This window comes from Podarcis vaucheri (genome assembly GCF_965113315.1).
Source record: "Podarcis vaucheri genome assembly, chromosome: W".
In the NCBI taxonomy this organism is placed as follows: domain Eukaryota; kingdom Metazoa; phylum Chordata; class Lepidosauria; order Squamata; family Lacertidae; genus Podarcis; species Podarcis vaucheri.
Window position 1 is genome coordinate 36,855,573 of NC_138757.1, and position 144,179 is coordinate 36,999,751.

Here is a 144,179-nt window from a genome sequence, read left to right on the forward strand (position 1 = left end):
CAATGCTGCATCCGCGCCGGAGGGGACGCATCAGACCGCGGGGAGACCCCTTGGCGGGCGTGCAAGGCAATGCATGCATGCAGGCGTTGCATGGAGTGCAGTGCAATGCAATGGCAACACGGCGCCCTGCATGCATGCATGCAACTTCCACCGGCGCTCCGGACTTGGCAGGTGAGGGGGGTCCCCAGTGGGCGGCAGAGAGAGCCGGGAGGGCGAAGGGGAGCCGGGGGGGAGCAGCGCTGCTCCCCAAGCCGAGCCCGGGGGGAAACTTCGGCGTCGTTGCGCCGGGTGTTGGAAGCGGAGGCTGGCGGGGGGCCCTCACCTGCAAAACCTGGTCGCCTCTCATATATTTCGTGCATTGCATTCATCGCCCACTTTCTCCTCCAAGGAGCTCCCGGGGGCGCGCGTGGTTCTCCCCGTGTTATCCTCGCAACAACAGCCCTGCGAGGTGGGTCAGGCGAGTGGCCCAAGGGAGCACCCAGGGATTGTCCTGGCCAGGTGGGGTGATTTGAACCCTGCTCTCTGCCCGGTCTTCGTCCTCATTTAGCCCCCACATGTGCATGACTGTGCATGACTGAGGTTTCCCCCCCTCGTCTTGGCTATGGTGTGAGTCTGTGCTGTTAATTAATGGGGTTCTGCCTTCCGAGAAGATGAGCCAGCCCTCAAGGAGGTGATTATGTAATTTGCTAGCAATTCATGTCCCTCCCGGCGTGACGCTGCGCGCTGACGTCACGGGGCTGTAATGGTGGTGTGCCTCGAGATTTTTTTCATGAAACAAGTGTGCCTTTGCCCAAAAGAGGTTGGGAAACACTGTACTAGAGTTCATATGGATTTCAAAGCATGCTTTGAGAACTTGTATGCTTAGCTTTAAACTCCACAAAATTAGCCTATGGCTAGGATGCTATTTATCAAAGTCTGTGCCCATTAAAATATGGTCAGATACAAGTATGCTTTCCCCCTTGTTATACAATTATTATTTTTAAAATTGCATTCAACCATTTACTATTTAAGCAGCTTATACACCACTTGACTATAATCATCTCTGAAGTGACACACGAGAAATACATTGCAGAAAAAGTTAACATGGATGACATCAGACTTCCGTTAAAAAGACCTGCTGGAATAAAAAAAGGATTCGGTAGGTGCTGGGTGCTCTGCCTGATGCTCTCAACTGACAAGATGTAGGTGTGGTTGAATCAAATGGGAACAGTGACCACAGTGCTATCAGACTCAACATACACAGTATGGAAGTGGACAATTGCTAAGGAAATCCAGAACAGTCACATTTGACTTCAAAAGAGGAGACTTCCTCAAAATGAGGGATTGGGTAAAAAGGCAGTTGAAGGGGGAAAGTCAAGGATGGTGAGCCCTTCTGTGCTCCAGAGGGCCTGGGTGGCCTCATTCCCCTCTTGTTCTGAGCACTGCAGAGGGAGGCAAACATGTCCTTCCTGGGGGCTGGTCCCTCCCCGCCCTGTTCCTGGAGGGCAGCAGGAGGAGGGGGCTGCTGCAGCTGCCTCCTTTGGGGGCATGGCTCACCTTGCCTGCTCCTGCCCTCCTCCAACACACACAACCTTACCTGCCTCAGCCATCCATGGGGGCTTGAGAGTGCCTGAGCAGACTTTGTCATGGGAGGAGGCAGGCCTTGCAGAGGAGGAATGCTGGGGGCAGGCATTCAAACTCAGCCCTGAAGCTCACTGGGTGACCCTGGGCCAGGCACTCACGCTCAGCCTAACCTACCTCAAAGGGCTGTTGTGAGGATAAAATGGGGGGGGGGAGAGAGAACTCTGCACACCAACTGGACCTCCTTGCAGGAAATGGGGGCTATAAATGTAATCGTGTTATTTGTACCCCACCCACCTCACTGGGTTTCCCCAGCCTCTCTGGGCGGCTTCCAACACATATTAAAACAACAAACATTCAAAGCTGCCTTCCAGAGGTTTGATAGTTGCTCATCTCCTTGTCACCTGTAGGGAGGGCGTTCCACAGAGAGGCTGCCACCACCGAGAAGGCCCTCCCTCTGCCTGCTTCCCTGCAACCTCGCTTCTCACGGGGAGGGAACCACCAGAAGACCCTCGGAGGAGGACCTCCGGGCTGAAGGATGGGGGTGGAGATGCTCCTTCAGGTATACTGCGCTGAGCTTCATGACCTAACATTTGCCTCGCTTAACATAATTAATTAGTAAGTGACGTTTCCCTCTTCCATTCAAGCAGTACAGGAAGTAAGAACGTGGAAAAAGGAGTACTACTTCTAGTATTCCCAACTCCTGACATAAAACAGCATAAAGGTTGCCTTTTCTTGACCATCAATCACCTGCGCAAAGTCCCTACGCCACCCCCTATTGTGCTTCAATACAGCCCCATCGGTCAGCCTGGACGCTGAGGTCCAGCACTGAGTGCCTTCTGGTGGTTCCCTCATTGCGAGAAGCGAAGTTACAGGGAACCAGGCAGAGGGCTTCTCGGTAGTGGCGCCCGCCCTGTGGAACGCCCTCCCACCAGATGCCAAAGAAATAAACAAGTATATGACATTTAGAAGACATCTGAAGGCAGCCCTGTTTAGGGAAGCTTTTAATGACTGATGTTTTAATGTATTTTTAATCTTTTGCTGGAAGCCGCCCAGAGTGGCTAGGGAAACCCAGCCAGATGGGCCAGGTAGAAATAATTTAAAAATATAATTATTAAATTATTATACGCGTTAGAAACAGAATTTGAAGGGGCCGTCTTTTCTGGCAGTGCCAAATGAAGCTGCTGACCCATTTCTAAGTCCTAAAATCCACAATGTCTCTGAATACCTGAAAAACCCAGTGGTGCAGGACCCCCCCCCCCCGGAAAAAGAACCCATAAACAACACCCCAACCCTCTTTTATTGAGTGTAAAAGAGAAACCCCTTGTTTAAATTTTACAATCTCCCTGTTTCCGCTTTAAGAACTCTCAATAGATTAACCATTTCTCTTTATCCGTCACCCTTTTGTCTATAAAAAGTGTCTTCTGGTGAAACCCAAAATAGAGTCTTTGTGTATAAACCAACTTTATATCTATTTTCAGATTCTTAATGCGCCACGCACGTCTAATACAGTGGTTCTCAAGGTGCGCATTTACTCTGACTTGATCTACCACAAATATCCAAGCCACCTAACCCTGAAATCCTAACCTTCTAATTCCAAGTCTCTTCTTTCTCAATATCCCCATTCCGTTAACCACACCAAGCAACAAGCTGTAAAATGCAAGTTTAAAACGCAAGCTTTCCTTTGCATCTCGCAGAACTTTATATGTAATTCGTGGTTTTTTTTCACCTGTCCTCCAAACTTAGGTCTTTTTGCCATCCTTTAAATGGGAAATCCGTAGTTGAGCCATACTTTTTGGTAAAACGTTCGTCTGGATCCCGGAAGTCCTACCTGAGAAGAACAATGGGAGTGTCCGCTAGCGCCAGCCACTTCTCCTTCTGCAAGCAGCGCCACCCGAATTCCCACCTGGGATGAGCCGCTAAACTGAGCCGCCGGAGAAAGACTGGGGCGGGCGGCAAGTGGGAGGGGGAAGTCGTGCGCTTCTGTCCCGTCAGAAAAGTGCTGCTCCTCCTCGGAGGCAGCCTGCTTGCAGACAAGGGGGCTGGGCTGCCTCAAAGCCCATCAAGGCCACGGGCTGCTAGCATGACTCATCCTGGCTTTATCATCTGAGGGGAAAGGATGCACGGTCTTAAATGCTGGCCTTGGCAACGTGGCTTAGCAACCCTGGGTCAGCTTAGCCTCCCTCGCAGAGGGTTGTTTTGAAGATACACTCAGGAAAACACCCGAGGCACGAAGAAGAAGAACGAGGAGAGTGGGGTCTGGAAAGGGGGGTGGGGAGTGCTCCCACCCCAGCCGCTCCAGGATGGGAAGTGCGTTCCAGGGGAAGCAGGATTCAGGTGGAGGAGGACGTCGGGTTGGGTGGGGGTTGCCAGGAGCAGCACGATGTCCCTCCAACCCCCGGCTTCCACTCTCTCTTTAATGATATTTATTAAGGTTTCAAAGAAAAGAATTACATGAATTAAAAAAAGAAGAAGAAGAAAGACAAAAGAAAAAATAAAAGAAAAAATACAAAATACAAAAAAAGATAAAAAAACACTTTAAAAAATACATCAGTCTTTCCATACCTTACATTCATTTCCTTGTTTCCCTGACCTCCTCGCACCTCCCTTTTTCGTATTCCAATTCAGTTAGTTAATTCAGCAATTTCTTTCCCTCTTTGCTTTTATCTTAGTCCTTTAACATAATATATTATAACTTTGGATTCTCACCTGTTAACAATCCATTTTTACATACACCTTTATAACATTGCTGCTTAAACCACTTAACTTCATTCTGACATCATTCTAACATTCATGAATTTTGCAATATTTCTGTAAATAGTCTTTAAATTTCTTCCAATCTTCTTCCACCGACTCTTCTCCCTGGTCTCGGATTCTGCCAGTCATTTCCGCCAATTCCATGTAGTCCATCACCTTCATCTGCCATTCTTCCAGAGTGGGTAGATCTTGTGTCTTCCAATACTTTGCAATAAGTATTCTTGCTGCTGTTGTGGCATACATAAAAAAAGTTCTGTCCTTCTTTGGCACCATTTGGCCGACCATGCCCAGGAGAAAGGCCTCTGGTTTCTTCAGAAAGGTATATTTAAATACCCTTTTCATTTCATTATAAATCATCTCCCAGAAAGCCTTAATCCTTGGGCACGTCCACCAAAGGTGAAAGAATGTACCTTCAATTTCTTTACATTTCCAACATTTATTATCTGGCAAATGATAGATTTTTGCAAGCTTGACTGGTGTCATGTACCACCTGTATATCATTTTCATAATATTCTCTCTTAAGGCATTACATGCTGTGAATTTCATACCTGTGGTCCATAACTGTTCCCAGTCAGCCATCATTATGTTATGTCCAACATCTTGTGCCCATTTAATCATAGCAGATTTCACCGTTTCATCCTGTGTATTCCATTTCAACAGCAAGTTATACATCTTTGACAAAATCTTAGTTTTGGGTTCTAGCAGTTCTGTTTCTAATTTTGATTTTTCCACCTGGAAGCCAATTTTCTTGTCCAAATTATATGCCTCCGTTATCTGATAATAATGAAGCCAGTCTCACACTTTGTTTTTTAATTTCTCAAAACTCTGCAATTTCAGTCTATCTCCCTCTTGTTCCAAAATTTCCCAATATTTCGGCCATTTGACCTCCATATTGAGCTTTTTCTGAGATTTCGCTTCCATCGGTGACAGCCACCTTGGGGTTTTGTTTTCCAGTAGGTCCTTATATCTTATCCAAACATTAAACAATGCTTTCCTGACAATATGGTTTTTAAATGCTTTATGTGCTTTGACCTTATCATACCACAAGTATGCATGCCATCCAAATACATTATTAAAACCCTCTAAATCCAAAATGTCTGTGTTTTCAAGAAGCAGCCATTCTTTCAACCAGCAAAAAGCTGCTGATTCATAATAAAGTTTAAGGTCTGGCAGGGCAAATCCACCTCTTTCCTTTGCATCTGTTCCCCGGCTTCCACTCTCCAGGCAGGCGCCCAACGTGGCCAGCTGGCAAGGGCTCTTTCTTACTCCAGCCTTGGCGTGCAGATCCTGTGTTCAGCCCCAGATCTCTGAAATGAAAGGCAGCATCTGTCAGAATAGGTCATACTGAGCCAGTACAGATGAAAGTGACTATTGGTTCGCTTCCTCTGCTATCTGCCTTTTCGGGCACCTCAGAGGTGGCAGAGAGAGGCAGGAGAGAGACCCCTTTCCTCCATGTCCCCACCCCAACTCTTAGGACCAGAAGCAAGAGACAGCTTTGCTGAGCACGTGCCCCTTCCCAGGGAGATGAAACTCTGCACTACTGTTCCCTGAATTGCTCACGAAGCAGCCATACTCCAGGCTCTTATTGTCACAGCCCTGCAGGATCAGACCAAGGCCCATCTAGTCCAGCTCTCAGCAGCCCAGCAGATGTCCAAGGGAAGCCCCAAGCAGACTCCAAATGCAGCCCCACTCTCCCCACTGGGGACACCCGCAACGGGTAGGCAGAGGTAGACTGCCTCTGCGGCTGGAGGTGCAACATGGTCTAATTTGACGAATGAATTTGACGAATCCTTTCTTAAAGCCATCCCCCTCAGTGCCTCTGGAAGGAGGAAATTTCAGTGTCACTAGGCACTCTGTGTCTGGCCTGAATCTGCCATCATTCCGCTTTCTTAAAGAGATCCAGGTTCTGATATTATGAGGAGGAAACATGGCTCTGCCCCTTTCCCACATCATGCATACTTCTATGATGTCCCCACTTTCCCCCCTCTCGCAGAGCCCCAAAGCCTCCTACATTGTAAGCCTTCCTTGAATCCCTCCCACAAAATACTGACAGTCTGGAAACACCCTGGGTGCAAACATGTTTTACTGGGGAAAGGATCTTTGCCTCTTCCTCCTTCCTAACCTGCAGTAGTGCCCTGGCAAATCACAAAGTGCAGGCTCCCTTCATGGTACTCACAGCCACACCGCTTCTAAGGTTATACAAATTTAAAATATCAACAACAAATCAACACAATGAGGCTATAATGACACAATCTGAATCATTAGGGGTGCATTGCAGCAGTCATTGCAAATCTCCATGACTCGCCTTTCAGCCAGAAGCTCTGCAGCACAGGTGGTTCTGATGATTCCCCTGACGACTTCCCCCTCCCACTTGCCGCCTGCCCCAGTCTTTCTCCAGCGGCTCAGTTTAGTGCGCCAAGCGGCTCATCCCTGGTGGGAATTCGGGTGGTGCTGCTTGCAGAAGATGTGGCTGGTGCTAGCGGACACTCCCACTGTTCTTCTCAGGTAGGACTTCCGGGATCCAGACGAACGTTTTACCAAAAAGTATGGCTCGACTACTGATTTCCCATTTAAAGGATGGCAAAAAGACCTAAGTTTGGAGGACAGGTGAAAAAAACCACGAATTACATATAAAGTTCTGCGAGATGCAAAGGAAAGCTTCCTTTTTAAACTTGCATTTTACAGCTTGTTGCTTGGTGCGGTTAACGGAATGGGGGATATTGAGAAAGAAGAGACTTGGAATTAGAAGGTTAGGATTTAAGGTAAGGTTACCAGATTTTTTTTCAAAGAATCCGGGGACACTTTTTCAAAACAGAAACAAATGTTATTTTTTAAAATCATTTTTTAAAAAAATAAAAAGTAATACCTTCTCTTCTGGGTCTCCTCTGTCGCGTGGCCTTCCTCTGGGCCCCAGCCTGATCTCTTGGAGTGCTATCTGCCGTGAAGTAGGGTCGGGTCGGGCCTGGGCTCGGCCCCGTGTCCTTGCCCTCCTGGTGCTCTCCTACCTCTCTTCCTCAGCGGCCGCAAGGTCGGGGCTCCCCTCTTTTTTCTCCTTCCTCTTTCTCTCTCTTCCTTCTCCTTCTCCCTGTGTTGGCTCCGGGGGTTTTACTGGCCCTGCAGAGCCACTGGGCAGTCGGCCACGTGGCCGGACGCTCTCGCTCCCGCCTCGATTTGGGTCCTGGGTGTGTGTGTCAGCGGTTCCCCCAGTTGACGCGCCGGGCATCCCTGGTTCCCCCTCGGCAGTGGCAGCGGTAGCGGCAGTCTCAGTAGCCCGGAGCCAGCCTGGTAGTGCACTTGGCTCTGGCTGGCTTCAGGAGCTGCTCATTGCCCTGGCACCCGCCATTTTGCCTCGCCGGAAGTCCCCATATGATGTGTCTTGTGCCGTTGAACCAATCACGCAACATTCCTTCCCTACTAATAAATCTACAACACTTAAAATATAAATCTGGGGGCCTTATATGAAATCCGGGGACATTCCGGGGACGGATTTTGTTGGGGACAGATTTGTAAATCCGGGGACTGTCCCCGGGAGACGGGGACATCTGGTAATCATTCCGTAATAGGGCTTCTTCTGCCTTTGCCAGTATGTCATCCTTCTTAGCCTCCTTAAAGAGGGCGTTCAGAAGCACTTGTACGTCTGGCCATATGGGATTGTGAGTGGAGAAGGTGGCGCAGTCTGGATGAGTCCCTCTGTCTTGCTCTTTGGTCACTGTGACCGAGCACCATTTTGGGTCGATCAGGATCCATGGGGAAGGGGATCCACCCAGAAGTTGTGGAGGGAATGGGAAGAGAAGCCTGGTCAAGAGACTGGCTCATGTCAGAAGGAGGCCTGACTGCATCCTTGGCGAAGCCCAGGGCAGGGCAGGAAGGCAGCATTGCCCAGCGGGAAGGCATTCGGAGGCAAATCATCAGCAAGGAGCAGAAAATCCCCTCCCCTTCCCTCAAGAAGACTGAAGAATCTCTAGTCGGCCTTCAGGTGAGTTCAGCATCCCAGGTCTCTGGGGTGTTCCTGTCCATTACAAAGCTGACTCGAGGCTCCGTCAACTGAGCCCCTACACTCCTTGTGTACATGAAAGGGCCACAGAAAGGATGGGAGGCAGCCTTTTCCTGGAGCCGTCTTACCTGCAGCAGTTCACTCGCTGGCTGCTGACCCTTTTCCTCCATCACCTGGATGATCCTCTCAAGAGAGGAGAGTTTCCTGCAGAGTCTGACCAGCTGCTCATCCCTTCTCCCTGCAATCTCCTTCCCCACCTCTTCCACATGATTCAGCAGACGCTTTTCTTCTTCTTCTTCCAGGAACTGGCGCAGTTGTCTCAACTTCTCCACAGTCTTCAGCCTCTCCGGCTCTGAGGAGGTCGGAGTGAGGAAGATGGTCAGCCTTCAAAACATCAGCAAGAGAATTAGGATTTGAATTGAACTGCTTCCACCCTCTCAGCTCACAAGTCCTCAGGCTTCTCCTTGACTGCTTTTCACATAATAAACAACAATGGGAAATAAACTCCATTTAGCAGCATTCAAAGGCGAACTTACCTAATTCGCAATTCTTGGGAAAATATGGAGACCAAAACAGCAATCTTTTGAAATTCACACCTCTGAATTTCTCAAGGTTGACCCAGCCAGGTAATGTTCACAAAAAATGTATTTATGAGGGTAAAGCACGTATCAAACTATTCATACGAGAAGGTAGCCACCCTAGCGTTTGATTCATTATCAGAATAATAAATAAATAACAAACCAATATGGAAAAAGGAGAAATGAGAGAAGTTGAAATGGGCAGATTTCCCCATCCCTCCTCAGTCCGGACTTGCTTCTTGAAGTGCTTGTTCCCTCACTAGTAACAATATGGAAACGTCCAAGGAGGTCTTTGCTTTCCTTGTCCAGGTCTGCTTGATAGGCCAGAATTTCCCCTCTCTCTTTCCTCCAAATCTCCAGGCGGCAACAAAGAGAGGAGATGAATATTCTACTGGCTTCTTGGGTCCAGTGGCCTTGCTATAATAGGAAAGTAATTGACTGGAGGAAAGAAAAGTACAGAGGTTTTCAACCTTTTGGGGTCCACGGCTCCCTGGACCAACTCCCTTCTTTCTGCGGCACCCCTGTGGGGCTCAGGAGACCAGTTAGGTCCCCCCTTGCTTGCCCAGCTTGCCTCCCCTCCCCCTTTCTCGAACAGCCTCCCTTGAGGAGTGCTCTCTCAGCCTCCTCTCCTTAGGAGCCCTCCTCTTGGTCTGTGAGCTGCCCCCGCTGCCCCCCAGGGGCCTGGGACTTGCCTGTCCATTCCCAACAGCAAGGGCCCCTCGCCAGTTGGCTTGCTTCCTCTGAGGCCGCCTCAGCTCCTGGCAGCCCACACCCTCTGGCCAGCCCCAGAGGCACCATTCTCTGGGGGAGAACAGCTGGACAAGCCTTGGGGAGGCAGAGATGGCATCCGAGGAGGGAGGGAAGGAAAGAGGGACAGAGGCCAGTGTCTCCCGCGGCACCCCTGACCATCATTCAAGGCACCCCAGCTGCCACAGCACACTGCTTGAAAACCACTGCAGAACTGGGACGGGAAAGGTTTCTCGTCCAACCAACTGGTCTGGAGAAGAGGAAAGGCAGCCATGCTTGCTCCTTTGTCTTCTCCGAGGAGACTTCCAGCCTGACCTCTCATCTTGAGGCCCCAGGGAGAAGTGGGAGGAGGAGGAGGAGGAGGAGGAGGAGGAGGAGGAAGCATCCCCAGAAGAAGTGTGCTCCCCACCTGTAGGTGCTTCCACCCCCCACTCCTAAATCTGCTTGCAACAGATACTTGGGGGGGGGGGCATCCTGCACCATCTGGTCAATTCCTGGTGCTAGGAGAATTAGAAGGTCTAAGATATAAACACATACATAAATACCGTAAGTAGTTCTCATCACAAAAGAATATGCAGGTAAACCCATGAACAGCCAGGTAAACCCATCAAGAGGTTTCCTGGCAGACAGGAGTCTGTTGTAGGCCGCCCCTTCTGTGATGTATGTATGATGTATGGAGGGGTGGTCTTGGGCTCCAGGGTGGGCAATTTCAAATGTCTATATAAGGACTTGGTTCGGGGTCTCCTCCTCCCTTCTGCGTGGGGGTGGGGGGGTGAGCACCAGTTAATAAAGATCTGGCTTACTAGCTGCTTTGCTTCTCAATGTTCTCTGGTTGGCCTCTGTTATTTTCTCCTACCGATAGAGAAGCTACCGAAGGACTCTATATGGGCTCTGAGGTACCCCAGAAGGGAAAAGGAGCTGTTTTTTCCTTATAACACTGGCCCCCAGTCCCCACCCCCTTGCAGCTGACCCCTTGCTGCTCTCTGCTTGGCAGGGTATTGAGGAGGCATCCTGCTAGCCAAAGGAGACATGTGCAATTCACATTTGTAGTGTTCTAAATATGTACAAAGCAACCTTGCTGGGGGATGTGGATGAGGTTAACCCTTTCTCTCCCCGGCCGTGGTCCCATGAAGCTGCTGTATTTCAAGGGAAGATCCCTTGGCCCCCCTGGCAGAGAGAAAGACTTCGACTCCCTCCTCCCAGCCATCCCAGCAGCCCTCAGGCTTCCCCTTGGCTGCTTCTAAGGTAATAAACAACCACCAATGAATACCATGCCTACTTTGGATCTGAGAATTAAAAAGATAACCTGAATGGATCTGAATGTATTTTTCGACTCAAATGTATTTTCCCTCAAAATGCTGTATTTTTCTAAATGTATCCAAATGTATCCGAATGGGTTTTTGTATTTCCCCCCAATCTCATCGCCTAGAGAATGTTCCATAAATGTAACAATCACTTGTTCCAAATGTATTTGATTCAAATGTATTTAAGGCCCCACTTTTCACATGGTGTCCTGTTGTGTGGTCGGAAAGTACTCTTTATTGTTTGATTTGGGTTAATGTCAGAATAAAAGCGAGTTCCTTCAAAATAACACATTCCTTTTTATCTTACCAATTTCTCATATTGTAAGAAGCGGAAGAAGAAACCATAGAGAGCATTCATATTTTCCTTCTGATCAATGAAGTCAAACGTTACAATTATCCATTTTAGAATGAGCACCTATAGGGAGAAGACAGATCTCAGTAAGCCAAAGCAAGGCCAAGACAACAAACCCCTTCTGGAATATGGTCAGCGTGTACAACATCTAGCTGAATCATCACCAGGATAACTAAGTCAGACTGGGGGAAATTTCATTCTTCAGAACCAAGACATCATTACCATGCTTTCCAAGTTACCTGAAAGTCACTAGAACACTTGCGAGCACAGAGCCAAGACACAGCTGAAATAAGCTAATCCTACAAACTTCGGGGTTTGTAGGACTTCCGGGGTGGCGCCATCGGTAATGGCGGATTCCCTCTGACTCGGAGGGACCAGCTCTGCGGGAATCGGGTCTGTACCGCTACGGCGAAGCGGGGACCCTTCAAAAATCACAGGCGGGTGAAGCTTGTGACCGTGGGACTCGGCGGGCACCTTTCGGGCCCCCCCTCAATTTGTAAAGGAGCCCAACTACGGGCTCCGGAGCGAAGAGGGGCTAGTGGCGCGGTGCTGAGAGTCAACTGCTTCTTCCGTGGAGCGAAGCCGCACAGCCGTTACCGGAGAGTGCTACCTTTTTCCTGTGACAATCTGGCTGCAAAAACAACTACCCGTGCGTAGGTTAATTTTGAAAATAAAGGAAAACAAAGACGTAATTTGGCACCGAAGCGGGGAGGCATAAACAGGAAGTCTGCCTTCCGCTCTTTGTAAATAGAGTAAAGTAATGAACATGTAAGCTAAAACCTTGAAAGACGCTTGAAAAGGACTATGATTCTAACATCAAAACAAGTGATTTCCCCCCTTGGCTGCAGGAGAGGAGGGGGGAAAGGTGTGAACTGTATTTTCCTGCAAAAAGAGAGGAAAGGAAGCTAAAATCCACCGCTTAAAACCTGGGAACGGGCTGCCAATGGACAATAAGAATGCCGTACTGTGAAATGTGCTGTTGGTGAATAGAGTACTTTTTGACAGTTAACTCTGCAAGTGAGATACAAGGTTTCTGGCTGGCTTCTCCTGGCTTTAAAGTACCTGGAAAATAACTGAAATTGAAACTGTTGTCTATTTTGTGAATTGGGGGATTAAAAAAGTTTATTATTTTTTTTTAAGGCAACAACTTTTGACTGTTACTGTGTCCCCCTAGAGGAAGCTTGAAATTGTTACAATAACAACTGGGCCAGGGGAATTTTCCACTTCAAAACAAATTCAGGCCGTGGGACTGACCTTGGGCTTTAACTAGAGTGTTATGGCAGATGGGAAAGAAAAGATAGATTTGCCTCAGGAAAAAACAACGAGGTCTGGCAGATCTTTTCGCCCAGACACTGGGCTGCAGCGAAGAGCATCAACATCTGGCCCCTCTGCATCATCAGGGGCTGCATTTGTACAACCTAAACCTAAAGGAATGGCAACCGAAGATGTTTTAGCTCAGGCTTTAGGCAAAATTAATGAATCTCTGGAAAAACTAAGTAAACAAGTAGCTGAAGCATCAATTAAAATTGATCAAAATACTACAAGTATTAACAATCTGGGACAGAAGGTAAATACTAACACAGAAACTATTGAGAAACTGCTACAGGAATCTACTTTGACCAGAAAGACAGCTGAAGAAGCAAAAGAAATAGCAGTTTCTGTAGAAGAGAAGATACCACCGATACATAGACAACTTGAGGGCCACAGGTCGATATTGTCTATGATTGAATTGAAGGAGAAACAAACGAATTTCAGGATCAGGGCCGTACCTGAACTTGAGAAAGACAATCTGACTCACTTTCTTATGCAGGAATTTGCAGACTTTTGGGACCTAGATTTGGAGAAGGAAGATTTTAAGAAAGTGAGTGCTTTCAGGCTTGGAAGAGGAGGGAAGAAGAACAGGGTGAGAGACTGTTTGATCCGAACAAAAGAGGAGAGAGACAAAATCTTGAGTCTGCACTTTCAGAAGACCCTGGAAATACATCAGTCAAGAGTGGAGATATTTAAAGATATCCTGAAATATCTTTTGGACCTGAGGTCCAGCTACGGAGATTTGGTTGTCCTGTTGAGAAGCAACAGAATTATCTTTAGGTGGAGATTTCCCCAAGGCCTATCTTTCAGCTTCAAAGGAAGAAAGATAAAAATAAGATCAGTGGACGACAAAGAAAGATTTTTGAAAGACCACGGAGAAGACCTGCAGAAAGAATCTGGAGAAGAGCTAAGAGCACTAGAAAGAGGAATATTAGACATAGCAAAACTACCTTTTGGACTGGACTGCCTAGAGGAGGTGATACCACCGACAGAGCAGGAACAGGCACTTGGCGCAGTTGGAGGAAAAGTAAAGTAACTACATCATGGCTCTGCAACTATTAAGCTGGAATACTAATGGTCTCAACTCCCCCCAGAAAAGGAAAAGAGTTTTTCATTTATTAAAAAAGGAACAATTGGACTTGATTTGTCTACAGGAAACACATGTGATAAGGCTACATAGAAAAGTATTGATTAATAAAAGACTGGGTCAGGAGTTTACCTCATCGGACAAAGTTAAAAAAAGAGGAGTAGTGATTTATGCAAAGGAGAGACTATCACCGAAATTTATCTTTAAAGATGACCAAGGAAGATTTGTGGCAATTGAAATTCAAATACAAGGAGAGAAATTCTTAATAGTGGGAGTTTATGCACCAAACGAGGGGAAATCTGAATTCTTTAAAAAGTTGCATGAGACCTTGATGGACTATTTGGACTATAATGTGATTTTGATGGGAGATATGAACGGAGGCACAAAGACAGGTAGTCACTAAGGATGGTAGACTACCGAAAACCTTTTTTGAGATGACAGACAACTTGGATTTAGTTGATATCTGGAGAACAAAGAATCCCTTGGCAAGAGAGGGAACCTTCTTCTCTGAAGCCAAAATGACATGGACAAGAATTGACCAAATATGGGTAACTAGAGGAATGGCACCAAAGACAAGAAAAGTAGAAATTTGTCCAAAAAACCGCTCCGACCATAATGCTGTGAAGATGGAGATGAAACTAACACCAACTGGCTCTTTCAGATGGAGGATGAATGACACCTTATTTAAAGATGAAAAAGTGATTAAGAAGGCCCAAAAAAACCTTGAGAGACTATTTCGAGATAAATATGAACACCAATGTTGAAAAAAGAGTAATCTGGGACGCAGGCAAAGCTATTATGAGAGGGTTCTTGATACAACAGAATGAAATAAAGAAGAGAATTCAAAATGAGAAGAAGGATAAAATATTGGAGAAAATAAAGGAAAGTGAAAAGAAATTGAGAGCAAAACCAAAGTCGCAAGAGATCTTGAGAGAAATAAAGCTATATCAAGTACAATACATGAAAATGATGAATCAGGAGATAGAATGGAAAATTAAACAAATGAGACAAAAGACATTTGAGTCGGCTAATAAATGTGGGAAATTGTTGGCCTGGCAAATGAAAAAAAGACAAAAATTAAACACTATTATAAATTTAGAAGTGGAAGGAAAGAACATACAGAACCCAGTCGAGATTAGAAACTGTTTCCAGAGGTATTTTAAACAATTATATACACAAGGGCCACAGAAAGAAATTGATTTAGATCGATTTTTGAAAATAAATGGATTACAAAAAATCTCTCAAGAAAATAAATTAATGCTGAACTATAAAATAACTGAACAGGAGGTAGAAGGTGCCATTCAGAATATGCAATTAGGTAAATCTCCAGGACCGGATGGACTGACTTCTAGATATTACAGATCCTTAAGAGAATGGTTAGTACAACCTTTAAAGGAAGTCTGTAATGAAATAATGGATGGGAAAAGGGCACCAGAGTCGTGGAAGGAAGCGTATATCACACTTATACCGAAAACAGAGACTGAAAAGACGCAGCTTAAGAACTACCGCCCCATATCACTGCTTAATGTGGATTATAAAATTTTTGCAGACATTTTGGCTAAAAGACTAAAAATAGTGTTAGTGGAAGAGATTCATAAAGATCAAGCAGGCTTTCTCCCGGGTAGACACTTGTCTGATAATATGAGAAACATAATTAATATTTTACAAAAATTACAAGTGAATATTAATATCAAGGCAGTTTTGATATTTGTGGACGCGGAGAAAGCTTTTGACAATATTTCTTGGAGTTTTATGAAGAAGAATCTACAGGGGATGGGGGTAGGCCAAGGTTTAGAAAACGGTATAAGTGCAATTTATTCAGAACAAAAGGCTAAATTATTTCCGGTTTGGATTGCCAGCAGTATGGGAGCGCGGAGAAGTTGCTGAGCGACTTCCCCGAACTGCGCGGGGGTTTTGAGGGGCAACGCAAAGGCACTGCGACCCCCAAAAACTTCCAGGGGGGCCCCCTGGTAGGAAGCGCTACCAGCAGCGTCGGAGAGGTCCGAAGCCTTTTGGAATCTTCTCTATTTTGGGGAGGACTCTGAAGCAATGGGACCGAGAGACGCATTCCGGTAAGCTCTGCGACCCCGTGCAGCTATGTCTCGAGCCCCCGCTGAAAAGTGGCGACAGACTTCCGAAATCTTTTAGAACTGCTGCCTTTGGAACTGAAAGATAAATGTTGAATTGTAAAAATCAGGCAAATAGACCTTAAGGTGCAGCAGATGTTAATGGATTAAGTTAAGGAGCCCGACCTGTATTTCGGAGCTAAGATGGCGCTGGGAAGCTAATCGGAAGAGCGAGACAAAGTAACAAGCTTCACCCGCTGTAGAACAAAGAGAGGGAAGCCCCCGCCGGGGATTTCGCGGGGCAAAGTAACTACTAAAAGAAGTGTACAAATGAAAGGAAACTTTAGAGACTTTGTATTGAAAAGTGGACTATTGGAGAGCTGGATAGAAAGTTAAAGGGGAAATCGGGAGGAGCGAACGGAGAAACTTTAGAAGTGGGGAAGACAAACAGAGGGGAAAGAGAGAGCAAGTCAGCCTGAAGGCTTTGGCAAATTCCCCCCCTCCACCAACCCCCGCTCCGTCAACTCCCACGACGGATTAAAACTACCCCGACCCGCCGTACCTGCGTTCTTTTTAGCTCTCCAGCTTTTGTAGCCTGTTGCCATACTGTTTTAACACCAAAAGGAACACAGCGCGCAAGTCCCTGTGTGTGAGAAGAAACAGCCTGCTTTTGTCTGGGGGATGTCCGGTCGGGCTTACCTGAAGCTGGTCTCCCCAAAGGACTTAGAGACTGGGAAGGAACTTTTCGCCTCTTTCTTTTTGGATTGAGCCTGCGTCGCTGAATCAGCCGTTTCCTTGACGTCTGCCTCTTCTTTTTGAGACTGGGATTAGACTTCTCATTTTTGAATTCAAACTCTTCCCCCTCCCCCTCTTGGAGAAACCCAAACTTGGCAGAGAAACCCTGAAACTCTAGGGATCTCTGTGTTGGAATTCTGCCTGGGTCAGAGGAATGTGCCACAGCGTAGGCACCGGCAGATATTCCTGTCGACCTCCCCGCGTCTCCACTCTGCTGATAAGCAGGCGAGGTCCCGGCGATTCATCTCAGATATGTGAGAGGAACACACCGTTCATCCTCTCTCCCCTTTGGTGTCCCCCAGGAGGGGAAAGAAGCAGACAGAAAACTATTTACATCTTTTATTTCTGTCTCTCATATCAGTACAGAGAAACATGTCTGCACTCGACAACAGCAAGAAGAAACTCCACCCATGTACTTCCAGTACAGGTCATATGACACACACACTGAGCTAACATCCGGTGCTCAGTACAGAATGGACTGCCCCTTTGTTTCCATGGCAACAGTCACAAACATCCTGTCTGGCTTTCCAGCCACAAGCAGCTGACTGAGCTGCTGGAGCCTTTGCTTGCTGCAGCATTGGTGCTTTATGGTAACACTCTGTCCCAGCGTCTGCCTTTCTGCCTCCCCTCCCCCCCACCTGTCCCTCCCCTTCCCATGCCCACCTCCCCTATTTTTCTTTGTATTTCAAGCCCTTCGACCGCTGGTTGCGTCTAAGGAAATATTAACAGGATAAGAACCCTTGCTTACCTAGCCAGGCAGCAACACTGCATGCGGCTGATTTAAGAAAATAGGACAAGAACCTGTTATACGGGGGAACGGATTAAGCCAAACAAGTGGCTGAAAATCAAAAGAGAAGTCTTCATATTACCTGCCTTATTTAGACTGTATTAACTTCTTTATTGCTTCTCCTTTGGGTCACACCTCCAGTATATCCTAACATTCCCCTTCCCTCTCATCTTTGGCTTTTTTACACCTTTACCTTTCAGCGGAAATTCATCTTTTTTATCAGCTAAGTGCAAGGATATGTAAATTAGACGGGAAGGCCCCCAGTATGGTACAAGAGATTTAATTGTGTACCGAGTGTGAAAATAGAGGGGACAGATTTACATTGACCTAAAAGATATCACTAACATAAACATTGCTTGAATCCAGGGAGCAGGTCAACGTAACTCTTTTTGTGATATCCAAAATACCCAAGATTGCATGTCCTGCCGGCAAAACCACAAAAACCCTTAAGTTAATTCATTGTGAGGGGTGGGAGGTGGGGAGGGGAGGGAGGTGGACAGATGACGGGGAGAGACGGAAAGAAGGCTGTGGGAACACCAATGGATAGGAGAACTTCAAGGCAAGAGGAAATAAAAGATTTAGATGCATTATGGCTGAAAATAAAAGAGGAACTCAGACAGAATGAAACACGTATAGAAAAAAAGTTAGGAGAGATGCAGGAATCCTTTGATAAAAAGATTGAAGTTGTTACAGGGGAACTCTCAAACAAAATAAAAGATTTAACAGTCAAAACAAAGTCTTTAGAAGAATTAAATAAAAAAATGCAAAAAGATTTGAGAGACCAGAGAAAAGAAGCTGAAAAAGCTAAAGAAAATTTTGGAGAATTGAGTAAAACTCAAGAACAGGTGTTAGACAACCTAGCCTTGATGGAGATGAAACAAAAGCAGTTAAACTTAAAATTCAGAGGAATAGGGGAAGAAAGAGAGGAAGATATAAAAGGGAAAATGATCAAAGAACTTGCGACTTGGCTTGTATTGAAAGAAGAAGAGGTTGCGCAAAAGATAGAAAACGCTTTTAGAATAAAAATAAGACCCAAACAAAACAGATTGAAAAAAGTCCCAGGAGATTGTCTAGTGATCTTCAAATCGATAGACATGAGAAATATGATTTTGAGGGAGAGCTACCAGAAGAAACTGGTAATTGATGGAAAACCAATTATTATTTTTAAAGAAATTCCAATCAGATTACTTCGGAAAAGAGAGGGCTATAAACAAATAGTTGGTATTTTAAGGAAAAATGGCATACAACATAGATGGGAATTCCCAGAAGGGATTTCCTTTTTTTACAAAGGGAAAAGATTTAAGATAACTGATAACCAGGAAGTCAGCAAATTTTTACGTAGATACGAAAAGGACCTCGGGGGGGGGTGGAGGAAAGACATGGGGAGAGGGATGGAGAGAGGGAAGAAAGAGGGGGGGTGTTTGGAGGAGAGACTGGAGAGGGAGGGAGGAGCCGGGGGAGGAGGGGATGAAGATGAGGGGGAGGAGGGGGAGGAGGAGGAGGAGGAAGAGGTCGAAGAACAAACAGAAGACAAACCCACCCGAGTCTAAACAGACAAAAACCAAACCGGGAAATTACTGACTTATTAGTAGACAAAAGTGATAATGAACCTTAAAATCGTAACATGGAATGTAAATGGTTTGAACGAAAAAGCCAAAAGGAATAAAATTGCAAATGTGTTGAAAAAGGAAAAATTGGATGTAATCTGTATTCAAGAAACTCATGTAGCTAAAAAGCATAAACATGTCCTAACAAACAAACTCTTGGGTACGGAATTTATAAACTCTACGGAAGAAAAAAAAAGGGGGGTGGTAGTATATGTGAAGGAAAAATGGGAACCAAAAATGATATACAAAGATGAGGAGGGGAGGATACTAGGGGTTCAAATCAAGTTCCAGGGAGAAAAGATTAATGTAGTTAACATTTATGCCCCAAATACAAACAAACCTGAGTTTTTCAAGAAATTAGAACAAGTATTATTAGATTTAGATGACAACAAGACGATATTATTGGGAGACTTCAACGCGGTGCCGTCACCAGAAAGGGACAGACAAACGGAAAACAGAAAACGAAATCAAGGAAAGTTACCGAAATCATTCCAAGATTTGGAAGAAAACCTAGACTTAATAGACATATGGAGATATAAACACCCAACAGAAAAGCAGTTCACCTTCTTTTCCGAAGCACATAAAAGCTGGGGCAGAATAGATCAGATCTGGACCTCGAGAGCACTTACTCTAAGAACAATAAGTTGTGAAATTCACCCAAGAACATTTTCGGATCATAACATGATAACTTTGGAAATCAAAGGGATAACACAGGGAAGCTTCAGATGGAGATTAAATGAATACCTATTAGAAAATGACGACGTTATTGAAAAGGCCAAAACCACCCTAAAAGAATACTTTAACTTAAATCTAAATACAGGAACAAGCATAGAAGTGGTCTGGGACGCCAGTAAGGCGGTAATAAGAGGTCTATTTATTCAGCAAAACAACTACAAGAAGAAGATAAGACAGCAGAAGCAAGAAGAAATACTTAAGCAGCTAAGAGAGTATGAGAAAAAATTAACAGACCACCCGAAGGATGAGCAAAGTATTTGAGCAATAAAAATGTTACAAACACAATATTCGATGCTGACGAGTCAAGAAATTGAATGGAAAATCAAACTAATGAAGCAAAGATACTTTGAGTCAGCGAACAAAACAGGGAAATTTCTGGCCTGGCAATTGAGAAAAAGACAGAAACAGAATATGATAAATAAAATAAAAGTAGAGGAAGATCTGATAGTAGACCCAATTAAAATACAAAAAAAGTTTCTGGAATTTTATGAAGAACTATATAAGAAGGGGGAAGAGGACCTAACGCAAATAGAAAGATATCTAAAGAGACATAAAGGGAAGACCATCACGGAGGAAGAAAGATTTCAACTAAACAAACCCATTAACATAGAAGAGGTTCAAAATGCTATAAAAAAAATGAAAATAGGAAAAGCTCCAGGTCCGGATGGTCTTTCGGCCAAATATTACAAAGTTTTAGGAAATCAACTATCATTGGTGCTCTGTGATACAATGAACAACATCTTGAGAGGAGGGAAAATACCTGAGTCGTGGAGGGAAGCCTTCATAACATTAATTCCAAAACCGGATGCAGATAAAATGTGTATTAAAAACTACAGGCCAATATCCCTATTGAACAACGATTACAAAATATACGCCGATATTATGGCAAACAGATTAAAAAAGTGCCTATTGAATTTAATTCACAAAGACCAAGCAGGCTTTTTACCAAATAGATTCCTGAAGTGTGAGACACACTATAAACTTGTGAGACACACTATAAACTTAATCGAATATCTGGAAATTAACAACAACATACCAGCGGCCTTGATCTTCATAGATGCCGAAAAGGCGTTCGATAATGTCTCTTGGCCGTTCTTACTAAAGACTATGGAAGAAGCGGGGATAGAGGGAGAATTTCTGAGAGGAATACAGGCAATATATTCAAACCAATCTGCCAAACTGGTGATAAATAACAATCTTACAAACACGTTCCAAATTGAAAAAGGAACCAGGCAAGGTTGCCCCCTCTCCCCGCTCCTATTCATTATGGTTTTAGAAGTCTTGGCAAATAAAATAAGATTAACACCTGAGATCAAAGGGATCAAAATAGGATCAAAAGAGTTCAAACTAAAAGCCTACGCAGATGACTTGATGTTACCCTTAGAAGAGCCGCAAGGGAGCATCGAAAAGGCGCTGGAGATATTAGAAGAATATGGCAGACTAGCAGGATTTAAATTGAATAGATCAAAGACCAAAATATTAACAAAGAATTTGAGAAATGATATAAAAGAAAAATTAGAGAGTCAACACGGAATTAAAGTGACTAAAAAAGTAAAATATTTAGGCATTTGGCTTACACCAAAAAATATAAATTTAATTGAAGATAATTATACAATGACCTGGAATAAAATTTAAAAAGATCTGGATGTTTGGAGCAGAGTTAATCTTTCGTGGCTCGGTAGGATGGAGGCAATAAAAATGAACACTCTTCCCAAGATGCTGTTCCTTTTTCAGAATATCCCGGTTATTAGAGGGACCAAAATATTCAAAGACTGGCAGAAAGTCCTCTCAAGATTTATATGGCAGGGGAAAAGGCCAAGGATCAGATACAAACTACTTACAGACCGAAAGGAGAGAGGGGGGATGGCGGTACCCAACTTAAAACTATACTATGAAGCTGCCTGCTTATGTTGGGTGAAAGATTGGATAACTTTGGAGAACACGGATCTGTTGGAACTTGAAGGTGTAGATAACAGGTGGGGTTGGCACGCCTACCTTTGGTTAAATAAAGGAAGAACACATAAGGGCTTTTCAAATCATATCATTAGAGGTCCATTATATGAAGTTTGGGAAAGAAATAAAAAATTGTTAGAACCAAGAACACCCTGGTGGCTGTCCCCAATAGACATTTTATCATTTAAAAAAACAAACCTGGATGAGAAAAATTTAACATACGAAGATTTACTGACAAGCTCCCATGAAAACTGGAAACTAAGACCGTACGAGGAACTGAAAGGAAAGCTGAAGGGTTGGCTACAGTACCATCAGATCAATGCAAGATGGACGGAAGACAAGAAAGTAGGAATGAGCGAAAAGAAATCAAAATTCCAAATCGAAATAATTGAAAGTAAATCTAAATTATTATCCAAATTGTATAATATCTTATTGGAAGAGGATACAAAAGATGTAGAAATTAAAGAAGTTATGGTAAAGTGGGCAAGAGATTTGGGGCACAATATAGAATACGAGAAATGGTCGAAATTATGGAATCAGGGAATAAAATTCTCAGCAAGTGTAGCAATTAGAGAAAATTTAGAAAAGATGATATACAGATGGTATTTAACGCCAGAAAAACTAAATAGGATGTACAAGACCGGTAACAAGGCCTGCTGGAGATGCAAAACAAATGAAGGGAATTTTATACATATGTGGTGGACATGTGAGGGAATAAAAAAATTTTGGAATCAGATATATGATGAACTAAAAAAAATATTTAGACTCACATTTCCCAAAAAACCAGAGGCCTTTTTACTAGGGATGGTTGGAAAAGAAATACCGGAAAAAGATAAAACCCTGTTCCAATACGCAACAGCTGCGGCTAGAATGCTAATCGCCCAAAATTGGAAAAACCCAACTACACCAACGGTGAAGGATTGGCAACTGAAGCTATATGATTTTATAGAATTGGCAAGAATGACGCAAAGAATCAGAAATCAAAAAAATACAAAGTTAAAAGAGGATTGGAATAAATTTATGGTATATAGTGAAGGCAATTCTGGTAACTTAACAACTGCAGTAGGTTTGATTTAACTCTTCCGATGTTATAAACTAAAAACCAACACCAGCTGTAAGATGAACTTATCAAAAGTAGAAACCCGAAATCAGGAGGGAGGGAAGTCGATGTAAACGTGTGGTATGTGTTTTTTCTTTTCTTTTACTTTTCTCTCTTTATTTTTTCTTTTTCTATCTAATGTCTTTTTAATGTTTAATGTCTAACTTTTAATGTTTCTTTTTGGCTGTGCTTCTTTGGATGTGTATGATGAAGGAAATATAATAAAAAGCATTTGGAAAAAAAAAGAACAAAAGGCTAAATTAATTGTTAATAACGTGGTGACGGAGGAATTTAAGATAGAAAAAGGGACACGACAAGGTTGCCCAATCTCCCCACTGCTTTTTATATCGGTCCTGGAGGTTTTGCTGAATATGATTTGAAGGGACCAATTGGTTAAAGGTATACAAGTCGGAGCTAAACAGTACAAATTGAGAGCATTTGCAGATGACTTAGTATTGACATTACAGGAGCCAGAATCTAGTACCAAAAGAGTTTTGGAACTGATTCAAGAATTTGGTCAGGTTGCAGGATTTAAACTGAATAAGCTAAAAACAAAGGTCTTAGAGAAAAATTTAACAGCAATTGAGAGAGAGAGGTTTCAGAATGAGACAGGATTAGTACTGGTTAAGAAAGCGAAATACCTGGGGATTAACATGACAGCCAAAAATGGGAATCTATTTAAAGACAATTATGAAAAATGCTGGACTGAAGTGAAAAAAGATTTAGAAATCTGGTTGTCAGGAAACTGACATCAGAGCAACCGGCGAAGGAGAGGCTCTCCGATTCTGCAGGGGAAGGAACAAGCACAAGGGGGAGACGCAGCTTGATGGAGGGGGAAGGAAATCAGAGTAACACCAAGGAGCCAGGAGAGCAAATGGGAGAAGAGGTGGAAGGGCTCCGGGATTCTTCCTTGGAAGTCAGTGAGGAGAGCCCTGGTCATCCACTACCCACGCCCTCCTTGTGCAGGAGACTCCCGCGCAATGAGAGGCGGAGATGATTGGGAGTCAAACAACTCTTATGCTGGCAACGGTTTAAGAAACGCCCACAGACAGACTCTGCGAGCGACTGAGGCAGTCACGCTGAGATGGGCTGTGCAGTCAGGACGGTTTAACCCAGGCAGCCAAGCTCCCAAAGGGGACAGTTTACGCACGAGTAACTCCAAACCATTACAGCAGTCTGTCTGTCACCGAAAGTTGCTCATGCGCAACAAGTAGGCGGCATCATGAGTAAGACTGGAGAAGTCAGAGCCACGGAGGGGGCTGCTGGAGGACAATCGCTGGAGGAGAGAAACCGCGACTTGGAACAGCACATAGCCCTCTTGACAGCGAGGCTGGACGAACGACGGTCTCAGGATGCCCAGGGGAGGCCCACCCCCATAGCAAGGAAGGTACCGGGACTGGTGCATAAGTTTGGGGGGAGACCTCAGGATTATGGGGCGTTTAGAACAGAAATAGAATACGCCTTGAAACTGCAACAGAGCGATTTTGAAGATGATGCATCGCGGGTTGCTTACGTTGTGGGGCACCTGCAGGATGGGGCTAGAGAGTGGATCAGGCCCCCTTATGGTGACGCAAAATGCTGCCATGCAGGACCTGGGGAAATTTTTCCAGGCGATGGACGCAATGTTTTGCACTGATGTGCAGCAAAGTGTGACAAAACGGGAACTAATGAACTGTAAGCAGGGAGACCAGTCAGTTAGAGACTACTGGTCACGTTTTGCAATGATAGTTCACCGTCTCGGGTGGCAGCTGGACTCTGAACCCATACAAATGTTGTTTGAGGAGGGGTTGTCACCAACGGTCAAGGATGAGCTTTCGCGCGCACCCCGCCCACAGTCCATGGATGAGCTGACCAAAGCAGCACTTGCGATTGGTGTACGGCAGGAAGCGCGAGCGCAGGAGAGGCGGGAGAGGAGAGAGCAGCGTTGCCATGACTACCGCATTCCTGAAATACCAAGGCAGCTTTCCCCGCCGGAGGAGCCAATGGAAATAGGTGGCGCGTGCGCCCAGGAGGTTTCAAACTCCAGCGAAGGTCGCAAGAGGGAGGGAAAGGACTTTAAAACGACCAAGAAATGTTTCCTCTGCCAGCGGCCAGGACATTTTGCCAGAGTCTGCCCGCAGAGAAAGGCTTGGCAAGGAATGGTGGGGGCCGTGGGAGGCGAGGAGGAAAAGCAACAGACACAGGAGCAGGGAAACGGGAACGCTTGGCTGCCAATCAGCGGGCACAGCAGCCAGGCCAGCAACCAGTGAAAGTGCCCAAACCAGATCCCCCAAGGGCAGCAATAGCCATTGAGGTGGTGCTAGAACTCCCGAATGGGCACCCAGTCAAGGTTCAGGCGATGCTGGACTCAGGGAGCTCCTGCAAATTCTTCAGCAGGGACTTTGCATTAGATCATCAGCTTCACTTGCTACCTTTGGATTTTCCCTTGCAAGTAACCACCATTGATGGGAGGGAGCTTATTGGAGGGGAAGTGACCCACCAGACCCCACCAATGAGAATGCGGGTGTCTAGGCACTCAGAGACGATCGCCTTTCACGTTGCCTCATTAGCGGGGCCCCCAATAATATTAGGAATGAGCTGGCTAGCACAACATGATCCCGTGGTGGCGTGGCATCAGAGGACTGTCAGCTTTGGGTCAGCCTACTGCCTGGAGCACTGCCTAGGAGGGGAAACACCCAGGATGAGTGTCGCCCGAGTGGCAGGAATGGCAGTAGGACGGAAGGGGGAGGTGCCGCCACAATATGCTGATCTGAAGGAGGTCTTCAGTGAGAAGGAGGCAGATAGGCTACCACCCCACAGGCCCTTTGACTGCCAAATCAATTTGCTCCCGGGTGCACAGCTGCCGGTGGGTAAGCTGTATGCCATGTCAGACAGGGAGATGAAGGAGTTACGGGAGTTTATTGACAAGAACCTAAAGAGGGGATTCATAAGAGAGTCGAAAGCAGTGGGGGGCAGTCCGGTGTTTTTTGTGGACAAAAAAGACACGGACAAACCCAGGCTTGTAGTGGACTTTAGGGCCGTAAATTCGGTGTCGGAACCAGTGACTTTCCCAATACCCAGAATTGACGACATTTTGACGAGGGTGAGGAAGGGAAAGATTTTTACCAAACTAGACCTCAGGGGGGCTTACAACCTGATCAGGATGAGGGAGGGGGATGAATGGAAGACCACCATGTTCACCCCCCTAGGGGCCTTTGAATATTTAGTTATGCCTTTTGGATTACAATCAGGCTCCACCTGTTTTCAAGGGTTCATGCACCATGTGTTGGGGTCTCTGCTGTATAAGAACTGTGTGGCCTTCCTGGACGACGTCCTGATTTATTCGGAAAGCGGGGAGCAACATGTACGAGATGTCAGGGAAGTGCTACAACGATTGCAGAAACACCAGTTGTGGGTCAAGCTAGAGAAATGTCAGTTTCATGCCAGAGAAGTGGAATTTCTGGGGTACAAGTTGTCTGACAAGGGCTTAGCGATGGACCCAAGCAAGGTGCAGGCAGTGTTGGAATGGAAGCCCCCAAGGACACGGAAGGACGTACAAAGGTTCCTAGGTTTCAGCAACTTCTATAGGAAGTTCATAAAGAACTTTGCTCACTTGACCGCACCCGTCACAGACTGTCTCAGTAGCAAAAAGAAGTTTGTGTGGATGGAGGAAGCTCAGCAGTCCTTTGAAAGATTGAAGAAGGCGTTCGCGTCGGAAGAGCAACTATTACACGTAGACTTGGAGAAACCCCTGAGGCTAGAGACCGACGCGTCTGACAGAGCCATCGGGGCGGTCCTTTTGCAGCCCGGGCGGAGGAAACAGGAATGGAAACCGTGTGCCTTTTTCTCAAGGAAGCTGAGCAAGTCGGAGCAAAACTATGCTGTGTATGACCGAGAACTGCTCGCGATCTACGCTGCCTTTCGTCGTTGGCGTCATCTACTGATAGGGGCGCAGCACAAGATCCAGGTTTGTACAGATCACAAGAACTTGGAATACTGGAGGACTGCACGAGTGCTCAACCAGAGACAGATTCGCTGGGCGCAGGAATTCTCCAAGTTTTCTTTTGAAATCCAGTATGTGGCCGGAGAGGAAAACGTGAGAGCGGACGCTCTCTCGTGGAAACCAGAGTACTTCGAAGGAGAGGGGCCGCCGGAGACATGACACATCATACCTGAGGACCGATGGGTGTGTGGGGAAACTCTAGTGGGCAAAAGAGAACTGGCAGGGCTTACTAGGAACGATGAATTCGCACGAACTAAAATCAGGGAGCTCCAAGATGGGAGAGAGGCACCAGAAGGGTTTGAGGAAAAGGAAGGGGTGTTGTACTATAGGGGGGCCATGTATGTACCGGGGGAAGCTCTAAGAGAAAGGGTACTCAAACAACTCCACGACAACCCCACAGCGGGGCACTTTGGACAGCACAAAACGATGATGTTGGTCACCAGACAGTTCTGGTGGCCACGGGTGAGGGAGGATGTACGGGAATATGTGCGAGGGTGCGACCGCTGCCAAAGGGCTAAAGGGGAGCGAACGGTACCAGCAGGTTTACTGGAACCCTTACCCACACCGAGCAAACCCTGGGAGGTGGTGTCCATTGATTTTATGACAGATTTGCCCAAATCACGGGGGAAAACCGCGGTCATGGTAGTAGTCGACTTACTGACCAAAATGTGCCATTTTATAGCCTGCTCACATGCGGTGACGGCCGAAGAGACGGCACGATTGTTCGTAGAGCACATTTTCAGGTTGCATGGCGCCCCCTTGAGGGTTATCTCCGACCATGGAAAACAATTTACTTCCCGGTTCTGGAGGAAGCTCATGAGCTTGCTGCAAGTAGAGGTGGGGTTATCGACAGCAAGGCACCCAGAGACCAATGGGCAAGCGGAAAGGGCAAACAGTATACTTCAACAATACTTACGCTGCTACGTCAGCGAGAGGCAGAATGATTGGGTAGAGAAACTAGCGCTGGCGGAATTTGCGTACAATAACGCTGAACACGTGTCGACGGGAATGAGTCCGTTTATGGCCAATTATGGGTGCCATCCCAGAGCTTTCCCGGGGAGTGAGGAGCAAAGCTGGAGTGTACCCGCGGTGGAGCAGTTCGTGGAAGAAATGGAGGCCCTACACCAGCAACTCAAGATGAACTTAGAGAGGGCTAAGGCGACTTACAAGAAGCAAGCAGACAAGCACCGCAGGGAAGGGGAAACCATACGGGTGGGGGACCAGGTGTGGCTGTCCACTCAAGGGTTACCATTTAAGGGAGGGTGTAAGAAGTTGCAGCCCCGACGGCTGGGGCCATTTTTAGCAGCAATGTTAAAAGGAATATGTAAAAATGGATTGTTAACAGGTGATAATTTAAAGTTATTATATTTTAAGATAAGAGATTAAGATAAAATCAAAGAGGGAAAGGATTTGCTTAACTAACTAATTTGAACTGGAATACAAAAAGGGAGGTGTGAGGAGGTCGGGGAAACAAGCAAATGAAAGATAAGAAATGGAAAGACTAATCTGTTTTTTAATTGTTTTTATCTTTTATTTTCATTTTGTATTTTTTTTCTTTCTTTCTTTTTTCTTTCTTTTTTTCTTTGCTTATTTTTGTAATATGTTGGAACTTTAATAAATATCTTAACAAACTTCGGGGTTTGTAGATGGTTGTAAAGGTTGCTGAAAGGTTTCTAGTTCACTAGTTGGAAACAGCTTCCAGGCTTGGCAGGACCAAGGTTGCTTTGTAACTGTTCCTGTCTGCCTGCTTGCCATCGTGCATATTTGTAAACCATTTCTGCCAAAATATATACATCTGCAATCGTAGTTTCTGGAAGCAGACCCTGCAAGAGTGCACACTCCACGAAGTCCATATGAAGAGTGTTACGGAATGGAGGGGGGGCATATGAACAAAGTCTTACTCCCGAGTAAGAGACGTAGAGCCCGAGGCGATGACCTCAAGGGAACCCTGCCACACTAGGACTCCCCTCGCCCCGTCACAACGTTGCACCAAGCACCGCACAAAAGTCCAAAACCCCGAGAAGAAAGCGCCATTTCTGACCCCGTATCCCGATGCTATACATGATCGATGTATTTGATGAATGAACAATGTATTTGCATGAGGATGCGCTCTAGCCAATCAGATGGCGTTGAATGAAGCCCTTCAGCCAATCGCAGCAATGCAATGGCTCTGCAGAGGCAGCTCACCGCTGACAAGGTGATGACAGCTCCTGCTGCGAGAACAACGGACTGAGTCCCTCGAAACCTCGTTCCCCTGTTAATCCAATCAAAACTAGATGTTGTTTAGTCGTTTAGTCGTGTCCGACTCTGTGTGACCCCCTGGACCAGAGCACGCCAGGCCCTCCTGTCTTCCACTGCCTCCCGCACTTTGCTCAAACTCATGCTGGTAGCTTCGAGAACACTGTCCCACCATCTCGTCCTCTGTCGTCCCCTTCTCCTTGTGTCCTCCATCTTTCCCAGCATCAGGGTCTTTTCCAGGGAGTCTTCTCTTCTCATGAGGTGGCCAAAGTATTGGAGTCTCAGCTTCAGGATCTGTCCTTCCAGTGAGCACTCAGGGCTGATTTCCTTCAGAATGGAGAAGTTTGATCTTCTTGCAGTCCATGGGACTCTCAAGAGTCTCCTCCAGCACCAGAATTCAAAAGCATCAATTCTTCGGCGATCAGCCTTCTTTATGGTCCAGCTAGATACAATGTAGCAATGTCAGGCCAGGCCACTTCCGAAAAGAACCGCCTGTATTAAAAAAGCTTAAAAACACTTGGAAATTCATAGAAAACCACCGGTTTCACCGATTCTCTTCAATCCACCGCCAGTCTGCGTCGTTGGCCAAGGACTTGGGAACCCCTCGGTCCCCGCCAGTATTCCCCAAGCAGGAGGTCACCTACTCATAGGAAGGTACTTTACCCGTAGGTGACAATCGCTGGGCAAAAGCTCTCCTCCGGACTTACCCAGGCAGACTATGCAAACCAAAGTTCTATTATCCTCTTGCAGTAGGTGCTTAGAATGTACTTGGGTGTCGAGACCCCACAGCCACCCCCTCGTTGGAAATGACTCACACAAGGACATGAATATTAGGTTTCTGTTACTGGGCAAATTTTGGCCACGACTTTATTGAAATTAAAGAATGTGAGCGGTATTGGCTTAGGCATTGGTTGGACCTGACTATATCTGACTCCTGCCCATTGTGCAGGAAGTCCCAGTAAGGGTAAGCCACCGGTAGGGGGAGCCCTGTCGATGCGAACCAACTCAAGCTCCCCCTGGTGCTCCCGTCGAGGTCGTGTCAAGGCCTTAGCCCCCCAGCCGGGCTTCAGACTAGATCAACACCCCCGGATTCCTGTAACGGAATACCCTTAAGCATGGAGGGGCAGGTGTTGGCCACACCTCCCCTCCCCCACACAAGGTCAAACAATGCCTAACTGCAACCCTAACAAAGTTGTGACGATTGCTACGAGGTAGGCGAAAACCAAGTGGCCAGTGCCAATTTGCCAAGTGGTAAAATTCCTACCAGGCCCCTCGGACAACCAAGGCGACCAACCCAAGTCCATAGCAAGGCCATTGCCTAACCTGCAAAATAGGGAGGGAGGGCGGGTGATTGAGGAAGCGAGCCAAAGAGGAAGTTCTCTGTGTTACGATATGGATGCAATGCAGCTGCCAACTGCTAGCTTGAAAACAAAACATGATGGGAATGTTGGGACTGTCCGTGGGAAAAAGAGGGACAGTCAATTCACAGGGCAATGCACCGGAATTAGCTCAGAGTGTAATATGAGCTCTTCCTATTGTTCCTGTACAGGAAGTACAGGAAGTGTTGGTCTCTCGACTGCTGGAGCTTGAAGAGAGCAGTCATGTTTTTTGTAACGCTGCAAAGACAGAAATAAAGGCATGTAAATACGTTTCTGTCTATCTCTTTAACCTGCTGGGGGGGCAAGAAAGAGGGGGGGTGTTCTTCTCACGCTGAGAAGAATCACGTATCGCGACCTTAACCTGGATCTTGCTGGGGAATGCAGACAGGGAGGTCAACAGGAGATCAAGCCGGATGCCTGGAGAGTTGCCAGTTACTACTGATATAGCCTTGAATTCCGACACTCTGGGGGTTGGCTGGCCAGGCTCTGACGTGGCCGGGATCCCATAGGCAATGGGGGACAGAGTCCCCCGCCCCTGGTGGGGAGTGGGTGGCCCCGTGGTCCACCGCAACTCCTCCCCACTGGGAAGTGGAGCGGATTTCCCAAGACATATCCTGTATTTGCATGTTACCCCAACACATTCCTCCTATGTTAATCATGTATAACCCTCCCCTTTTCTGTTGGAGTGGTGATGTTTAGCGAACTGTCTGCTGGTATAAGATAGGAACTTTTAAAAGTCCTTGTCACCCCATTCTCGGGGTTCAATTCCTCTCTGAACCTGTTGCGCAATAAACTTTGGTCTCCGCTATTTGCTCCGGTTGGTGGCTGGACTCCTTCTTTGTTCCGCAGGGACCCACGGGCTCTGAGCAGCCTCCCACCCTCTTGAGAGAAGAAAGATGGCTTTTGCTCCCACTGCAGTGTTGTAATCTAAATAAGCACATCTTCCTACAAGTGAATAGTAGCCACCTATCTGGGGGAAAATAAAGTGGTATGCTGAGAGACATGGTTACGGTGGAGAGCAAATCTGTGTTCCACAATCCGAACATCCCGAGAGATACCAGATGGCAGCTTTTTTTTACTGTGTCCACAGAACTCAATGAAAGCCAACCAATGGTTTTGCAGTTGCTTTCCATGGACATTTTGCAACCAAGCACAGAATTCCTTGAACCTCGGAAACGCTTCTGATTTCTGCCTGAGCACGAACACATGAATGTACCTGGGAAAAGCATCAATCAATACCATGAAGTGCTTTGCTCCACCTAGAGAGGTTGCAAGTGGACCAACAAGGTCTGCGTGGACAGTCTGGTAGGCTTTAGATGCCCACCTGCCAGAAACCTTGCCCTATTGAACTGTGTGTCATCATGATGGCCTTGGCCGGTTGTGAGTTGTGAAGGCCGCTTCCTGCAAGGCCCATTCCACCTGGCCTGGGGGGCAGGGCCCAGACACCAGCTCTACTAAAGAGGCTCCTGGTGAGACCAGAGGGACATCGCTCGGCCTGACAAGAAACCCAAACTATTGGATTCTTTTGCCCCATCTTTTTGTGCCTGCTCAACAGCCGTGTCATGGTTATGATCATATTTTATTCTCTTGGGAAGCCCCTTCACCACGGCAAGGCAGTGATCCATGAAGGGGTCAGATTATTTAGATTTGGTAAATAATTCTTATTGCTATTCTTATTGTATTGATTATTATAATTGATTTCTGTAGTTCTGACGGTTTAGCTGCCTTGAGCATGAAAATAGAAAGGCAGGATACAAACCTAATCTAATAAAGAGCCCTCCTCCTCCTGAGCCTGGGGCAGGACCGTAGCCTGAGAGGGAGAGGGTTGCACAGTTCCCCGATTATTTTGGAGGAATTCCACACCACACATTTAAAGCTCTTACACCACTTGAAAGAGTCCAGGCTTTCCCTCAAGAATCCTGGGAACTGTAGTTTGCCAAGGGTGCTGAGAGATGTTAGATCTGTAGCAAACAGAGGTTCCCAGGATGTGTTGGGTGAATCTGTGACTCTTAGTGCAATGCTTCTTGAAATGTGTGGTTGTGACCATTGTCCTCATAACAGCACTGGGGTTCGGATTGCAGTGTGTGTGTGTGTGTGTGTGTGTGTGTGTGTTGCAGAATGGTTTAATTAGCTCGTTCTCCTCCTAGCACATCGTCTTCATTCAACTCTGGCTGTTGAATGAATGCTTTCTTATAATCATTCTTATGTTTAAGTGGGCTTTGGCCTCCTTCCAGACAGCAGCTTGAAAGGGAAGCAGAGGAAAGCTCAAATGATGACAGAAGGCAGGGGCATCCAACAAGCAAGAGTTCTGGTTTGGATGTGACACTTTTAGACTTCCCCAAGCCATCCCGAAGCCCCAATTTCACTCGGCCCCATTTCACTCTGGTCCATCTGAGTATCTCCTTTCCACCTATGCCTCCCCTCCCCCCCAAATATTCACAATTAAGAAATCAGAAAACAACCCCCACCTCTCTTTCGACAGAACTAGATGGAATGATCAGGCATAGCAACTCCTGCAGAGAGGATAAAACCAAAATGTTTCCAAGGGACACATTTATCAAACAAGATATCTGCCCATAGCTCAGTCAGTAGAGTGTGAGACTCTTCATCTCAGGGTCGTGGGTTCGAGCCCCACGTTGGGCAAAATATCCCTGCATTGCAGGGGGTGGACTAGATGACTCTTGTGGTCCCTTCCAACTCTACAATTCCAGGATATCCTGTGAGGAGTAGTCAACTGAGTTTTACTCAGAAGAGATGGGTCAAAATCAACACAGCCACATAATTAGTGCCCATCAATTTAAATAGGTCTGCTGTGGAAAGGACTGATGTTGACTACAACCCTGATGTTTTCTGATTATTTTATAGAGCGTTTCCCTCAATACCAAAAAATGGAGGCAGAGACAATTTACTGAATTTCAAAACCACCGAAGCTTTATTGAATGAACGAATCAGTTTGTTACAGTCACATACCAGAATATGGACTTATACAGAGATAGAGAACATGTAGAAGAAGAAGAAGAGTTTGGATTTGATATCCCGCTTTATCACTCCCCTTCAGGAGTCTCAAAGCGGCTAACATTCTCCTTTCCCTCCCCCTCCCCCAACAAACACTCTGTGAGGTGAGTGGGGTTGAGAGTCTTCAGAAAAGTGTGACTGGCCCAAGGTCACCCAGCAGCTGCATGTGGAGGAGCGGAGACGCGAACCCGATTCCCCAGATTACGAGACTACCGCTCTTAACCACTACACCACACTGGCTCTCATATACATGTAGATTAAAATCAAAATCTATAAGCTAGAACACAGTAAAGAATACAGATGTGAAACTACTAAAATGTGTAGTTTAAGACCTTAACCGCTAATTTAAAATATGCATGTCAATGCTTTATTATAATTAAGGCAGGTAAAGTAATTATTACTCTTAATATTATTCATTGCTATGAGGCTTCTTGAAGCAATTCAGAATACAATCAACATTAGCAGAACACTTTCCTTTACAAGGAAAATTTAAAAAGCAACAATTTAAAAGCAATAAAAAAGTAATATTGCATAGGAAAGAATTCTAAAACAACAGCAATGATCACAATTAGCAACAACACACAATGAAACAGCAAGCAAAACTTGCCACTCGATCATCGCTGAGCCTTGAAACTTGTGTCTTATCCCCATAATCGAAACTGACATCAAGTCTTATGTCATCTGGAAGAGAATGAAGGAGAAGAGAGATGAATTTCTGCCACATTTACTGATTCACCAAATTGACCTGGCCCCCATTCCACCCTATTTACAAGGAGGCTTTATGGATCCTGTCTTTGGTGGCAACGACTCCTTCCAAGCCTGCAGTTTGGCCATCTTTGTGCTGTGGCAGGATTTCACAGCCACATGACCCAGGAGGTCTGCATCAAGCAAGGATGCCGCAGCTACTGAGTGGGCTCTCCTTAGTCTGGAAAGTGCGTCCCATGTCCCCAGGCTGTGGGTGTTACCTTCTTTGGGGCAGAAGTGAGCCAGCTCCAGAGGGACGAGAGCATGCTGTAGAGAAAAGACAAGACCGTACTGGATCAGATGACTGATCTGATCCTCAACCCTCCCCCCCCCCCAAATAATGGGTGCAAGAGAACATGGAAGCAGACCAAAGCCAGGGAAGACTTGCTTCCATCATGGGATGAGTGAGTTCTATTGCCTGGCCCCAAGGTGGAAGTGTAAGATCAAGGAAGAGGGCAGGAAATGTCTCCAGCCTTGTCCGGCCTCCCAGGGACACACATTGTGTTGTGCGCCTGATACCAGACTGTGATTCCTGCTGTGGGAATCCTTTCACAAGCCACTCTGGGAGCCTCTTGGGGCTGTGAAGGTGCCAAAGGTGAGAGACTTACCTTCAGGCAACTGAGCCTTCTTGCACAGGACATCAGCCAGCTAATGCCACTGGCTGCCAGTTGCCTCTCCGCTGCAATCGCACTTGTTGTGTAACCTCTCAGTTCCTGTGGGAGGAAAGGGGACCTCAGGATCAGGAGGCTGGTCTGGGGGAAAGAGGCAGACCACTGTGAAGCCCTTTACACTCTCAGAGAGAGATCCGTTTCTGTTCTAAAATGGCAATGTCCTCCAGCCCCAAATTGTAGCTCTGCATCCAAGGCCCTCCTTTGGCTGTCTGGGCAAGTGGGCCTTTGCTGGCTGGTCCATGTGGCCAGCTTGCCTTACAAGAGGGGAAGGGCCCAAGAGGTGCACTGCTAGGTGGCGGTTTCTCCATGAAAGCTTTCTAGGTCAAACAGCCACTGAGGCCATCAAGATACTTACATTCACCAGCAAGTTCAGGGTCTTAGTGCTTGGGGCCTCCCAGAGAAGGCCTCCCAGCATCAGAGTATAACGTTCCTCTAACTCCTGCAGGCAATGGCAATGAGGGAGAGGATGCGCCAAGCAGGGGAAAGAGAGATCAGATGTTGAGCAATGGGAGCAATGCTTAAAGTGTGTGAAGAAGAAACAACAACTAGAGAAGTCAAATTTCAAGGCTACCTGCTTGTCGGGCTCAGTTTTGACCTCAATGACCGCTGCAAAGGCTGCATGCACAATCAGGCTGTGGAGCTTCAGTGGTAATTTGGGCTTCATGAGGCTGGAGAGAAGGCGGGAAACCTTTTTAGACTCTGTCTCATATGGGGGGGAGCATCAAATACATTTCATTCTCTTGAACTGAATGCATGTGTTAGCTTAAACCACTTTTGACAATCAGGTTTAGAATTAATTCAGGAATTTGGTCAAGTGGCTGGTTTTAAACTGAATAAGTTAAAAACCAAGGTTTTAGAGAAAAATTTAACACCGATTGAAAGAGATAGGTTTCAGAATGAGACAGGTTTGACTGTGGTCAAGAAAGTGAAATATTTGGGGATTAACATGACAGCCAAAAATGGGAATTTATTTAAAGATAATTATGAAAAATGTTGGACTGAAGTGAAAAAAGATTTAGAAATTTAGTCAAATTTGAAGCTTTCACTGTTGGGCCGAATTGCTGTGATAAAAATGAATGTATTGCCGAGAATGTTGTTTTTATTTCAGACATTGCAAATTGTGGACAAGATGGATTGTTTTAAGAGGTGGCAGAGAGATATCTCTAGATTTGTCTGGCAGGGCAAGAAGCCCAGAATAAAATTTAAGATACTGACAGATGCAAAGGAAAGGGGTGGATTTGCCCTGCCAGACCTTAAACTTTACTATGAATAGCAGCATTTTGCTGGTTGAAAGAATGGCTACTTCTTGAAAACACAGACATTTTTCATTTAGAAGGTTTTAACAATGTATTTGGTTGGCATGCATATTTATGGTATGATAAGGTCAAAGCTCATAAAGCATTTAAAAATCATATTGTCAGGAAAGCTAGGTTTTAATGTTTGGATAAGATATAAGGACTTGTTGGAAAATAAAACCCCAAGTTGGCTGTCACCAATGGAAGCAAAAGCTTTGAAAAAGCTCAATATGGAGGCCAAATGGCCGACATAGTGGGAAATTTTGGAACAAGACGGAGATAGATTGAAATTGCAGAGTTTTGAGAAATTAAAAAACAAAGTGAGAGACTGCCTTCATTATTATCAGATAATGGAGACATATAATTTGGATAAGAAAATTGGCTTCCAGGTGGAAAAGTCAAAATTAGAAACAGAACTGTTAGAACCCAAAACTAAGAATTTGTCAAGAATGTATAATTTGCTGTTGAAATGGAATACTCAGGATGAAACGGTGAAATCTGTTATGATTAAATGGGCACAGGATGTTGGACATAATATTATGTTTGCTGACTGGGAACAGTTATGGACCACAGGTATGAAGTTTACGGCATGTAATGCCTTAAGAGAGAATATTATGAAAATGATATACAGGTGGTACATGACCCCAGTCAAGCTTGCAAAAATCTATCATTTGCCCGATAATAAATGCTGGAAATGTAAAGAAACTGAAGGTACATTTTTTCACCTTTGGTGGACGTGTCCAAAGATTAAGGCCTTCTGGGAAATGATATATAATTAATTGAAAAAGGTATTTAAGTATACCTTCCTGAAGAAACCAGAGGCCTTTCTCCTGGGCTTTGTCGGCCAATTGGTGCCAAAGAAAGACAGAACATTATTTATGTATGCTACAACAGCAGCAAGAATACTTACTGCAAAGTATTGGAAGACACAAGATCTACCCACCCTGGAAGAATGGCAGATGAAGGTGATTGACTACATGGAATTGGCAGAAATGACTGGCAGAATCCGAGACCAGGGAGAAGAGTCGGTGAAAGAAGACTGGAAGAAATTCAAAGACTACTTACAGAAACATTGTAAAATTAATGAATGTTAGAAGGATGTTGGATAGAAACTAAGCGGTTTCCAGCTGTAATGCTTTAAGAGATATGAAAAAAAAGAGGTTTCACTGAGGAGATTTCACCCCTCCCATACCCAAGAATCTCCTGATGATCTCCTGATGGTCTCTGCTGACTCTCCAGAGAGGAGGAGGCGTGTCCTGCCTATCTACTTATTCTGCCCAGCAACATCTCTCTGTGTGTGAGAGAGAGTCAGTCAGTCAGTGTATCGGAGAAAGTGAGTGTGTTGGAGATCCTAGAGATAAGATTGCTGCTAAGTGCAGCTGCAGACTCTCAGTGTAGCATTGATTTATGCTTAGACTATTCAGCTCTGTATATAGTTTTGTATCATAGTTGTAGTTATAGAATAAAAGGAAGATATTCTACAGAGCTGCTCTCCGAGTGGCTTATACTCTGCAAGACTCTGCAAAACTCTGCTGCGCAACGACTGTAGTATTGAGACAGTGAATCCGGTGCTCTCAGCTCTAAGCTGTGAGTCCACAGCACCGTGACCTGTTCCTGTGAGAAAGGAGGTCTCTGGCGGTGCTACCCAGCTCGCCTAGCCCAGTCGGGGTTGAGGTGCATGAGTCCAGTTGGTGCGCTGGCTCTAGGGCGATGCTGACATTCACAAACGGGTTAAAGTTTAATGGTAAGGATTTGCTGAACTAACAAATCGAACTGGAATACAAAGAAGGGAGGTATGAGGAGGTCCGAGGAAATAAGTGTATGGAAGTTATGTTATTGAAAATTAATGTGTCTTTTTAACTGTTTTTTATTTTGTATGTTTATTTTTCTTTTTTCTTGTTATATCTTAAAAACTTTTAATAAATATCTTTTTTTTTTTAAAAAAAACCACTTTTGACAATCAAGCAGCGTATAGATTTTACAGGGTAAAAATGAATAAAGGTAAAATTAAAATAAACACACGAGGGCACTGTTTATGCGGCAGTCTACCTGGCACTTGGTTGCAAGCCTCTAGGTCTTAGTTAATCCCACCCCTAAAAGCTGAGCCATTTCACAGTCATCTCTAGACAATATAGCTTCTATTTTCTCTCTCACATCTCCACTCATCCTGTAAATTGTTGCTGCATGAATAAAGCTTTTTGAACGCAAAAAACCCAAGAAATTGTAAGCAATTCTTCCAATCGAATTCACTGCAGTGGCAAGGTCTGGTAACACCTTTCCACATTCTGCTCCCCTCCCCCCCGCCAGCTCCTTGTCAAGCTCAAAAAACCCGGTATACCTCAGTTGGTAAAGGGCTTCCAGTGCCGTAGCAAGGACCAATTCAGGCTGCGTAAAGCACGAAGTCCGTCCCATGAGATCCTGATAGAGAACAGAGGGCGGAGGGGGAAAACGTCAGTTCCCTACGGACATCAGGTGGATTCCTCCAACCCCAAACTCAGTGCAGGAATTGGCAATGTAATGCCAAATGCCTGCACAACCCTTCTCTTGGCCAGATCCCACCAGGTACTGTGTCCAGTTCTGGGCACCACAATTCAAGAAGGACACTGACAAACTGGAACGTGTCCAGAGGAGGGCAACCAAAATGGTCAAAGGCCTGGAAACGATGCCTTATGAGGAACGGCTAAGGGAGCTGGGCAATGAAACAATTGTTGAGACGGCTAGAGCGCCGGTGGCGGATAACTCATTCCGAATCTGACCGGGCACACGTTAGAGCTCAACGTCGAGCCTACCAAGTGGCGATAGCGACGGCAAAGAAGAATTTCTTCACCGCCTCTATTGCATCTGCAGAAAACAGCAGCAGGAGACTTTTTCAGGTGGTTCACAATTTAGTGGAACCACCTGCAACACCGGGGCCCAGTATGGGCCACATGTTCTCCTGCAATGATTTTGCAAAGTTTTTTGCAGATAAAATCGCTCAGATTCGGGAAGAAGTAGACTCCACCGTGGGAGCAGGGCCAGGGCGGGAGAGTGCTAGAGTCCTGTCTAGTCAAGTTGTGTGGGATCAATTCCAATCTGTTACCTCCGAGGATGTGGACAGGCTGCTTGGACGAGTGAAACCAACCACCTGTCTCCTGGATCCTTGCCCATCCTGGCTTATAAAAGCTAGCCAGGAAGGACTGGGCGATGGGCTTCGTGGGGTGGTGAATGCTTCCCTCCATGAGGGAGCCTTCCCAGACCCGCTGAAAGAGGCGGTTATTAAACCGCTTCTTAAAAAACCATCTTTAGATGCGGCCACGATGGCTAATTATCGCCCAGTCTCAAATCTTCCATTCCTGGGCAAGGTGATTGAGCGAGCGGTTGCCAAACAACTCCAGGCACGCCTGGAAGAAGCGGACCATTTGGATCCCTTCCAGTTGGGATTCAGGCCTCATCATGGGACTGAAACTGCCTTGGTCGCACTGGTTGATGATCTCCGGCGGGCTAGGGACAAAGGTGAGAGCTGTTTCCTAGTTCTGCTGGATCTCTCAGCGGTGTTTGATAACATCGACCATAGCATCCTTCTGGACCGTCTTGAGGGGCTGGGAGCTGGGGGCACTGTTATACAGTGGTTCCGCTCCTTCCTCCTGGGCCGTGTTCAGACAGTGGTGGTGGGGGATGAGTGTTCAGACCCCTGGGCTCTCACTTGTGGGGTGCCTCAGGGTTCTGTCCTCTCCCCCATGCTTTTCAACATTTACATGCAGCCGCTGGGAGAGATCATCAGGAGGTTTGGGCTGGGTGTTCATCAGTATGCCGATGATACCCAGCTCTACCTCTCTTTTAAATCAGAACCAGTGAAGGCGGTGAAGGTCCTGCGTGAGTGTCTGGAGGTGGTTGGAGGATGGATGGCGGCAAACAGATTGAGGTTGAATCCTGACAAGACAGAAGTACTGTTTTTGGGGGACAGGAGGCGGGCAGGTGTGGAGGATTCCCTGGTCCTGAATGGGGTAACTGTGCCCCTGAAGGACCAGGTGCGCAGCCTGGGAGTCATTTTGGACTCACAGCTGTCCATGGAGGCACAGGTCAAATATGTGTCCAGGGCAGCTGTTTACCAGCTCCATCTGGTACGTAGGCTGAGACCCTATCTGCCTGCGGACTGTCTCGCCAGAGTGGTGCATGCTCTGGTTATCTCCCGCTTGGACTACTGCAATGCACTCTACATGGGGCTACCTTTGAAGGTGACTCGGAAACTACAACTAATCCAAAATGCGGCAGCTAGACTGGTGACTGGGGGCGGCCGCCGAGACCATATAACCCCGGTCTTGAAAGACCTACATTGGCTCCCAGTACGTTTCCGAGCACAATTCAAAGTGTTGGTGCTGACCTTTAGAGCCCTAAACGGCCTCGGTCCAGTATACCTGAAGGAGCGTCTCCACCCCCATCATTCTGCCCGGACGCTGAGGTCCAGCGCCGAGGGCCTTCTGGTGGTTCCCTCATTGCGAGAAATAAAACTACAGGGAACCAGGCAGAGGGCCTTCTCGGTAGTGGCGCCCGCCCTGTGGAACGCCCTTCCAGCAGATGTCAAGGCGATAAACAACTACCTGACATTCAGAAGACATCTGAAGGCAGCCCTGTTCAGGGAAGTTTTTAACGTGTGATATTTTACTGTATTTTTGGTTTTTATGGAAGCCGCCCAGAGTGGTTGGGGAGGCCCAGCCAGATGGGCAGGGTATAAATAATAAATTATTATTATTATTATTATTATTATTATTATTATTATTATTAAGCCTGGAGAAGAGGAGGTTAAGGGGTGATATGATAGCCATGTTCAAATATATAAAAGGATGTCACATAGAGGAGGGAGAAAGGTTGTTTTCTGCTGCTCCAGAGAAGCGGACACGGAGCAAAGGATCCAAACTACAAGAAAGAAGATTCCACCTAAACATGAGGAAGAACTTCCTGACAGTAAGAGCTGTTTGACAGTGGAATTTGCTGCCAAGGAGTGTGGTGGAGTCTCCTTCTTTGGAGGTCTTTAAGCAGAGGCTTGACAACCATATGTCAGGAGTGCTCTGATGGTGTTTCCTGCTTGGCAGGGGGTTGGACTCGATGGCCCTTGTGGTCTCTTCCAACTCTAGGATTCTATGATTCTATGATTCTAGGCCTTCCTTCTGCCCAGCATCCCCCCAATCCCATCCCCAGCTCTCCTGCCCCCCTCACCCCTGGATACCTCATGCAACCTCTCACTCACCGCAATTGCCTTGGCGGCCATCTTTTTGGAGTACCTCAACCTGTCCTTTTCTCTCTGGCGGGCCTCCGAGCAAGTGGCCAGCACACAGCAGAGGAACATCTCATCCTTCTCCAGTTGCTGAAATGGCAAGAGTCAGGCTGTCAGTTCATGCCAGGAGGGCTTCTCTGCATCTGAGACCGCCAAAATGGGGGTACAAACAGCACTGGTGGATGGGGGGGGGGTGAGGGATTTCGTATGTACTGTGCTGTTTTCTCAAATACTAACCACAGGCGATGCCCAGACCCTGCCAGTCTCTGAACCATCTGCAACAAGAGAAGCAGGAAAGGACATGGGGGCAGGTTAGTTCATTTCTACTTATTTTCCACAGTTGAGTATTAGAGTATTAAGGCCAGCCCTCCTTACGCTCCAAAATGAAAAGGAAGCATTTGCTCACGTGGGCCCACAGCAACCCTGGACTTCTTGGGGACTTTGCGGGTCCCCTTCTTCTTGAGGGCTGCCATGTCCCTCAGTCGCCTGAACCTAGAAGAGAAGGAGAGGGGCAGACTTTGTTGTTGTTGTTGTTGTTGTTGTTGTTGTTGTTGTTGTTGTTGTTGTTGTTATACCGCCCTATACCCACAGGTCTCAGTTACAACCAGTGCTTTTTCTGGGGGGATGCAGGGGTACTGTCAGGGGTTCAGGAGCAGAGGCGAGGGCAAGGGAGGAAACAGAGAGCGAGGGGGAGGAGGCAGAAGAAAGGATGAGTGATGACGACGACCCGAGATCTCCGAGTCTTTCCAGTGAATCAGAAGATTCACAAAAAGGAGCACCAGTGGCCAGGGCAAGGGGGGAGACTAGGGGGACACCCCAGGAAGAAAGAGCCAGAGGGGACTCAGAGGGGAGCAGTTGGAGATCGGGACCAACGTCACCGCCAGAGAGTAGGAAAGAGGAAGAGCGCCAGGGAGCAAGCGCTGGCAGCTCGCAACAGGAGGGAGGGCACGAGTCAGGAGTGGCCACACCTTCATCGGGGAGCGAAGTGACGGTTAGACGGAAAGTGGAAGGTTGGGCGCGCGCGCCAAGTTCAAATGCACAGGAAGGTGGCGCAGTAGGCAGCCCGGAAAGGGAGCCAGGTCCTAAAGCCCGGCGCAAGGAGACAGGAGAGTCAGGGGGGTCAGCGTCAGAAGAATCCCGGAAGGAAGAGACCCAGGGGGGCAGAGGGACCCAGAGGAGAACTGTCAGGCGGAAAAGGTGGAGCAGGGCTAGGATATTAAGTTGGTGCGCAAGGGGCGGAGACTCAGACGGAGCTTCGCCGATCTAAGCATAAGACGTAGGGTTGCACGCAGCAGCTCGAGAATGGAGACTGTAACTCAATAAAGACTTTTATTTAACGATCGCTGGCTAGCGTGATCCTCTGTGAGCTAGGATCTGGAAGTAACCCTGACAGTAAGCTCCGTCTCTTCAAATTGTGGGCATCCACGGCCTCGCGGAGAGGAGGGAAAGCGGGTGCCTACAAGAGAGCTCACGAACGGCAGACAATATGACGGCCGAACAGCAAATAACGGAACTCAGAGAAGCAGTTTCACGACTGAATGCCGAGGCGCTGGCGTCCAGGAAGAGAGAGGAGGAAGCAGCTGCCGCCTACAGGGATCTCCAGGTCAGGTTGGACGTGCTTACGAAGCAAGGGCAACAGACACCCAAATCAGAGGGGATTGGGTTGGGGAGACGCACAGGCGGTCTGGTCTCGCACTTCGATGGGAATTTGCAACAGTACCCCAACTTTAGAGCAGACGTAATGTGTGCACTGCAACTACTGCACAAAGACTTTAGAGATGAACAAGAGAAAGTGGGGTTCATCATGTCCCATTTGCATGGAGACGCAAAAGCATGGCTGCGCAATTTGTGGAGAGATAAGGATCCTGCGCTCCAAAATGCGGACGCCTTTATTAAAGCGATGGATGGCTGTTTTTTATCAAGCATTGACGTGGATCTTGCCCGAAAGGAGGTGCATGGACTAAGGCAAGGGAGGGCCAGCGTAAGGCAGTATCATGCCCGCTTTTTCGCCTTGGTCAGTGCCCTGGAATGGGACAGAGATTCGGCTCCTGTCAGAGACCTTTTTTGGGAGGGCTTGCACAACTCGGTTAAAGATGAGATTGCGAGGGGGGAGAGACCCCGGACCACGCAGGAGATCGTTCAGAGGGCGCTGGCGGTGGGGGTGCGGCTGGAAGAACGTCCGTGGAGCAGGGACGAAGGGCGCAGCGGGCGCGAACCAGCCAGGGGCTCCTCCTTCCTTCCCAGAGAAGCAGCGCGTGCGCAATCCACGCCTCCAACAGGGGGAGGGGTGGAACCGATGGAGGTTGGGAGTGCAAGGGCTCAGTCAGCAGCCAGAGCCCTAGCACCGGCAGCAGTGAAAGCGAAGCCTCCTAGAGGGAACAGGAAGTGTTATATCTGCGAGGATCCAGGGCATATGGCGAAAGAGTGTCCCCGGAGGCTCCACAAGCACACTGCAGCCTCAGCAATGGTGACTGCAGCAACGCAGCACGGAGAACCACAGCAGGGAAACGACGATGTCTGGCTGGAGGAAGAGGCACTGGGGCCCAGCCAGACGTGTCAGTGAAGCAGTCCCCAGAGATTTTACCGCCCATGGACCCCCTCCCGCCCAAGCCAGTAGTGAGGCTCACCGCATCGCTCCAGCTACCCAATGGAATCACCATGGACGTGCCAATCACCGTCGACTCGGGAAGCAATGCAGACTTCATAGGGCAGGACTTTGTCGACCGGCACGCTATACAGTTGCTGCCTGCCACGCTGCCCCTGCAGGTTGTCACGGTGGATGGCAGGGAGCTGTTAGGGGGGCAAGTGGTGAAGCAGACGCCACCTATGGTGCTGCGGCTTGGAAATCACAGGGAAATCATCAGCTTCAACGTCACTCAACTCTCGGACACGCCTATTGTATTGGGCATGAGTTGGCTGGACAAGCACAGCCCGACGCTGGCTTGGTACCAGAGGCAGCTGACCTTCGGCTCTTCCTTTTGTGCTGAACACTGCATCATGCCCCAGCAGGAAGGGGAGCAAGAGGAGTCACAGCTGCTGCTAGGCACGCTGCAAGCGATTCCCCACAAGTACGCAGAATTTTTGGAGGTTTTCTGCGAGAAGGAGGCAGACAAGCTACCCCCCCACAGACCATATGACTGCAAAATTGACCTGCTGCCGGGGGCGGCGCTGCCCAAAGGGAAGCTGTATTCCATGTCTGAAGACGAACTGCAGGAACTCAAAGAGTTCATAGATCATAATTTGAAGCGCGGTTTCATCCGAGAGTCCCAGGCAGCGGGGGGCAGTCCTGTATTCTTTGTGAAGAAGCGAGACACGCCCCAAAAAAGACTCGTAGTGGACTACCGCATTTTGAACAGTGTCACCAAGCCATCGGACTTCCCCATGCCCCGAATCGACGACCTCCTCGCAAAAGTACGCAAGGGCAGCGTGTTCACCAAGTTGGACCTGCGAGGGGCGTACAACCTCATTCGCATGCGGGAAGGAGATGAGTGGAAGACAGCCATGTTCACGCCCCTGGGCACCTACGAATATAGAGTTATGCCTTTTGGATTGCAAAATGGCTCCCACGTTTTTCAAGCTTTCATGCATCACGTGTTGGCGGGGCTCCTCTACAAGACGTGCGTCTGTTTCTTGGATGACATCCTGATCTTTTCGGAATCGCAGCAGGAACATGACAGACACGTCAGGGAAGTGCTGAGCAGGCTCCAGCAACATAGGCTTTACGCCAAGCTGGAGAAGTGCCAATTCGACGTGACGGAGGTGGATTTCCTGGGCTACAAGTTGTCTGACAAGGGGCTCGCCATGGACAGCGCCAAGGTTCGAGCGGTGTTGGATTGGAAAAGCCCACGCAACCGGAAGGAGGTCCAACGGTTTGTCGGCTTCGCGAACTTCTATCGCAAGTTCATCAAAGGCTTCGCTATGCAGACAGCGGCCATCACGGACACGCTCAGTTCCAAGAAAAAGAAGTTCATCTGGACAGTGCAGGCGGAGCAGTCCTTTCAGGCACTCAAGCGTCTTTTCGCGTCGGAGGAACAGCTGCTTCATGTCGACCCCAGCAGGCCGATGAGAGTTGAAACAGACGCCTCGGACAGGGCCGTCGGAGCAGTCCTGCTGCAGAAGGACCCGCAGGGGGTTTGGAGGCCCGGAGCGTTTTACTCCAGGAAGCTCAGCAAGTCCGAACAGAACTACACCATCTGGGACAGGGAGTTGCTGGCTATTCATGCAGCGTTCAAAGCATGGAGGCACTTCCTGATTGGAGCCAAGCACACGGTGCAGGTCTGCACGGACCACAAGAATCTGGAGCACTGGCGCACGGCACAGTTCCTGAACCAGAGGCAGATACGTTGGGCTGAGTTCTTTGCGAACTTCGACTTCCGAATAGAGTATGTCCCGGGGGACACCAACATCATGGCGGACGCGCTCTCCCGTAAGCCACAGTATCTGGAGGACGCCACGCCAGCGGCCGCCATGCACATCTTCGCGCCAACAGTGTGGGCGTGCGCTGCGGCGACAGTGGACCTGGAGGCGGTGCGACGAGCGTTGCAGAATGACTCCTTCGTGCAAGCGAAGATGGCAGAGATGCAAAGGGGCACGGCAGCGACCGACGGGTTCCAGCTGAGAGATGGATTGCTCATCCGCAAAGGGGCCATCTACGTGCCAGGAGACGAACTTCGCGCCAAGGTACTGCATCAGCTGCACGACGCGCCCACTGCCGGGCACTTTGGCAAGGAGAAGACGGTGGAATTAGTCGCCAGGGATTTCTGGTGGCCCGGAATGAGAGGGGAGGTCGCGGACTACATGGCGAGGTGCGACACCTGCCAGAGGGCCAAACCAGTGCACAGACCGCCGGCCGGACTGTTGGAACCGCTGCAAACTCCGGTCGAGCCATGGGAGAGAGTCGCCCTGGACTTCGTCACGGATCTGCCCAGCTCGAGGGGCAAGACGGCCGTGCTGGTGGTGGTGGACTTGTTCTCCAAGATGGCACATTTCATCCCGTGTGCGAAGGTGGCCACGGCGGAACAAACCGCCAAACTGTTCAGAGACCACGTGTTCAAGGTTCACGGTCTGCCACGGTCTATTCTGTCCGACCGCGGGCGGCAGTTCATCTCGAATTTCTGGCAGAAGCTGATGGGCTTCCTAAACGTCAAGATCAACCTGGCGTCGGCGAGACACCCGCAGACCAACGGGCAAGCGGAGCGGGTCAATGCCATCATGCAGCAGTACCTGAGATGCTATGCGAATCAACAGCCTGCGACGTGGGTGGATTACCTGCCGCTCGCCAAGTTCGTCTACAACAACACGAAGCACGTGTCCACGGGGGTCACGCCGTTCTTCGCCAACAACGGGAGGCACCCCAGAACCTTCCCGGGACTGGAAAGACTGGTGGAGGGGGAGCCGCAGACAGCAGATGCGTTCGCGTCGGAGTTGCAGGAGGTCCACGATCAGCTGCGGCGGCACCTGGAGCTGGCCAAACACACATACAAGGTGCAGGCAGACAAACACAGAAGGGTTGGCGAAGAGATCCATGTGGGAGACTGGGTCTGGTTAGCAGCCCACGCAGTGCCGGCCAGGTCGTTGGCCAAGAAGAAACTAGGGCATAAGCAACTGGGGCCCTACCAAGTCGAAGAGCAGGTCAACCCGGTGGCCTTCAGGCTGGCGCTTCCGGAGGGTTCCAGAATGCATCCGGTGTTCCACAGATCGGTGCTCACTCCCTACAAGGCACCGCACAGGTTTCAGGAACCCGGAACGGCGCCGAGTCCGCTCCGAGAGGGAACCAGGCAACGGGGAGTGGCACAGGAGGTGCGCCTCAACGAAGTCACGGAGATTTTGGACTCCAGATGGGGGGAAGAGGGGGTAGAATACCTTCTCGCTGAGGAGGGCACCCCGGCCAGTGCCAACAGCTGGGTGCCGGGCTACGCTTTAGATGAACCTCTGCTCAAGGAAGAGTTTCATGCCCTCTTCCCCCATAGGCCAATGCCAGCGGACTTTTTCGACGACTGGCTTTTCACGCCCACGCTTTCAGCCAGCACGTTCCGGGGGTTCGACTCGGATGAGGAACCGACACGAGACGCCCGTTCCCCGGAGGGGTCGCCCTCGGGATCTGCTTCAGAACCCTCGTATTGGTGGGATGATCGACCAGAGGAGCAGTGGCGCAGGAAGTGGCTGGAGGGTCCAGGACGAGCAACGCCTCCAGAAGGAAGCGAGGGAGAGACGGACATGGACGTTTTCGGGGACGACCAGGGTCTCGAGCACGGCGGCACAGAGATGGAAGCAGAGGTGACCGTCGTCGACGAGAGCAGGGAGGAAGAACCGGAAGACTTCGGATGGAGGCCCGCCACGGGAAGCGAACTGTACCCGACATTCGTCCCCTTGACACTGCAGCACCCAGTTCCCGCACCGGAAGGAGGGGAGGGGGGAAGAGGGGGCTTCGAGGGGGGGATGGATGTCAGGGGTTCAGGAGCAGAGGCGAGGGCAAGGGAGGAAACAGAGAGCGAGGGGGAGGAGGCAGAAGAAAGGATGAGTGATGACGACGACCCGAGATCTCCGAGTCTTTCCAGTGAATCAGAAGATTCACAAAAAGGAGCACCAGTGGCCAGGGCAAGGGGGGAGACTAGGGGGACACCCCAGGAAGAAAGAGCCAGAGGGGACTCAGAGGGGAGCAGTTGGAGATCGGGACCAACGTCACCGCCAGAGAGTAGGAAAGAGGAAGAGCGCCAGGGAGCAAGCGCTGGCAGCTCGCAACAGGAGGGAGGGCACGAGTCAGGAGTGGCCACACCTTCATCGGGGAGCGAAGTGACGGTTAGACGGAAAGTGGAAGGTTGGGCGCGCGCGCCAAGTTCAAATGCACAGGAAGGTGGCGCAGTAGGCAGCCCGGAAAGGGAGCCAGGTCCTAAAGCCCGGCGCAAGGAGACAGGAGAGTCAGGGGGGTCAGCATCAGAAGAATCCCGGAAGGAAGAGACCCAGGGGGGCAGAGGGACCCAGAGGAGAACTGTCAGGCGGAAAAGGTGGAGCAGGGCTAGGATATTAAGTTGGTGCGCAAGGGGCGGAGACTCAGACGGAGCTTCGCCGATCTAAGCATAAGACGTAGGGTTGCACGCAGCAGCTCGAGAATGGAGACTGTAACTCAATAAAGACTTTTATTTAACGATCGCTGGCTAGCGTGATCCTCTGTGAGCTAGGATCTGGAAGTAACCCTGACAGGTACGCACACCCCGAAACATAGAATAGAATCATAGAATCCTAGAGTTGGAAGAGACCACAAGGGCCATCGAGTCCAACCCCCTGCCAAGCAGGAAACACCATCAGAGCACTCCTGACATATGGTTGGCAAGCCTCTGCTTAAAGACCTCCAAAGTAGGAGACTCCACCACACTCCTTGGCAGCAAATTCCACTGTCGAACAGCTCTTACTGTCAGGAAGTTCTTCCTAATGTTTAGGTGGAATCTTCTTTCTTGTAGTTTGGATCCATTGCTCCGTGTCCGCTTCTCTGGAGCAGCAGAAAACAACCTTTCTCCCTCCTCCATGTGACATCCTTTTATATATTTGAACATGGCTATCATATCACCCCTTAACCTCCTCTTCTCCAGGCTAAACATGCCCAGCTCCCTTAGCAGTTCCTCATAAGGCATCGTTTCCAGGCCTTTGACCATTTTGGTTGCCCTCCTCTGGACACGTTCCAGTTTGTCAGTGTCCTTCTTGAACTGTGGTGCCCAGAACTGGACACAGTACTCCAGGTGAGGTCTGACCAGAGCAGAATACAGTGGGACTATTACTTCCCTTGATCTAGATGCTATACTCCTATTGATGCAGCCTGAACCTAAAAGAGAAGGAGAGGGGCAGACCTTGTTGTTGTTGTTATACCGCCCTATACCCACAGGTCTCAGTTACAACCAGTGCTTTTTTCTGGGGGGATGCAGGGGTACGCACACCCCGAAACATTTTGTGAATCTTTGCATTTTTGTCCATTTACTGTACTGCATTTATTTTCTCCGATTTGAACTATAAAATGGTGATTTTCTTGAGTCAAAATGAGAGTACCCCAAACATTTTTTTAATAGGAAAAAGCAGTGGTTCCAACATAAAAATCGCAATATAAAAACACAAAATGCATAATAAAGGTGAAAAATAACCCAGTAAAGCCCCCTCCCCAACACATTTCAAAACCTGAGACAGAAGCCTACAACCAAAATGGGGTGTGTGTGTGTAAGAGAAGGCAGGGAGTCTTTGCAGCATAGCCATAACACAAATACGGGTGGCCTAACAGTTGCAGGCAGACCCATATCATTTCACACACTACTTCGGCTGCGGGACATCGTATCAACAAGGAAAGGAGCATGTGGTGTTGTTGCATCTCCTCGGGTATTTGTTGATTTGTCGCCACGAGGGGTTGTAGTTGTGGAGGTATAGTTTGAGGTTTCTGGTTATTTGTACCCTAGGTGCCCACTCACACACAAAAACAAATCTCCCTGCAGCCAACCAAAGACCACCAACCACACCCTAGGTCACCCCCCAACCTCTCTCACCACCAAGGAAATGCAACAAGGGAATAGTAAGTGAACCCACGCAAGTGATGCTGACACAAAACCCCACACATACAGGGGAAACTCGGGAAATTAGAATATCGTGGAAAAGTTCATTTATTTCAGTAATTCAACTTTAAAAAGGTGAAACTAATATATGAGATAGACTCATGACATGCAAAGCAAGATATGTCAAGCCTTTATTTGTTATAAACGTGATGAATATGGGGTACAGCTGATAAAAAACCCAAATTAACAATCCCATAAAATTAGAATATTGTGAAAAGGTGCAGTAGCTATTCAATCCATAACACCTGCAATGGGTTCAGTAGGAAGCACAATCATGGGGAAGGCTGCTGACCTGACAGTTGTGCAGAAAGCCATCATTGAGACCCTCCATAAGGAGGGAAAGCCTCAAAGGGTAATTGCAGAAGAAGTTGGATGTTCCCAAAGTGCTGTATCAAAGCACATTAATGGAAAGTTATGCGGAAGGGGAAAGTGTGGAAGAAAAAGGTGTACAAGCAGCAGGGATGACCACAGCCTGGACAGGATTGTCAGGAAAAGACCATTCAAACGTGTTGGGGACTGAGGCTGGAGTTAGTGCATCAAGAGCCACCACACACAGAAGGATCCTGGAGCTGGGCTTCAAATGTCATATTCCTCTTGTCAAGCTGCTCCTGAACAAGAAACAACGTCAGAAGCATCTTGCCTGGGCTAAAGGGAAAAAAAAAAGAACTGGTCTGTTGCTCAGTGGTCCCAAGTCCTCTTTTCTGATGAGAGCAACTTTTGCATCTCATTTGGAAACCAAGGACCCAGAGTCTGGAGGAAGAATGGGGAGGCACACAATGCCAGATGCTGGAAGTTCAGTGTGAAGTGTTGATTTGGGGAGCCATGCCATCAGCTGCTGTTGGTCCACTGTGCTTCATTAAGTCCAGGGTCAACGCAGCAGTCTACCAGGAGATTTTGGAGCACTTCATGCTTCCTTCTGCAGACAAGCTTTATGGGGATGGATTGGATTGATCTTTATTACGGCCATTGGCCCGTTACACGACAGTTTCCCATACCGACTGTGATGGGATGATGAGCTGCTTGTGCGTAAAATCGTAGTCCCTCAGAGTTTGTGCAACTCCACAAACCTCTGTCTGTGACAGAGCTCCTCAGACATGTCTGCTCTAATCACTTGCAGATTCCGACAGTGGTTGTTTTCGGAAGCGCTTCCAGCATAAAAGCTCCTTAACGGAAACACGTCTTCGGGACTCGCGGCGTGACAGCTTCCTGCGAGGAATGGGTCTCCCTATGGGAGCTTCTGACACCTCCCCACTGTTCTCGCTGGACGTGTCCCTGAGCCCTCCCTCTTGCTCGTTTTCCCTCAGAGATCCTCCCCTTTCCCTGCTAGTTCCTGCTTTAGCTGCTGCGTCTCTCTCAGCCTTCGTGAGACTTTCCTCCAGAGACCCATCTCTCCCCCTGCTGGTCCCTGCTTCAGTTGTTGAGTCCCTCCCAGCCTCCGTGAGCCCCCTCCCCACCTGTTCCTCCGATGGCAGTTCCCTGACATCCACCTCCCCTCCAGGGCCCCCTTCACCCCCTCCCGTTCCCTCTCCTCTGGGTGGTGAGGAGATAAAACCCCGAAAAGAATCCTCTTCATCTTCAGACGTCTCGAACATTTCCCTCCATCGGTCGCCGTTCCAGCTCGCTGAATCCTCCTCCTCCTCGGAATCTGTGAACCCCTCCAACTCCTCTTCTTCGTCGGTGGTGGCAAAGTATTCCCTCCGGAACCTCGCTACAGGCTGAGGTTTACGTGGGAACCTCTGATGAAAAGCTTCTATTAAAACCTCGTCATTGACATCCTCTGCCATGACCCAGGTGTTTTCCGACTCCGGTTCCCCTTCCCACATTACCAAATACTCTACTTGATCTCCCTTCCACCTGGAATCGAGGATCTCCGCTACATGGTAGCTTTCCTCCATTGCTGGTCCCCGAGTGACCCTCCCTTCTCTGTCCCCTTTATACGGTGACAGCAATGACCTGTGGAAAACTGGGTGCAGCTTCATGTGGTTCGGTAACCGGAGTCTGAAAGCCACTGGGTTGACCTGTTGCGTGACTTCAAATGGGCCCAGTCTTTTGGGTCTTAACTTCTTACAACCCCCTTTGAATGGTAACCCTTGGGTTGACAGCCACACCTGGTCCCCCACCCTAATGGTTTCACCTTCTCTTCTGTTTTTGTCTGCCTGCCTCTTATATTCCTCCTTGGCCCTGTCTAAGTTAAGTTGGAGCTGGCGATGGATCGCTTCCATTTCTTCTACGAACTGTTCGGCAGCTGGAACGCTCCAGTTCTCCCCTTCCCCCCCTGGGAAAGCCCGGGGATGGCACCCGTAATTAGCCAAAAAGGGGCTCATCCTCGTGGACACGTTCTCCGCATTGTTGTAGGCAAATTCCGCCAACGCCAGCTTCTCCACCCAATCATTCTCTCTGTCATTGACATAACACCTCAAATATTGCTGGAGGATGCCATTGGCTCTTTCCGCCTGCCTGTTGGTTTCAGGATGCCGGGCAGTCGAAAAATTGACCTCTACATGCAGTAAGCTCATGAGCTTCCTCCAGAACCTGGAAGTAAATTGTTTCCCTCGGTCTGAAACCACCCTCAAGGGGGCGCCATGCAACCTAAACACATTTTCTACAAACAATTTAGCGGTTTCTTCTGCCGTGACAGCATGTGAGCAGGCTATAAAGTGGGCCATTTTGGTTAACAGGTCTACCACAACCATGATGGCTGTTTTCCCTCTGGACTTTGGCAGATCAGTCATGAAATCTATTGCCACTGCTTCCCATGGTCTTTCAGGTGTGGGTAGCGGTTCTAATAACCCTGCTGGTGCCCACCTCTCCCCCTTGGCTCGCTGGCATTGGTCACACCCTCTCACATACTCCCGCACATCTTCCCTGACCTTGGGCCACCAAAATTCCCTGGTAACCAGCCACATGGTTTTGTGTTGCCCAAAATGCCCTGCTGTGGGGCTATCGTGCAGTTGCTTGAGTACCTTCTTCCTCAAATCACCTTCAGGTATATATAACGCTCCCTTGTAATACAACGCCCCGTTTCTCTCCTCAAAACCCCCGGGTTTATCTCCCTCCCTCCTGAGACCCCTGAGTTTGTCCTGGGCGTATTCATCATGCACCGTTCCCTCTACCAGTTCCCTTTGCCCCACCAATGCCGCCCCACACACCCAGCGGTCCTCTGGAATGACATGTCTTTCTTCGGGTGCTCCCTCCCCCTCCAAATATTCAGGTTTGCGTGAGATAGCGTCCGCCCTAACGTTCTCTGGGCCTGGCACGTAACAAATCTCAAAGTTAAATTTGGAGAACTCCTGGGCCCATCTCAACTGCCGTTGGTTGAGCACTCGTGCCGTTCTCCAATACTCTAGGTTCTTGTGGTCAGTGCACACTTGCACCTTATGTTGTGCGCCAATTAGCAGGTGCCTCCATCTCCGGAAAGCCTCATGAATAGCAAGAAGTTCTCAGTCGTACACTGTGTAGTTCCTCTCGGATTTGTTCAGCTTTCGCGAAAAAAAGGCACACGGTCTCCACTCTGACTCCTCCTTCCCTGGCTGCAGAAGAAGCACCGCCCCTATGGCTCTGTCTGATGCGTCTGTTTCGACTCTCATCTTTTTTTGTAAATCCACATGCAGAAGTTGTCCTTCAGAGGCGAAGGCCCTTTTCAGTTCCTCAAAAGCTCGCTCCGCCTCCTCAGTCCAAACAAATTTCTTCTTACTGCTGAGACAGTCCGTAATGGGCGCCGTCAGGTGTGCAAAGTTTCGGATGAACTTACGATAAAAGTTCCCAAACCCTAGGAACCTCTGCACATCCTTCTTGGTTTTGGGTGTTTTCCATTCCAGCACTGCCTGGACCTTGCCGGGATCCATGGCCAATCCCTTGTCTGACAGGCGGTACCCCAGGAATTCCACCTCCTTGGTATGAAACTGACACTTCTCCAGTTTCACCCACAGCCTGTTGGCTTGCAGCCTGCTCAACACTTCTCTGACGTCTCTCACATGCTGCTCCTCATTCTCAGAATACACCAACACGTCATCTAGGAAGGCCACACAATTCTTGTAAAGCAAAGGCCCCAGTACGTGGTTCATAAACGATTGGAAGCACGCCGAGCCTGCTTGTAAGCCAAATGGCATAACGAGATATTCAAATGCCCCCAAAGGGGTGAACATGGTGGTTTTCCATTCATCCCCTTTCCTTATACGTATCAGGTTTGTAAAAATCTTTCCCTTCCGCACCCTGGTCAAAATGTCGTCAATCCTGGGCATAGGGAAAGCCAAGGGTTCTGACACTGCGTTTAAGGCCCTGAAGTCACACACAAGTCTCGGCTTGTCCGTGTTTTTTTTATCCACAAAAACCACTGGGCTACCCCCCACTGCTTTGGACTCTCTGATGAAGCCTCTCTTCAGGTTCTTGTCAATAAACTCTCTTAGCTCCTGCATTTCTCTGTCTGACATGGCATACAACTTGCCTACAGGAAGCTGTGCCCCAGGGAGTAAATTGATTTGACAGTCAAAGGGCCTATGCGGGGGTAGTTGGTCAGCTTCCTTCTCGCTGAACACGTCGCTGAGATCTGCGTATTGTGGTGGTACCTTCACTTTCTCCATTACTTCCGTCCCTGCTAGGGTGGCTTGGGCCCCTGCTGAACCCTTTCCCCCTTTGCAGTGTTCTAAGCAATGTGCTGAACCAAAGGAAACCACTCTCTGATGCCAGCCCACCAGCGGATCATGTAACGCTAGCCAGCTCATCCCCAAAATAATAGGAGCTCCTCCCAAGGTGGCCACATTAAACGCTATCAGTTCTGTGTGCCTTGCCACCTTCATTATCATTGGGACGGTCTGCAAGCTGACTTCTCCTCCCAACAACTCCCTGCCATCGATCGTGGTCACCTGCAGGGGGTTGCTTAAAGGGATAGTCTGTATCTGGTGTTCAGCTGCAAACTCTTTGCTCATGAAATTGCAGGAGCTGCCTGAGTCCAACAGCGCCTTTATCTTTAGGGGGTGTCCATTTTGCAGCTGTAGCGACACTTCTATCACTAGGGCAGGTTTAGGAGCTTCTGGCACAGGCACTTTCACTGCTCTTTGGCCTGGCTGCTGTGCCCCGACTGTGGCAACCAGGCGTTGGCTTTTACCTGCTCCGGTTTTCCCTCCTCTCTTCCCTCAACAGCTCCCACCATCCCTTGCCATTCCTTCCTCTGGGGGCAGACTCTGGCAAAGTGACCTGGCTGTTGGCAGAGATAGCATTTCCGGGCGCCTTTTCCCTCCTTCTTTCCCCCCTCACTGGGCTTTGAAACTGCGCGTGCGCGCGCTGTTCCGATTTCCATCGGCTCTGCCGGCGGGAAAGTTGTCTCTGGAATGTCAGGAATGCGGAACTCCTTCCAACGTTCCCCCTTCCCTTCCCGCCTCTCCAAAGCTCTCGCCTCCTGGCGCGCTCCTATGGTCAGCGCAGATTTAGTCAGCTGATCCATAGAATCCGCCCTAGGACCCCGGGAAAGTTCGTCTTTCACAGCCGAAGCAAGCCCTTCTTCAAATAGCATTTGAATGGGTGCCGCCGATAAGTCCCACCCCAATCTGTGAACCAGCATGGTGAACTCAGTCCAGTACTCATGGACAGATCGGCTTCCCTGCTTGCAAGCCATTAGCTGTCTGCACACCACTCCCTCCTCAATATCGCTGGAAAACATGAGATCCATTGCACGAAAGAACTTCATGGTGTTCTTTAGGACGTCATTATGCGTTGCCATCAGGGGTCTAACCCAGTCCCTCGCCCCTTTTTCAAGATGCCCAATCACAAAAGCCACTCGCGATTCCTCGTCAGGGAATTCATCAAACTGCACATTGAGGGCATATTGCATCTCTGTTCTAAAGGCATGGTAGTCCTTGGGGTCCCCCCCCCCAAACTTCTGCACCAATCCTGGTACCTTTCTGGTGAACTGACTTTCCTCCAGAGACCCATCTCTCCCCCTGCTGGTCCCTGCTTCAGCTGTTGAGTCCCTCCCAGCCTCCGTGAGCCCCCTCCCCACCTGTTCCTCCGATGGCAGTTCCCTGACACCGACATATTATACTTAAACCTCCAAATTTAAAATCGCCAAAACTTACAAAAGACAAACAGTAACCGAAGCAAAACAAAAACAAAAACCACCATCATACATTACAATAATTTTGTAACCTATACATCGCCCTCTGCTCATAAATTAATCAGGGATATCAATGGTGATATCACCTAAAACATAGATCATGGTTTAAAACAATGGTGGTGATATCACCTAAAACACAGGTCATGGTTTAAAGGGGTTGTCCGAATCACACAGGAGACCGTTTCTCTTCTTTAGGGATAGGACGCTGATCAGGAATCTGGCAACCATGAGTGATTTTAGGGGGTCATCATCAATTAGTAAGTATCTCAGTTTGGCTTCAATCGTATCATCGGCAATTCCCTTAAGATATTGAGCAAGAAACTTGCTCCTGGCCGGTAAGTGAAAGGCACAGTCAAAAATTATGTGATGCAACGATTCGGGTGCCCCACTATTACAATCACATAAGAGCGATATCTGTCCATTGGAGAATCTATTTCTCAGCACGTTTGATGGGAAGGTGTTGAATCTTGCCTTTACAAAGGCATATCTATGAGCTGAGGAAGTTAAGGAATTCAAATAGTTTGGGAGCCTTAAGAGGGGTAATAAACCAAGATTTAGAGGTGAGCAGGTACCATTGCCCAAGATCATTTTCTGCTGTAAGTCCATCTCCTCTAGCTTACAGGTTACTGTTCTTTTAGCTGGGACTATATCCTGCTCTAGTAATTTGGATGGGAAGATTCCCATTGCCGTTATTTTCAGCTGTAATTTTTTTACCCATGGGCTCTGGAAATCATCTCTCCACATACATTGTATCAAGTACAAGTTTGGGAGATTGTGCCATAGAGATAACCAGTGACAAAGTATGTGCTTCCACAGAGCATTTTCCAGGGATACAATATTAAGTTCCATGCGTAACGCTGTATTACTTACACAGTTGGGCAGTTTCAGTATCCCTCTTAAAAACTGACTTTGAATGACCTCCAGGTGCGATAGGTTGACAAAGATCCCCCAGATTGAGATGGCATAAGCAATTGTCGGGATCACCTTGGCCTTGAAGACTTTCAACGCTGATGGGATATGAAGGGCCCCATCGGTGAAGAAGAATTGCAAGATCGCCAAGGAGCTAGCTTTGGCTCTATTTGTAACATAGGCTACATGGGCCTTCCATCTGAGGTTATGTTGTAACCAAACTCCCAAATATTGGAATCTATAGACTTGTTCAATGACTCTCCCATCAATTCTCCAATTATGGAGTTTCCGGCTCTTTGAGAAAATCAGGATCTTAGATTTTCCATAATTAATTGTAAGGGAATTTGCGTTACAGTATGACCCAAAAATTTTTAGGGCCCTCCTGAGACCTACTCTAGAAAAAGAAAGAATGACTGCGTCATCCGCATATAATAACAAGGGGCAGCGATAAAGTGCTAGGCGGGGTGCATGAATCCTTTCTTGGGCCTCTATTAGGGAAGTCCTCATGTCACTTATAAACAGATTGAACAGGAGTGGAGCCAATATACAGCCCTGTCGGACACCTCCGTTAATGGGAATTGAATTCGTGGGATCACCCTCCGGGGTGAATCTCACTCTGGCCGCTGAGTTCTCGTGGAGTTTGATTATTAGCCAGAGAAGCCTTCTGTCAATGCCCCAACGGGTGAGTTTTTCCTAGAGGGTGCTCCTGGGGATACTATCGAATGCTGCCTTTAGGTCAATGAATGCCACACAGAGTTGGCCACCCTTTGGGGTGGAATATTTCCAGGCAAGGTGCTGTAAAATTAGAATATGATTAATTGTTGACTGTTTTGGGCGGAATCCAGCTTGTTCGGGCCCAATTAATTTTCTCTCTTCGGCCCATTGAATAAGTCTATTCAACAGGGAGCGGGCATACAGTTTACCCACTATTGAGAGCAGGCTGATGTTCCTGTAGTTCCCCGGATCATCTGGTGAGCCCTTTTTGTGGATTGGAACGATAACAGCGTCCTTCCATACTTCCAGAATCATTCCAGAGTTGTTAACTGCATCGAAGATGTTCGCCAGGACCTTGGCCCACCAGTCCGTGTGGTATTTTATAGCTTCTGCCGGGATCAGGTCTGGCCCAGGCGCTTTCCCTGTTTTGAGATTGACGATCAAGTCATGGATGTCTTCCAGATCGGTAGGGGGCCAGAGGGGAAGCTGATCTTGAAATTCGTCTCTTGTGTTAACGATACAGTCAGTTGTGGCAAAGTAATTTTTTTAATAGGATTCCCAAACCGGGACGGGAATAATAGTTAAAGGGTATCTTTTAGTTCTTTTATTTACCAGGAGCCAAAATTGTCTGGTGTTCCGTGATGATGAAGCTTCTATAATTGCCCACCATTGATTCACTTGCCATTCAAGTCTGGCACCCTTTTGAATTTGCTTGTAGGCCGATTTTGCTTGGAAATATTCTTTTGGCAAGACCGTTGCCCCAGAGGCTTTATACTCTTTGTAGATGTTACCAAGAAGTTGTCTAGCCTGTTTACAAGCACTGTTGAACCACAATGCACCTGTCTTCCTTTGTGCTCGATTTATTTTATGCGACGGGACAGAGAAAAAAGACGTTAGATCTTCCGACATATTCGAGAATAGTCTTAGGGTTTGGTCATAATCATGATAATCCTCAATTAAGCCTGAATATGCTTGTTTTAGTCCTAGTTGTAAATATGCTGAGAATTTTTGAGCCTGTAGTTCGGACCATTTTACACTTTTGACTTGCAGTACCGAGTTCGTACTCAAATGTGTTGGATGTCTGTCTCCATCTGGGGTCCAGTCTATAGTCATTGTGGCGACCAACGGTAGGTGGTCGCTCAGTTGAATATTTTCAACTTTAAAATGGGAAAATTTGGGGAATATATCATGAGATACCAGCATATAATCCAGGACACTGTTTGCAGAGGAGCTTATGTGTGTGAACTCACCCGGTATGTCAGGTGGGCAGTTCCCATTTAGAATCACTAGGTTTAGACGTAGTACCAGTTGGTAAAGAAGGGTTCCTGCTTCATTTACCCTTTTGTCTTTGAAGAGTCTTTGATTATGGAGGGAGAGGTCATTAATGAATTCAGGGGTTATCCACCATTTGGCTTTGATTAAGGACTCCCAGTTTGTTGCAATGCGAGCATTGAAATCCCCTGCTATAACATTGGGTATATTGGGGTGTTTGGAGTGACAAAGAATAAAATGTTCCTCCAATATTCCGCTTTATGGGGATGCTGATTTCATTTTCCAGCAGGACTTGGCACCTGCCCAGACTGCCAAAAGTACCAAAACCTGGTTCAATGCCCATGGGATTACTGTGCTTGATTGGCCAGAAGACTCGCCTGACCTGAACCCCATAGAGAATCATAGAATCATAGAATCATAGAGTTGGAATAGACCACAAGGGCCATCGAGTCCAACCCCCTGCCAAGCAGGAAACACCACCAGAGCACTCCTGACATATGGTTGTCAAGCCTATGGGGCATTGCCAAGAGAAAGATGAGACACATGAGACCGAGCAATGCAGAAGAGCTGAAGGCTGCTGTTGAAGCATCCTGGTCTTTCATAACACCTCAGCAGTGCCACAGGCTGATAGCATCCATGCCACGCCGCATTGAGGCAGTAATTGATGCAAAAAGGGCCCAAACCAAGTAGTGAGTACATATGCATGCTTCTACTTCTCAGAGGTCAAATATTGCTCTATTTGCAATCCTTGTTTTGCTGACGTCATTTCATATTCTAATTTTCTGAGATTGTTAATTTGGGGTTTTCATCAGCTGTATGCCATAATATCACAATCATAACAAATAAAGGCTTGACATATCTCGCTTTGCATGTCATGAGTCTATCTTGTATATTAGTTTCACCTTTTAAGTTGAATTACTTGAATAAATGAACTTTTCCACGATATTCTCATTTCCCGAGTTTCCCCTGTACACTAAGTAGAAGAGAAGCATTGCCACCCGACCCCACCCTCCCCCTCTTCCCCCCTCTGTTCTTCCTAACCCAACACTGCATGCAACACTAATGTCTCACAACAAATGAAACTGATCTGTAGAAAACACAACTACTGATATGGAAGGGGGGGCATGCCTTTCTTCACCCTTCCGCCGGTCACCAGAGGGTCCGAGGCGATGACCTCAAGGGTACCCAGCCCCAGGTGGACCCCTCAGCCCCCACACCGATGCACAAGCACCACACTCTACCCCAAGCCCCATAAATAAAGTGCCCTTTCCCCTTTCCTACACCGATCCGCTATTATGGGCGAAATAAGCCCAAAATCTTATGCCTTTCCTCCCGCTCTATCTTTACTATGGGTTGACCGTACGAAGCTGTATTCCCTATTCCTTTCAATGGCTGCGTTCTACCCAATCAGAACCATGCATTCGCTTTGCAGAGCTAGCTCAGCGAGCTCCTGCACGCCTCATTTAACCTCTTGACAAGCTGCTGACGGCTCCCGGCTGAGAGAACAATGGAACCGAAACTCATGAACCCATAAAAGTGTCAAATATTGCAACAATGTATCTATTTTGTTTCCGACCTCAATTATCAATATAAAATGGACTAAAATCTTTAAAAATTCGTATAAAATCAACCACAACTCCGATTTTCTTGCTTTTGGTGCCAATCGACTCAGTCTCTCCAGGACTCCATGACACCTCCCCTGCCCTCCATGATCCCTCAAGCGAGGTGTCACGTACTCAGGAAGACCCTAATCCTGTCAAATCGCTCTGCCAAGCCTTTCCTCCGGGCAATGCCAGGTGGCAGACTATGAATACATGGACCATTGTCCCCCAAGGTGGTTGTCACCGATGGAGGCAAAGGCCCAGAAAAAGCTCAATATGGAGGCCAAGTGACCAAAATATTGGGAAATTTTGGAGCAGGAAGGAGATAATCTGAAATTGCAGAGTTTTGAGAAACTAAAAGATAAAGCGCGAGATTGGCTTCACTATTACCAAATAAGAGAGGCCTATAATTTAGACAAAAAAATTGGCTTCCAGGTGGAAAAATCAAAGTTGGAAACAGAATTGTTAGATCCTAAAACAAAGATACTTTCAAGAATGTATAACCTGCTGTTAAAATGGAACACTCAGGACGAGATGGTTAAATCTGCTATGATTAAATGGGCACAGGATGTTGGACATAATATTATGTTTGCTGACTGGGAACAGTTGTGGACCACAGGTATAAAATTTACGGCATGTAATGCCTTGAGAGAGAATATTATGAAAATGATTTACAGGTGGTACATGACCCCAGTCAAGCTTGCAAAAATCTATCATTTGCCCGATAATAAATGTTGGAAATGTAAAGAAACTGAAGGTACATTCTTTCACCTTTGGTGGACGTGCCCAAGGATTAAGGCTTTCTGGGAAATGATCTATAATGAAATGAAAAAGGTATTTAAATATACTTTCCTGAAGAAACCAGAGGCCTTTCTTCTAGGCATTGTCAGCCAATTGGTGCCAAAGAAGGATAGAACTTTTTTTATGTATGCCACAACAGCAGCAAGATTACTTATTGCAAAGTATTGGAAGACACAAGATTTACCCACTCTGGAAGAATGGCAAATGAAGATGATGGATTATATGGAATTGGCAGAAATGTCTGGCAGAATCCGAGACCAGGGAGAAGAAATGGTGGAAGAAGACTGGAAGAAATTTAAAGACTATCTGCAGAAATACTGTAAAATTAATGAATGTTAAAGTGATGTTGGACTGAAAATAAGTGGTTTTGGTATTAAGGCTTATAAGAATATGTAAATATAGATAGTTATTTGGATGAGAATTTATAGTTATAATAGGTTAAGAATATAGAGTAAAGATAAATGAAAGAGGGTAAGGATTTGCTGAAAGGACTTTGTAAACGGGAATACAAAAAGGGGAGGTGTGAGGAGGTCAAGGAAATAAGCAAAAGAACCTAAAGATATTGAAAAATGGATTATTATTATTTTTTAAGATATTTTTTCTTTTTTCTTCTTTTTCTACTTTTTTGAATGTCTTTTTTTGTATTGTTTGTCACATTGTTTTTCTTTTGTGTAAAATCTCAATAAATATTTTATTTAAAAAAATACAAAGGAGGTGGAGTTGCGGGCGACTGAGGGAATCCCCGGCCGCGTCAGCCCCTGGACAGCCAATCGGCTGGCTCAGGGGGCGTGACCAGCCCTATTTATCGCTGGCGCGGCTGGTTTTTCGCCTACCTCGTAGCAAATCGTCACAACTTTCTGGGTATTGGCGGTTAGGCATTGGTATTGGTATTGTTCTGTAGATGGAAGAGGGGAGGAAGCGCCATCACCTGCCCCGCATATTGAAAGGTAGTCCGATAAAGGGTTCCGGGAGGCTTGGCCCTGTCCAAAGCCTATGGAGGTGAGCGTCTAAGGCACGCCCCTGAGCGGTGACCCCCGGGGGGGGGGTGTTCCGAGTTGATGTGCATCAGCAGGACTCCCCCTACTGGTGGTTAACCCTTCCCGGACTTCAAGCGGACGGGCTGAAGCCGGATAGTCAGTTAGGACCAATGCCTAAGCCAATACCAATACCACTCATCACCTGTAACCAATAAAGTTGTGGCCATATTTAGCCCATTAACCTGAAATAATTGTGTCATGTGTCTTTATTTCCACTTGGGGGGGGGGGCGGGAACTCGCCACGCAATAGGGCTCTTTTTGTTTTTTTATGCACCCACAGACCCCAAACTGCTCTCCACAGGAACACAGTGGTGCATCTCATGTATGGGGGGGGGGGATTCCAACACTCCCCCCACCCCCAGCAAAGCAAAGATAAGGAAAGCATAAATGCCACCTTGAACTGCTTGGATGAAAAGTGGGCTATGAATCGGGCCTGCAACCTTGGTGCTATCTGCAGCTCCCTCTAACCAGCTGAGCTGCAATGAGATTTGAGGGAGAATGGGAAGGCGGGTGGGAAGAGAAGTTAAGCTGTTCAGGAAGGGGTTGAATCCCATGGGGATGCTGGCTGTGTGGGGGACCCCAAGCCCTCGCCCCAGAAGATTACAAAAAAGAAGCAGACGAAATCCTACTTACAGATTCACGATGCTGGCCATCTCTTCAGGTGAAATCCGCTCCTGTTTAAACTCAACTGCTTTAAAATGCTCACACAACACTAACTCTGAACCTTGCCTCTAACCCTATTGCTACTCCTCTCTGTCTAAAATATACAGGAGAATATGTGCACAAAATATACAGATGAAAATGAAATGATAAAGTGAAAGCATTTGTTGAAATACAGTAGAGAACTCACGCCTCCCGAGTTGAGGGAGGCCTTGCTTTGCATGCAGGAGATCCCAGGTTCAGTCCAGGATCTCCACCAGACAGGGCTGGGACTGTCCCCTGTTTGAAAACCCTGCAGCGCTGCTGCCAGTCAGTGTAGGCAGTGCTAGGCTAGATTGACTCTGTCAAGTGCAACTTCCTATGAATGCTCCTCTTATACGATTTCTCGAAACACAAGCAAGCTACCTTATCAACGAGTTGTGAGAGTTCATTCATGACTTTTAACAAACAGCAGAAACCATTTTATTATTTCTATGAGAGTACAGAAATCCTGAATATGAAAGGAAGGAAACTTCCTGCCTCTGCAATAAAGGCAGCTGCACTGCTAGGTGAGCTGTCCCGATGCCAACTGAAACAGACCCTCCAAAGATTCAAAGGTGAAAAGGGAATTTTGAGCATCTGAGCACAACTGGGCCGTCTTCTGCGTTAACGTGAAGTGCAGGAAGTGATTGCCTTGAGCAGGGGTAGGCAACCGAAGGCCCTGGGTCCGGATGCGGCCCAATCGTCTTATCATTCCGGCCCACGGAGAGTCTGGGAATCAATGTGTTTTTCCATGAGCAGAATGTGTCCTTTCATTTAAAATGCACCTCTGGGTTCTTGGTGGGGCATAGGAATTCGTTCATTTCCCCCAACCCAAAAAATATAGTCCGGCCCCCCAAATGCTGTGAGGGACGGTGGACCAGCCCATGGCTGAAAAAGGTTGCTGACCCCTGGCCTTGAGCCTCCTCAGGACTGGCGCAGGGGCCGTGCATTGCAGGGTGCCAGCCAAGGCCCCTGCCCCAGTACTGATTGCTGATTCTACTGAGTCCATCAGTATATTGTTGTGAAGTGACCTGGCATTTTAAATGAAGTGCAATATAGGCTTGTCTTACATCTTTAACAACAACAGCAACAGCACAGTAAATTGCACAGAAGAATTCCATGTTGCCTGTGGGAGCGGCTGGGTAGACCTCTTTGCAGCTGCATGATTCATGCATTTGATCTATAAGCAACTGGTCAATCTTCATAATTGGCTCTGGCTTCGTGTAGGAGATTGAACGCATTCTTCTATTTCTCAGCCCTGTATTCCACCCCCACCCCCTCCTCCTATGCTCAGAGTGAAATGTTTATGAGTCCTGCAGATCTAGTCTCAGAAGTCAAACCTCTACCCCAAAGACGGGGGAGCCTGTGACCTTCTAGAGCATACATTTCTTTGGACTGCTATATGCTGAAGTGAACAAATGTTTTGTCTGAAACCCTTGAGAGCTTCTGTGGGCCGCCCTAGAGAACACTGGGCTAAAGGGATCATGGGGATGACTTGTTCCACAACAGCAGATGGCATGCAGAAATTTAAACTGTAGCAAAGGGATGTAAACTGTCTAGCTAGCTAGCTATGTCTTGCTGAAAGTGCATGCACTCCTCTTAGCCAAAGCCCCAATAATTGCAAGCGTGGAGCCACACAAACAGGCCTGATCTCGACACTGTCTTGGGGGAAACTCCCGATGCTGGAAAATTCATGCGTTCAATTTCTGCACATTGAGACAGGAGCCAAAGAAAGCACACGCAGAGTAGGGGGGCTCATAAAAAAGGTTTCTTTGGGAGGGGGTGGGTTGAGGTTTGCTCTGATGTGAAAGCTAAAGAGCAGCCTTTCACAGAGAAAGGAGCAGAGTAAGGCGGAAACTACTGGGACCCGTGCTTTCCAGGCACGCTGACGGGAGGGATGAGTCCAGCATTGCATTGTTGGGTCGTATTTTCAGTGACAACTATTTATGACAGAGGTTTACAGAAAATTGATCTAAAACCTCTGCTTGTAAGAGGCTATGGGCATTTGAAGAAGCCCATCATAATCTTTACATGAAATGTATCTTTAGAACACCGGTGGCGTCATGTCCCCATTTGTTGCCTTAGTTTCTCCATCAATGCACCACCCACAATTTGCCATCATATTGGCATCAGGTGTTTTCCAGGCCAGTGAATGTCAGCAACCCCTTCTTCTAAAGCTGCTTCCCCAGTTTCATCCCAAATAGAAAGAAATGCCATTTGGTAGCCCATTGAGAAGCTTTGGGAAGCAATGAAATACATTTCTGAAAGTTATTTATGGATGCACAAGGTCACCACAACTTTGCTTAAGGTGAATGGAAAGGAACATTTCCCCAGGCGGCACACCACTGTCCCTGAATCTCGTCCGCTGCTTGGTCATTTCAACAGATTGTGTGTCTTAGTAAGATTTTGTACATTTCAGAAAGCTTTCCCTTGCCTACAAATGAAGTGCATGATTTTTCAAAAACTTATTAATGCCCCGTGCTTTTACTTCTGGTGTGGTAAAAAATTGCAGACTCTGGCTATCATTTGAAGCAGTGTAAGACGCTGGTTTACGTTTCCCCTCACATTTGGTGACTAGGTAGGGATATGCAGTTTTGTGTTTTGTTTTTTGAAGAGTTCCTAAGGAGTCCTGCTGCTTCCGAGTTTTATTTTGGGGGTTGTTGTTGTTGTTGTTTACAAAAAGGTAATCCAGTTGTAACCTTTTTCTAGGTACAATTCTGTACATTCTGGTACTACCTGTTCACTCATGGTCCCTCCAAATCCCTTTGTTTCTTTTAGCAACGTGTCCTTGTGTATCTGCTACCTTTGCTTACAGAATTTCTCCTGAGGGGTGCTTTGAACATGTCCCGTAATACATGTGGATAAAAGGAATCGCCTTTGTTAATTTCAAAAGCCATTTTATTTCTTCCATGATTTTCCTCTGTTGCTAATTTATTTTGTAAAAGCAAGTGGGGTTTAGTCACCAGAGAGGTGGATTCTGTGGTTTTGCTCAATAGGTCATGGTCATTTCAAGAGCCATAGGGCCTGAGATGGTTCCAGCTCTAACTTACGTGTAAGATTAGGAGTCCAAGAATGTGGAATCAGTACTGCAGAAGGTCAGTTCTGACATACTTCCCCCCTAAATAGTGGGTGAAGTCCTTTTGGAAAGGACTCAAAGCTTTCAAAGTGTCAAGTTTTGCTGTACTGAAGGACTGTCCATATCTAATCTATTAGAACATTGAACCCTCCTCCCCACTCCAGGAATTTTGCTATCCAGTTGCTCATCTCATTTCCATGGAGGACATTCCAAGAAAGAAAAGAGGGTTTGTATTTGGATAATAAAAGTTTCCTGTCGAGTAGATTTATATATTTTAGAGAAGGTAAGCAACTTAAAATGACCACAAACCCAGTAAAACTCATTACAAAGAGAAGAGAAACAACATTTAAAAGCAGATACAAATAATGAGGCATTATTCTTTTCTCGAGAAGCCAGCAAAATTTCATTTTTCCTGTTTTGTTTTAAGCATGCTTTTTATTCAAGTTTTTAACAAACAACAAGGTGGTAAGCTGCTGAATATAGGCAGACCATCATTTCTCAAGGGCCATTCCAAATGTGTACAATTGATGGCCTCCAAGTAAGCTGCACCCTGTGAGTTCAGAGGTCCACTGGTGCCATTGTCCCTGTTAGCATTTTGAAAGAAAGGGCGCCAAGATTTCATCAAGCTGTCTGCCTTGATGAGACTTGCAGTGAGGATCCCTTTGATAAGCCATCCGCAATGCATAAAGGAGGGCAGGTGGCTTGGTGAGCAGGGAAAGTCTTTCAAAGATTTGGACCAGCGATGTGCCTTTGCTTCGGGCAAAGGGTGATGGTGGATGGATCCTCGCTACCTAACTCAGCACTGTCTGTACTGATTGGCAGTGGCTCTACAAGGTTCCAGGCAGGTGATGTTTTCAGTTTCACCTGGAGATGCTGGAGACTGTTCTGGGACCTGCATCACCAGCGAGCTCTGGTCCTCCCTTAAGGAGTTAGGCGGCTCAATGGGCTGACTCTGTGGAAGGCACCATGCTATTCCCACCATGCTATTCCCGATGTGCCTTTGCTTCGGGCAAAGGGTGATGGTGGATGGATCCTCGCTACCTAACTCAGCACTGTCTGTACTGATTGGCAGTGGCTCTACAAGGTTCCAGGCAGGTGATGTTTTCAGTTTCACCTGGAGATGCTGGAGACTGTTCTGGGACCTGCATCACCAGCGAGCTCTGGTCCTCCCTTAAGGAGTTAGGCGGCTCGATGGGCTGACTCTGTGGAAGGCACCATGCTATTCCCACCATGCTATTCCCGATGTGCCTTTGCTTCGGGCAAAGGGTGATGGTGGATGGATCCTCGCTACCTAACTCAGCACTGTCTGTACTGATTGGCAGTGGCTCTACAAGGTTCCAGGCAGGTGATGTTTTCAGTTTCACCTGGAGATGCTGGAGACTGTTCTGGGACCTGCATCACCAGCGAGCTCTGGTCCTCCCTTAAGGAGTTAGGCGGCTCAATGGGCTGACTCTGTGGAAGGCACCATGCTATTCCCACCATGCTATTCCCGATGTGCCTTTGCTTCGGGCAAAGGGTGATGGTGGATGGATCCTCGCTACCTAACTCAGCACTGTCTGTACTGATTGGCAGTGGCTCTACAAGGTTCCAGGCAGGTGATGTTTTCAGTTTCACCTGGAGATGCTGGAGACTGTTCTGGGACCTGCATCACCAGCGAGCTCTGGTCCTCCCTTAAGGAGTTAGGCGGCTCGATGGGCTGACTCTGTGGAAGGCACCATGCTATTCCCACCATGCTATTCCCGATGTGCCTTTGCTTCGGGCAAAGGGTGATGGTGGATGGATCCTCGCTACCTAACTCAGCACTGTCTGTACTGATTGGCAGTGGCTCTACAAGGTTCCAGGCAGGTGATGTTTTCAGTTTCACCTGGAGATGCTGGAGACTGTTCTGGGACCTGCATCACCAGCGAGCTCTGGTCCTCCCTTAAGGAGTTAGGCGGCTCAATGGGCTGACTCTGTGGAAGGCACCATGCTATTCCCACCATGCTATTCCCGATGTGCCTTTGCTTCGGGCAAAGGGTGATGGTGGATGGATCCTCGCTACCTAACTCAGCACTGTCTGTACTGATTGGCAGTGGCTCTACAAGGTTCCAGGCAGGTGATGTTTTCAGTTTCACCTGGAGATGCTGGAGACTGTTCTGGGACCTGCATCACCAGCGAGCTCTGGTCCTCCCTTAAGGAGTTAGGCGGCTCGATGGGCTGACTCTGTGGAAGGCACCATGCTATTCCCACCATGCTATTCCCGATGTGCCTTTGCTTCGGGCAAAGGGTGATGGTGGATGGATCCTCGCTACCTAACTCAGCACTGTCTGTACTGATTGGCAGTGGCTCTACAAGGTTCCAGGCAGGTGATGTTTTCAGTTTCACCTGGAGATGCTGGAGACTGTTCTGGGACCTGCATCACCAGCGAGCTCTGGTCCTCCCTTAAGGAGTTAGGCGGCTCAATGGGCTGACTCTGTGGAAGGCACCATGCTATTCCCACCATGCTATTCCCGATGTGCCTTTGCTTCGGGCAAAGGGTGATGGTGGATGGATCCTCGCTACCTAACTCAGCACTGTCTGTACTGATTGGCAGTGGCTCTACAAGGTTCCAGGCAGGTGATGTTTTCAGTTTCACCTGGAGATGCTGGAGACTGTTCTGGGACCTGCATCACCAGCGAGCTCTGGTCCTCCCTTAAGGAGTTAGGCGGCTCGATGGGCTGACTCTGTGGAAGGCACCATGCTATTCCCACCATGCTATTCCCGATGTGCCTTTGCTTCGGGCAAAGGGTGATGGTGGATGGATCCTCGCTACCTAACTCAGCACTGTCTGTACTGATTGGCAGTGGCTCTACAAGGTTCCAGGCAGGTGATGTTTTCAGTTTCACCTGGAGATGCTGGAGACTGTTCTGGGACCTGCATCACCAGCGAGCTCTGGTCCTCCCTTAAGGAGTTAGGCGGCTCGATGGGCTGACTCTGTGGAAGGCACCATGCTATTCCCACCATGCTATTCCCGATGTGCCTTTGCTTCGGGCAAAGGGTGATGGTGGATGGATCCTCGCTACCTAACTCAGCACTGTCTGTACTGATTGGCAGTGGCTCTACAAGGTTCCAGGCAGGTGATGTTTTCAGTTTCACCTAGAGATGCTGGAGACTGTTCTGGGACCTGCATCACCAGCGAGCTCTGGTCCTCCCTTAAGGAGTTAGGCGGCTCGATGGGCTGACTCTGTGGAAGGCACCATGCTATTCCCCTTTAAATTAGCCATTTCGACAGAAAACACGAGAACTGGAATTTTGGGCTTGAATGGATTTTTGGATCGCCTGCATGCCAAGCACATACTTCTCCCACGGGCCAGCACCCTTCCTCAGTGACTGAGCTCTCATTGCACACAGCCATCCAGCAAGCAAAAAAATGTTCTTGTTAGAAGGGCAGAGTGGGGAGCAAGAGATTCAGGGGCCGGTTTTAGACCCACAGTGCTCGGGTTTATTCTGTTGCCTGCTTGACATTGTGCCTCCTTCCCCCCTACCTTTTATTCCTATGAAAGTTTCACAATGTCGCTGCTTGGGATTCTGGATAATCTATGGTGTTTTTCTTTTCAGATTTTTAAATTAATTTTCCAAAAAATATTTGAGACAAGCAAACAAACAAACATCCTAATTGTAATTAAACCAATCTTGATAACATTGTTTGTTTTTTTTTATAATAATTTTTTATTGCATTTTTTCCAAATTACAGAAAGAACAAAAGAATAGGCAGAATAGAAGAAAAAAAGAAAAAAGAACAGAAAGTCGTAACCATTTCAGCAACTTATTTCAAATTTCCATTGGACTTCCCCACATCTCCCACATAATGCATTCTTGATAATAAAGTTATCAGCAAATTATACCCTTATTTCGTGTGTTTCTTTATATTTTTAATTGCAATTTAAGTTTAAATCTCTTATTCTCCATTTACTCTGAAGATATAATATAGTGTCTTTTTTACCCATTTAAACTTTGATTCTTTCATAAGTGTTATCAATTTCATAGGTAATTAAATTTCATTGCTGGGGCTAACGTTCCAAATCATACGGCATCTTATGTTTCATACAACTTATAATACTTTTGCAAATAGTCTTTAAATTTTTTCCAGTCCTCCTCCATTGCCTCTTCTCCCAAGTCTCGGATCCTTGCGGTCATCTCGGCCAGTTCCATGTAGTTCATCAGTTGCGTCTGCCAGTCCTCCAGTGTGGGCAAATCTTGGGTCTTCCAATGCTTAGCGATAAGAATTCTTGCTGCTGTTGTAGCATACATAAAAAAAGTTCTATCCTTTTTTAACACCTTCTGGCCGACAATGCCCAGAAGGAAGGCCTCTGGTTTCTTGGGGAAGGTGTACTTGAACACCTTTTTTAACTCGTTATAAATCATTTCCCAAAAGGCCTTCAATCTTGGACAAGTCCACCAGAGGTGAAAGAATGTCCCTTCAGCCTCCTTACATTTCCAACATTTATTGTCAGACAAATGGTATATCTTAGCAAGCTTGACTGGGGTCATGTACCACCGGTATACCATTTTCATAATGTTTTCTTTCAAGGCATTACATGCCGTAAATTTCATACCGGTGATCCATAACCTTTCCCAGTCTTCAAACATAATATTGTAACCAATGTCTTGAGCCCATTTTATCATGGCTGACTTAACTGTCTCATCCTGAGTATTCCATTTAAGCAGCAAGTTATACATTCTCGATAATACCTTGGTCTTTGGTTCTAGCAACTCTGTCTCAAGTTTCGATTTTTCCACCTGGAATCCTATTTTTTTATCTAGCTTAAAAACCTCATTAATTTGGGCATAATGTAGCCAATTTTGCACCTTATCCTTTAGTTTTTCAAAGCTCTGCAACCTCCAATTACCTCCGATGTTTTCTATTATTTCCCAATATTTCGGCCAATGTGCCTCCATATTGGCTGTTTTCCGAGCTTTGGCCTCTATTGGTGAAATCCACCTCGGAGTTTTACTTTCCAATAAGTCTTTGTATTTTTTCCAGACCATATATATTGCTTTCCTGACAATATGGTTTTTGAACATTCCATATGTTTTCCCCTTGTCATACCACAAATACGCATGCCAACCTAACGAATTGTTAAAGCCTTCCAGATCTAGGACATCAGTGTTTTCCAATAAGATCCAATCTTTCATCCAGCAGAAGGCCGCAGCTTCATAATATAACCTTAAGTCCGGCAGGGCAAACCCCCCTCTCTCCTTTGCATCTGTTAGTATTTTAAACTTTATTCGGGGCTTTTTGCCCTGCCAGACAAACTTAGAAATATCCCTCTGCCACTTTCCAAAACATTCCACTCTGTCCACGACCTGCAAGGCTTGAAACAGAAACAACATTTTTGGCAAAACGTTCATTTTTATAACTGCAATTCGGCCTAACAAGGATAATTTCAATCTTGACCAAATTTCAAAGTCTTTTTTAACCTCTGACCAGCATTTTTCATAATTATCTTTAAATAGATTCAAATTCTTAGAAGACAGATTAACCCCCAGGTATTTCACTTTTTTAACAATGTTTAGTTCTGTTTCCTTCTGAAACCCCTCTGTTTCCATAACCGTCAAATTTTTCCCCAACACCTTAGTTTTTTGTTTGTTCAACTTAAAACCCGCCACCCGACCAAATTTCTGAATCAATTCCAAAACTCTTTTTGTACTAGGTTCTGGCTCCTGTAATGTTAAAACCAAGTCGTCTGCAAATGCTTTCAGTTTATATTGTTTCGCTCCGACCCGTATTCCTTGTACCTGCCGATCCTCCCTTATCATATTCAGCAAAACCTCCAGGACCGAAATAAACAACAGAGGGGATAGGGGGCACCCCTGGCGTGTTCCTTTTTCAATATGAAGTTCTTCTGTCACCACATTGTTCACTATCAACTTAGCTTTTTGTTCTGAATAGATTGCCTCTATTCCATTCTCAAACCCCCTTCCCACTCCCATCCCTTCCAAATTTTTCTTCATAAATTTCCAAGAAATGTTGTCAAAGGCCTTCTCCGCATCAATAAAAATTAACACTGCTTTGGTGTTAATATTTGTTTGTAAAAGTTCCAAAATATCGATAATGTTCCTGGTGTTGTCAAACAAATGTCTACCTGGGAGAAAGCCTGCTTGGTCCTTATGAATTACTTCATTTAGCACTTTTTTAAATCTATTAGCTAAAACATCCGCAAATATTTTATAATCCACATTTAGGAGTGAGATGGGACGGTAGTTCTTAAGTTGAGTCTTTTCAGTTTCCACTTTAGGTATCAGTGTGATGAATGCTTCTTTCCACGTATCTGGTGCCCTCCCTCCCCCCATAATCTGGTTACAAACCTCCATTAATGGTTGTATCAAGTAGTCTTTTAAGGTCTTATAGTATTTGGAGGTGAGTCCATCAGGACCTGGGGATTTGCCTAACTGCATATTCTGAATGGCATCCTCAATTTCCTGTTGTGTTATTTTACAGTTCAAGATTGATCTCTTTTCTTGTGATATTTCTGGAAGGCCGTTTTCTTTCAAGAATTGTTCTATCTCAATCGCATCCTCGGGTCCTTGTGTATACAGTTTTTTAAAATATTTCTGGAAACACTTTCTAATTTCTCCCGGTTTCTGAATGTTCTTTCCTTCAACTTCTAGATTGGTAACATAATTTAATTTTTGTCTCTTTTTCAACTGCCAAGCTAGCAGTTTCCCACATTTGTTCGCCGACTCAAAAGATCTTTGTTTCATTTGTTTAATCTTCCATTCCACTTCTTGATTAATCAATTTCGCATATTGTGACTGGTGGAATTTAATTTCCCTTAAAGTCTCCTTTGATTTTGGGTTTAATCTTAATTTTTTCTCACCATCTATTATCTTCTCCAATATCTTATCCTTTTTACCATTCCAGAACCTTTTCTTAACCGTATTCTGTTGTATCAGGAACCCTCTCATAACAGCTTTACTCGCGTCCCAGATTATTCTTTTTTCCACCGAGGTATTCAAGTTAATTTCAAAGTAGTCCTTTAAAGCTTTTTGGGCCTTCTTTACAATCTCTTGATCTCTTAACAGGTTGTCATTCATTTTCCATCTGAAGGAATCGGCAGTAGTAAGTCTCATTTCCATTCTCAGAGCGTTATGGTCGGAGCATGTCTTTGGGCAGATTTCTATTTTTATAGTCTTAGGTGCCAGCCCTCTAGTTGTCCAAATTTGGTCGATTCTTGTCCATGACAGATGGGCCTCAGAAAAGAAAGTTCCTTCTTTACCAAGGGGGTTTCTCGTCCTCCATAAATCAATTAAATCCATATTGTCAGTTAATTCAAAAAAAGTTTTTGGTAGTCTTCCATCTTTGGTCAAATTCTGGTTCTGTGACTTATCCATAAAAGTAGAGACAACCCCATTCATATCTCCCATCATAATGATGTTAGAATAGTCCAGATAGTCCAGTAATGTCTCATGCAGCTTCTTGTAAAATTCTGATTTCCCCTCATTTGGTGCATAGATTCCTAATATCAAAATTTTCTCTCCTTGGGTCGATATTTCAATAGCCAGGATCCTTCCTTGTTCATCTTTAAACAAGAATTTTGGTGAAAGGTTCTCCTTGGCGTAGATCACCACGCCTCTCTTTTTAACTCTGTCTGATGAAATAAATTCTTGGCCTAATCTTTTATTTATTAACACCTTCTTGTGTAACCTGGTCACATGAGTTTCTTGCAGACAAATTATGTCCAAATTCTCTTTCTTTAGAATATGGAAGATCCTTTTGCGTTTTTCTGGGGAATTCGCGCCATTAATGTTCCAACTATACAGCTGCAGAGACATCCTGTATCGATCTGTTGTTACTCTTTATTGGGTGTCTTCTTTTTTGTCCGGGTCCGAAGGTGGTGGCTCTTTCCCAGACTCTGGTGGTGGCCAAATAGCTGCTGCTCCTTTCTGCAAGTCTTCTCCGTTGTCGTGTAGGAACTTCTGGCTGTCCTCTTTCGTTTTGATTTTTATCTTCTTTCCTTTATATTTGAATGAAAGGCCTTGTGGAAACTCCCACCTGTATGGTATTCCGTTACCTCTCAAAAGTCCGGCTAGGTCAGTATAGTTAGATCTGAGATCCAGTAGTTGCTTAGGGATGTCCTTGTAGATTTGTGCTCTTCTGTCCTGTATCACAAGTGCTTTATTAAAATGTAGGTCAAGTAGCTTGTCTCTCTCCTGTTTAGTCCTTAGGATAATCAAACAGTCTCTAGGCCTGTCTTTTCCAGCGGCTCTTCCCAATCTAAATGCAGTTGTTATTTTAAAATCTGTGTCTTCATTAATACCCCAGAATTTAGAGAATTCTGCTGTTAGAAAACCTATCAAGTCCTCTTTCTCAATCTCTGGGATAGAGCGTAATCTCAGATTATTTTCCTTGTTTCGCAGTTCCACCAAAGACAGGTAGGCCTGCTGGTCAGTAATATGTTTGTGGAGCGGTCTTACCTCTCCTTTCAGTTCCTCCACTCCTTTTGCTGCGGCCTCTGCTTTTTGGTTCGCAGCCTCCGCCAATTTTCGATTTTCAGATGTTACGTCATTTAGATTTCCAATGTCTTGTGAGTGCTTAGCCACCTGTTCTGAAAGTTTGGTAATTGAGGATGTGGCTAAATCAATTTTCGCAGTTTGGTCATCCACTTTTTTGTTCAAGATTGCAAATTGTTGTAACATTTCCTCTAACAAAGTGTTAGACCCTCCAGATGCCATATCCTCACCTGTTAATTGTTCAGCTTCTTCAGCTAGAGTTGTTGGCGAGGGTGCAGTCTGCAAAACGGCAGGGACTGAAGATCTGCGTCCCTGAGAAAATAGGGTTGTTTGTGTCAGTTTGCCTTTCCCTGCCTTCGACGCAGCTCTTGTTTTTACTCTGTCGCTCATTCCCCACCTGTCTATGGATTCAAGGTCAAGCTGTCAAGAATTTCATGGGAAAGGCAGGCCTTGGAGTAAACAACCAAACCACAGAGAGACAAAGCAAAGTTGGTTCTCAGGAAATTGTAAGTCCCAAACTCCACTAGAGGGAGTAATGTTACAGTTCAAGGAAGAAGAAACAAAATTTCATTCGCCATTAAAGTTCCTGCCATTAAGTAAATTAATAAAAGTCTTTGGAGAAGACCCTTTCCCTCAAGCAGAGCTCTCACAATGTTGCCACAAGTCTCTTAAAAGGTGCAATCTTGATAACATTGTTAAGTGACTTCCTCAAATCCCCCTGGTTGAATTTCATTGTATTTCATTTTAACAGTTTTCCAAAATCAATCTTCTAAAAAAAAATATAAAAAATTAACTTGATCACTTCACATCTTTCATTCTTTCTAATCTAGCTTGAAACATCTCAATTCCTATCCTTACATATTTAAATCCTAAGCCTATCTCATCTTTGCAAGCTTTTCCAGTTAGGTTATCTTGACATATTCAGCTAAAGAATCTTTGAATTTTGTCCATTCTTCCTGGTACTCCTCCTCCTTCTGGTCGCGGACTCTTCCCGTCAGGTGGGCTAGCCCCGGGATTCTGGAGAATCTATGTGACTAGATGCTTGTAATGTATGCCAGGCAATCTGGCACAAGTGGGTAGGGTTGCCATCCGCCGGGATTTGGCCGTTGGAAACAAGTGTCCATGCGGGAAACGCTTGAATGTCCAGGAAAATCCAAAGGTATAGCAATTCTACACGTGGGGAGTAGGGACGCAAGCGCAAATCAGAATAAAGCAAAGGCTGGGAAAGTTCAAACAGAAACACACACACTATTCCTCAAGATTTGTCTTTAAGACACAGGATCATAGAATTGTGGAGTTGGAAGGGACACCGAGGACCATCTAGTTCCCTTATTCCCAATCAGGGGTCCGTGGCCCCATCCCTTGCCTCCCTCCAACTAATTTCCTCTCATTTTGGCATGGCAATAGCATACATTTTATGGGCGGTCTTGTTGTTTTTAGTATACCTAAAATCCTTTGCTTATTACCCCACATTTTGAACCCGCAGCCCTGAGATTAAGAGTGCCACGCTCTACCAACTGAGCCACCCCACTGTAATGATCCCACACCTCCCCTCTTGACGAAGCTGCCTGCAAAGCTGATCTGCCGAGGAAATGTCCTTCTGCAGGCATGGTTTCAATCCAAACAGCAAATACTAGTGGTCAACTCCAAAAGTGCGGTCAACAAACCCTGCTTGCCAAAGAACAATTGAACGCACCCCTGAAGCTCCTTTGCAGCCATGTCTTTACCTTGACACCACGTATGATGCTAGATGTGGGGCCTGCGGGCCTGTCAAGGTTCCCCACCTCTGCTCTATCTAGCCAGGCTGATGTTTTCAAATGGGGGTCAAAGCTGTGAAGCTGTTTGGATGCATGACTGGACTTGACTGTGGGCATTTCATTGTGCTGTGTCCCAGAGCCTTAAGGATGGGGTGGCCTAGGAACCTAAGCCACCAGGTATATAAAAGTGAGGTCCACTCCAGCCAAGAGCGAAAGAAAACCACCAAGCAGCCCTGCTCCCCAACAATGCCCCCCAAAGAGGATACGGATTGTCTCGGGAATGCTGGTGTCCAGGCACTCAGTTATCTCCTGCAGCTCGTCCTGCGTCCCCGGGGTCCGGAAGAGGTCCTCCTGAAGCAGAGTATCACCCATGCGTTCGGAAGGGATGAGGTACATCCTGGATAGCATGCAGAACAATCCAGCCCTGGGGTTCATAATGTGAGGTCGAGGAATGCCACAATGGAGAGAAGCCCATCACCAAGAGAGCTGGCACAAGGGGTCAGGAAAATGGCGACGGAGGTAGCAGCCTAGCCAGAACCTCCCGTCTTCAATTAAGCTTTTAATTAGGTTTTAGCCATCTTCTGACCCTATGTTTATATTTTTAGTCGTTACTTTTCCCCCCCTCTGCTTTTAGCCCAATGGTTTATTGTTTTATTGTTTTATTATCTACTGTTTTATGGCTCAACTTGACTTAGCGTAACAAGGAACGCTAAAGAAGATAGATTGCAGTCTTTGCATCTAACACACAGCTTTCATCCATTGAAGGGAGGCACGAACACGCTGTATCGTCAAGGCTGAGGTAAATTATTCCCCTTTCCAAAAATATTTCCGCGGTGAGCATTGAAAGCCTTAAAGCTGAAAACTAAAGACGGAAAAGGGAGCAGAAACCCTAGAGGCCCACCGAGATAAGGGGCAAGCATGAAACCTTGCTTGTAAAACAACCCTCCCTTTCGAAGGTGGGAAACTGGAAGATAAACATAATCCGTCTTGTGAGCGAAACAAGTGAAGCCAAAAAACCCAGGACTAAGAGACTCCAGCAAACTGCTCCCAATTACCGTATTTTTCGCTCTATAACACGCACCCGATCATAACACGCATGTAGTTTTTAGAGGAGGAAAATCCGTAGGCATGCCACCCATAGGCATTTCCTCCATAACACGCACAGACATTTCCCCTTGCCTTCTAGGAGGAAAAAAGTGAGTGTTATGGTGCAATAAATACGGTACCTTTTTCCACGCTCAATATGGTCCTTACAAGAAAGAACTATATGGACCTGGGAATTGCACCAATATCACCTCAGGGGGAGTGGGAGCCCCAAAGGAAGCAAAGTAAAATCACCAATTACTTCCCCCATAAAGAAGGGAGTAAGAATCCACAGCATGAGAGCACCCCAAAAGAAATTGCCCCTACTATGCTGGATTGGTTATTACAACGCAAAGACTTACAAACTGAGCTTGAAAGACCAAATTATTCCATGAGCTGGGCGCAGGAACTGGACCTAGCTGAGAACGCCCTGATGACCAATTCCCCCAACCCCAATAACCTCGAGCACCAAAAATCAACCCAGAATCTCAGGGGAAACCAGCAAGACCCTCAGCCCACAGCGATTGCCAACAGCATAGAAGAGAGGGGTGACCAGTTACACGATCAAATAGATCAGATACGCACAGACCTCTACAACATAAAAAACTTCCTAGCAGTAACAAATGGCCTACTCCTGACGCTTGTGGAGAATTTCAAACAAGTAAAAAGAGCCACAGATCAGTCCTTGGACTCAGAGGATAGAATCCACTTACCACCCAAAAAGAACTCACGCAAAAGAAAATTGGAACCCAAGATGAAGAAAACTAAAAACATCAAAAAATTTAAGCCGTCCAAAAAAACCCAACACATCAGTAAAAAACAGTGGCAGAAACTCTTCAACTTATTATCATCACCTCCTATATCCACAAAAAAAAAATCAAAGCTCAAGGCACCAAAGAGTTCGACAAGGGAGACTCGCCAAAGACCAAACCCCTCCCCATATGTGAAAATAATTCCCCAAGTACATTCAAAGAAATAAGCCCCCCCACGGCTGTTCTCCCCCTGTGTTCGCCCAGCCTGACAAAAGCAACCAAGCTACAGCTGGATGTTCCTGTCTTGAATCCACCCAGGACCCCTGTAGCAACTGCAAACAGAAGTAAGCCGGGGATCTCCAATATAGACGGGAACCCGCGGGAACTCCAAGCCCGCAGTAGAAAGAAAGAATGGATCCTGGTCCTAAGCCTGGAAAAGATGGTATTCACGAACTATCCAAAACCACTGGGTCCTCGCACAGGGACAGACCGCGTGAGGCACCTGCTGACTATTATAAACAACATTCTACCTGGGGCAGTTAAAGCAACTGACATAGACAGTATTGACTACCTATATCAAGATGGACATTCAGTCCGTGCCTTGATCACTTTCACAGATCATAATCTGGTCAACTTCATCTTTAGAACAAGAAATCTATTTTTAAAGAAAGGAATAGATTTATTAAGAATCTTTGAAAACAGAGCCCCGCTAACCTCCCTACTGGCGGCCAAGGGGGTAGGGAGACCAGGAACAGAGGTACAAAACGATAGAGTGCACATGCAACAAAACCAGCAAAACCAGAGCCTAGTGCATCAGCAGGAAAACATAGCTCCTACTGAGACTCAACTTCATTTGAACGACAGAGAGGACTCTTTTTCCATAGAAGAACATGCCCTAATAAATCGGTTCTGGTCACTGCAGATGCCAGCCCAAAAGGAAATCTTGGTCAGACTGGACATCCTGAGAAGCAGACTGACCAAAAAGGAGGTCCATGTTGAGACTACGGAAGGCTCACACATACGGCCTATATCCCCCAAGTGCCTAGTGGACAAGAGGACGGTGGGAGGCGCCTTTAAATGTGTAGATTCGGAAGACCAGTCGCAGCCCCCGCTGGTGTATGGTAAGGCAAAACCAAAACAGACTGTCACATCCCCGAGTACCTGGTTCAACTATCAAAAACTCTCCCCAAATGAATTAGCAACTCCGCCAAGTCCAAACCACCCCCTAAAGTCCCCAAGAGCTATGGATAATCATTCCCTTATGCAGCAGATGCCTATTGACAAACTTAATGGGAGTGGGTTTTTTTAGATGTAAAGGGGTCACTGGACACCGTGGACCCAACAAATCTACACCATGGAGGGACAGAGAATTAAAGCTGCTGTCCTGGAACATTGCAGGATGGCGCGCTAAGAAAAACAATCAACAACTTGCAATGTTCCTTAAGCGATTCGATATCATCCTCCTGCAGGAGACCTGGCACAGCGACCCCATTCTGTTCAATGGGTATTCTTGTCACTCCCTATTTGCTACTCCATCTGTGAGGGGAGGTAGGCCTAGTGGAGGTTTAGCTAGCCTTATCTCCACAGAGCTTGAACATTCCTTAAAAGCCCTCCCAAACTGCAATTCACTCGCCACGGCAGTCCTACTCAAATTTAAGAGAGATGCACTGGTAGTGGTCAATGTCTATCTGCCCCCCTGCCAAAAAAAATCTATAGTGAAAGCTAACTGGGCAGAGTTAGAGGCATTTCTAGAGTCCATAGAATCTTCCCACCCTTCTACACCGATTATAATTGGGGGGGATTTCAACGCCCGTATGGGAATTGATGACAACAATCTTTATAGCCAATATAATCAGATTCAGGACCCTGAAAGGCCAACCGAAGCAGGCGTTTCACGACTTTCTAAAGACAATAAATGCAACTTCTCAGGGCTATGTCTAGCCCAGGTCGCAAAAAGAAGGGAGCTGATGATAATAAACGGTAGTAAGGAAGAGGATCGCCCAGGGGAGTATACCCATTTTTCAAAGATGGGAGGAAGTGTGATAGACTATATTCTGATATCAAGATTCGCCTATAACTCTGTGTCAAAGTTTCAAGTGGGACATAACACCGAAAGTGACCATCTCCCACTAATTCAAGCGCTCAATGGCCCATCGTTTAACAAACCCACGGCTAACCTTTACTACACCCCCATCGTTAACCTGGGATCACCGGCCCCCAGAAGAATTAAATGGACCCCTATGCTCAATACAGAGCTAACTCATCTCCTCCATTCGGAAGACGTGAAGACCATCTACACAGCCATTGTATCAGCTAATACCGGGGGAAAGGCCATGGACTCGTTCAACGAGTTATTAGCAAGACTAAAGACCTTTCTAACAACTGAGATACTTAATTCTGTTACAAAGCGGGCAAAGGATCAAGAGAGATGGTTTGATTTGGAGTGCAGACAAGCAAGGAAATGTCTGAGATCAACCTACCGGAACTACAGAAACACCGGAGCACCCTTGCTATTTATGGCTTACATCGATTTAAGACGAAACTATAAACAGCTATTAAAGGCAAAAAAACAAAAAGCTGAGAGATTGGCCTGGTGTAACTTAGTGAAGGCCTCGAATGAGAAAGATTCAACCTCCTTCTGGCGTACCATTAGGGGGCTCCTGGGCCAAGAGCGGATTGGTCCCACATGCACTGTAGAACCCCAGGAGTGGATGAAATATTTCCAAACCCTCTTCTTCGACGACAAAGCTCAGCACAATGATCCAAGTGCCTACTCCGAGAACTTACCATATTGGCCTCCTGTCTCCATAGAGGAGGTGGGGAACCTAATTGCCCAACTGAAAAACAACAAAGCCCCGGGCATAGACCACATTCCAGCAGAGCTCATAAAGAACAATATCAGTTGGTGGGCTCCTTTAATGGCGTCAATATTCACATACATCGATTCAACAGGCATAATCCCTGGCTGCTGGACAGAGGCAGTAATCATTCCAATCTATAAAAAGGGTCCTATGGCAGATCCAGCGAGCTATAGACCCATTAGCCTCCTTACTATCCCCAGCAAATTGTATGCCAAACACCTCCACATCAAACTAATTGACTGGATGGAAACGGAGGCAGTTCTGGCAGAGGAGCAAGCCGGCTTCAGACAGGGCAGAACAACAATAGACCATTGTTTCGTATTAGCACATCTCATTGATAAATAACGCCAATAAAACACGTGGGATTCTATACGCAGCATTTATTGACCTGAAGGCGGCCTTTGACTCGATCTCACGAGTCAAACTTTGGGCTAAACTCAATGTTACCAACATTGATAAAAGATTACTAGTCTTGATAAAAAGCCTCTATAAAGACTCCAAGTTATATGTAAGAACCTCAGTAAATGGGCAACTAATTGGCCCTGTATCAGCCACCAAAGGAGTCAAGCAGGGCTGTATTTTAGCCCCGGCCTTATTCAACTTATATATAAATGACATGGTCAAATACCTAACATCCCCGGAGTTTCATGCCCCTAAACTGGCCGAAAAACCAATTTCAGTACTCCTCTATGCGGACGACGCGGTTCTCTTATCACGAGCTAGAGTAGGCCTCAAAAGGCTACTAAGAGAATTCTCAGCCTACTGCAGGAGAGATCAATTGGTGGTTAATCACCAAAAAACCAAAGTCATGGTCTTCGCTAGGAGACACAGACATCATAGATGGGAGATGGACAATCAGCCAATAGAACAGGTCAAAATTTTCAAATACCTAGGAGTGGTTTTCCAGTCAACAGGGGCCTGGGAGGCCCATCATAAATATGCTAGGGAAAAAGCATCTCAAAGCGCCAAAATACTGTCTCGCTTTTACTTTACGAAAGGGGGCAGACATATCCCAGCAATTACTCTACGGGGCCCAAATCTGGACGGGAAATCATTGCCGCACATTTGAAACTGTCCAGTCTAAATTCTTAAGACAGATTCTAGACGTTCCACCATGCACACTACGGCTGGAGACTGGCCTCCTCTCCGTCGAAACCCGAACCTGGTTAAGAACATTTAACTATTGGCTTCGCTTAAATTTAAACCCATCCGGACTACTACCTCTAGTAGCACGAGATGCACATAGAAGTCAGTGGTCCAAAGTACTGCATCAAAAACTACTTATATGTGGCCTCCAAGCACAGCATCTCCTGAAAATGGGTCTCCCCAAGGCAAAAACTATTATTGATCAGCGCATGAAGGATATTGAGCAGCAAAATAATCTGGCCTATATTAAGAAATTTAGTGCTTGGTACGCTTATCTGCCCCCCTCCCACTTTGATTTTCGGGCACCTTATTTGTCTACCTTAACCATTCCAAAACTCAGACGGGCCTTTACACTGGCCAGACTAAATATGTTACCCTCGGCTGTTCTTGAGGGTAGATATCAAGGAACTCCATTCGAGAACCGGCTCTGTCCCTGTGGAGCTGGCTGCGTGGAGACTGTGTCACACGTGCTCTTGTCTTGCTCCCTATATAAAGATCTCAGGGACGAGACCATCGCGCCACTCCTGTCTGCCATCCCGGGCCACTTTTGCGAGGCCAAGCTGTTCTCACTCCTGGCCGACCAGAACGGCTCGACAACAGAGAAGGTTGCCAGATTTGTCGAGAGAGCAATGAGACTGAGAACTGCTACCTGAGTGACATTAGCGTCGTCGCCCAGATTCCTCTCCTAGGATCTTACTATTATTATCGTTATGTTTTGTTACTATTATTTTGTCATCCCCTAAAATGTATTTTATATAATTGACTTTTTAGTTTTATTCTTTGTGTGTCGTATTGTTGTTTTATTGCTATGGCCGATGGCTGACGCAAATAAAGATTAATTCAATTTGAGCTGGCACAAGGGCTGAGAATTGTATCCCGCCTGCTTTCCACAGTAGCATTCCTACTCCCCTTCTCATGCTTTGGGGCAATGGGAGAGTGAAATCATTCCTCGCTTCTTCTAGTGGCGAGGCTCAGAGAGCCGCTTTGCTAGGGAGAGGCAGACAATGGTTGGGAACACTTGGGTTCTTCTGAGCCGCTCTAAGGAAGACCATATGCTGGATGTCCAACCCGCTGCCGCTCCACCAAGGTGCCACTATACTCACAGCAGGAGTTTGTAAGAGCGAGTCGGTAGCTAAGATATAAATCAATTGGGATGTTTGGAACCTGCACACCCCAAAACTGGTACTGGATTCCAGCCCACACCCATCCTTTCAATGGTATCTTCCCCCTCAGCTCACCTGGTGGCAGGCATTCTTGAAGAGGTGGTCCACCAAAAGCCAGATCTCCTTGGCCGCTCAGTGGAGTCATCACCATCCTGGGGTACGATATCCAGAAACTGCTTCTCCTGGAGGTCCAATGACAAGCGGGACTGGCACGAGAGCCTGACAGAATGTGTGCCTGTATGCATTCTTTCCTTGCTCCAGCTGGGTGGACAAGTCTTGCCCTCTGAGGCCACAACTAGGGCTGGGCGATAGCTGGCTTTCAACACGGTGATATATCACTAGCTAAACATTGCAATACACCAATATAGCACGATGTCTGAAATAAGGTGGAGCTATGTAGAGGCATTGGCTGGCTTCACGGTTTCCCCCGCATTGTGATTTTTGCTGCCCCCTGCAGGAGGGCAGGGGAAAGCTGAACCGGCAGAGTCCACAGGGGCTGCAGGAATCTCGAGAAGCATTGTCTGGCTTCACAGTTTCCCCCCACATGGTGTTTTTTGCATAGTACACACACACATCATGATTCACAATATATTGCCAGGTCAGAAATTATGAAACCAGTCTCACTATCTAGACTTCAAGCTGATTTGAAAATATATCTATATTGACATATCGCCTGGCCCTAGCCACAGCAAGCATCTCAAGGGGGAAAACAAAAAACAAATTGCTTGCACCCCAAATCCAAGCTCCCCCTCCCCTATTAATATGCAGCTAGTAATCCTTCCACTCCGGATGTGCAGTTCACACAAAAGCTTACTAAATATGCAGCTGTGGACATGGGGTTTGGCTAGAGAGCCAGTGTGGTGTAGTGGTTAAGAGCAGTAGTCTCGTAATCTGGGGAACCGGGTTCGTGTCTTCGCTCCTCCACATGCAGCTGCTGGGTGTGTGGGAATGTTCTGGGGTGCAGGAGAGGATATATTGACTAATTATATCCTTATCCAACTTGTGCTAACAAGTTTCCAAAATATCAGCAGAGTTTGTCCATTAAACTTTAATTAGTTTAATGTTAAGTAAACGTCCAGTGCGCTTCCAACGCCATAAATCTTATCTCAGCAGAGAATTTCGTGCAGCGGTTGAAGAAGGCAGGAGAGTCAGTACCTTTCAATGAAGAATCCTGGAGCAAGCACTTTGGAACTCAGGAAAAAACTTTATTTACAAAAGAAAAACCCTGGCGATAAAGCACACATGCTTTTATCTCCGGCATAAAGAAAACTTTACTCTAAACTTAACTCATGCTAGCAAACACGCCCATGGCCACAAACTGAGTCTGCGAGTCAGGGACTTCTGGAGGCGGTGCCATCGCAATGGCGGATTCCCTCTAGTCTGGAGGGAATTGCTCCTCGGAAATCGGGTCTTGCCGCTACGGCGAAGCGGGGACCCCATCGAAAACTACAGGTGGGTGAAGCCTGTGACCGTGGGACTCGGCGGGCACCTTCAGCGCTCTCCCAATTTGCAAGGGAACCCTGCAAGGGGCTCCGGAGGAAAACGGGGGTTTGACGCGGTGCTGAGAGTTGATCGCTACTTCTGTGGAGTGAAGCCGCGCAGCTGTTGCAGAAGAGCGCTGACCTTTTTTCCTGGGACAATTCGGCTATTAAACAACAACCTGTGAGTAGGTCAAGCTTTAAGATTCAAAGTTAAAAGAAAAAGAAGGTGTAAACAGGAAGTCCACCTTCCGTTTTGTATATAGATCAAAGCAAAGACTGACTAAGCTAAGACCGGGAGAGGTGCGCTAAAAGTCTCAAGCCCAAACATCAAATAATAAAGAACTCCCTCCCTGAATTGAGAGGGGAGGGAAGAAGGGAAAGTATTTTCTGTTTGTTAAAAATAAGAGAGGAAGGAAAAGAAGGAAGGGATATAAGACCACCACTCAATCCCTGGGAACGGATTGCCAAGATTAATAGAACGGTCGTTCTGAGAACCGCACTATTTATGGACAATGTAACTTCTTGGACAGCCAACTCTGCATGTGAGATACTTTGGACTAGAAATTGTTATTAACTTTGCTGTAGGGGGCCTCTTGAAGAGCTGGGAAGTTACTTTATTGCACTATTTCTGACTGTTACTGTGTCCCCCTAGAGGCTCACTGAAATTGTTACAATTGGTTGGGGAATTTTCCACTTCTAACTAGCTAGGGAATTTTCCACTGTAAAACAAGCTTGACTGTGGGAGCGACCTTGACTCGTTGATAAAGTGTTATGGAGGAAAAGACAAGAAGATCGGGCAAAGTTAGAATCCAACAGACCAGCGCAGCACTGCAACAGCGCAGAGCATCTGCATCTGGCCCTCCTGTTCCACAAGGGGAAGACCCGGCACAAGCGGGGGTAAAAGGTATGACATCGGAAGAAGGATTTACTTCAGTTTTAAGTAAAATTTATGAAACCTTAGATAAATTAAGCAAACAAGTTACTGAAGCGACAAATAAAATTGACCAGAACACCATAAGCATTAACAATTTGGGGCAGAAGGTAAATTCAAATACAGAATCTATTGAAAAATTGCTGCAAGAATCTGCATTAAATCAAAAGACAGCTGAGGAAGCAAAAGAAAAAGCAGTGGCTGCAGAGGAAAAGATAACACCGATATGTAAACAGCTTGGAGACCACCAGTCACAGCTTGGGACCCACCAGGCACTTTTGTCTATGATTGAATTGAAGGAGAAACAGACCAATTTGAGGGTCAGGGTGGTACCTGAACTTGAGAAAGACAATCTAAGTGACTTTTTGACACAGGAATTTGCAGACTTTTGGAAACTGGATGACAAGCAAGACTTTAAGATAGTAAAAGCTTTTAGACTTGGAAGAGGAGGGAGAAAGAACAGGGTGAGAGACTGTTTGATCACCCTTCGATCAAAAGAGGAGAGAGATAAAATATTGAGCCTGCATTACCAGAATACTTTGATAATACATGAATCAAGAGTGGAGATATTTAAGGGTATTCCAAAACATCTTTTGGACCTTAGGTCTAACTACGGGGATTTGGTGACACTGTTGAAAGGTAATAGAACCATCTTTAGGTGGGAATTCCCCCAAGGCCTATCTTTTACCTTTAAAGGTAAAAAGTTTAAAATAAGATCAGTGGAAGAGAAAGAAAAATTTCTGAGAGATCACGAAGAAGACCTGCAAAAAGGAGTGCAAGAAGATCCAAGGGCCTTACGACCAGGAACATCAGACAAAGTACCACCACCCTTGGGATTGGACAAGTTACAGAAAGTGATACCACTGTCAGAACAAGAGGAGTTACTGGGAGCAGTTGGAGGAAAATAATTTAAATACACCATGTCTCTGCAACTACTAAGCTGGAACATTCATGGACTTAATTCCCCGGAGAAAAGGAAGAAAGTTTTTTATTTATTGAAAAAGGAACAATTGGACTTAATTTGCCTACAGGAAACACATGTGATAAGGCTACACAGGAAAATATTGATCAATAAGAGACTGGGCCAAGAATTTATTTCATTGGACAAGGTTAAAAAGCGAGGAGTAGTTATCTATGCAAAAGAGAGCCTATCACCGAAATTTGTTTTTAAAGATGATCAAGGAAGATTTAAAGCAGTTGAAATTAAAACACAAGGAGAAAAATTTCTGATCGTAGGAGTATATGCACCGAATGAGGGGAAATCTGAATTCTATAAGAAGTTGCATGAGACTTTGTTGGACTATATGGACTACAACATTATTTTGATGGGAGATATGAATGGAGTGGTATCGACAAACATGGATAAGTCGCAGAGACAGGTAGTCACTAAGGATGGTAGACTACCAAAAACTTTTTTTGAATTGACTGACAATATGGATTTGATTGATATTTGGAGAATTAGGAATCCCTTGGGTAGAGAGGGAACCTTCTTTTCTGAAGCCCAAAAGACATGGACAAGAATTGACCAAATCTGGATAACTAGAGGAATGGCACCCAAGACTCGAAAGGTAGAGATTTGCCCTAAGACGTGCTCCGACCATAATGCCGTGAAAATGGAGATGAAACTAACACCAACCGGTTCCTTCAGATGGAGGATGAATGACACCTTGTTTAGAGATCAAGAGGTTATTAAGAAGGCCCAAAAAACCTTGAGAGAATATTTTGAGATAAATTTGAACACTACCGTGGAAAAAAGAGTAATCTGGGACACAAGTAAAGCAGTTATGAGGGGGTTTCTGATTCAAAGAATTCATTAAAGAAGAGAGCTCAAAATGAGAAAAAAGAAAAAAAATTGGAAAAAATTAAAGAGGGCAAGAAGAAACTGAGAGTGAAACCCAATTCACAAGAGATTCTGAGAGAAATAAAGCTACATCAAGTGCAATATATGAAGATGATGAATCAGGAAATTGAATGGAAAATTAAACAAATGAGACAAAGGACTTTTGAATCGGCAAATAAATGTGGGAAACTGCTAGCTTGGCAGATGAAAAAAAGACATAAGTTAAACACTATTGCTAATTTAGAGGTGGATGGAAAGAACATTCAGAATCCAGTGGAAATTAGAAAATGTTTCCAGAGGTATTTTAAACAATTATATACACAAGGGCCCCAGAAAGAATCTGACATAGACCAGTTTTTGAAAACAAATGGATTGCAAAATATTTCTCAAGAAAATAAGATAATGTTGAACTATAAAATTACGGAACAGGAGGTAGAAGGTGCCATTCAGAATATGCAGTTGGGAAAATCTCCAGGGCCGGATGGCTTAACCTCAAAATACTATAGAACTTTGAAGGACTGGATAATTCAACCACTAAAGGAGGTTTGCAATGAAATTTTGGAGGGGGAAAAAGCGCCAGAGTCGTGGCAAGAAGCATATATTACACTTATACCAAAAACGGAGTCTGAAAAGACACAACTTAAGAACTATCGACCCATATCCCTGTTAAATGTGGATTACAAAATATTTGCTGACATTTTGGCTAAAAGGCTAAAAAAAAGTACTAGGGGAAGAGATACATAAGAATCAAGCTGGCTTTCTCCCAGGCAGACACTTGTCTGACAATATGAGGAATATAATTAACATTTTGGAGAAGTTGCAAGAGGACATTAACACCAAAGCAGTTTTAATCTTTGTGGACGCTGAGAAAGCCTTTGATAATATTTCTTGGAGTTTTATGAAGAAAAATCTTCAGGGGATGGGGGTCGGTCAAGGGTTTGAAAATGGTATAAGTGCAATTTATTCAGAACAAAAGGCTAAATTAATAGTTAACAATGTGGTGACAGAGGAATTTAAGATAGAGAAAGGGACACGACAAGGCTGTCCGATTTCCCCACTACTCTTTATTTCAGTCCAGGAGGTTCTGTTAAATATGATTCGAAGGGACCATCTGATTAAGGGTATAAAGGTTGGAGCCAAACAATATAAATTGAAAGCCTTTGCAGATGATTTAGTATTGACATTACAGGAGCCAGAACCTAGTACTAAAAGAGTATTAGAACTGATCCAAGAATTTGGTCATGTGGCAGGATTCAAGTTGAATAAGTTAAAAACTAAAGTCCTTGAGAAAAACTTAACAACGAATGAGAAAGAGAGGTTTCAGAATGAGACAGGCTTAACAGTGGTTAAGAAGGTGAAATACTTGGGGATTAATATGACAGCCAAAAATGGGAACTTATTTAAAGACAATTATGAAAAATGCTGGTCGGATGTTAAAGAGGATTTAGAAATATGGTCAAATCTGAAGCTTTCCTTGTTGGGTCGAATTGCTGCTATAAAGATGAATGTATTGCCAAGAATGTTGTTTTTGTTTCAGTCACTACAAATCTTAGACAAAATGGACTGTTTCAAGAAGTGGCAGAGAGACATTTCTAGATTCGTCTGGCAGGGCAAGAAGCCCAGAATAAAATTTAAAATACTAACTGATGCAAAAGAAAGAGGGGGATTTGCCCTGCCAGATTTTAAACTCTATTATGAATCAGCAGCTTTCTGCTGGTTGAAAGATTGGCTGCTTCTTGAGAACACAGACATTTTGGATTTAGAAGGTTTTAACAATGTTTTTGGGTGGCATGCATACTTGTGGTACGACAAGGTTAAAGCACATAAAGCATTTAAAAACCATATTGTCAGGAAAGCATTGTTTAATGTCTGGACAAGATATAAAGACTTGTTTGAAAACAAAACCCCAAGGTGGTTGTCACCGATGGAGGCAAAGGCCCAGAAAAAGCTCAATATGGAGGCCAAGTGGCTGAAATATTGGGAAATTTTGGAGCAGGAAGGAGATAAACTGAAATTGCAGAGAAACTAAAAGATAAAGTGCGAGACTGGCTTCATTATTATCAAATAAGAGATGCTTACAATTTAGACAAAAAAATTGGCTTCCAGGTGGAAAAATCAAAGTTGGAAACAGAACTGTTAGATCCTAAAACAAAGATACTTTCAAGAATGTATAACCTGCTGTTAAAATGGAACACTCAGGACGAGATGGTTAAATCTGCTATGATTAAATGGGCACAGGACGTTGGACATAACATCATGTTTGCTGACTGGGAACAGTTGTGGACCACAGGTATAAAATTTACGGCATGTAATGCCCTAAGAGAGAATATTATGAAAATGATTTATAGGTGGTACATGACACCAGTCAAGCTTGTAAAAATCTATCACTTGCTCGATAATAAATGTTGGAAATGTAAAGAAACTGAAGGTACATTCTTTCACCTTTGTTGGACGTGCCCAAGGATTAAGGCTTTCTGGGAAATGATCTATAATGAAATGAAAAAGGTATTTAAATACACTTTCTTGAAGAAACCAGAGGCCTTTCTTCTAGGCATTGTCAGCCAATTGGTGCCAAAGAAGGATAGAACTTTCTTTATGTACGCTACAACAGCAGCAAGAATACTTATTGCAAAGTATTGGAAGACACAAGATTTACCCACTCTGGAAGAATGGCAGATGAAGATGATGGACTATATGGAATTGGCAGAAATGACTGGCAGAATCCGAGACCAGGGAGAAGAAATGGTAGAAAACGACTGGAAGAAATTTAAAGATTATCTACAGAAATACTGTAAAATTAATGAATGTTAAAATGATGTTGGACTGAAAATAAGTGGTTTTGGTATTAAGGCTAATAAGAATATGTAAATATAGATAGTTATTTGGATGAAAATATATAGTCATAATAGGTTAAGAATATAGAGCAAAGATAAATGAAAGAGGGTAAGGATTTGCTGAAAGGACTTTGTAAACGGGAATACAAAAAGGGGAGGTGTGAGGAGGTCAAGGAAATAAGCAAATGAACTTAAAGATATTGAAAAATGGATTATTTTTTAAAAGATATTTTTCTTTGTATTACACTGTTTTTCTTCTTTTTTCTTTCTTTTTTCTTTTTAGCTCTCTTTTTTGGTAACTTTCTTGTTAGCTGTCGCTCTTTTTTTCTTTTTTTTTCTTTTTTGTATGTGTAATTGTTGGTTTGATTATTTTTGGCTTTTGAGGAGACTTGTGTTTAGTGTAAAATCTCAATAAATATTTTATTTAAAAAAACAAAAAAAACAAACTGAGTCTGCGAGTCAGGTCAAGGGGGGGGGGGAGAGAGAGAACACACGGGTGAACTGACTATTTATACAAACTAACTCACATTCCTGGATGCTTAATGACTTCCAGCTGCTCAGTGATTAGAGCGACTTGTTACCTCTTAACCCTTTAGTACCAACACCCCCTCTCGCTCGTAACACTGAGCTGTACCAACCTTAATTCAAATTTAAACCTGAACAGAAATATTTATGAGATTGCGGACTCAAAGCTTTTGTAAAACCGTCTGCGAGATTTTCTTTGCTTGGACAATACTTTAGTTCAATTAAACCTTGTTTTACACTTTGGCATACATTTTGATAACGGATATCCAAGTGTTTTGTGAGTGCCTTGAATTAGCTAGTTTAATACAAGGTTGATTGTCTTCCCACACTCTGATAGGTAGGGAACTGTTAGAGTAAATTCTGGGTGCGTGAAGGCACAGCCACCCAGCTCGTCGGACAGAGTCCGCGGGTCCTAGCGGAGAAGAAAGGAGCTCAGCCGGACACAGGAGCAAAATACAAAGATCCGAGTTTATTGCGCAACAGGTTCAAAATGGCATTGAACCCCGAGCATGGGGTGACATGAACTTTTAAAAGTTCCCTCCATAACCCAGAATACAGTGCGGGAAACGTCATGAATACATTATGGGAAGGTCATGTTTCGTAAATTACATCATGAATACATTAGAAACGTCATGAGTACATTATGGAGGGGGTGGGATTACATTCATTACCATTTCGGATGAGGGAGGGGGAATATGCGGAGGAGGAAATATACATAGATAAGCATTTATTGAGTACCGGTGGTGGCAAGACAATGGGTCAGAGATATGCATCGTCTGTCACCTAATATTGCCCAGAGGAAGGGTTGGTCGAAACGATCAGACAGGATTAGGAAGTTCCTGCGTACGTGATCCGCCGCTTCGGGGATTATGGAAGTAGGGGCAGCATCATGGAGTCCAGGGGGAACTGAGTTGAATGACACCGAGAGCAAGAAAATCGGAACTACGGCTGATTTTATATCAATTTCTAAAGATTTCTATTATTTCTAAACCCTTCCGTATCGTAGGGAGAAAGTAGAGGCAGGGTGGATACATTGTAACAAGGTTTTGACAAGCGGATACAGACTGGATACATTGTAACTGGATTTTGACAGTTTTACGAGGTTCTTGGTTTCGGATCCATTGTTCTCGCGGTGGGGGGCCGTCAGCAGCTTGTCAGGAATGAAATGAGGCGTGCAAGAGCTCCCTGAGCTAGCTGCTGCAGGGCGAATGCATGGCCGTGATTGGCTAAAGCGGAGCTCAGTATAGTGAATGGGAACACATTATGATGCGGTCTACTCACGTTAGGAATAGGGCGAGAGGAAGGCATAGAGAAGATCGGGGCTTATTTCGCCCGTATAGAGAAAGGAAAAGAGCCTTTTATTTGCAAGGCAGGGGTATAGTGTGGTGCTTGTGTAACGATGTGGGGGCTGGGGTTTCTAAGCAGAGTTGGGCACGGTCGAGGTCATCGCCTCGGGCCCGTTCAGAAAGTGATGGGGGGGAGATGCTTGCCCCCCCCTCTCCTTCCGTATCAGTCCCCCATTCGGAGATAGATTTGCATCAAAGTTCTGCAAGAACTTGCAAATCCTTTCTCCGCACCCTATACCCCTGTGATTTCATACTCCCCTTCTCCCAGGTGTCTCATTTGCACATATTCAGGGAAGACAGGAGCGTTGTGAGAGCGGGAATAGGCTCGAAAGGAAAGAGGAGTGGATTGAGCGGGGAAGCGGAGAAGAGAGCAGCAAGGAGAGACACAATGCATGGCACAACAGAGCACTGAGATGCAAAAGGCAACAGTAAGAATAGTGAGCAACATGACCTTGATCAGTTGTCGGAGCCACCCCAGCTTGGGCAGCCATCCCCACAAGTCGACGTCAGACAGTCCCTCGTGTTGTATCTCGTTTAGTCTACCTGCCAACTCGTGGATGTTATTCAAATGTCCAGTAATGTTTAAAGTTTGGTCAGTTACATACGTGCAGCACTCGGTACCTATTAAGGCGCACGTCCCTCCTTGGCTAGACAGCAGAAAGTCCGTAGCGATTCTCGTCTGTAAACTTAGCTGTCTCACCTCTGACAGTTCTGACATCAGGGAGTCCGTGATTTCAGTTGCCTCCTGCATGAATTTGAGGAGGATGTCAGTAAGTCGAAGGATGTCAACGTGGTTGGATCCAGCCCCGTAAGCAGGAAAGAGTGCTCGACCCACGGTTTCCCCGTTAGCAGCGACATCGGATAAGTCAGACAGCTGTTTTTCTTCTCTTTTATTTCTCTGCCTCCCAGGGGGTAGATGTGGTACTACTCTTATGCCAGGAACGATGTACCCGACAAAGCAGGATCCGGACATATGGGGGCTCACCCAGGTATATGCACGATGGCCACATACCCAAAACAAGCCGCTTAGATAGGACTCCATTCTCCCTGAGGCGAAGGCTTGCAGTAACATTGCGTCGGCGGGTTGAGGCTGCCAGAGTGGGGGTTGGCCGATGACAGTGGCCCAAGCAAGGGTGAGGTTTGGGAAGGTTCGGGATCCTGTCATGTCCGTGATGGTGACATGGCCGGTGGATAAGAGTTCTAAGTTGGACGCACAGGTACTGGAGCCGATGAAGGTCCCTTCCCCGGCGAAGGTGCGGCAGAGTGGACCCTTAGTCGGGCCAGTGAGGTAAAGGTATTGGTGGGTCAAGTTCAGCGCGGTCAGGTTCCAGGAGGCGACGTCCCCTGACCGGAATTGTTCTATGGTAACTGGGACTGGAACGAGGGGAATGCTCTGTTGAAGGTGGCTAGGCGCATGGGCGCAGATCCAGCATTTAGGGTAGGGTGTCTCCTTGGCCACCTGGCCGATGAGTTTAATATAAGAGTTCTGTTCCCAGGAGGAAAGGAGATCTTCTCCTGGGAAGGAAGGGTCAGCGCCGAGTTTCCGTGGTGCCGTGCCGAGTGGATGAAGGGGGTCGGTGGTGTTTAGGAGGCGCCTGTCTTTGGCTATGCCCCCACATCGCAAAGGTCCAACGTTATCCCATGTGGGGGAGCGTGAGGGATGTGCTGGATGGTACCAACCCTCTAGGTATTCTGCCCCTCTCCAGTCGTGGGCAACTCCGAGGTTCCAAAGGCAGCAGAACCTTCTTACGCAAAGTCCTTGTAGTTGAGGTTTTCGGGGTTCCGGGGTCATGAGGAGACATTGGAATCCGAAAATCAAGTTGTCGGAGGGATTGGTTGCGTCGGTGTAGGATGGTGCAGCCCCCCCTTTCTCGATTTCGGTCCAGTTAGGGTTCCTCAAAAGTTCTCCGTTGCCGAAAAGGAAATGGGTCCCGTTCTTGCAGGTGAGGCGGTAGTAAGAATGGTCGAGGGTGACTGCGGCCGACCCAATTCGGTGTAGGGTTTGGTCCCGGATGAAGAGTTCCCAATACTCGTTGTCAGTCAGCCGGGGTACGAGGGAATGTCGTAGCAATGTCCGAGACTCGGGGAGGCAAAAGTCAAAGTCCCCCATTCGATCAGGGTTTGACTTTCCACCCGTCTCGAGTCGGCGATAGTCCAGGAAATGGTAATCCGTGGGTAAGCCAGTGCAATGATCGGTTGGCATGGCCGAGGAGTAGGCCAAAGTCTGGTAGACAAGAAAAATGAAGAAGTTCATGGTCGGAGTCCGGGGATGGGAAAGCATGGGGTATAAGGAAGTCGAAAGGCCGTGGGAAAGCGCTATCAGACGAGGTGTCAAAGAAGCTGTCAAAGCGCGCTGTCAGTGGAGCTGTCAACGGAGCTGTCAAAGCACGCTGTCAGTAGAGCTGTCAACGGAGCTGTCAAAGCACGCTGTCAGTGGAGCTGTCAACGGAGCTGTCAAAGCACGCTGTCAGTGGAACTGTCAACGGAGCTGTCAAAGCACGCTGTCAGTGGAGCTGTCAACGGAGCTGTCAAAGCACGCTGTCAGTGGAGCTGTCAAGTGAGGTGTTACAGCGTTTGAGACGTAGCTTGAGGGCATCGGTGTCTGGGACGATTTCAGATGTCCAGTTGGGTGGTGTGGCGTCCGGTCCGGTCTGTAGAGCCCGACCTTGGCCCCGATCTGCAGGTCCGGTCTGTAGAGCCCGACTTTGGCCCCGATCAGCAGGTCCGGTCTGTAGAGCCCGACTTTGGCCCCGATCAGCAGGTCCGGTCTGTTGGGCCCGATTCTGGCCCCGATCTGGTACAGTTAGTTCCTCGTCGTCGTCGATGTAGGAGGTTGGCGGGGGGGGGGCGGGGAGTCGAAGGTGTAATCCTCCCCGTGGCTGTCCTGAGTCTCCAGGGGAGGTGGTGCCGACTTGCACCTCGTGTGATGTATCCACGCGGCCTTCTCCCCCACTTTTACAGCGGTTGGTGAGGTCAGAAGTACCTGGTAAGGTCCTTCCCAAATTGGTTGTAGGGGTAATTTCGGATATACCTTGACTAGAACCCAGTCCGCTGGATTAAAGGAGTGGGCTTGGACGTCGATGGGCAGGTTCTGTCCCTCGACGGCCGCGTAGTGGTGGAGACGCTTTAGCTGTGTCTGGAGCTGAATGACATAATTAGTGAGCTCTGTTTCCCCCACCTCGAGTTCTGAAAGGGGGTATAGGGTATTGTACACAGGAGGGGGTCTCCCAAACAGGAGTTCGAACGGTGACAGTTTTAATGGTCCAGTTGGGGCACTTCGAATGTTATGTAGAACTAGTGGAAGTGCATTCACCCATTTCAGTCCCGTAACTCGGCAGAGCTTTCCCAACTGTATTTTTATCTCCTGATTCATCCGTTCCACTTGACCAGAAGATTGTGGGTGGTAAGGGGTATGTAAGTCCCACTTTATTTGGAGGGCTCTGGCGACTAGTTGTACTATTTCTGCGGTAAAGTGGGTTCCCCTGTCACTGTCCAAGCGGCGGGGTATTCCGTATCGGGGTATAATGTCTTGAAGGAGCGCTCTGGCAACTACTGAGGCAGTGGCTTTTCGGCAGGGGAACCCTTCCACCCATGAGGAGAATTGGTCTATTATGATCAAGGCATGTTTGAAACCCTGGCATTGTGGCAAATCTATGAAATCTAATTGCAGACTCTCAAAAGGGACAAAGGCCCATTGTCTGGCCCCTGGCGGCCTTTTGGGTTCGCGTTTTGGGTTGAACGCGCCGCAGGTAGCACAATTCTTGGAGGCTGCAGTGGCTGCGGCAGCTAATCCTGGAGCAAACCAGGATCTCTTAACGTGTTCGATTAACCTTTCCTTTCCCCAGTGTGTTTGCTGGTGGAGGACCCTCACCAATTTTGGAGTCCACGCTTTTGGAAGGACGGTTCTGCCATCGGGGAGGGTCCAGACTCCAGCTTGGTTAACTGCGCCTAAGGATTCCCACATGGTCTTTTCTTCGTCTGGGGCAGCATGGTACATTTGTGAGGGATCTACATTGAGGGGGAGTTGTAATGCTTGGAATTCAGACTCATCTCGCGGTGGGCGGAGTGCAGCCGCTTGTGCTGCCTTATCAGCGCGTCTATTTCCCTTTGAGACTGGGTCTTTCCCTTTCGTATGCGCTTTACAGTGTACTACGGCTATTGCAGTGGGTAGGTGGATTGCTGTCAACAGTCTCTCGACTAGTGTGGCGTGTGAAATTTGTGAGCCGGCGGCAGTCAAAAAATCTCTTTGGAGCCAAATTTGACCAGTGGTGTGTACAAGTCCGAAACAGTATTTGCTATCCGTGTAAATGGTTGCTCTTTTACTTTCACTAATTTCGCAGGCGCGTATGAGGGCAATTAACTCCGCGGCCTGGGCACTGTACTGGGGATTTATCGGATTTGACTCTACGACTTCGAAATCGGAAACCACTGCGTATCCAGTTTTCCTTTCCCCATCAATAACTTTTGAGCTGCCGTCGGTGTAGAGTATGACGTCCGGGTTTTCTAAAGGGATGTGGTCTAAGTCTTCCCGGGGTTTCTCCGCCTGGCGGACTATCGTAGCGCAATCATGATGCGGGGTACCATCATCAGGGAGGGGGAGCAGGGTTGCTGGGTTGAGGGAATTGACCCGTTTTATGGTGACGTTAGACGGGGTTAGTAGGAGAGCTTCATATCTGTTGAGGCGGGAGTTTGAGAAGTGGTGGCAGCCCTTGAGGGTTAGGAGGGTGGAGACGGAGTGGGGAACATGGATGGTGATTTCATGTCCTAGGACTGTTTCTTGGGCCTTTTCAAGTAGGATTGCGGCGGCCGCAATAGCTCTCAAGCAACCTACTGCCCCTTTCGCAGTGTTATCCAGCTGAAGGCTGTAATAGGCTACCGGTCTTTCTGTATCTCGGAAAGGTTGGGTCAAGACGCCAGAAGCTACCCCCATTTGCTCGTGTATGAAGAGGTTAAAAGGAATCCTGTAGTCTGGCAGGCCTAAGGCAGGGGCGGATCTTAATTCCCGTTTTAAGCGTTCGAAGGATTTATGTGCTTCCTCTTCCCAGATCAAGGTGTCTGGGTGGTCTTGTCGGGTCATGGCCGTCAGAGGCTTGGTTATCTCACTGTAACCCGCGATCCAAGCTCTGCAGAAGCCAGCCATCCCTAGGAATCCCCGTAGTTGTCGTTTTGTTTTGGGGAGAGGGATTTTTGTGACCGCTTCTATTCTATCAGTGGCCAGGCTTCGGGTACCTATTCCTAGAATGTGCCCGAGGTACTTTACTTCTTGCTTGCAATACTGCAACTTTTTTGGTGACACCTTGTGTCCCTTTCGCACTAGTTCGGCAAGGAGGTATTTGGTGTCCCTTTTACATGCTTCCTCATTGGTGGAGCAAAGAAGAAGATCATCTACATAGAGGAGGAGGACGGAACCAGAAGGGAGGCGTATATCTTGCAAATCTTGGTGTAATATGGCCGAAAAGATTGCGGGTGACTCCACGTACCCCTGGGGCAACCTCGTCCAGGTTAATTGACTGGGTCCCCAGGTGAAGGCGAAGAGGAATTGGCTGGCTGGGTCCAGGGGTATGCTAAAGAAGGCGGAGCATAGGTCCGCAGCAGTGTACCATTTGGTGTCAGCCGGTATGGCATTCAGGAGGGAATTTGGGTTGCCCACCACCGGGTGGCGGGGTATTACGAATTGATTCACAAGTCTTAAGTCCTGGACAAAGCGGTATCGGACTGGGGCTCCTTCCGCAGATGGCTTCTTAACGGGGAGAACTGGGGTGTTGCATGGGGATGCGCAAGGAACCAAGATCCCCTTTTCGAGGAAGTCCTCTATCATGGGGTTTAATCCTTCGATGGCTTCCTTGGGTAAGGGATATTGTTTAGTGCATGGAAAGGGTAGGTCAGTCCTATAAGTGATTTTTACTGGGACCGCTGATAGTAAGAGACCCACTGAAGTCGATTCGGTGCCCCATAGGGAGGGGGGTAAATCGTTTTCCAGTTCAGGTGGGAGTTCCGGGAACTGCCTGTCTGCCCTCGCTTCCTCCATTATTCCCTGAAATGCGGGGATGGAATCCTCCGGCATGTATAAATAGATACCCTCCTTAGAACATTTGATTGTTGCGTTCAATTTACAAAGGAGGTCTCTTCCGAGGAGGTTTACAGGACTGCTGGTCAAGAGGAAGGTGTGTTCGGCCAGTAGGGGTCCAAGAGTAACTTTAGTTGGGCGTGAAAGTGGGCAAGTGCGGGGGATCCCATCCAGACCCATAACTTTTCTGGTCTCTGAGCCCGGTTCCAGGTGGCTATCGGTTAGGGTGGAATACGTGGCTCCAGTATCCAGTAGGCACTGATATGGGTGACCGTCTATATCTATGGTGCAAAATGGGTCTTCCGCGGATAACGTGAGGACTGGGCAGATGGTCTGAGTTTGGTCGGGATCTCCCTCTAATTGTCAATATGCTTCCTGGTCGTCCGGTGGTGGTTGGTTGGGGGGGTGTAGGGGTGGCGCAGTGGCGTTGGTCCAATGGTGGGCTGGTGGGTTTATGGTGGGCATTTGGGCTCTTGGTCCTGGTTGAGGTCTCTGGTTTTGAGCGGGTATACTTGGAGGTACTTGCGGGTTGTAAGGGACAGGGGCTGCTTGAGGGGTATAGGTGAGAGGCGGTTGGTTCCCATACCCGTGGGTCGTGTTGGAGCGCGTCCCATAAGGCGTATTATTATTGAGGTAGGGACAGAACCTTTTTATGTGTCCCTCTTCCTGGCAATAAAAACATCCTCCGGTGGCAGGCCCCCATGGCCTCGGGGGGTTCAGGGGTCCTCCTCCCCGGACCCCTTTCCCTCGGCTGAAACCTCTTCCTCTATGGGGGTTCGGTTCCATGCTGAGAGCAAGAATCTGATCAACTTCAGGCTTGGAGTCTTTCTTTTTCCTCTCATCTCGAGAATTATAGATTGATTTAGCAATGGAGAGGATTTCGCTAATACTTTTGCCATCATATCCTATTTGTAAGTTCAGGGCCTTCCTTATATCAGGGCAGGCTTGGTCCTTAAAGAAACCCTTAATTATGACCTCGTGTTGGGGGTTTTCGGGGTCGATTCCCCCCCAGGTTTTGATGGCTGAGATCAGCCTGGTGTAATAATCAGATGGGTGTTCGCTGGCCCCTTGCAACACGGTCTGGACTTTCGTCCAGTTGACAGTACGTTGTCCGGCGGCCTTAATGCCGTCTAAAATTGCCTTTTTAAATAGGTCCAGACACCAGATGCCATCAGTTGTATTGTAGTCCCAAGTCGGCTCGATGCGTAAGCACTGAGCCGTAAGTGGCTCTACATCTTGTGGACGTCCTGCCTGATAGTTCGGGAGTTCAATCGCCTCCCCGGCTTTTGTCAGGATATCTGCCTTCTCAGCCTCGTTGAAGAGGGCGTTCAGGAGGACGTGAACGTCTGGCCAAGTCGGCTTGTGGGTGGAGAAAATAGCGCTGACCTGACGGTGACACTTATCCGGGTCATCTCTTAAAGACGGCATTTGATTTGACCAGGTTACCAGGTCTGCCGTATAGAATGGTTGGTGTGTGTATACCATTCGAGGAGGTCCGTCCGGTTGCAGGGGTGGGATCGGCAAGGCCCTTAAGGGCATCTGGACGGCTGCGGACTCCGTCTGTTTGGACGTCCCCGGGGTCTCTTTAAGTTTTTCTAAAAGGCTGGGGTCTCTCAAGGTGGCATCTAGTATCTCTTTAGCTCGCTGTCCCAGGGCTACAAGGTTTGAGCCCTCTGAGGTAGCGCTCTGTATCTCCTTAGCTCGCTGCCTGGTTATTCGTGGGCTCGTGCCCCCCCGTGCCCCTGGCTCCTGTGTGTTCTCATTGCTATCCGAGCGATCCCCTGGGGCGGGTGGAATGGTTTGCCTATAGTAGAAGGGGATGAGCGCTTGTTCCGTGGAGTCTTCCCCAGGGTATCCCTCGTATGGGGGGGGCAAGGATGACCTTCCATGACTTAAGATAGGCAGTTGGTAGGTCGTTGCTCCCTTCGTGCCCTGGAGCAACCCCTTGACCGTCTCGAAGGTGGCCAGATATTCCAATTGACGGGGTTTTTCTTCTAACAAGTATTTTCTAAGATGTTGTAGACGGTCTTCATTAAAAGAGCCCCCCTTTGGCCAGCGTAATTCTGGTTTCGCGGAGGCAGTTCCGGCGGGCCAAGCGTCTCTACAAAGATCTTCTAACTTCTGCCTCGACAGCAACTTGTGCCCGGGAATAGATTTCCAATAGGAGATGACGAATTCAAGAGGGGAGTCGGGGTCTTTCTGGGATTCGGATGGCTTCCTTGAAGCCTTCCTCCCGGAGTGAGCCCGTTCATGCTTAGAGGCCTGGGTACCCATTTTATTTGTGCGTGTCTAGACAGAAAGAAGGAAGAGGGGGGGTTGGTAAGGTTTGGCGTGGGGTGTCCTAGGGAGTATTATGCCTAACGTAGGGGTATATAGTAGGGAGGGGTCTAGCTGCTTAGCAACTTCCTTCGCGAAGGGTTTGAGAGCTCTATCTACCTGGTTTCTTATGTTCCCTTTCCGATTTCCTTATTTCCTTACTCCTATTTCCTATAACCTGGGGTTCTCTTCCACTCTGCCGGTCCCGCCCAATTCCCATGGGCAACCCCTCCTGGCAACCTCCTACCTATCGTCACACTCTCAGGAAAAGGGGCCCTACTGGACGCCCGCGTAGTGCGATGCCAGATCGGGTGATCCCTGGACAGGTTTTCGAACGGAAAATCCCCCTTGCTTTCGGAAGCGGGCTCACGCACGATACACGTGTTACGTGGCCCGACCGGTGCGGCTGGGATTGGTGACAGAAAGCAAGACCACTTCCCGCCCCCTTGCCGGGCGCTAGAGAAGTTCGGAAAGAGAGCTCCAACCCCTTGCTTTCAACTGGGATGTCCGTTGCGGAGAGTCGGCTATCTTTCAAGTCGGCTCTCTCCGTCTTACTTTCGGACTCCCAATTGGTGCGGCTGGCTGGAGGATTCAGAGAAAGAGATAGAGCTCAGGGCCCCCCTTTTCGGGCTGAGCGGTGGTCCACGGTCTCTCTCGTTAGCCAGACCAAAGGAAAGGTAAGAAGGAGCGATAGGGGGGAGGGCAGAGATTCAGTTGCCAGGAGACTTCCACCCCTTCCCACCAGTGCACTGGATTTCTTCTCCTATACTCACGCGTCTTCAACGTTGATCCCGGGATCGAAGAGGCCGGCTGGATCCCTCTTTGCTCCCCGACTGAACTCTGGGGCTTCCGATTACCGCCCGGAAGATGGCCGGAGGTCCAAAGGATCTTCCCGAGCAAATGGCCCGGTGCCGGCTGAAGATTTCGGGGCCCCCGGTCAGCAACACGGGAGAACGCTTCCGCCCCACGTTGGGCGCCAAATGTTAGAGTAAATTCTGGGTGCGTGAAGGCACAGCCACCCAGCTCGTCGGACAGAGTCCGCGGGTCCTAGCGGAGAAGAAAGGAGCTCAGCCGGACACAGGAGCAAAATACGAAGATCCGAGTTTATTGCGCAACAGGTTCAAAATGGCATTGAACCCCGAGCATGGGGTGACATGAACTTTTAAAAGTTCCCTCCATAACCCAGAATACAGTGCGGGAAACGTCATGAATACATTATGGGAAGGTCATGTTTCGTAAATTACATCATGAATACATTAGAAACGTCATGAGTACATTATGGAGGGGGTGGGATTACATTCATTACCATTTCGGATGAGGGAGGGGGAATATGCGGAGGAGGAAATATACATAGATAAGCATTTATTGAGTACCGGTGGTGGCAAGACAATGGGTCAGAGATATGCATCGTCTGTCACCTAATATTGCCCAGAGGAAGGGTTGGTCGAAACGATCAGACAGGATTAGGAAGTTCCTGCGTACGTGATCCGCCGCTTCGGGGATTATGGAAGTAGGGGCAGCATCATGGAGTCCAGGGGGAACTGAGTTGAATGACACCGAGAGCAAGAAAATCGGAACTACGGCTGATTTTATATCAATTTCTAAAGATTTCTATTATTTCTAAACCCTTCCGTATCGTAGGGAGAAAGTAGAGGCAGGGTGGATACATTGTAACAAGGTTTTGACAAGCGGATACAGACTGGATACATTGTAACTGGATTTTGACAGTTTTACGAGGTTCTTGGTTTCGGATCCATTGTTCTCGCGGTGGGGGGCCGTCAGCAGCTTGTCAGGAATGAAATGAGGCGTGCAAGAGCTCCCTGAGCTAGCTGCTGCAGGGCGAATGCATGGCCGTGATTGGCTAAAGCGGAGCTCAGTATAGTGAATGGGAACACATTATGATGCGGTCTACTCACGTTAGGAATAGGGCGAGAGGAAGGCATAGAGAAGATCGGGGCTTATTTCGCCCGTATAGAGAAAGGAAAAGAGCCTTTTATTTGCAAGGCAGGGGTATAGTGTGGTGCTTGTGTAACGATGTGGGGGCTGGGGTTTCTAAGCAGAGTTGGGCACGGTCGAGGTCATCGCCTCGGGCCCGTTCAGAAAGTGATGGGGGGGAGATGCTTGCCCCCCCTTCTCCTTCCGTATCAGGAACATTCTCCAAACAATTCTTGTACCAGTTGCTTATAAAATTCCAGTTCTCTACATACATCTGATAATGCATTGAACTCAGATTCAGTTGAACTTAAAGCTATAAGTGATTGTTTTCTTGATCTCCAACCAATTAGTGCATTTCCAAATTTTATCGCCATTCCTGACACTGATTTTCTATCTGGTTCAGCATCTGCCCAACTGCTGTCGGCCCAACATTCAAGTTGTGTGCTGCCCTCTGCTGATAGTTTTAAGCGAAACCTTTTGGTAGTTTGGAGATACCTTAAAACTCTTTTTACTCCTTGCCAAGCATGCATTGATGGTTTTTCAGCTTGTCTACACAGCATGTTGACAGCATATGTTATATCGGGCCGAGTCCACTGTGCAATGTGGAGTAGACTGCCTATCGCTGACTGGTAAACCCCGGGATTACTGAGCTCTGCCTGTTGCTCGGCTTGAGCATCCTTTGTGTAACTTAACTCCATTGGGGTTTTAACACCAGCACAGTCATCCATTTTAAACCTTTCCAGCAACTGCTGGATCTTAGCTTCTTGGCTGAGCCAATAGTTCCCATTTTCATCTTGCTGAATTTTAACTCCTAGATAAACAGATACAGTGCCTAGTGATTTTATCTGAAACTTTTCTCCAAGCTTTGTGGCAAATTGTTGTGCAAGTTTATCGTCCTTTCCACTGTATAATAAATCATCAACAGATATCAAAACTGCTTCTTGTTCACATCCCGAGCCTTTTAGATAAAGACACGCATCTGCTGCGCTCTTTCTGAACCCCATGCTCTCTAGAGCATCGTTTAAGCAGGAATTCCAATTACGGGCGGACTGTTTCAACCCATAAATGGATTTGTGTAGGCGCCAGACCTGGTTTGGCTTGTCTCCTTCAAAACCTGGTGGTGGCGTCATATAGACTTCCTCCTGTAAGTCTGCATTTAAATAAGCCACATTGACATCAAAATGAAACAGCTTATTTCCCTTCTTAGCTGAAGAGGCTAAAAGCATTCTTAATGACTCTGATCTTGAAGTAGGGGCATAGATTTGAGAATAGTGAACACCTTGGCGCTGCGAAAATCCTTTTGCAACTAGTCGGGCTTTATATTGCAACTCCTCAGTAGTTGTGGGCTTTAAACAATATACCCATCGACAAACTACAGCTTGTTGCCCTTTCGGAAGCTCTGTACTTGTAAACACACCGAGAGACTTCATTGAAGCCATCTCTTTTTCCATCGCTTCCTGCCACTTTACGGCTTCTGAGCTTGGAAGCTGTTGTACCTCTATATATCTATCTGGCTCACACTGTGCCATATTTATGTATACACTTGTCACCTTAAACCGCTCTGGTGGTTTGCCCTTTGTGGCACGTTTTGATCTGTGCAATTGCTCCTCTTGTGCCCCCTCTGACCGTTGGCTGTCAGAATCTGTCTCAGACTTTATGTCTGGACGTGCCTCTAGGGATAAAGACCTCCGTTTAGATACCTCCCTTGGGCTTGGTGTTGCAGGCGACCTGCTTCGCTTTTGCTGTCTGCTAGGCCTACTGACTGGCGATGTTGGAACACTCCTAGATTCTGGCTTTTCTGCCTTAGGAGAAGAACCTTGTGCCTGGTCAGAATCTGCATCTGAACCATGTGCACCATCCCCTTCTGGCTCACCACCCTCTGGACTTTCATTCTCAGCATAAATGCCTAAATCATCTCTCAAAATGTCAGGGTTAGCATGTAAGTGAGTCCATCCGGATTGCTCACAAAATTCAGCGCTCCTACTGATGACCACTCTTGTAGTATCCCCATCTGGGTTCACAAACCTCCAAGATTTGGCGTGTGGTTCGTACCCACAAAAGATGAGTTTCCTAGCCCTTGGACTTCCCTTTTTCCTTAACGCTTTTGGGATAAGTACATAGGCTTGAGATCCAAACACCCGAAAGTAATTAACTTTGGGCTTCTTCCCGTATAAAGCAAAATATGGCGTAGTATCAATTACCGAATTATATACCTGGTTCAGAACATGAGTAGCCGTCAGCCAGGCTTCCACCCAGTAACTTTGAAGGAGTTTGGAATCAAACAACATAGAGTTTGCCAACTCTTGCAGAACCCTGTTTTTGCGTTCGGCCACGCCTCCTTCTTGGGGGGAATAAGGTGTAGACAGACGATGCTTAATTCCCTTTTTCTTAAAGAAATTCTGCAACACAGACCCGGTAAATTCTAACCCTCTGTCTGTCTGAAAAGCAAGTACTCTAGTACCGAATTCAAGTTCTACTGCATGAACCCAATTTTTAACTGTTTCTGCAGTATCTGCTTTTGTTTTGAGAGGAAAAAACCATGTGACTTTTGTTTTGTCATCCGAGAGACACAGTGCATACCTCGAACCTCCCATGCTAGCAACAGGCATTGGGCCACATAGGTCCATATGCACAAGTTGGAATACTTTGTCAGATTTCCTATCTGAACTGGGATAGCTGCATCTATGAACCTTCGCCCTTTTACATGCAGTACAATTCAAATACTTAGTACATTTGTTCATTTTGCACCCTTCTGATAATTCAGGTTGCCTTTTAACATACTGAAAATTAATATGTCCCAAATGGCGGTGCCATAAATGAACACAAGAATTATGGGTAGGCGAGTTCACACAACCAGCATGAACCTGTTCAACTTCATCTGGACTTGTCTCAAAATAATATAACCCATTTCTGCATTCCACCTGCAAAAGAGATACGTTATTCTTTGAAATAGTGCAAACCCCATTTTCAAGCACAGTTTTAAACCCATCTCTATCAAGTTCTGACACAGACAAAATACACCCCTTCATTCCCTTTAGCACATAGGCATCAATTTCTGTATGCAAACAATTCAAGAACACTGTGCCTACGGTCTCTAAGGAACGTTTAGTTGAATCTGCCATTGTCACAACTTTAAGGGTTTGCAAATGCCTGCAATTCTGCAAACGGACACTAGATGGCGCCACCAGGTGGTGAGATGCACCACTGTCGATCAACCAGCCTAGATTGCTGCCTTGGCCACGCCCTTGCATCAACGCCGTTGCTGAAGCCATGTGCTGTGTGCTGTGGGAGTAGCCACGACCTCCTCCTCTTCTTCGACGTCCCCTGGAACTCCTTGTCTGGTAACTAGGGGCAACGGCCTTGGTGCTGTCTTGACCAGGTTCATGTGTACAATTCCTGATTAAATGGGAAGAGGAACCACAGCGAAAACAGCGTCTAGCTGCAAAAGCATTTACTGTGTTCTCAAACTCAGCATCCCCACTCTTAGGCACAGCATAACTCCTCTTTGAAGACAAACCTCTTTCTCTTTGCCTTTTATCCTGTTCATCAGCAAGTCGAGAAGAAATGTATTCAAGGGTTAATTCAGATGAAGGCATAGCTTCCAAAGTTAAAGCTAGAGTCTCATAGCTTTTATCAAGAGAAGACAACAAAATGTATGACTGCTGCTCCATAGAGAAAGGAATGCCCAGCTGTCTTAGTTGATTAAAGGCAGACACCATTTTGGCAATATGTTCTTTCACACACGCTCCTGGTTGGAGACGTAAATCAAACAAACATCTTGTAGCATGGATCTTGGCCCCCGCAGTGTTTCTGGAATTTAGCTGCTGCAGAACCGTCCAGACCTCATGCGTGTTCTTTAACTCAGAAACATAAGGCATTTGCTCTGGTCCCACTGCCAAAACTAATAGACCTTGGGCTTTCCTGTCACGTTTCTGTGAAGCTGCTGCTGCTGCTTTGTCTTCTGCAGACGCGTCTGCAGCTGCCTGTAAAGGCGGTGCTTCAGTACAACTCCACAACTCTTTTGCTTGCAACCAAACCCTTACTCTAGCCTTCCAATCTTGCCAATTTTTCCCATTGAGTCGCGTAAAGGGGACAGTAAAACTTTCCTGGGACTCTGCCATCCTCCCTGGGGCTTAGGAACGATACTCACACACCTGTAGACCGTCTCCGAGCTGCTGAGGTGGCTCCTTGAGGAATAAGATGTTTGCCAGCGAGTACAAACTGCGCAGTGCCTGTTTAAAACTTTTTCTAGGCACGTTGCAGGACTCAAGCTGCTTTGAAGGCTTTCGTTGTCGGCTTTCTGTCTTCGCTCCAGTCCTTTCATAAATCACTCTGAACTGCACTCCTTATCTCCTTCTTGATGTACAAACAGCCATAACCTGTCCATTAAACTTTAATTAGTTTAATGTTAAGTAAACGTCCAGTGCGCTTCCAACGCCATAAATCTTATCTCAGCAGAGAATTTCGTGCAGCGGTTGAAGAAGGCAGGAGAGTCAGTACCTTTCAATGAAGAATCCTGGAGCAAGCACTTTGGAACTCGGGGAAAAAACTTTATTTACAAAAGAAAAACCCTGGCGATAAAGCACACATGCTTTTATCTTCGGCATAAAGAAAACTTTACTCTAAACTTAACTCATACTAGCTCACACGCCCATGGCCACAAACTGAGTCTGTGAGTCAGGTCAAGGGGGGGGGGAGAGAGAGAACACACAGGTGAACTGACTATTTATACAAACTAACTCACATTCCTGGATGCTTAATGACTTCCAGCTGCTCAGTGATTAGAGCGACTTGTTACCTCTTAACCCTTTAGTACCAACAGAGTTTATAGACATTCCCCTTTAAGTTCGCAACGGTAACGTGTGCTCAGGTTCGCTAGAACCTCTATAATAATTACTCTGGTAATTTCCCCTTTTGTTCCCTCTTAAAATACAAGACACGGCACAGTCTTTATAAAAGTATAAAAGAGTTTACTCACGTTCTGTTCACAATATGATCCCAGAAGGCAGACAGCTTAAAAAAGGTTACATACATTCAGAATCTATCTTGTAGCAAGATAGTCCTTTCCTCCTCTCTTGGCTGGGAGCCAAGAGAGCATCCTTAGATGTTTCCTCATTGAAGGAAGATGGCAGAGAGAGAGAGTGGCTGCCTGCCCTGTGCTTTTGTCATTACCTGCACAGGTGAGGCCACACCCACCTCTGGTCACATGCGGAGGAAGTCAGTCCCCAGGAAGCTTACCTGCTTGCTGGACTGACATCCCTCCCCATGTTCTAACATGTACACTCTAGGAATGTTGTCATTGACTGCTCCTGTGTTTACATCCCACAGGGTGACCTTGGGCCAGTCACACTTCTCTGAAGTCTCTCAGCCCCACTCGCCTCACAGAGTGTTTGTTGGGGAGGAAGGTAAATGAGAATGTTAGCCGCTTTGAGACTCCTTCGGGTAGTGATAAAGCGGGATATCAAATCCAAACTTCTCTTCTTCTAACATTTTATTTAGATTGTTGGAACCTGCCCTGGGACCTTAGGGTGAAGGGCAGGAAATAAGTAAGAAAAACAGCAACAGAACATGGATGGGCCTTCATAGGTTGATGGGCTGCAGCCCCAGCCAGCATGATGAGATGATGGGGTCACATGTTCACCGCCCCTTGTCTAGAGCACGTTGCAGAGGCAGTGGTAGAAACTGAACAACAGCTGGAGCCCCAGCCTACGACTTTGTCTGGGCAATGCAGCACACAGCAGCTGGTGAACCATGCCTCCTGCCTCCTTCCCATCTTCCTCTCCAGAAATGTTCAGGGTGGTTAGTTCTATCTCAAGCGACCACATTCAAGAGAAAGAGGGGGGAGCAAGAGAGCTTTAGCAGCACAGCAGTGGCAAGCAGCCCATCACTAAATGGAGTTGGCAAGGATGGAGAATTTGATCCCCTCATCCCCAGGGCAGCTGTTGATTAGGATCCAGTTCATCCCCCCTCCCCCCCTCCCGCCAATACTCCCCGCCCCTGTCTTGAGAGAGAGAGAGAGAGAGTGTATTGGTGTGGGGAATGACACATGCTGTATCAGAGTCTTAGTGCAAGAGTAGCTGGTGCCTGCTAAAGAACACAGGAGCCTTGCTGGGTTAGATCAGCATTTTGTTCCCACAATGGCCAACCACATGCCCTTGGGAGTCCATAGGGACACGGGGACTAGAGCACTCTGTCCATCATGTTCCCCAGAAACTGGTAATCAAAAGCATGTGGTTTGTGATACTAGTGGCAAGAAATTGTTAAATCAGCCATGATAAAATGGGCTCAAGACATTGGTTACAATATTATGTCTGAGGACTGGGAAAGGTTATGGACCACCGGTATGAAGTTTACGGCATGTAATGCCTTGAAAGAAAACATTATGAAAATGGTTTACAGGTGGTACATGACCCCAGTCAAGCTCGCTAAGATATACCATTTGTCTGATAATAAATGTTGGAAATGCAAGGAGGCTGAAGGGACATTCTTTCACCTCTGGTGGACTTGTCCAAGATTGAAGGCCTTTTGGGAAATGATCTATAACGAGTTAAAAAAGGTGTTTAAGTACACCTTTCCCAAGAAACCAGAGGCCTTCCTTCTGGGCATTGTCGGCCAGAAGGTGTTAAAAAAGGACAGAACTTTTTTTATGTATGCTACAACTGCAGCAAGAATTCTTATCGCCAAGTATTGGAAGACCCAAGATTTGCCCACACTGGAGGAGTGGCAGACGCAATTGATGAACTACATGGAACTGGCCGAGATGACTGCAAGAATCCGAGACCTGGGAGAAGAGGCAATGGAGGAGGACTGGAAAAAATTTAAAGACTATTTGCAAAAAGTTGTATGAAACATAAGACGTCGTATGATTTGGAACGTTAGCCCCAGCAATGAAATTTAATTATCTATGAAATTGCTAACATTTGTGAAAGAATCAAGGTTTAAATGGGTAAAAATGATATCATGTTATATTTTTAGAGTAAATGGAGAATAAGAGATTTAAACTTAAATTGCAACTGAAAATATAAAGAAACACACGAAATAAGGGTATAATTTGCTGATGACTTTATTATCAAGAATGCATTATGCGGGAGATGTGGGGAAGTCCAATGGAAATTTGAAATGGGCTGTTGAAGTGGATGTGATTTTCTGTTCTTTTTTCTTTCTCTCTTCTATTCTGCTTTTCCTTCTGTTTTTTCTGTAATTTGGAAAAATGTAATAAAAATTATTATAAAAAAAAAAAAGAAATTGTTCAGTTTCTGTTAATTGATTCTCATGAAAACTTACAGATTCTGGCTTCACACAATTAACTCAAGGCAGTGTCAATTTACTCTTGGCAGAAAGCCAAGGTCTGCTTGACCTAGAAACTATTTACACTGATTGGTTAACGACCAGCACTCAACTCTGTTATCTAGGAATGCTAGCACAGTTTGGGGTTAGGTGTGTTGAAGGCGTAGAAGTGCTGTGTATGGTTAAGAGAGAGAGAGAGAAAGAAAGGATTTATTTGCTTTGCTTTGTATGCAGAAACTCTGCTGGTTTTTTTCCCCTTTTAATAAATCCTGTAAATAGTTATTCTGAGTCTAGCTGACTAGTCATTTCCACCTCAACTAGCTTCTTCGCTGTGCAGGAAAACTCTGCTACGTTTGGGCTAAAGCCATTAGGGCTATGCCTGACACTTCAAAGTTCCATGATAGCCACTGATAAACATATCCTCCATGGTTCTAAATGTCTACAGCTGTCCAAATTGACAGTCACCACTGTCTCCTTTGTTGGGTTTGGAACTTAACAGGTTAAGTTCTTCCCAGGATGCCACACCATTCTGACGTCAGTTTTGGAAGCTTGGGAGGAGCTTGGGAGGAGTTTGTCAGTCCCACTCGGTATTTTGTGGGGAAAGGATGCAGTTTTGTCATGGCTGCAAATAGTCCTGGAAATTCCTAAGAAATGTTGGAATAAAAGCTGTAAATAGACAAACCTGGACTCTGTGTGTTTGTCTGAGAGCTGAGACAAGCTACGTGACAGTTCTACACCGCTGTGCGAAGCTCTGCTGAGTCGCGACGGAAAGCCGCAGCAGAAGTGTGCCGGGCGGCCATAAATTGCTAATTGAGGTTCGCAAATCAATTAGCGGGAGTCACGGATATAAACAAATAGCCACAGGTTATGGGTAACCTAAATCACCTATCGTAAAACTGTCACGGACGAGCTGCCGGGAGCTGAGAAATCTGCGGTGTCTAGCAGAGGAGCACGGAAGCAAGCAAGCAAGCAAGCTGAAAGACGCTGTTGCTGAATGCTGAAAGCTGTGAGCTGAGAGCAGCAAGGAATCGTTTCTCCACGCCAGAGGAGCTTTTGTGAGTACAGCTTGGGGCGATTTGGGAGAACGGGAGAAGATGGCGGACGGCCATGAGTCATTCTCCGTGCCTTTCGAAAAGTTAAACGGCCAGAATTGGGCGGAATGGAGCAGAAAGCTAAAGGCCTGGCTGGTAGCTAAGGGTCTTTGGGAGGCGGTCTTAGGGCCTCCACTGCCTCAACCAGCCGCCGGAGCTGCAGCAGCAGTAATTGCAGATGCGCATGCTTCACGGAGGAAAAATCAGAAAGCCCTGGGAGCTATAGTGCTCAGTTTGGAGGGTTCACAGTTGCCCCATGTGGAGGGGTTGGAAACTGCGCATGAAGCTTATGCTGCTCTTGAAAGAGTGCACCACAGGACCACGGCTGGTGCAAAAATCCACACCACCAGGCGGTTGTTTGAGATGAAGCTGCGTCCAGGTGGGGACATAAGACAGCATGTTACAGAGATGCTCTCTGTGTTTAATGAACTGCGGCTGTTGCAGGTGAACTTTACAGATGAATTGAAGGTTTATATTTTGCTAAGCTCTCTAGACAAAAGTTATGACAATTTATGTCTAACTTTGGAGTCTATGAGTCCGCAGGATCTGACTCTGGCTTACGTCACAGGACGCTTGGCTGACGAACAGGAGAGACGTCTCAGGGAGAGCAAGTCTGGCGCAGGCAGCCCCACCGGGAAAAAGGGGGGGGCAAGGCCAGATGAGAGCTTTGTTCAGGCGTTTGCCACTCGTCGGTGCTACGTGTGTGGATCTCACAGTCATTTCAAAAGAGACTGCCCACAGAGAGCAGCTGCACAGGAAGGCTTCAAGGACACCTTCTATGGGAATCAGTCGGGTTTCCATGGAAACCAGTCTGGAAGGGGAGGTCAGCGTGGGAACGCAAGAGAAGGACGAGGAAAACAACGTCAGGAGACTTATCAAATCACGGCTAGTCTGGCGTTGGCTGAAGACAGCCGTGGGACAAGCCAAAAGCTAAGTTTTGTTATTGACTCTGCAGCTAATCGCAATTTGATTCCAGAGACACCTGCTGTTGAGAGGTGGAACTGCACGGCAATTCCTGCCGGGAAAACTGTACTGTTTGCAAATGGACAGAAAAGACAAATGACTAATGCTGTAAATTTGCATTTTTGTGTTTTACAGGAAACGTTGGAGTGTTGTACTGTTCCTGGGATGCAACACTGTCTTTTATCTGTGCCTTATTTACTGAAAAAGGGATTTACGGTTTGTTTTCAGGGTGATGTGTGCACAATCTCCAAAGGAGGGAGGATGCTTGCCAAGGTTAAAAAGGGGCAGAATGATCTCTTCATTCTTAAAACGTCTCTGGAGGGTGGTGGGAAGGTTGAGAAAGCACAAGCACTGCGTGCTACAATTCCCAATCATGATTCATGCGTACATGCTTGGCATACACGTACAGCTCATAGTTCTCTTGAAGAACTACAGGTGCTGCCAGAAGTTTCCAATGGTTGTAAGATCTCAGAATGTGGACATGCTGTAAGTTGTGAAACTTGCAAACTGGCAAAGGTAAAAGGTTGCAGTTATCCAAAGGTTGAGAGGATAACCACTGGGCCTTTTGAACTGGTTCACATAGATTTGTGGGGTCCTGTGAAGGAACCAAGTCTGGGAGGGTCAAGGTTTCTGCTCTCGATGCAGGAGGATTTTACTCAGAATTCCTGGATACATGGTCTCAAATCCAAGGATGATGCAGCACAGCTGATCAAAGGGTGGATTGAGGGGGTGGAACAAAGGTTTTCCACCAAAGTGCAAGCTGTCACAAGTGACAGAGGAGCTGAGTTTACAGGTTCTGCTTTGCAGAAGTACTTTCACAAGAAAGGGATACGTCACACAGTGACTTCACCCAATGAGAGGGGAGTGTCAGAGCTCAAGTGTCAGGCTCTGGTTAAAACTGCACAGGTGTTGCTGGAAGACTCTGGGTTACCTCCAAGGTTTTGGCTGGAGGCAATCAAGTATGTAAGCTTCACCTGGAATCGCACCTACAATTCCATGGTAGGGGACACACCGTTTGGGTTGTTGCATGGCAGGAAACCACAGATTCATTTTTTGCGTATGTTCGGGTCACGTGCGTCTGTGCCGGTACCTGCTGCTTTGCAGGGGCCAGATGGATCCAAGTTCCGAAAAATGATCTTCTGTGGGTATGAGCCAACAGCAAGTGCATGGAGATTTGCATTTCCATCAGGTGATCAGAGTAAGTTGCTGATCAGTAAACACGCTGAGTTCTATGAGCAGGATAAAAAGACACAAGCTGCTGTCAAGCATGATGTTCTTTCAGAGTGTCTCTCAGAACAGGAAGATTATGAGGGGGAGGAAGAAGAAGCTGAGTCTGATGATGACGATCAGGTAACTGACCAAAGTCAGGAACAGGAGGAGGTATCGGTAGTTTCTCCACAAGTTGTAAAAAAGGAGGCCAAAAGCGAGCCCAGTTCCCCTGTGAGTGTAATGGAGAGGATTCGAAAACGTTTTAAGTCAGAGGGGGAATCCCGTGATGCTGAGGACACATTTCCTGGTGGCAGTGAGTCAGAGGTAACGTCTGAGTTTGTGCCCAGAAGGTCTAGTCGCACAACAAAGGGCATTCCACCTGAAAGATACCAGGCAACATGTGCGTGGGCGAGATTCGCACAGTGTGATTCTGGGAGTGTTGAAAGGGTTCAACAGGTGCCTGGGAAAGATGCTGGGAAGGAGCACAAGGCAAAGGGTAAGGTGTTGAACTCAAAAAGGTCTTGTCAGAATGTGCGGCAAAGGGGGGTGTTGGGTTTGGAACTTAACAGGTTAAGTTCTTCCCAGGATGCCACACCATTCTGACGTCAGTTTTGGAAGCTTGGGAGGAGCTTGGGAGGAGTTTGTCAGTCCCACTCGGTATTTTGTGGGGAAAGGATGCAGTTTTGTCATGGCTGCAAATAGTCCTGGAAATTCCTAAGAAATGTTGGAATAAAAGCTGTAAATAGACAAACCTGGACTCTGTGTGTTTGTCTGAGAGCTGAGACAAGCTACGTGACAGTTCTACACCGCTGTGCGAAGCTCTGCTGAGTCGCGACGGAAAGCCGCAGCAGAAGTGTGCCGGGCGGCCATAAATTGCTAATTGAGGTTCGCAAATCAATTAGCGGGAGTCACGGATATAAACAAATAGCCACATCCTTGTGGCTAGGATAATACACCCAAGTAGATCTGATTTCGAGAGGAGTGACATTTCCCTGAGCCACCCCAAAGCAGCCACTACCGCTTCCCAAATGCCAGTGCTCAGGTGGTAAGAGTAAGCCAGAGTGGCATAGCCTGTGCAGCAGTGGCTGCGCACAGAGACAAGGAGAAAACTGGCTCTTGGGGCCAGAGGGGGCTGGCGCCTGCATCATGAGACTGGGCTTTCTGCCTCCCGTGCTGCCAATCGCAAGCGGACCCAGAGTCAAGCAGCGCGAAATCAGTGACAAGCAGTGCTGGCAAATTCTGGTTTCGTCTCCGTTCTCCTCTGCCGAGTTCTACAAGGGCCACGTTGAGACTAGGGAAGAGACCAAAGCAGAGAGCTAGAGCCACCACCTGGACTGGATTTGAGTCAGAAGGCAGGCAGGTGCGGGTTGCCTGAGAGGAAAGTCAGGTTGGTGGGGTAGTGCCTGGTTTGCCCTAAGGGACCAGCTGCCACTGCATGGAGCAGCTGCTGATCGGTGACAAGGGCAACTCCATTTACGTGCCTTCGAGGCACATGCACACTGCTGCAAAGCTGGAAGGGGCACTTGAAGGGGCAAAAATGCCCCCCCCCCCAAGAGCACAAAAGCGGCAAAGTGGCATGGAAACAGCATCTCGACTCCCTCCCAGGAGCTTTGGCACCGACCTCTCAGGCCTGCGGAGAGTTGGAGCAAGGAGTTTTGCAGGGAGGCTGCTGGTTTTCAAAAGGCCTTTCAAAAGGGCTTCCGGAAGTTTAGAGGGTGCTTGCAGGCTTTTCCAATGCTGTCCCCAACATACACAATTTCATTTAAACGCACGGTACCTCGGAACGCAACCCCCGTGTAAACGGGGCGTTGCCTGTACCTGATTTGAGCCCGCTACAAGAACATCTAGAGGATAGCAAGCCAACTGTCATCTTTTCTAGGAAGCTGTCTTCTCCCTGAGATCAGAGGAGGAAGGCAAGAGCAAAAGACAACCAAGGGTGTTAATGGCACAGGCCCTGAGAAGAGAAAGAAACAGCCCGTTGGCTGAACAGTATCTGGGCAGATGGCAGGGAAATGCACACGGTTCAGTGGCCCTGCGAAAGGGCAGGTGGGAGGACCAGAACCTGGGATGACTCAGTCAAGGCAAACAAAGGGCATGAACAGCACACAGGAAGCGGATGCACAGCTACAGAAGCTGAAGCTGAATGCAGCGGAGGACCCCCAGCCCCCACATTTCTGAGTGGAAGAGCAGCTGTTTTTCAAGCAGGCAAGCAGAGTGGGAAGGGTAGACATCCAGCACATGAACCTGCCAGGTAAATCAACCCCTTTCCCTACCAGGTCAATAAGTCTGGTGACGGGAACTTCGCCAAGCGGCTGCCTCATCCAGCACAAGGCTTCCAAGGAGGTCCCGAAGCAGCTTGGTAGGTAGCTCCCACTGATGGTGAGGAAATAGTCCTTGCCACGGTCAAGGTGAAGGACAAAGCTAGCCTCAATCTTCTCTTCCTTGCGGACGCACACATCCAGGGAAATGTCCCCCGTCTCACCTAAAACGGGAGGAGGTCAGGTAGATACACTCTTTGGCACAGCCAAGTTGGCTTGTCTGTAAATTAAAAGAGAAGACAGTGAGGAATTGAACAGAAGGACACAATAGGAGCCTGCTGGATCAGGCCAATGGCCCATCTAGTACAGCATCCTGTTCTCACAGGTGTATGGGGGAAACCTTAACTTCAAGAATTAGGGGAAGAAGCGACTCAGTTCCCACCCCCAGCCCACTTTCCTCTCTAGTCCTCCAAAGCAGCAGCTGCACAGAAGATGGTGACAGGATACTGGGGGGTGAGAGAAAGTGATCCTAACAAAAGAATATAAAAAGGGAAAGGATTTTTGCGCCCCCAATGTAACTTTCTTTTTTAGTTAGTTTACATTTCATTGAGTTTTTAAAAGTTTGGCTAGTTCTATATGATCCCCAAGATATTTTTGTGCCTCCACAACATAAAAATACGCATTGTTTTAAAAAAGTAATTTTTGGACGGAATGCTCTCACTGGTTCCCTGCGATGCCAAAAGGTGTTTTGGGACCCTCCAGCATTGTTTGGCTTCAATTCATTTGTGTGTGTGTCTTTGTTTAAAGCTGGTCACACACACTTTTACACTTTGGGCTCAGCTGCTTTGACGCGTGGCCCTTGGAGGCTTGAGCATGGGGCAATGCAGCCCACAAATGTTAAGCCTCCCCTGCTCTACCAAACTCCCAAGGTTTGAGGGAGGAGGGTTGGGAAGAGGAGGAGAAAAGGAAGGCCTTCCCTAGATGAGCCTTGGGGTCCCTTTGCGTGGACAGGCGGAGTCCCCAGATCCTGCACGGTCCCCCCGTCATGTGAATAACGACTCAAGACAACGTGCTATGGGATTAAATTGGCCACAACTTTATTAAATTTCAAATGTGGGTAGACCTTGGCTCAGGCATTGGGCGTTCTCCCTCCCCGGTCCCCAGCCGGGGACCTAGGGAGCATCAGGGTTATCCAGTGTGTGTGGGGGGGATGGGCCGGCTCTGGAGAACATATGTTCAAGCAGAGATGGCCGCCCCCGTAATGCCGCCGCCGCAGGAGGGAGCAATGACGACCTTTCTGTGTACGGCCAAAGCCTCCCTTCAGAAAACCCCTTTAACGGGGAACCCTGGTATCGCCGCCGCAAGAGGAAGATGGACAAAAGGATTCCGCCCAAGGCCTGATACCGCCAAAGTTGTGACGTTTTGCTACGGGAAAGGCGAAACCTGCCAATGCAGGGAAATTCCTTTCAGGCCCTTTAACAGCGACCTTAACGTAGCAGCGCCCGCATACCTGTGAAGAAAAGTTAACCTGCAAAACCTGTGAAGAAAAGTTAACCTGCAAAATAAGACCTTAACTGAGGGTGGGTAGGGTGGGAGAAGCTCTGGAGCCAAGTGAGGATTCCTAGGTAAGATCCTCCCTCTATTGTGTGGGCAGGTAATCCCTCCCCTACCTGGCCTGGTCTCCTTGGCAACGCTTCCCCCAGGTGGGATTGGACAACTGACTGAGGTAGGTGGAGACCTCCAGGTATCCCACCTGAGGGAAGGCAAAGCCAAGCCTATGCTGTTGGAGCCGCTCCAGATCTAGGGGCTGCACGCGTCCACGCAAAGGGCGCCCCCCATTTTAAGCGGGGAGCGGTCATTGCGTGGACAGGCGGAGTCCCCAGATCCTGCACGGTCCCCCCGTCATGTGAATAACGACTCAAGACAACGTGCTATGGGATTAAATTGGCCACAACTTTATTAAATTTCAAATGTGGGTAGACCTTGGCTCAGGCATTGGGCGTTCTCCCTCCCCGGTCCCCAGCCGGGGACCTAGGGAGCATCAGGGTTATCCAGTGTGTGTGTGGGGGATGGGCCGGCTCTGGAGAACATATGTTCAAGCAGAGATGGCCGCCCCCGTAACGCCGCCGCCGCAGGAGGGAGCAATGACGACCTTTCGGTGTACGGCCAAAGCCTCCCTTCAGAAAACCCCTTTAACGGGGAACCCTGGTATCGCCGCCGCAAGAGGAAGATGGACAAAAGGATTCCGCCCAAGGCCTGATACCGCCACCCGAGACCGCAATTGCGGTCTCGCCGCCAAGACTACCAACATCTGAAAGACGCCTTTTCCATCCTCCACCAATCAATCAGGCCATGCCTGATGTCGCTCAGCCAACGCTCGTTACCAAGGTCCAATAGGTGCACGCCATCGGGCTGAAATAGCTCCTGCATGTAAACTTTAATGTTGGGGTGTTTCACGACCCGACCTCCCATGCGAGTGGTTGCAGAGCGCACTGCCCTATTGATTTTTTCCACAGTGTAATTAAGTCTAGTGGGTTTGATGTTGCCACGCCAATGCAAGCGTGGCAGAGGTTCGGACCAGAAAATCGTGATATTGGGGTGAGTGGCGTGTGCGCTTTCCAGGTCTGCGATCGCTGTTTTGATCAAAATTATGCTTTTACGCACGACCAAGTCATTTTCGCAGAGGTGGAGCACAACCGCGCTTGGTGGGTGGCGGAACGCAAGTTCGTGACGCAACCGAGGGAGCAGGGCATCCCACTGCGGAACGCAAGTTCGTGACGCAACTGAGGGAGCAGGGGATCCCAACGCCTTCCCCGTTGTCCGAACCAGGCAATGGAGATCTTTGGCTGCAGACCCAGATGTTCTCCGCCTGGACCAGTGGTGGCTTCGGAACGCAAGTTCGTGACGCAACCGAGGGAGCAGGGGATCCCAACGCCTTCCCCGTTGTCCGAACCAGGCAATGGAGATCTTTGGCTGCAGACCCAGATGTTCTCCGCCTGGACCAGTGGTGGCTTCGGAACGCAAGTTCGTGACGCAACCGAGGGAGCAGGGGATCCCAACGCCTTCCCCGTTGTCCGAACCAGGCAATGGAGATCTTTGACTGCAGACCCAGATGTTCTCCGCCTGGACCAGTGGTGGTATGGATGGCCTTCCAATGCACTATGCTGTGGCCGAAGATCCACACATGCTTGGGGGTTGAGCCTGAAAGAAAGGATTATATGGTATCTGTCAGTGTCTGCTGGTTGTATCTAATGTAGCCTTTGAAGGCAGCTGAACGCCACCGCCCCATTGCTTTTATGTGTTCTGCCGGGAGGCCGCTTGCAGCTGCCGTGGTTGCTGCACCGATACGAAAGGAATGCCCAGAAAATTGTGCCGGGTCACCTACACAAGCATGAATGGCCTTACGCAATATTGAGACAAATTGGCAACGGGTCATGGGGCGGCCTGATGCATGAATGGGAGGGCCTGGTCCTGGAGGACGTACCTTCAGGAATTTGCGTGTGTCCGTGACCGGGCATGGTCCAGTGTGTGGGGAGGGGGCTAGGCTTAGCGTGGTACCCCTACCTAGTTGATCGGTTTTGGAGGCTCGGATTTTGACTTGTAGCATGCGCCTGTCAGGGTTGATATCAGCCACAGACAAGCCCCTGCGATGAGATGACAGTGTGCCCCCAACGCACTCTCCGATACGGAGCGCACCAAAGAAGGCCAGGGAGAAGGCCGCCCTGAATAGCCTAACCTCATAGTTGGACCAGCAGATACTGGGGAGCACATCCGATATCAGCCGGAGGATCTCAATGGTTACTGTCCTCCTCTTATCTGGAATGGGCGGGTGAGAGCGACGCCACCCTGCAAAGCTTCCTTACGTGGGAAGTGTTACAGGGGTCTGGGAGCCAAAAACAGTTGCTGAAGTATGAGAAAGCAGCCTTGTGCAGGCTGATTGTCTTAAGGGGCCATGCCTCTACGCTTTAGGTGAACTATTAGAACATCATACTCCTTAGCTGCACGTCTGCGTCGTAAACCAAACTTATCTCTGAACCCCTCAAATTGGGACCATGCTCTGGTGTAGGATTGCAATGTTGATGGTGCAAGGGGGCTCAGTACCCCTGCTGTCACTTCTCTCGACCGAGTTCCCAGAGGTCCTCCGGAAAGGCTTCTGGGAGTTGATCGGCCTCGGGTGCTAGGTCGCCAAAACGCTCCATCTGAAAGCGAGACAGGGCATCTGCAATGTCGTTATTGAGGCCCGGGGTGAACCGCGCGGAAAAGGAGATGTTACCTTTCAGACATTCCAGCACGAAGAGACGGAGCACGCGAATTACCCTGTTGGCTTTTGCAGATTGCTTCGCAATGATTCTTACCACCGCCTGGTTGTCCGACCAGAAGCACACCCTGGTGTCCTTGAGGAGGTCCCCCAAACCCGGAGAGCCACTAGGATTGGGAAGAACTCAAGAAAAGTTAAATCGCATCTAATGACCTCCGTGTGCCAAGATGTCGGCCAAGGCTGCGCACGCCAGTGAGGTAGACACCGAAGCCAGAGCGACCAGAGGCGTCAGAGTGCACCTGTAGCTGCTCCTTAAGCAGCAGCCAATCTCGCCAAAAGGATACCCCATAGTAACTTTTCAGGAAGGTCAGCCATATTTTGAGGTCCTCCCTTATGGTATGAGTGACCCTGATGTGGTGGGGGGGGGGCAACACCGCCAGCCGTGAGACGGGCTAGGCGTGCGCAAAAGGCGCGACCGGGCGAGATAACCCTGCCTTCAAAATAGAGGTGTCCTAAGAGTGTCTGGACCTGATGCAACGTGGTCGTTTTCTGGGCCATCGTGGAGGGTGAGCTGCCCGTTGTTTGTGATCTGGAACTTCTCCTTCTGCAGCTGCCGGAACTTTACATTCTCAAACAGAAAATGCAGAGCAAAAGGGGGGGGGGGAGGAAAGAGAGTGCTTGCCTTCAGCAGAGGCAAGGAAACGAGCTCCAGGGGGAAGTTTGTCCTTGGCCCCGGGCTCTCGTTTAGGGGACTGCACATGCAACAGGTCCACGTGAGGCTCTCCAGATATTGCTGCACTTGCCCCTGGCCATGTTGGCTGGGGATGATGGGAGTTGTAGTCCAGCATCTGGAGGGCACCGCGCTGGCTACCCCTGGAGTCTTTGCCTGCGAGGAAGAGGAAGAGGCTGCCGCTCAGTGGAAGGGCATCTGCCTTGCCTGCAAAGGTCCCAGGTTCTATCCCCAGCATCTCCAGGTAGGGCTGGGAGAGATCCCCCGGAAATCAAGACTGAGCTAGATGGGCCAAGGGCTTCTTTCCCCCCTGGTCTTTTTGCAGCAAACCCTCTTTAAGGGGTTGGAGAGGATCCTATTCGTCTTTACCTCCCTCCAGGGAGGGAAGGAATTCGTTCTCCATCCTGTCCATCAACTGAACAATATCCTCAAACACTTTCCGGTACCGTCGGTCAGCCACAACCTTCACCTATGGGGGGGGGGCAGAGCACATTTGTTGGAGCTATGGACTAAAGGGGGGGGCATGAGTTAAGAGCAGAAAGGCCTGACGCACCCCCCTGTTCCCAGCCCTGAAAGAGGCAAGTACTGTAACTCTGAGAGCTTCCCCAGGATGGCAGCGGCTGTGACTTCCAGAGCCAATGGGCTGAAGCCAAATGCTCCAAGCCAAGTACCACAGCAGCTCCATTGCATGAATGGAGCCAACGGTTAAGGTATACAGTTCAGCCCATGTGGTCTGCCATGCCTGCAGGAGCAGCGTGTACTCAGAACAGTGGAGAATGGAAGCCTAGGGATTTAAGAGAGCCAAAACCTGTCCACTCCTTGCACCGGAAGTCATTGGCCAAGGAGGAGCTCTGTGGAAAGGGGCCTGGTTGTTGGTCAGGGCCTGCCCAGATTCGAGGAGGTGCCACATAGCAGGCAACTAAAAACCCTGAATAGACGATAGCCCTGGCCAGGGCAGGTGTTACCCCTGTGAGGAAGAGGGAGCCGACGGGCTTGTGGTCGCTCCTTTTCAATTCCATGTGGCTTCGGTAGCTGAGCTGATTCACGCTGCCTCCTCTCCAGAGGATTGGCTCACACCATGCTGGCACACGGCACTTCCCACTGCAAGGAGACAGGAGAGACACCAGGACTGTTGGACTGGCTGAGGCAACACACAAGGCTCACACAGTCAAACTTTGGCTCCACACACGGCCTGTGATCTTGACCACGGTCAACAGCTGGAGATGATGGGGCTTGGGAGTCCAACTTCTGAAGGGGCGGACCTTGCAGGTGTGCAGGCATTTTGCTTCATGGAGAGAGTTGTCAGGAAATCAAAAGCTGCCTTCTACCAGGTCAGAATGAATTTCTGACCTCCCCCAGTTTGGATTCCTACATTGCAGGGGATTGGACTAGATGACCCTCGTGATCCCTTCCAACCCCACAATTCATTAATTAAGTCTCCTCTGGCTGGCAGCAGCTCTCTGTGGCCCAATCCTTTTTCAGGTGGAGGTGCCTTTCAACTTGAGACTCTGCATACAAAGCATATGGCACACCACCAAATGATGATCCTTCCCCAAAGCAAGGGGCCCCGTTATTCTTGTTCAGACACTATTTTTTCAGTGACCCAAAAGACCCTTTCTGGCACCTGAAATGCTGCCCAAAGGAGCCTGCCGTTTTCCGGCTTCGTCACTACATGTTCCGCCTGTCCTTTTGATTTCCCCATTACCACAGCAAGAGCAATGAAACTAGCAGGCCTAGGTGGCTTCTGACAGTTGTCAAGAACCACAAGAATATGCCAAATCCTGGATGGTGAGGCTCAGTGCCTACTAGCCATAATGGCCACAGAACATACTCCACCAAGAGAAGCAGTATGGCTTGGAGGAGGGGAGCGTGCTGTTGCACTCAGGTCCTGATTGTGGGCTCCCCGAGAGGCATCTCATTGGCCAATGTGAGAACAGGATGCTGGGCCAGATGGACCAATGGCCTGATCCAGCAGGGCTGCTCTCATGCTCTTATGCCCTGGCAGACTCATCTTGAGAGAGCACCAAGTCTCATTCCCAGACTTCCTTGACACAAAGAGGATTCTCATTCAGCCTGCTGCACCTTTCAAGGAACTGCAACACCGCTTATGCACACCACGAAACAGAGGATGCTGGTTATCAGGACAAATGTGGGGGAAAGGAGCCAAAACATTTCCAGAGCAGGGATGGCTTGAGGAAGACAACATATCACAGCCTTGCATTTCACAACTCGCCTAGCAGCCTTTGGCAACCCGGAATTCCATGCAAGCAAAGTGAGCAGGCGAAGGAGAGCTGGATCTCTCTCTTCCTCCGTGGCTTGGTGTCCATTCTGGCTGCAGAGGAAAGGAAGTCCGTCCAGCCCTCAACTCTAGCCCTCCTCCAACAGCTTGCTTAGCACAAAGCCATGTTTAAAATATATATTTTTACTAGCCTGCTCAGGAGGATGGAAAGGCAGGACACTACTAGCATCTCCGCAGACTAGGAAAAACAAACAAGCCTTGCAGAAGAATGATTGAGAGGACTTACTTACAAAGGCTCAACTATCAAGCAGGCGCTTACCTGGAGTCCCAGCGATCTGTTTTAGAGTCAAATTTGTACGTCGGGATGAACTTGATCTCTCCCTCTGTGAAATCAGCAAAAGCTGTCTTTTGGGTACACTGAATGTTTAGCTAAAGCCAAAAAGAAATCGCTAATCAGCAGAGAAGCAAAAGACCCCCTGTTGCCTGACAATGGAGTCTATTAACAGCCACTGTTGTGCTGGAAGACCAAGGTGAAGTACTAGTAGGTTAAAGGTAAAGGTAAAGGTAAAGGGACCCCTGGTTGGACAGTGTTCTCGAAGCTACAAACATGAGTCTGACCAAACTGCGGGAGGCAGTGGAAGACAGGAGTGCCTGGCATGCTCTGGTCCATGGGGTCACGAAGAGGCGGACACGACTAAACGACTAAACAACAACAACAACAAAGTGACCCCTGACCATTAGGTCCAGTTGTGACCGACTCTAGGGTTGTGGCGTTCATCTCACTTTATTGGCCAAGGGAGCCGGCATACAGCTTCCGGGTCATGTGGCCAGCATGACTAAGCTGCTTCTGGCGAACCAGAGCAGCACACGGAAACACCGTTTACCTTCCCACCAGAGCGGTACCTATTGATCTACTTGCACTTGGACGTGCTTTCGAACTGCTAGGTTGGCAGGAGCAGGGACCGAGCAAGGGAAGCTCACCCCGTCACGGGGATTCGAACCGCCGACCTTCTGATCGTCAAGCCCTAGGCTCTGTGGTTTAACCCACAGCGCCACCCGCGTCCCTACTAGTAGGTTAGCCAAGTGCAAACTGCTGAAATCCTATCTTATACACACTTATTAAAGGTACAGGATGCTTGTGCATTTTTGCCCCATGTCATCTTAAATTACTTTGCTGCATCACACGACAGGAAAACCCTCTAACTCAGGAGTAGCAGACACGTGGCCCTCACAATGCTGAAGAACTACAATTCCCATCATCCCTGATTACTGGCCATGATGGCTGGAGCCAACAGGAACTGCAGCTCAGTAACATCTGGCAGACCACAGGTTAGCCATACCTACAATATGCATTGTTATATGTACCAATAATCCATACAAACTGTTAACAACCACCAGAATACACCCCAACACTAGGAGCAACTGCAAAACCATCCTTTTGCATCCTACGTTGGCTCCCGGGACGTTTCTGAGCACAATTCTCAGTGTTGGCGCCAACCTTTAAAGCCCTAAATGGCCTCAGCCCTGAAAGAGTGTCTCCATCCCCATTGTTCAGCCCAGGCATCAGGGTCCAGCACCGAGGGCCTTCTGGCGGTTTCCTCACTGTGAGAAGCGAAGTCACAGGGAACCAGGCAGAGGGCCTTCTGAGTAGTGGCACCTGCCCTGTGGGACACCCTCCCGTCAGATGTCAAGGAGATAAGTAACTATACAGCCTTTAGGGAAGTTTTTAATGTTTTATGATGGTTTTGCGTATGTTGGAAGTCTGAGGCTGCCCCCCCCCCCTTGCCTTCCTTGCAGCATCCTTCTCAAAGGGCTAAGGCATGACTACGCTCACAGAGTTTAAATCCACCATAAGGTGCAGCAATCAGGCCTCTGTTTCAACACAAAATACCAATGATCCTTATGCCAAGTGGGAGAAAGGTCATCAACATGATGAACACATAAACCTTGGAGAGAAAAATGTAAAACAAAAAGCACCAGCAATTTAATTGGACTTAATGGAAGTATCTGCTGATAAGAACATGTGAGCAATGCCATTTCCGAGCCTCGGGAGGAGAGGGTGTTGCGGGCTGGCCCCTCCCACAAGCGCGGGGCTGGAGTTTAGCCCCGCGAGAGCCAGGGAATCCCCGGGGGCGTGCCTCTCTGCCTTCCCCCTGCCCGCCAATCGGCGGGCCGGGGAGGCGTGGCCTGGGTGTGCCAGAGAGTGGCCCTCAGAATGGCGGGGTCAGCCCATTACCCGCGACCTTACATTCTTGGAATTTTTCCCGATAGTAGTAGCGGTACATCTTTGGGCGGAGCAGTTTAGCAATCATAGGGTTTGTTTCAATACAGACAATCAAGCAGTGGTTGCGGTCCTGGCTAGGCAATCCGCGCGCTCCACCAGAGTAGGAAACCTTCTACGATCCTTTGTACTTCTGTGTCTGGAACGGAACATATACTTTTCGGCCAAATTCGTACCTGGCGTTAATAATGACATCGCGGATGCTCTGTCTCGTTTTCAGATGGAGCGCTTTCGCTCATTAGCGCCGGATGCGGAGCAATCATCGATGCCTTTCCCGGAGCATCTCTGGAATCTTGGGAGAGAGAAGTAATGAAGGGAGTATTTGGTGCTGTGGCTCCGTCCACGATGCGTTCGTACAAGAGGGCTTGGGCCGATTTCCTAAAATTCCGTAGTAAAGCACCGGGCGCTAGGCCCTTCGCTACACCTTCAACGAGGGAGGTCCTCCACTACTTGGCTCACCTCAAAGAGTTAGGCAGGGCGCCTAAGACCCTTAATATCCAGTCGGCAGGGATTTCTTACTTCTGTAAAGCCTTTTTTGCGACCGACCCGTGCGCGGCTTTTATCGTACGCAAGACACTGGAAGGATGGCGCAGACAGCACCCCCCTAGTGCAGACGGGAGGCGGCCTATAACGTATGACATCTTGTCACAGATCCACAAAGCATTACGCTCAGTGTGCTGGTCTAAGTATGAAGCGCGCCTATTCTCGGCTGCGTTCTCCATATCATTTTTTGGCGCGCTACGTATTGGGGAGGTCGTCTGCGAAGGGGGGGTTAACCATGCACAGAGGGGCATCCTATTAAGCGACCTGACCCTGTCACAGTCGGACCTAATAGTTAGGGTGCGGAGTTCAAAGACAGACCAGCAGGGTAAAGGGACTCTTCTCCGCCTTCCAGCAGCCCAGGACAAGGGTCCCTGTCCGGTAAGGGACACGAGACGCTTTCTATATCTAAGGCCCAAGGACCCGGGTCCCCTGCTGATCCATGCAGACGGGTCGCGTTTGGCCAGGCAGCAATTCACCAGGGTGATGCGTATGGCTTTGGCGGCATGTGGGCTACCAGCGGCTGAGTTTGCAGCACACTCTTTCCGCATTGGGGCGGCCACCACCGCAGTGCACCTGGGGCTCTCCACCAAGAGGATTAAGGAAATGGGGAGGTGGAGATCCAATGCTTATAAAGCTTATGTCAGAAATAACGTATGACTAAGAAGTATACCGCTGAACTCTTTTTCCCTGTCTGCTTGCTTTCCAGGAATTAAAAAGGTGCACATCTGGTTGGTGGGCCACAGTATAGTACATTGGGCCAGGATTCGGGCCATGAGTACAGGGCTAGGGCAAAATCTGAAGCTGCCTGCGAAGGTGGAGCTGGCGTGGCTAGCGCGGAGAGGGATGCACTGGAGTGAGTTTAAGCCAGCAGTGATGGCCAGAGCTGCCTCTGAGGGGCCTCCTGATGCATTGGTGATTCAGTTGGGAGAGAACGACCTCGCATATCGCAAGGCGATAGATCTCAGATGGAACATTTTTGATGACCTGTCCGAGCTGGTGACAGTGTACCCAAACATCAAAATACTGTGGTCCTCGTTGCTTGAGAGGAGGACTTGGAGGGACTGGGCGAGCCCAGTTGGTGTGAATAAAGCAAGGAAAGCTTTAGAGCGGGCAGTGGAACGTAGAGTGGTGGCCTTGGGCGGGGGCATCATCCGACACCCAAACATACAGTTCAGCAACGAGGCCCTCTACAGGCGGGATGGCGTGCATTTGTCCGATGCCGGGAACGATATATGGTTGGGGGATATCATAGTAGGGATTAGGGGTTGGTTACAGGCCTGAAGGTATTGGCGGCGAGCTTTGCTCGAGTGGCGGTTAGGCATTGGCAGGGGTCTATTGTTATGCAAATGGATGGGGGGGAAGGACACGCCATCACCTTCCCCCGAGAAAAGGGTAGTCCGGTAGAGGACTCCGGGGGCGTTTGCCTTGTCCGAGACCTAGTAAGGTGAGGGCCGCCGGCACGCCCACGAGCGGTGACACCCGTGGGGGTCCTAGCTGGCGTACTTCAGCAGGACACCCCCACGGATTGTGTTCAACCCTTCCCGGTTCCATGCCGGGTAGTCAGAGGAGCCAATGCCTAAGGCCAATACCTTCAATTCTGTAATCAATAAAGTTGTGGCCATATACGCCCATTAACCTTAACTAACGTGTCCTGTGTCTTCATTTCATTGGGGGAGGGAACTTGCCACGCAATGCCATTTCCGAGCCTCGGGAGGAGAGGGTGTTGCGGGCTGGCCCCTCCCACAAGCGCGGGGCTGGAGTTTAGCCCCGCGAGAGCCAGGGAATCCCCGGGGGCGTGCCTCTCTGCCTTCCCCCTGCCCGCCAATCGGCGGGCCGGGGAGGCGTGGCCTGGGCTATTGAAGGCCAGGCATGCCCCGGGATCTCCCTCTTCACTCCTCGGCAGCAGAGAAGTTTTCCCAGCCCACCCACCCTTAGGTTAGGCAGTCTTGACCTTGCTATGGACTTCGGTTGGTCGCCGCAAGGGGCCTGGTAGGAATTTTTCCAAGTTGGCGACTTTTCAGCCTTTTGGTTTTTTCGCCTACCTCGTAGCAAATCGTCACAACTTTCGCGGTTTTGGCGGTTAGGCATTGGCAGGGGTCTATTGTTATGCAAATGGATGGGGGGGAAGGACACGCCATCACCTTCCCCCGAGAAAAGGGTAGTCCGGTAGAGGACTCCGGGGGCGTTTGCCTTGTCCGAGACCTAGTAAGGTGAGGGCCGCCGGCACGCCCACGAGTGGTGACACCCGTGGGGGTCCTAGCTGGCGTACTTCAGCAGGACACCCCCACGGATTGTGTTCAACCCTTCCCGGTTCCATGCCGGGTAGTCAGAGGAGCCAATGCCTAAGGCCAATACCTTCAATTCTGTAATCAATAAAGTTGTGGCCATATACGCCCATTAACCTTAACTAACGTGTCCTGTGTCTTCTTTTCATTGGGGGAGGGAACTTGCCACGCAACGCAGATTTTCTAGATTGATGCAAAACCTAGAGCAGGAAACCTTAGACCTTTAGATATTGCTGTACAGCAAGGGCTTCCAGTTTCCACCGCGGGACAGAAAGGGAGCGCGGAAAGCCTCGTCGGGGTTTACCGAACAATACAGGGGCTTGGGGGAGTTGCAAAGGCACTTCACCCCCAAAAAAACTCAAGGGGGATACCCTTGAGGGATGGCTAACCGGCAGCGTGGATGCGGTCCGGCTGTTCTTTCGGGGGTTTTTTCTTGAAGAGCTCGAAGACGACGGGATTGCAAGCGCAAGAGGAAGCTACCGACCCTGTGTTGCGATGTCTCTGGCTCTCGCTAGAGAAAGCGGCGAATCTTCAAAAATTTAAGAACGGATCCTTAGTGTGAGAGAAGTATTTTAAAATTAAAATTTTGAAAGAACACACTAAGTGAATGCTGGATGTTGAAGGATTAAATTAAGGAATCCATCCCGGTGGAGGAGTTAAAATGGCAGTAGGATACAAAGTCGCAGGGGTAAAGGAAGGAATGCAGCCTCTAGCCTGACTGCGTGAGTACATAACAAAAGCCCACGGCAGCTTTTGTCGAGGCAAATAGACTTTTGAATTTGTAAAACAAAGCAACAGATTAAGGACTATCCAGAGACTTTGTTGTTCCCTCTCAGTGAGAGTGATAATTAGTAGATAGGTAGCCGTGTTGGTCTGCCATAGTCAAAATAAAAAAATTCCTTCCAGTAGCACCTTAAAGACCAACTAAGTTAGTTCTTGGTATGAGCTTTCGTGTGCATGCACACTTGTATCTGAAGAAGTGTGCATGCACACGAAAGCTCATACCAAGAACTAACTTAGTTGGTCTTTAAGGTGCTACTGGAAGGAATTTTTTTATAGTGATAATTAGAAAAGTAATAACCACAGAGCTGATTGAAAGACTAGTAGAAGTTTAATTTAAAAGAAAACAGGGAAAGCTTGGAAGCTGCGTTAAAAATAACAAAGTTACAGTAAAGACAAAAATAAGGGAAGATTGGCAGAAACGTCTCCTCTCTTTTAAATAAGAACTGTCTAAGAAAAAAGGTTATATTTGACTGCAATGATCTTGGGTTCTCTTTCGATCCTTACTGCTGAAAAACTGGACTTAAGTTAACCCCCTCTTTCCCGTTTTCTTTTTTGTTGTTTTTTTTCTCTCTGGGAAAGATTTACATTCAAGCGTTGGAGCTAGAAAAAACCAGAAATAATTGGAATGCGGAAAATATCACCCGATAAACCCTGGGAAAATTTGGAAAATAACTTTAAGTGTTTAAAACAGGGGGTTTTACACCCCAGTAGACTATAATTGGATATTTACAACATTTTGAATTGGACATTTACATTTTTTATGGACTTGAAAATATAAACAGGAAATGGGGACAGAATCCGGACCAGTGATTTGGTGACAGAGACTGGACCAGTGATCTCCTTTTCTTCAGGGACAGAGACTGAAACAGTGATTTCGTGATAGAGACCGGACCAGTGATTTTGTGACATGGGGATCTAATTGGTTTACAGGTCTGATTTAGATCATGGATTAAAGCCTGAATTATTAGCCTTACTAGACCTTGGATTAGGACATGGACTAAGTTATAGAATATCCTTTACACGTGATGGATTAAACCGGCAAGTGGTGGAAGATTAAAGAAATTAAAAGAAATCGGAACTGAATATTAATTAATTAATTAATTTTTAAAAAAGAAGAAGAAGGAACTACTGCTCTCCCATCAGAATCTACGTGGACTTTAGAAAACCACTTTAACAGGAATAATTCATATATAAGTAATAATTATTTGAGTCTTGGAGAAATTTACCAAACTTTCAGAGGGTGTTAAGGTTTTAAGGGATGGTTTGGGAAAACACAAACTATATTGTCATATACTATTAATAATACCCTAGGAGGGGGGAATCATTTGAAGAAAAACAAGAGCCTAAGGAAGGTACTAAGGTGTATAAACAAGACTTTAGGATTGCCAAGGTTGAGATATACTGGGATTATAAGTGAAGCTATTTTCTTTGATTTCTGGACATTTTATTATTCAACTGGATCTGTAACTGTATATTATAATAGTACATATTTTCTAGCAGACATTGGTGGTACTTGGAGATATTATGGTTGTACTTTAGGATACAGTTGAATTAATTGACTTCAAAGGTAATACTCTGTCTGAAAAAAATAGGAAATACAATAGAAAGTGATATAAAATAAATTGTAAGAATATAAAATAAGAAAAACAAAATCGCACGGGTGTAATAAGGTAAATTAAAGGAGAGTGGTTAAGACTTAGAAAAATAAGAATAACAAAAAAAAAAAAAAAAGATTGTGCGCCCCTCAGGGGAGAGACAGAAAATTAACACAAGAAGAGGAAGTGGAAGAGGAAGGAGCAGTAGGTGGAGAAGAAGAGGGGGAGGAAGAAGAAGAGTTAATGGAGAAGAGGTAGACTAGAATATAAATTAAAGTCAAACAATATAATGTCGTTAAAGGTTGTGTCCTGGAATGTTAATGGTTTGAACGAAAAATCTAAAAGGAACAAAATTCAAAAGGTGTTAAAGAATAAAAATTATGATGTGATCTGTTTTCAGGAAACACACGTGGCAAAAAAACACAAACATATACTAGCAAATAAAAGGTTGGGGGTAGAGTTTGTTAATTCAGACACTAATAAAAAAAGAGGAGTTGTGATATACGTGAAGGAGAAATGGGACCCAATATTAATATGTAAGGACGATGAAGGAAGGATCTTAGGAGTACAAATCAACCATCAGGGAGAAAAGATTAACGTTATAAATGTCTATGCACCAAATATGAATAAAGCTGAATTCTTTAAAAAATTGGAACAAATGTTAACAGAATTGGAGGATCATAAGATGATTTTACTTGGAGATTTGAATGCCGTGCCAACACCTGAATTAGATAGAAGCGTGAAAAGAAGAAAACTTAAGCAGGGGAAATTACCAAGAACATTTAATAATCTGGTGGAAAATCTAGCTCTGATAGACATCTGGAGACATAAAAATCCAACAACGAAACAATATACACACCTGTCAGAACCACACCAAAGTTGGGCCAGGCTGGATCAAATATGGGTCTCAAGAGAATTAACATTAAGAGCACTTAAATGTGAAATCCAACCCAGAACTCTTTCAGATCATAGCTCAGTAACGTTGGAGATAAAAAGCAGATTACAAGGAACATACAGATGGAGAATGAACGATTATCTATTTGAAAATGAGGAAATAATTGAGAAGGCCAAAAGAACGTTGAAAGAATATTTTGAGATGAATTTAAATAAAGAGACTAATATAGAGATAGTTTGGGATGCCAGTAAGGCAGTGTTAAGAGGATTTTTAATTAATCAGAACAACCATAGGAAAAAGTTAAGAGAGCAAAAAAAAAAAAAAGAAATACTCAATCAATTAAGAGATTGCGAAAGAAAACTAGCAATAAACCCAACTGAGGAGCAGGTTAAACAAACTTATAGAATATTACAAACACAATACTCAAATTTAGTAGGCCAAGAAGTAGAATGGAGAATCAAGATATGGAAGCAAAAATTCTTTGAATCAGCAAATAAAACCGGAAAATTACTAGCGTGGCAATTACGAAAAAACAAAAAACAAAATATGATCAACAAATTAAGAATAGAAGAGCAAATTGTGGAAGAACCTAAGAAAATAAAGGAAAATTTCATCAAATTTTATGGAAAATTATACAAAAGAGAAAAAGAAGACTGCACAGAAATAAAGAAATATTTAGAAGAAAATAGACTAAAAGGATTAACAGAAGAAGAAATAACACGATTAAATAATCCTATAAAAATTGAAGAAATCCAGGATGCAATAAAAAGAATGAAATTAGGAAAGGCTCCAGGGCCTGATGGCCTTTCAGCTAAATACTACAAAGTTCTAGAGGAATATTTAGCCCCGGTGCTGTGCGAAGTAGCGAATAACATCTTAAGCGGCGGAAAGACACCAGACTCTTGGAAGGAAGCCTATATTACATTAATATCTAAGCCAGACACAGCTAAATTAGATATGAAAAACTACAGACCAATATCATTATTAAATAATGATTATAAATTATTTGCGGAAGTAATGGCCAACTGTCTTAAGAAATGTTTAAGAAACCTTATCCATACAGATCAAGTCGGATTCTTACCCAATAGACAATTAAAAGACAACATAAGACATATAATCAACATCATTGAATATCTAGAGGCCAAGAATGAAATACCTGCGGCACTAATTTTTATTGACGCCGAAAAGGCCTTCGATAATTGTCAGGGGTTCAGGAGCAGAGACGCAGAGAAGGGAGGAAGCAGAGAGCGAGGGGGAGGAATCCGAAGGGAAAATGAGTGATGATGACGACCCGAGATCTCCAAGCCTAAGCAGTGAGTCAGAGGACTCCCAAAAGGGAGCCCCAGTGAGCAGAGCAAGGGGGGGATCCGGGGGGACACCCCAGGAGGAAGGGAACAGAGGAGATTCAGAGAGTAGCAGCTGGAAGTCGGGACCCACGCTCATAACTGAGGGCGGCAGCAGCTGGAAGTCGGGACCCACGCTCAAGACTGAGAGCAGCAGGGAGGAAGGTAGCCAGGCATCGGGTTCCGGAGGCTGTCAGCAGGAGGGAGGGCACGAGTCAGGGGTGGTCACGCCCTCCTCAGAGAGCGAGGCAACGGTTAAGAGGAAAGTAGAGAGTTGGGCGCGCGCGCCAAGTTCAAATGCAGCGGAAGCTGGAGCAGTAAGCAGCCCGGAGAGTGAGCCAGGTCCCAAAGCCCGCCGCAAGGAGGCAGAAGGATCAGGGGGGTCAGCGTCAGAGGAGAGTAGAAGGGAGGAGGCCCAGGGGGGCAGAAGGACCCAGAGACGTAGGGAGAGGCGAAGGAGGTGGAGCAAGGCTAGGGTATTAAGCTGGTGTGCAAGAGGCGGGGACTCAGACGGGTCTTCGCCGACCTAGGGCAGAAGGTGTAGAGCTGCACGCTGCAGTTCGGAAATGAAACCTGTAACTTAATAAAGACTCTTATAAAGTGAACGCTGGCGGACTTGGTCCTATGTGAGCTGGGACTGGGTGGCAGCTCTGACAGTAAGACCCGTCTCTCAAAAGCTTCGGACACCTGATATCTCGCAGCGGAGAGAGAGGCAGCTGGAGGAGGGGATCGGTGTTTGGGAGCAAGCTCACGACGGTTAGCAGAGATGACGGAAGCAGAGACAGTTGCAGCGCTGCAACAGGCAGTTACCCAATTGAACGCGGAGGTACTGGCATCCAAGAAGAGGGAGGAGGATGCGGCAGCCGCCTACAGAGATCTCCACGCCAGGTTTGAAGCATGGGTTAAACACGGGCAGCCAGGACCCAGACCGGAGGGGGTTGGGTTGGCACGGAGAGCAGGAGGGCTTGTGGCTCACTTCGATGGGAATTTACAACAGTACCCCAATTTTCGAGCAGACGTAATGTGCGCACTGCAACTGCTGGCAAAAGACTTTAGAGATGAGGAAGAGAAAGTGGGGTTCATACTATCCCATTTGCATGGGGATGCTAAAGCGTGGCTACGCAATTTGTGGAGGGATAAAGATCCGGCGCTTCAGAATGCAGATGCCTTTATCAAAGCGATGGATGCGTGTTTTTTGTCTACTATTGATGTGGATCTTGCCCGACGGGAGATTCATGGACTAAAACAAGGGAGGGCAAGCGTCCGGCAGTACCACGCCCGCTTTTTTGCGCTGGTCAGTGCCTTAGAGTGGGACCGGGATTCGCCCCCTGTCAGAGACCTGTTCTGGGAGGGTCTAAGCTCTGCGGTCAAGGATGAGATTGCAAGGGGGGAGAGGCCCCGAAGCACGCAGGAGGTGGTCCAAAGGGCGCTGACTGTGGGGGTGAGGCTGGAAGAACGTCCATGGTGCAGAGATGAAGGACGTGGAGGGCGCGAAGCAGCGAGAAGTTTCTCTTTCATTCCAAGAGAAGCAGCGCGTGCGCAATCCACACCTCCGCCTGGAGGGGGAGGGGAACCGATGGAGGTTGGAGGTGCAAGGGCTCAGTCAGCAGCCAGAGCCCAAGCACCGACAGCAGTGAAAGCGAAGCCTCCTAGAGGGAACAGGAAGTGTTACATCTGCGAGGATCCAGGCCATTTGGCGAAAGAGTGTCCCCGGAGGCTCCACAAGCACACTGCAGCCTCAGCAATGGTGACTGCAGCAACGCAGCAAGGAGAACCACAGCAGGGAAACGACGATGTCTGGCTGGAGACAGAGGCACTGGGGCCCAGCCAGACGCATCAGTGAAGCAGTCCCCAGCGATCTTGCAACCCACGGACCCCCTCCCACCCAAACCAGTAGTGCAGCTCACAGCATCTCTCCAGCTACCCGATGGCGTCACTATCGAAGTGCCGCTTTCTGTGGATTCTGGAAGCAACGCAGACTTTATAGCGCAGGATTTTGTGGAGCAGCACGCTATACAGCTACTGCCTGCCACTCTGCCCCTGCAAGTCGTCACAGTGGATGGCAGAGAGTTGCTAGGGGGGCAGGTGGTGAAGCAAACGCCACCGATGGTGATGCGCCTTGGCAACCACAGGGAAGTCATCAGTTTTAATGTCACCCAACTGTCGGACACGCCCATTGTGTTGGGCATGAGTTGGCTGGACAGGCACAGTCCGACACTGGCTTGGTACCAGAGACAGCTGATCTTCGGCTCCTCTTATTGCGCAGAACACTGCATCCTGCCCAGACAGGAGGGAGAGGAGGAGGAATCACAACTGCAGTTGGGAACGTTGCAAGCAGTCCCCCACAAATACGCAGACTTTCTGGAGGTCTTCTGCGAGAAAGAGGCTGACAAGCTACCACCGCACAGGCAATATGACTGCAAGATTGACCTCCTACCAGGGGCGACGCTGCCGAAAGGGAAGCTGTATTCCATGTCTGAGGACGAATTACAGGAACTCAAACAGTTCATAGATCACAATTTGCAGCGCGGTTTCATCCGGGAGTCCAGGGCAGTAGGGGGCAGTCCTGTTTTCTTCGTGAAGAAGAAAGACACGCCCCAAAAAAGACTGGTGGTGGATTTTCGCCTCTTAAACAAGATGACCAAGCCTTCTGATTTCCCCATGCCCAGGATTGACGACCTACTAGCGACGGTGCGCAAGGGACGCGTGTTCACCAAGTTGGACCTGCGAGGTGCGTACAATCTCATCCGCATGAGGGAGGGCGATGAGTGGAAGACAGCCATGTTCACGCCTCTGGGCACCTACGAATACAGAGTGATGCCGTTTGGATTGCAAAACGGTTCTCACTGTTTCCAAGCTTTCATGCATCATGTGTTGGCGGGACTCCTTTACAAGAAGTGCGTCTGCTTTCTGGATGACATCCTGATATTCTCCGAATCGCAGCAAGCCCATGACCAAGATGTTCGGGAGGTGCTGAAGAGGCTGCAGCAGCATAGACTGTACGCCAAACTGGAGAAGTGCCAGTTCGACACGACGGAGGTGGATTTCTTGGGTTACAAGTTGTCGGACAAGGGGCTAGCCATGGACAGCGCCAAGGTTCGTGCGGTGTTGGATTGGAAGAGCCCGCGCAACCGGAAGGAGGTCCAGCGGTTTGTCGGCTTCGCCAACTTCTATCGCAAGTTTATCAAGGGGTTCGCGATGCAGACGGCGGCCATTACGGACACGCTAAGCTCCAAGAAAAAGAAATTCATCTGGACGGAGCAGGCGGAGCAGTCCTTTCAAGCACTCAAGCGTCTCTTCGCGTCGGAAGAGCAACTGCTGCATATCGACCCCAGCAGACCGATGCGGGTAGAGACAGACGCGTCCGATAGAGCAGTGGGAGCTGTCCTGCTGCAAAGGGACCCACAGGGGGTCTGGAGGCCGGGAGCGTTCTACTCCAGAAAGCTCAGCAAGTCGGAGCAGAACTACACCATCTGGGACAGGGAGTTGCTGGCCATTCATGCAGCTTTCAAGGCGTGGAGGCACTTCCTGATCGGCGCCAAGCACACGGTGCAGGTCTGCACGGATCACAAGAATCTGGAGCACTGGCGCACGGCTCAGTTCCTGAACCAGAGGCAGATACGTTGGGCGGAGTTCTTTGCTGACTTCAATTTCCGAATAGAGTACGTCCCAGGCGACACCAACGTCATGGCGGATGCACTGTCCCGCAAACCGCAATACCTCGAAGAGGCGACGCCAGCGGCAGCCATGCACATCTTCGCGCCAACAGCGTGGGCGTGCGCTTCAGCCACAGTAGACCTGGATGCGGTGCGGCGGGCGTTGCAGGACGACTCCTTCGCGCAGGCGAAGATGGCAGAGGTGCACAAGGGCACGGCGAAGGGCGACGAGTTCCAGATACGAGACGGCTTGCTCTTACGTAAAGGGGCCATCTACGTGCCGGGAGACGAACTTCGCGCCAGGGTACTGCAGCAGCTGCACGACGCACCCACGGCCGGGCACTTTGGCACGGAAAAAACGGTGGAATTAGTCGCAAGGGACTTTTGGTGGCCCAGACTGAGAGGGGAAGTCGCGGACTACGTTGCGAGGTGCGACACCTGCCAGAGGGCCAAACCGGTGCACAAACCACCGGCGGGACTGCTGGAACCGCTGCAAACGCCGTTTGAACCGTGGGAGAGGGTGGCCCTGGACTTTGTTACGGATCTACCCAGCTCGAGAGGCAAGACAGCTGTACTAGTGGTGGTGGACTTGTTCACCAAGATGGCACATTTCATTCCGTGTGCGAAGGTGGCCACGGCGGAACAAACCGCCAAACTGTTCATAGATCACGTGTTCAAAGTGCATGGTCTGCCGCGGTCTATCCTGTCCGACCGCGGGCGCCAGTTCGTCTCGAATTTCTGGCAGAAGCTGATGAGTTTTCTAAATGTCAAGGTCGATCTGGCATCAGCAAGACACCCGCAGACCAACGGGCAAGCAGAGAGGGTCAATGCCATCATGCAGCAGTACCTGAGATGCTATGCCAATCAACAACCTGCGACCTGGGTGGATTACCTGCCGCTCGCCGAGTTCGCTTACAACAACACGAAGCACGTGTCCACAGGGGTGACGCCGTTCTTCGCCAACAATGGGAGGAATCCCAGAACCTTCCCGGGACGGGAGAGAGTGGGGGACGGAGAACCACAGACGGCGGACGCGTTCGCGTCAGAGTTGCAGGCGGTACACGATCAACTCAGACGGCAGCTGGAGCTAGCTAAGCACGCCTACAAGGTGCAAGCTGACAAGCACAGGCGGGTTGGCGAAGAGATCCAAGTGGGAGACTGGGTCTGGTTGGCAGCCCACGCAGTGCCGACCAGGTCACTAGCCAAGAAGAAGTTGGGGCACAAGCAAATTGGTCCGTACCAAGTCGAAGCACAGATCAACCCGGTAGCCTTCCGACTGGTGCTGCCGGAGGGTTCCAGAATGCATCCGGTGTTCCACAGGTCGGTGCTCACTCCCTACAAGGCACCTCACAGATTCCAGGAGCCAGGGACGGCACCGAGTCCGTTCCGGGAGCGGACGGAGACGCGAGGGGTGACGCAGCAAGACCCCATCAACGAGGTCACGGAGATTTTGGACTCCAGATGGGGGGAAGAGGGAGTCGAATACCTCCTAGCCAGAGAGGGCACCCGGGCCAGCGCCAATAGCTGGGTGCCAGACTACGCTTTGGAGGAACCCCTGCTCAAGGACGAGTTTCATGCCCTTTTCCCACACAGACCCATGCCAGCGAGCTTCTTCGACGACTGGCTGTTCACGCCCACACTTTCTTCCAGCACGTTCCATGGATTCGACTCGGACGGGGAACCCGCACTGAGCACCCGTTCCCCAGAAGGATCGCCGGCGGGTTCGGCGTCAGACACCTCGTATTGGTGGGACGATCGACCGGAGGAGCAATGGCGCCGGAAGTGGCTGGAGATGCCAGGTCGAGCGACCGACGCAGAGACTGACATGGACGTGTTCGGGGAGGACCTTGGGTTCGAGCACGGCGGTACAGAGATGGAAGCGGAACAGGTCAACGTCGGCGACCGCGAGGAGGAAGACTCGGAGGTCTTCAGTTGGCGGCCAACCACGGGGAGCGAACTGTATCCGGCATTCCCTCCCGTGATGATGGAGCACCCAGCACCCACACCTGAAAGCGGGGAGGGGGGAAGGGGGGGCTTCGAGGGGGGGATGGATGTCAGGGGTTCAGGAGCAGAGACGCAGAGAAGGGAGGAAGCAGAGAGCGAGGGGGAGGAATCCGAAGGGAAAATGAGTGATGATGACGACCCGAGATCTCCAAGCCTAAGCAGTGAGTCAGAGGACTCCCAAAAGGGAGCCCCAGTGAGCAGAGCAAGGGGGGGATCCGGGGGGACACCCCAGGAGGAAGGGAACAGAGGAGATTCAGAGAGTAGCAGCTGGAAGTCGGGACCCACGCTCATAACTGAGGGCGGCAGCAGCTGGAAGTCGGGACCCACGCTCAAGACTGAGAGCAGCAGGGAGGAAGGTAGCCAGGCATCGGGTTCCGGAGGCTGTCAGCAGGAGGGAGGGCACGAGTCAGGGGTGGTCACGCCCTCCTCAGAGAGCGAGGCAACGGTTAAGAGGAAAGTAGAGAGTTGGGCGCGCGCGCCAAGTTCAAATGCAGCGGAAGCTGGAGCAGTAAGCAGCCCGGAGAGTGAGCCAGGTCCCAAAGCCCGCCGCAAGGAGGCAGAAGGATCAGGGGGGTCAGCGTCAGAGGAGAGTAGAAGGGAGGAGGCCCAGGGGGGCAGAAGGACCCAGAGACGTAGGGAGAGGCGAAGGAGGTGGAGCAAGGCTAGGGTATTAAGCTGGTGTGCAAGAGGCGGGGACTCAGACGGGTCTTCGCCGACCTAGGGCAGAAGGTGTAGAGCTGCACGCTGCAGTTCGGAAATGAAACCTGTAACTTAATAAAGACTCTTATAAAGTGAACGCTGGCGGACTTGGTCCTATGTGAGCTGGGACTGGGTGGCAGCTCTGACAATAATGTATCTTGGCAATTCCTTGTAAGATGTCTAGAAACAGTAGGGATAGAGGGCGCCTTCCTGGAAGGGGTAAAAGCTATTTACTCAAGCCAGAAAGCAAAATTGATTATTAATAATGATTTAACTGATTATTTTGAAATTTCAAAGGGTACGAGACAGGGGTGCCCTCTATCACCTCTTTTATTTATAATGATACTAGAAATTATAGCAAATAAGATAAGAACAACTCCAGAAATACGTGGAATTAAAATTGCAAAAAAAGAATACAAATTGAAAGCATACGCTGATGATCTGATGGTATCATTAGAAGATCCACAAAAAAGTGTCCATAAGGTGACAGAATTGTTAGAAGAATTTGGAAAGTTATCGGGTTTTAAGTTAAACAAATCAAAAACTAAAATGATGGCGAAGAACATGGAAGAAGTTATGAAAAACCAGCTGGAGGCTAAAATTGGAATTAAAGCGGTAAAAAAAGGAAAATACCTGGGAATTTGGCTAACTATGAAGAACATAAATTTAATGACGGACAATTATGAAACAACCTGGAAAGAAATTAAAAAAGATTTAGATATATGGAACAGAATAAAATTATCATGGTCAGGAAGAATGGCCGCAATTAAGATGAATATACTTCCAAAGTTGTTATTTCTATTTCAAAATATTCCGGTGATAAGAGGAAACAAAGTATTTAAAGATTGGCAGAAAATTTTATCTAAATTCATTTGGCAGGGAAAAAGGCCTAGAATTAAATTTAAATTGCTTACAGATAGAAGAGAAAGAGGAGGTTTTGCGGTACCGAATTCAAAATTGTATTACGAGGCCTCATGCCTCTGTTGGATTAAAGAATGGATTGTAATAAAAAACACAGACCTATTAGATTTAGAAGGCTTTAACACCAGATTCGGTTGGCACGCATATTTGTGGCATAATAAAGCAAAAGTACATAAATAATTCTCCAGTCACATCATTAGAGGACCTCTGCTAGAGGTTTGGGAAAGAAATAAAAATTTTCTTGAAAGGAAAACTCCCTGGTGGTTATCACCAATAGATATCTTAACAATTAAAAAAACAAACATAGAAGGTAAGAGATGGACATATGAAGATTTATTGGTGAGAACAGAAAAAGGTTGGCAGATCAAAACGTATGAAGAACTAGGAAATAAATTAACGAGTTGGTTACAATTCCATCACATTAATGCACTGTGGACAGAAGATAAAAAGATTGGGATAAACGAAAAAAAATCAAGATTCCAGATAGAAATACTGGAAGGAAATTCAAAACTCTTATCAAAAATGTATAATCAACTGTTAGAATGGGATACTAAGGACGAGGAAATAAAAGAAGTTATGGTGAAATGGGTGATAGATCTGGGATATAATTTGGAATACGATAGTTGGATTAAGCTCTGGAATAAAGATATGAAGTTCACTGCTTGTGTTGCCTTAAGAGAAAACATGGAAAAAATGATATACAGATGGTACATCACCCCTGTAAAATTAGGAAAAATCTATAAGAATGGAGATAAAATGTGCTGGAGGTGTAAAAACAAGGAAGGTAGTTTTTACCACATGTGGTGGACTTGTGAAAAAATCAAGAACTTCTGGGAGCTCATTTATAATGAACTAAAAAAAATGTTTAAATATACTTTTGTTAAAAAACCTGATAATTTTCTTCTGGGAATGATTGGCAATGAAATTAAGAAAGAGGACTAGACCTTATTCCAGTACGCAACAACAGCTGCTAGAATTTTAATCGCCCAAAATTGGAAATCAATCAATATCCCAACGGTAAGAGATTGGCAAAGTAAATTATTTGAATATTCAGAATTGGCAAAATTAACACAAAAAAATAGAGACCAGAAAGAAACAAAGTTTATTAAAGAATGGAATAAATTCATAACCTATATTGAAGTAGATTTTAAAAATCCAAAGATCACAGTAGGCTTAATATAACCCTTTGACATACAAAAGTTTTAAAGAAAAACTGCGGGGAAAAATGTATTACATAACCCAAAACTGAGATGGAGGGAAGTCAATAATTTACATGTTTGTCTTTGTTTTGTTTCGTGTTTTTTTCTGCTTCTTATAATTAAGTTATGTTGTTCTTATTATTGGTTTTTTTTCCGTGAAGAATTTATTTTCTGTACATATGTGTGTATATGTGTGTATGAAAATTAATAAAGAGAAATCTAAAAAAAAAGAAAGATATTGCTGGACAGCAGCTATGCTGGGGCTGATGGGAGTCCAACAACATCTGGAGCGTGTGCTGAGCTAGGAAAGCCCTCTAACTGGGAAATTGCAGAGCAGTCCTACTTATTCCAAGGCAACCCTCCAACTTAATTGGGACTTGCTTCTAATTCAGGTTGCACAAACCTGCAACCTTAAAAAGCATTTGTAGAAGTCGCAGTCATCCTATGTTCTAGCTACACTTTGCTCCTAACTTCCTGAAAGTGGTTTCTCTAGCCTAGGCTGTGGTATCCCAGACAAAGGAAATAAACAGGGCAATATCCTAAACCACCACATATAACACAAAGATGTCTCTCACCTGGTCGTAGGTCAGAAGTCTCTGAAGCTCATTTTTAGTGATCAGATGACAGTGCTGGAAAAAAGCAAAGCAACCACAGCTACAGGCTAGCTCACGGGGGCGGGGGGCGGGGGGGCGGGGGGCAGCCTGCTGCCACTTCCTGCAATATGTAGTAAGACTGATAACTAGGATTGGGCAGTATGATCATATTAGGCTAGTGCTCTGTGAACTAGACTGGCTCTTGAACTGCTTCCAGGCCCAATTCAGAGCATCCCATTTGGCCTTTCAAGTGTTTCAAGGTTTGGGAAAAGGGTACCAGAAGAAGGCCCACTTATGTTTGCACTGCCTCTCCACTGACTAGAATCCCTTTCCCAGGGAACTCCTGCTCTTTCAAGTATGGCAGGGCCTTTTCAGTCATGGCACCCGACCTTTCAGAATAATCTCCCAAAGAGGTTCACCTGGCCCCTGATTTGATGTCCTTCCAGCAAAGACTTTTAGAATTTTCCCTGGTTCTTGAATTCATGGGCAGGGCGCTTGTGGCCCTCCAAACCCTGCTGTAGTACACAGGAACATAGGAAGCTACCTTATATTGAGGCAGACCATTGACCCATCAAGCTCAGGACTGACTACATGGACTGGCAGCAGCTTTCAGGCAGAGATCATGCCCAGCCCGATCTGCACACACTGGTGACTGAGCCTGGAACCTTCTCCATGCAAAATGGCCGCTCTGCTTTTGCGTTACTGCCCTTAACAAACTGCAACTCCCACCCCGATCACTGGAGAAGTTGCCTACATTTGCTATAATCTAATCTAATACATCTCTGCCACTCGGTTTATGTTGCTCTCTACTGGCTGCTCTAGAAGAAACCTTAGTGGTGCAGCTGCAGCAGCAGGGATCGCCGACACTGCACCCTCCTGGTGTTGCTGAAGTGGAACTCTCATTGCCAAGTGAATTTTTATTGTTTTCCTTACATATTCTTTTCCAACAAATTGTAATAGCACCATACATTTCCTTTGACTCTGCCGAGTCGCGACCCCCCTCCCTCCCCACAACTGGTATATTTATCCTCTTTCCATCACACACATCATTCTCAAATTAGTACTATTATACACTGGAGGTATTATGTCAGTCCTGCTAGTGTCTTGACCTCTTTACAATTCTTCTTTAAATATTCAATAAATTTACTCCAGTTATTTTGGTATCTTTGATCTTCCTGGTCCCGGATCCTCCCTGACAGTTTGGCAAGTTCTGCATATTCTGTCAACTTCGCCTGCCACTCCTGTATAGTTGGTATATCTTGTACTTTCCATCTTTGGGCCAGAAGGGTCCTCGCGGCAGCTGTAGCATACATGAACAAATTTTGATCTTCTATTTTAATTTCTGTTCCTATTAAGCCTAATAGACACGCTTCTGGTCTTTTGGGGAAAGTATATCTAAATATTTTTTTGAGTTCATTATAAATTGCTTCCCAATTTTTTTTTACCTTATCGCAGGTCCACCACATATGAAAATAGTCCCCATCTGCCTTTTTACATTTCCAACACTTTCTTTCTTTTTTCCTATACATTTTAGCTAATTTTACTGGCATCAAATGCCATCTATACATCATGTTTAGCAAGTTTTCCTTCAAAGCCATGCATCCTGTGAATCTCAAACCCTCCTTCCATAATCTTTTCCACGCATCCAGTTCAATGTTATGCCCAATATCAATTGCCCATTTTATCATTGATTCCTTTACTTCTTCATCTTTTGTATACCATTCTAGCAATAAGCTATACATTCTTGATAAAGTTTTATCTTTACAGTCTATTAACTCGAATTGGAATTTCGATTTTTTTATCTTCGAACCCATTTCTCTTTTTGTCTTCCTTTAATAAATCACTGATCTGATGGTATTGCACCCACCCTGTTAACCTCTTTTCAATTTGGTCGTATGGTTTGAGCTTTATCCCTTGGGCTGTTTTCCTAGTAATATCCTCATATGTTATTCTTTCCCCTTCCATGTTTGCTTTTTTTGTTGTCAGCACCTCAATTGGTGATATCCACCACGGTGTCTTTCTTTCCAGGAGGTTTTTATTCCGATCCCATACTTCATATAAAGATTTCCTAATCACATGGTTTAGAAAACCTTTATGTACCTTTACTTTGTTGTACCATAGGTACGAATGCCAACCATATCTATTATCATGGCCCTCTAAATCTAATAGGTCGGTGTTTTCTAAGGTCAGCCAGTCTTTTAACCATACCAAGCACGAAGCTTCATAATATAAAGTCAGGTCTGGTAAATTAAAACCTCCTCTCTCTTTCTTATCTACTAGTATCTTCATTTTTATCCTTGGCCTTTTCCCCTGCCAAACAAACTTCGCTAAGTTTTTTTGCCAATCCTTAAATTGTCTTATCCCTTTTACCACTGGTATTGCTTGAAATAAAAATAACAGTCTAGGTAATATATTCATTTTTATCACAGAGATTCTGCCTAATAATGACAATTTTAATCTACTCCATATATCCATGTCTTTCTTAATTTCTTTCCATACCACCTCATAATTGTCCTTGTGTCAGGGGTTCAGGAGCAGAGACGCAGAGAAGGGAGGAAGCAGAGAGCGAGGGGGAGGAATCCGAAGGGAAAATGAGTGATGATGACGACCCGAGATCTCCAAGCCTAAGCAGTGAGTCAGAGGACTCCCAAAAGGGAGCCCCAGTGAGCAGAGCAAGGGGGGGATCCGGGGGGACACCCCAGGAGGAAGGGAACAGAGGAGATTCAGAGAGTAGCAGCTGGAA